We start from the raw sequence: 121896 nt of genomic DNA, 5'->3' as shown, positions 1-121896 counted from the left end.
ACCACAAAACCATCCACTTGTAGGACCCAGGGGGCCCAAGAGTATTGTCAGTGGATGCCTGAATCCTTCCAAGTCCACCACTCAATGCTCCTCTGGCCTTGGCTTGCACACCTCTTGGGATGGAAGCCTCACTACCTTTTGAGGCCAATTCGTCCGTCTTCCTGACTGGAAGGAATATCTTCCTTAAATGGAACTGAAACCTGTGTCCCTGCTCTGCCCTTGTGAGTTTTTCCCAATAACTGGAAGAGGTCTGCAAGCCAGGAAAGGGTTAAAGTGATTTTCTTTTTTTTAACGTGGACAGAGGAGCAAAGATGGTTAGCAATGGGGAGGGGTAGCTGAGGGTCCAGAAACTGTACGGGAGAGATAAGATAACCCTGCTTGTTGCCAGGGTGCCCTAGCAAAGCATTATGTGAACCCTGTGGTAAGGGTGGCCCATGCCACAGCCTGAGGCCCAGTCAATGCCACAGTTATGGGCAGTGGCTTCGGACATCCAGTGGCGCCCGTTGAGATTGGACTGATAGCAGGATCTGAAATACCAGGCACCACGAACAGTCACCTCGCAGTTGCTCTTGCTTGTATCATGGTTGGTGTCATAGGTGGTAAAGGGCTTCCTGCTGTGGAAGCTCAGGGAGTCCCCTGGCAGGAAGGGGATGGGAGGCACCTAGGTGCCGGCACCTTGGAGAGATGATCTCACAGGAGCCTCAGAGCAATTGTGAGGTGGATGTTTTCAGGCCCCATGAGAAAACAGCAGTGCCAAGGAGCCAGGGTGTTTGCCCAAGGCTACACAGGGGCACTGGGACTTGAGCTCAGGACTGTGGCTCCAAAGCCACTGGCTCCGCCGCCTACCTTGTCCCCTCCCAGAATCCTCAGCTTCCCTCTTGCTCCTTTGTCTCCTCCCAGCTCCCATCTGCAGCCTGAGCAACTGTGCCAGGGGGAGCTGGGAGGGATTTCTCAGAAGCCTGGGCAGGAAAGGGGGCTCTCCTGAGGCACCTCCTCATAACCACTTCCCTCTTTCAAATTTCTCCTCAACAGCTGGTGTTTCTTTGAAAAAAGCCTTCTCTGGTTCCTCTTCCAAAGCAGATAATGCTGGGGACTTCCCTGGTGGTCCAGTGGCTAAGACTCCGCACTACCAATGCAGGGGGCCCAGGTTCGATCTCTGGTCAGGGAACTAGATCCCACATGCATGCCGCAACTAAAGATCCCGCACACGGCAATGAAGATCCCGCGTGCCGCAACTAAGAACTGGCAGAGCCTAAATAAATGAATGAATAAGTATTAAAAACAAAAAAGGCAGATAATGCTAACACTCAACAGAGCCTCAGAGGTCTCCCACACCCTCCCTCCCTGCCTCCTTACCCATTTTACAGGGGAGGAAACTGAGGCTCTGACCCAGAAGGGACTTGCCCAAGGTCACATAGTTAGTAAATGACAGAGCTGGACTTAAACTCAGGATTGTTTGCCTCCAGAGCCCAGCTTCTTCACTCCTACACCCCCGTGTCTCACGACTGCCATTTTTCAGATGAGGAAACTGAGGCCCACAGAGGGGAAGGAGTTGTCCTGGGTCATTCATGGAGGCCATGGCAGCCCTGGGAAAGAACCCAGCCTCCCTCACCTTCTTTGCCTACTCCAAGGCCCCACTGTAGGCTCGCTCACCTGCAGTGCCCTCTGAGAACCTGCCAAGCACTAGCTGGGTAGTGACCTGCCTCCCCAAGGAGGTGGAAGGCCCCACAGTGAGCAAAGGCGCAGTTGCCTTTAAAGTCCTCCAGCTCCACCCGCAGCTCCCAGGTACCTGGGGGACAGGGAGGCAGAGATGGAGGAATCCTCAGATCCCAGGTGGGAAGTCAGAATGTCAGGGAAATGCCCCTCCAGCTCCCTGGACCCTACTGAGAACCTACTCTGGAGAGTAAGCTGGGGCAAATTCTCATTACCCAGCCAGAATTCGGACTCCTGGCTCCCAAGACCTGCTTTGTAGGAGGACCAAGAGCAGAAGAAATCCACGAAACCATCCTGTCACCGCTGGAATAGCTAGGGAGGCAGAGAAGGCTAGCACGGCAGCCATTACTCCAGGCTGAGCATGGGATGAGGAGAAGCAGGGGGCAGAGGCAGCTGATAGTAGATGCACTGTGGGGGGCAGGTGGACAGGCACCCCCTCTTTGGATTGGGGGCTTGTTGATAAAGTGTGAGTCCAAGTGAGCCTTGCCTGTGAATATGCTGACGAGCTCTACACACACTTATTACCTTTTACTGACTCTCAACTTCACACTGTAGCCTTGAAAGCCCTGGGGGAACTGAAATGATAAACATCGTCCCTGTCCTCCCGAGACGGTCAGTCCAGTTGGGGGTCAGATTCAAAATAACCTGCTTTAGTTTACTATCATAAGAATCAAGATATTAGAGCAGAGAGGTCACCTCCAGAGGCCCACCCAGCCTTACCCTGATGCTCCCTCCCAACCCCACTTTCCTCTTCAAGCCAAGCAGACCCCAGGCCCTGCAGAGTTTCTCTCCTAAATATCTTTCAGTCTAAGAGCCTCTACTTCCATTGTTGCCACTGCCCACCCTCTTCTCCTGCCCTGACCCCTGCAATTGCCCTAACCTGTGTCCCTACCTGCAGTCTGGTCCCCACTCAATGCATCTGCCACAGTGTAGCCTGAGTCTTCTTTCTAAAACATGTCCGACCTGGTCCCTCCCCTGCTTAAAACTCTTCCATGGCTCCCCACTGCCCTCCACACTCCTCAGTGGGTCATTCAGTGCCCTCTGTGAACTGGTCTTTTCAGGGGCCCTCAGTCCATGCTTGACCCACAGCAGTAGACCTCAGCCAACCGCTCCACCTGCTCTCAGCTCATTCATACAGTCCTCCCACACCCTCTTGTACTCTCCTGCCTCCTTACATTTGTCTTTCCCTCTACCTGGAATGCCCTCCTGCACCTCATCTATCTCGAGAACTTCTACACAGCCTTCAAGGCCCTCTCATATGGCATCTCCTCTGTGAAGTCTTCTCAGACTTCATTCCTTAGTGAGTTACGCTTAAGGGGTGCCTTGGCTCTGGTGGGCTCTGGCTCCCCCTAGGGGCCAAGGGGAAGAAGTGCCCACTGGGCCTGACTTCTGAGTCCCTTCTCTCCCTGACACTCACTCACCAGCCAGCCGCCCTCTGTGGTGTCCACGTCACAAAAGACTGGGAGGGCTCGGCCCTCGGGTAGGCACAGATGGTACCAGCCGCTCAAGGTGGCATCCCAGCTCAGCAGCTCCTGGCAGCTCCTGGGGCCTGGGGAAGGGGAGATGGACTGAGGGGGGCCCCCAAGTTATTCCCCAACCCCCACCCCACTCACAGGCAATGGAACAGGCCAAGTGTGGGACCCAGGACCCCTCTTGATTCCTTTGGACCCCTGAAGAGGGGTTCCGAGGTGCGCTGGGCCACACCTGGGGTCCACCAACACCCCAGCACCAACTGACTCCAAGTGCCTGGCTCCTGTGAAGGCGGCCTCACTCTCCTGGCCCCAGAGCAGGTTTGCTGAATCTCCTGCCCCAGGGAAAGATGAGTGTTGGCTCTGAGGTCTGAGTACCTCCAAGGGAATGCCCATTAACCACCATAGGGGAGGGTGCCCAGGTCCTTCTAATTCTCCCCACTCCTCCCAGCCTTCCACCCCCTCTGCAGGAGAGAAATCATAGCCAATTCCTGAGCAGCAGCCAAGCAGAGGCAGGGACAGAGCAAAGAAAGAAGAGGAGACCTCTGGCCCCACATACTCACCAGGCTCACCCTTGGGGCCCATCTTGCCTGGTGGTCCAAGTTGCCCTGAAATCCCAAGGCAGAGATGCATTACGTCCCACCCCATGTCAGGGGCGAAAAAGCAACGAGGGATTTGGAGCCAGAAATCAAATCCCAGCTGCAGCCTTTCCTGTCTCTGTGAATGTGGGCAAACTGCTTATCCTCTCTGAGCCTCACTTCCCCCTAGCAAAATGGGGATGGTACCACCTACCTTACAGGATCAATCTTCAGATGCTGGGCATCCAGCCTGGAGCCTGGCACGCAGTAGGTTCCTTGCCCTTTTGTCATGGGCTCTCAGCACAGACTGTAACTGCTGCACCCCATCCTCCCCAGCTTGCGCCAGGTCCCTGCCTGCTCCACAGCATCTCTCACCTCGAGGACCTGGCGCTCCCTTCTCCCCAGGACTTCCTGGGGCTCCAGGACAACTGGGCAGGAGGACAACTTTGCTGGCTTCCAGTTCCCTGGTTTCTGCAGGGAGACATGGGGCTGGGTGGGCACAGGATGGGCATGGGGGGAGTGGGCATTTCTCTCCCAGACCCCTCTGCACTTCTGTTTTCATCCCCCAGATTCTAGCCGTCAGGACACTGGCTTCCGGAGCTGGCAAGGTTTTTCACCATTTGCATCTATTTGCATATGTTTTTGTGCAGAGCCCAGATTATCAAACTCCCACACTGCTCCTTGAGGCTAGTGAGCCTGGGTGGGAGAAGGATACCTAGGGAAGGAATGAGGGCAGATGGGTACAGAGGGCGCCCTAGGCCTCTACCTGGGCAGCTGGGGCATCCTGGGTTCTCAGGCGGGCTCCGCAAACGAGAGGAGCAAAAGGGAGAGTGGGGTCCAGGGTGGGCCCACCTTGCTGGAGCCTCTGAGGGAGGAGGCCAGTTTATAAGGGGCCAGGCTGGTGAGAGGACATGAAACAAGACTTCCTCCTGTTGTCCCTCCCCAGGGACACCCCACCCAGGCTGGAACCAGCAGAAGGTGGGGGCATTTCCTTCCTCAGCCCTGGAGAGAATGGGCATAATCCCTGCCTGCTCCAACCAGGATGGAGTCCAACTTCTGATCCTGGCCTCTAAGGCTCTGCAGCCATCTCTTCAGACTTCTGGATTCACGTAGGGTTTTTCAACCTTTGAACTTTAGCTCAGTCTTTGCCTTCCATCCGGAAGCCTCCTCCTCTTCTCTCCCTGTGAAGCTCTGCTCATCCATGAAGGTCCAGCCCTAATGCCATCTCCATTAGGAATCCTCCCCTGATCCTTGTCACCAGTATCAGGAATGACCGCTGCTACCATCTGTTGGGCACCTACTGCACCCCACGAGTCATGCTGGGTGCAGTACATCACCTCCCATCATTACACAGCCCTGCTCATGGTTGTTATTACTGGCCCTGGGTTATAGGCTGGTACATAGCAGATGATCAGTTAATGTTGGTTAAACGAATGAATAAAAATGGAGAAACGGGCCCAGAGACAGGACATGATTTGTGTTCTCTCTGGCACTGATATGCCACAGATTTTGCCCAAGCCCATGCCCGCCCCCCTTAGCAAGGTGACTTCATGCCCACCCTCAGGTCCACTGAGAAGCCCCTGGCAGTGCCTAGAAAATAGCTGCTAATATAGGCCATCAAATGGGCAGACCGTGCAGGGCAGGCGTGGAGGCTGGGAGGCCAGTGAAGAGGCAGCAGCCTTGGTCCAGATGTGAGTGGTGAGGTCTGAGCTGGAGAGGGACCTCTGGTGATAGGGGAGGGGAGGAGAGGAAAGGCTCATTCATTCATTCACTCATTCATTCCTTCATCAAACCCTCCCTGAGAGCCTCCTTTTTCCAGGCCCAGTGCTTGTGGGGGTGGGGAAGGCTGAGGTTCAAGAGGGTGTAGGGAAGGTAGAGGCCAAGTTTGCCAGACAAGATGGATCCATGAGATGGACGCTGAGACTCTGCAATTCCAATTCTAGGAATCTGTCCTCCCTACTCTCTCTCACAGGTGTGCCAAGATCTGCAGACAAGCCCCTTTACCATGATGCTGTTTATGATAAAGTGGAAATGACCCAGCTGCACATTGATAGGATGCAGGCAAATAAATCATCACCATCTGTATAAGTCATAGGGCAAATTTGATCTATAATGAAAGGGGCAAAATTGCAGAACAATATGTAAAGCACGCTCCCACTTTGTATTTTAAAAACGCTAAATGTGTTTTGTGAATTCATAGAAAAAGGTCTGACACATCCTGTTAAGCATAGTTATTTCTGGGGAGTGGGACCAGGGGGAGAGTGATTCTCGCTCTTTATATAAAGTTCTGTGTAGTCCTCTTGTTCCTTACAGGCATTTACTACTTTTTTTGGGGGGCCGCACAGCTTATGGGATCCTAGTTCCCCAAACAGGGGTCAAACCCGTGCCTCCTGCAGTGGAAGTGTGGAGCCCTAACCACTGGACCGCCAAGGAAGTCCCGGCATTTACTACTTTTGAAAAAGAAAACATTCAATAGAGTAATTTCCTTAACTGGGTGGAAAGCCACAAAGATATAGGGGCATTTCCTCCCTTGGCCTGGGAGAGAATGGGCATTATACCAGCCAGGATTAAGTGCTGGGTGGAGAAGCCAAGGGAGGGTGACCCAGGCAGGAGAAACTGCGTGTGCAGGGGCTTGAAGGAGAGAGAGCAAGGCAGGCTGGGTAACACGAGGTAGATGCAAGGAGCTGGAGGGGAGGCTAAAGGGGAGGCTGATGGCTGAAAGGAGGGGGGTGTTGACGGAAGTGAGCATGGAGGGGGAGGGACGAGGAGGTGGACTGTTTGGCATTGTCCATGGTGGTGCGATGTCTAGGCAGGTGAGCCCTCTGTGAGGCCAAGGAGTAGCTGGAACTCCCTGTGGAGCCCAGGAGCCCTAAAGCCCTTCCAGCTGCAGCTGGAGACCCTGCACGGAGACTAGGCCTGGGGCAAGAAGAGGTGCAGGTGGCTGACCACAGGCTGCCCAGCTGGAAGGGTGGATGGGCGCCCTGGAATGAAGCAGACGGAGCACATGCACCTGCTCTGAACCTTCCCCATATCCCACAGAGATGCAACCGCTGTTACCCAGCTTTACAGACGAGGAAACTGAGGCCAAGAGATGTTCAATTAACTTGTTCCCATTCACACAGAGCAGTCAGGCTCCACAGGCTGAACTTTCACCCATGACTCTCTATTGCCTCTCAGCTTCCTAGGACAATCATGGGACTAAATCAGATACTGATGTCAGACTCTCAGCCACATGCCTGGTTTCCAGCAAGTGCCCCATTGATAGGAGATGTTATTAGTCAGGGAAGACTTCTGGGCCCAGGGATGGGGGGTGAAGAGGGGGAGGTGGGCAGGGGTGGAGCTTTCCAGAAGGGCCTGCTCAAGGAAGGCCAGAAGTACCCTGTGGAGGGTCCCGGGGGCATCTCCACCTTGGCACTGGGGCAGAGACCCAACTTTAGAAGCCAAAAGAGCCTGGAGATGCCTCTGCAGAGGAGTTCTGAAGTTCTGCTCATTCTAGAGTCAGAAAAACCTGGATTCAAATCCCAGCCCTGCCCCATTCCACTCTGTGTGCTCTTAAGCAGGTGTGCTTACCTTTCTGTGTCTCTGTACCCTTATCGATAAAGTGGTGGAGGAGGGGATTAAACACATGTAACAAATAAAAAATTTTTTTGTTTTGGCTGTGCTATGCAGCTTGTGGGATGTTAGTTCCCCAACCAGGGATTGAACCCGGCCCAGCAGTAAAAGCGCTGAGTCCTAACCACTGGACCACCAAGGGAATTCCCCCAAATAAAAATATTTTAAAAGGTGACAGTATCAGTTCAAGTCTGAATTTACATTAAGGAGAGGACAGTGGCCATACCCCCACCCTATCCAATCCACACACAGCCCAAGACATGGGACATAAAACACAGCGCTGGAAAGAGCTCCTTTATTTGGGGGCAGTGTCCAGGCCAGGCTGATGGGAGGAGGCAGACTCCAGACCTAGTACCAGGCAGGGGGCCCGCAGGGATGATGGATGAGACAGGAGGTGGTTGAAGGATGCTCTCATCTGCAGCTACCAGGCCCAGACAGGAGGGGATGTCAGGTATTGGGCACCGAGCCTGCTCGGTGCCCACAGGGGCCAGAATTTGGTGACCAAAGTTTCTCCCACCCCTAGCGCCCACAAGCAGGCCAAGAGGGCAGCCTCTTCATCCTTTTTCCCCTGAGTGTGGAATCCAGGCCTGAAGGGGGTCAGATTCTGCAGAGGCCAGACAGAGAGGGCACTCAGGGCAGTGGTCCCACCTCAGCCAGGCCAAGGACGCCCACCCTCAGAGAGCAGGCGGTGGTCAAAAGAGCAAACGCTTTCATGGAGGCTGCAGCGATCCGCCCCACAGCACACATGGGGCCACAGCACACGGGGGCCTCAGAGCAGCTCCCTTCTCGGAGGAAAACCAAACCGCACACATGGCCCAGGCTCCTGCCCATGGCCACAGAGCTGCAGGCCGAAGGCTGCCTGTGCTGTCACCTACTGGTTCTCCTCCCTGCTGGCAGCATGAGGGGACAAAGACAGGTGGGCTCAGTTGGGCTCACAGACGCCGGGCCCAGGCTGAGTCCTGCCCCAGCCAACACCCAGCAGAGAGAACCCCACAACTGGAGGAGGGAGAAGGGGTGTGGCTCACATGGGGGAGGCTGGGAGGGACTCATCGCCCCTAAGGCTGCCCCACGGGGAAGACAACGCACCGGCGCTAACAGGGACCTGAGGGGCAAGAGAGGGGGGCGGGTGGGCAATGAGCTGGGACTCGGCGGGCTAGGTACTCACAGTGTCTGGTAGGTGCTGTCCTTGGCCTTGAGGAAGCGCAAGACAAAGAAGGCCACTGTCTGCAGGCTCAGCACCAGCACGACGCCACCAATGAAGCTGGCCCCATCAAAGCCAGGGCCGTGGGCCTCAGGGACCGAGGGGCTCTCTGCAGGGTGGAGGTCACAGCAGGCCACTGTGGGCCAGGAGCCCAGCCCCACCCCAGTACCCGGCACAGGTCATCTGGAGGCCCCAGTCCTCACTATGGGAGGCTTGAGCAGCAGGCTCAGAAGTTCAGCCCAGACCCTGTGGGCGGCTGGGAAGTGCCTGGTGGGAGGGACAGTGCCTAGCTGGGGAGGCAGGGCCTTGGCTCGGCCCTGGCTCTGCTCCTGAGCTGCTCGGTGGCTTGATGTCTCTTACACCCTCTCTGAGCCTCCTGACTGCAGGGACCAGATGGTGACTGAGCTCCCCGCCAGCCTCCCTCTGCCACAGCGGCCCAGCAGGGTGAGGATGGACCCAGAACTGGGACATCCACACCCACTTCAGCTCAGAGTCCCTCTCAGCCTTGGGTCTTGGGGTTTGAAGCCCAGATACAGATGCTGTGGTCTCCTTTCAGGGCTCCTAAGTCCTGAGACCCTGAAGTCACTCAATGCCAGAGCCCTTACTTAGGGAGGGAAGGAGCAGAGGAAGAAGTGGAGGCCCACACCCTACCAAGTAGATAAATGAAGACTTGACGATGTACGTCAGAGGGAGAAGCCAGGCTCTGAGTGCCAGGCCTGTCCAAAGCCACCCCACAGTTAGGGCATAGCCAGACTCACACAGCATCCCCTGACCCTTTCCCCTGCCCCCGCCTTGTGGCCCACGGTTGCCAGGACGTCTGGGTGGCTCCCAGCTGTGCCACGTTAGCCATCAACTCCCACCAGGGATTCAATTTCAGGCCCTGGGCCAGGTGCCCAGAGCAGGGCAGGGCAGGGCTGGTGGTGGAAGATCATTCTGGGGCAGTGAAAGGGGCCCAGTTGGGAGCTGGGTCCACCTCCCAGAGGGAGTAGCTTGTGGAAGGGGGGGGTCTGAGAATATGAAGGGCAAAGGGTAGTCCCAGCTGCAGCTCAGGGAGCCCCAGAGAAGGGCACTGGGGAAAGAGGAGCAGAAGAGGGAAGAAATAAGCTGTACAACACTGATCTGGGGCTCAAGCCGGAGGGAGCTGAGCCATCAATAATTCAGCCCCTAAGATCACGTTTCTGGCTTTAATTAACCAAGAGCCTCTTCAGCCATCCTTGCCAAGCCTGCTGACCTCCAGGCCCTGAGGGGCAGTGGGAACCAAGGGGTGGGGTTCTTGCCTCTGTTTTGCCAGGAACCTGCTTTGTGACCCTCTCTGAGCCTGGATGTTGCAGTAGGTAGTCACTGAGGACACCTTGGCAACCTGAGCCATACACCCTCAGCACCAAGTAGGTCCGGAGGGGGTCATCCTGAGTTCTCTGGTGTGGGAGAAGGGATGGGAACCATCATTTCTTGATCACCTTCTATGCATCAGAAACTGAACTAGGTGCTATACATCTTCTCATAAAATCCTCACAGCAACTTTGTGAGGTATTATCCAACCCACTTTACAGATGTGGAAACAGCCTCAGGTGGAGAAATCACAGGGCTGAGGTCACAGATCTCGTCAGTGCCTGAGCCCAGCTCTGTCTTTCCCTGCACCTCTAGACCTCCCATTCCCCCAGGTAGTACCTACCTGTTGTGATGGTCTTCGGTTCATAAGTGGGGTGGTGATGCACAGCTGAAGAGACAGGGAATCCATAATAATCCAGATCCCCACTCCCAATTCCCATCAAGAACACTTTCAAGCCTTAGTTCACACAGTTCCTTCCACCAGATATGCCCTCTTTCCACTCTACCTTTAAGTGTCATCTGTGATGCCACCTCCTCCAGGAAGCCCACCCCCATTCCCTTCTGAACTTCCAAAGTCCTCACTATGGTTTAAAATAGAAGAGCTAGCTCCCCCATCCTCTCTACATGCTTGTCCTAGATCCTCTGGCCGTACCAATTTACAGAGGAGGAAACAGGCTAGAGAGGGGAAGGGACTTCTCAGTGAGCTAAAGGCAGAACTGAAGCTGGACCCTGGTGTTCGTGGGCATAGTCTACTCTCTGGGAGAGGCCAATTCCATACTGGAGGCAGGCTCTGGCTGGGGACACCTCAGCCCCCTCCCTCCAACTTGACTTAGGCCAGCAGGAGCCCCCTTACCTGGACATGACTCTGAGCGGTTGTAGACAGAGCAACCTTCCTTGACCACCTCGGCTTGGGCCACACAGTGTCCTGGTGGGAGAAGGTGCAGGGAAGAGGTTTAGGGGGTGGGGTCAAGGCCTTGGCGTTCATAACTGGGGGCACTAAACTTGGGGAGGGCCTGACTCCATACCTGGCTCCTCCGGCTGACACTGCTCCCACACGCAGCCAGAGAGGTTGTGTGCTCTGTTCCCCTCCACACAATGCTCACAGAGCTTCAGCTGTTTGCAGGCCCCTCGGACAGCTGGCCAGATGTTCATGCGGAGCAGGGCTCCCCGCCCAAAGCCTCGAGCTCCTTTACCTGAGAGTGGCATGGGTGCAACACTTTGAACCCAAGCTACAGCCCCCCTTCCCCACTACGGTGGATCTCACCCCTCTGCACACATACACTCACCTGGATCTCCCAAGCCCCACTGCCCATCTGCAGTTTCCACAAACACATGGTTACACACACCAAGAACCTCCCTGACATTCACCCAGAGCACCCTCCCTTTGCATACATCGGGAGCTAACCCCCCATACACCTGGGGCCGCTTCACTTCCATACACCTGAAGCTCCCTCACACCTGGCGCCTATATGTACACACAGGGCTCCACACACAGCTGGAGTCCCCTTCTACCCACCCCAGGAGCCAGCCCCGCACACATGTGGAAAACTCCCCTCCCGCCCCCCAACCCCCGACTGCTCCTGGCAGGCGGCTGGGTGAAGGGTGAAGGGCACGCGTTACCAGCCACAGCGAGCTGGGCACACAGGAGGAGGCAGCAGCAGCCGCCACAGAGCGCAGCCCGTAAGGCGCGGGGTCCCGGCGCGGCCATGGCGCGGAGGCGGAGCCTGGGGGTCGGGGTCTGCGGAGTGCTGGTGTGGCGCGTCCCTTCTGGACTCGGCTCCGCCGGGGTGTAGGGAGCGAGACCCGGGCAACCTGGGCGAGGCCAGGTGGGCGTGGCTCTGGCAGGGAGGGGCTAGTGACGCCACCAGGTGGGGCGGGGTTTTGTGGTCTGAGGCGGAGCCAGATAGGGCGTGGGTAGTGGGCGCGGTCTGGTGGGGGCGGGGTTCGGGGATCTGGGGCGGGGCTCCGGCAAAAGGAGGTGGAGTCCAGGACCGGTAGCCGGCCAGGTCGCTGGATTCCGCCACCCTCAGTTTCACGAAAACTCTGCTGCATTATTATCCCTACTTCACAGGTGAGGAAACTGAGGCTCAGAAAAAGTGACTAGTCGGAGGTCACAGAGTTAGTGGCAAAATCTGGATTTGAAGCGAAGTCACTTTCCTGACTTCCGGGCTTGCGTCAAGTGCGTCCTCCAACCAGGCCCCAGGACAGCGAGGATCGGCCTCCAGGCTCTGGCAGCCCACCTCGCTTCACCCGTTGCACCCTCCTGTCTTCTGCCCCTCAACACACCGCGTCTACCTCTGACCCACCACATCCCCTCTGGCCAAGTCAGCGGTCTCATTGTTACTGGGACAAGTGGGCCTTTCCACAGCCTTCCTCTCTGCCTCTTCTGGTTCTTCTCCCTCTGCAGCCACTTCTCAGGTTCCTTAGAAGACACCTCCTCTTCCTCTTCTCCCCATCCTCCATTCTCCCCTTTCCCCTCCCCTCCCCTCTCCTTCTCCCCCTTCTCTACTTCTCCTTTTCCTCCTTTCCCCTCTTCATCTCTGGTGGCCCAGTTCAGTCCTGAGCTCTATTTCTCCTCTCCTGGGGTCATCTCATCCATTACTCTGCCATCAGTTCCCAACTGAAAGCCAACGAGTCCCATATCTCCATCTCCAGCCCAGTGCTCGCTCCCCAGCTGCCACACCTGTAACTAATAATACATAATTAACATCTATTAACGACTTACTACTAGCAGAACGTACATTCTACTAAGCAGTTTCACTAGCAGCTTCTCTTCTGACGTCCTCAACTACCCTCTAAGCATGGGTTTTGTTATCTCCAGTTTGCAGGCCTCTAGTAAAATCACTTGCTCAGGTGCACACAGTTAGGAGGGGAGCCAGGATGTGGACCCAGGATCCAGTGAGGCCAGAGGCTACTCTCCCCTCTGCTATGCCTCCTGAGGGTCCATCTGCTTCCTGGGCACCTTTACCTGAGTGTGCCTCAGGCCCCTGAAACTGCCTGGTCCCTCTTCCCCACTCAAGGAGACCCCTTCATTCCCCCCGGCACCTGATTGGAAACCATGGTCTCATCCTCACTCCCTCCGTCTGTCTCAGCCCCCAGACTAAAGTCCTGCAGATTCTGCCTCTACGTCTCTCCTGTGTCCTGCTCCCTCATCTTCCCTTTGCTGGCCTCACACTGCCTCTCAGCCTCCAGGACCCTCCCAGCTCAGCCCTCACAGTGCAGGGCTGTCCTGAAAACATGGATTCAACCATGAAACAATTTTCAATTCAGCTTGGCCTTCACAGCCCTGTGATTCCTGGCTCTTGAAGCCTTTAGAAGTCTTGTGCTCACCCCAACATCTTCTTACCCTCTGAGAAAATAGAACAGCCTTTCCCCCAACACACACCCTCTTTTGTACCTCCTTGCCTTTATCCTATAGCTGTTCTCTCTCCTGGAGGGTCCTCCTCCTCTCCTGACTACATGTGTCTGGCAAACTAATCCTTCAGGACAATGCAAAATGGGCACCGCCTGCAGGAAGCCCTCTGTGACTGTCGTGGAGCAAGGCTGAGCTGCTGTGGCACTTGTCCCAGGTGGTAGATCCAAATCCGTCTGCTTTCCCGCACCCAAGCCCTCATCCCCTCACCATCTCTTGCCTTGGTGACTGCAGTGGCCTCCTGGTAGGGCTTCTGCTTCTACTCCCCACCTCCAGTCTGTTCTCCACTCAGCAGCCAGAACAATCCTTTGAAAATGTAAGTCAAATCGTACCATTCCCATGTTTAAGCCCACCAATGGCTCATTGCTCTCCAATACTGGCATGATCTTCCCCCTGCCTACCTCTCTGAGCTCAACTCCTACTCTCCCCATGGCTCCTTTGGCTCCAGACACACTAGCCTTCTCTCTGTTCCTCAAACACATCAACTCTTTTCCTCCTAAGACTTGGTACCTGCTGTGCCCTCTCCTTGAAACTCTTCTATCCTCTCTTCAACTGACTTGCTCCATGACTTCCCTACTTAAAACAGGTCTCCTGGTTATTCTACATCATCATGCCTCCTTTTTTCCTTCAGAACATGTATCAACTGTATAATTAATTACTCATTTGTTTCTTAGGCTATAAGTGAGTTCCAGGAAGGCAGGGACCATGTTTATCTTCATCTGTAGTTAACTCCCTGCACACATAAAAGCTAAGCAGGTGGTTACCAAATAACCATACTGTACCATCTTGTGACTGTGTACATGTTTGCCTGTCTCACTGGTCTGTGAGACCCTCAAGGGCTCCCTACTTAATATCGTATTAAGTATTTACTTGTAGATTGTCCATCTCCCCATCAGAATGGAAGCTCCATGAAGAAGGCAGAGATTTTTGTTCATTGCTGTATCCTCTGTGCCTAGAACGGTGCCTGGTAAATAGTATATGCTCAATAAATATTTATTGAATGTTGAAAATGCAGGGATATGGCCACATCATCTTTCTGTCTGCAGCACCCTCTCAAACCCAAGCCCAGGGGAACTGTCAGTGAATATTGGCTGAATGAATGAGTCAGTGCTAAGAATGTGTGCGCTGATGATGCCCAGATTCTTGAGGCTTGGACAAGGAGCTTGTGTAGATAGTATCTGTGTCTCTCACACACACACCTCCCTCCAGAGCCTAGGCCCATAGGATTCTGCAGATTGGTGAAGAGAGAAGAGGTAAGAAGTCTTACCTGGAGGTGAGCGCTCACAGCCATCTGGTGGTCACCTGGGGAACTGCAAGTACTATCAGCCCTAGTTCAACTTCACTCCCAGCCCCTTCTGGGGAGATGGTGACATCTAGGCTACAATGAAGGCACACTGGATTTGGTTGCAGATGGAATGGCTTCAGATCCCAGCTCTGCCATTTACTGTGCAATTTGGGGCAAGTCCCTGGCTTCTCTAGGCTTCACCTGTGAAATGGGGTTGCAGGACTCTTGTAAGCACTGGGCTCTGGTCTGGCACCTGGTAGGTGGGAAGGACTGGAGGCGGGTGTCAGTGATGGGAAGGAATCAAGGAGGCATGGCAGAGGGCATGAGTAGGAGAGAAGAGGAAGGGCCGCCCCTTCCTCTAGACAGCAGATCTTTGGGGAAGGGAGACCTGGTTGGCAGTGATGGCCTCAATTGTCCTGTTGACATGGGGCAGTTTTGGAGCATGAGAGAGAGTATTCACATGAAAATCCACAGCCCCACTTGAGTCTCTTAGGTCCCCAGCATTTCTCATGGTTAGAAATATCAGTGAACCCCCCGGCTGGCTGAGGATCGTCTCCATCACGAATGACACCGTACCTATCTGGATCAGGAAGTTCTGGCCAACCAACTACTTCAGTGGAAGCATGGTCATTGATGTTCTTCACCCTGGAAGGGCAACAGTATCCAAGACAGAAATTTGGGGAAAACTAGCCAAAATCTACAAGACCACATCAGATGTCATCTTTATACTTGGAGTCAGAACCCATTTTGGTGGTGACAAGACAACTGGCTTGGGCATGATTTACGATTCCTTGGGTTATGCAAAGAAAAGTAAACCAACACAACCCTGCAAGACATGGCCTGCCTGAGAAGAAAAAGAACTCAAGGAAACAGCGTATGAAATGCGAGAACAGAATGAAGGAGGTTGGGGGACCACAAAGGCCAGTGTTGGTGCTGGCAAAAGGAAGGAGTAAAGATTCTGCAGTGACTTTATCTGTGGTGATTTTGCCAATTTTTCATGAGAGGATTAATAAACTATGAAAAAATAGAAAAGACCGCTGCTGCACAGAATAGAAGATAGTCTCTCATACACCCTTTCTTTCCTTCTCCCTCCCTCCCTTCCTTCCTTCCTTCCTTCCTTTCTCTCTCTCTCTCTCTCCCTCTCTTTCTTTCTTTCTTCCAAGTGCTTGCAGGATCTTTGTTCCCCGACCAGGAATGGAACCCGTGCCCCCTGCAGTGGGAGCACAGAGTCCTAACCACTGGACTGCCAGGAAATTACCTCTCATACACCCTTTCATGCCAACCTCCCAGCAGCCTTCACCCTTCTCTGAGACCAGCTGGACAGTTGTTGGGACCCGGCTCTGATGGGGACGAAAGTGAATACCTGGGTTCTGGGGCGCTAATGCCCCTGTATTCTCTCTGATGCCCCCACCTTCCTTGACACCGTGAGTATTACAACTCTCTCTCTGTTTTCCTTCTCTTTCTCTAGATGTTGCTTTTTGTTTAATCATCCAGTCAGCAAGTATTTATTGAACACATACTCCATGCCAGGCATTGTTCTCCAGCACAGAACAGAACAAAGTCTGTTCAGTCCTGGTGGGGCTGACACGTACTTTTTTAGAAAAGAATAAATTTAGAATTTCAGGAGTGCTAAGTGCTCTGAAGAATAATAAATCAAGGAAAGAGGGCAGAGAGTGATGGGGAGGGGAGTGGTAATCTAGGGTAGAGGTCAGGAAAGCCTGCCCCTGACGAAGTGACTTGGGTTCAGAGACCGGAATGAAGTGCAGGGGTTCCAGGCAGAGGGAACAGCCAGTGCAAAGGCCCAGGAGCAGCAATATTCTCATCCACAGTCTGTGCTCTCAATGGCAGGGTTCCCTGAGGCTCCTCCTCACTCTCTGCTCCCTCCCCTGGGTGATGTCATCTACCCCTAGAACCTGCACATCTATGCCTCCCAGGTGTCCTCCTCCTGCCAGATATATTGGCAGCCAACACAGCCAGTGCTGATAATGTGCCAGGCCCCTCCCAACAATCCCATGAAGAAGATACTAACATTGTCTCTATCTTATAGATGAGAAAACAGGCACAAAGAGCCTAAGACGCCCACCCAAAGTCACGCAGCTAGGAAATGGAGGAACTGGGATTTGAAACCAGTCTAGACTCCTGACCACACCACCTGCTAAACACCCCAAACTCACCATGTCCAACCTGAAGTGCATTATCTTCCCCAGCCTTGACCCTATCCTCTCCCCATGTACCCTGCCACCGCCTGTCACCTCCTTCTCCCTGCCCTACACTGACTGTGGGAGCTGTAGTGGTTCTGTGTTGCAGGGAGAAGTTGGTGGGGCCTGCGATCTGGGCTGCCTTGGTTTCCTCAAGCCCTAACCTGGTCCCTGCCCCCCATCCCCATCCCACAGGGCCGGTTGATTCCAGTGAGGATCAAAGCTAGAGACAGAGGGAGGAGGAGCAGCCAGTTCCCCTCCCCCAGAACTGGCCATATCTGTCACATCTGGAGAAGTCAGCTGAGAGAGGTTCCCTGGGGACAGGCAGGGTTGGGGAAGAGGGAGCTCCTTCTCCATGCCCTACCCTGCCAAGGTGTCTAAGATGGGAGGTTGAGAGGGGCCTGCCCTGGGTACTGAGCTGCTAGGTTTCCTGCTTCCAAGTTCCTCCGGGCTCCACCACTCCTGCTGCTTCGGGGAAGTGACCCCTACCACCACCCCGCTGGCTTTCCAGATCCTTGAATAAATAATTCAGGTTTTGAAATCTTGCCAGGCCCACTCCTCCCATGCTGTGAGGGCGCTATTGGGCTGACATGATTGACGTCACCCAGCTCCTTATGCCAGCCCCAGCATCACGAGGACCTGCCCTGGCAGCAACTTACCTGCCTGGTCACTGTCAGTCCAGACCCTCTACGCTGTCCTACTTACCCTGGGGTCCACTCACCACAGTCACCTAGTATCTTTTTTTTTTCCACCTGGTATCTTCATTCCAGGACCCTACAACCCTCATCACAGCCTTGTCACTTCAGCACTTGTGACAGGGTCACGGTGACCTGAAGTCCTATCACCTGGACACTCCATCTTCCCTTTCCTTTGCCACTGCCTTTTGCCACCCTGCAATCCCTGAACCCCATCATGCCACAGAATCACCCTGACACTGCTATGGTTGCCCTGGGGGCTTCCCTCTCTACCTCAGCGTCCCACTGCCACCATCCCCCAAGATCCTGTCATCATGCTCATACCGTCACTGCCACCCACCTCCCTGCTCCCTCATGCTCCTGTCACCATCACCTCAGGGCCGTTTCGTCTTGGCAACCCCTGCCATCCTCACCGGGGACGCCCATTCAGCCCCATCACTCGGTTTCCGTCACCTGAATTCCATCAGCCTTTGCCACCCGAGAGTCCCATCACCCCACAGTCTATCCGCGTTCCCTTTCCGCTCCCCCTACATATCCCCCTCAACCTCCCGTGGACTTCCAGGCTCTCGCACCAGCGCCCCCGAAACCCCCGGCCCCTAGAGGGCGCCGCGTCAAGGACAGAGCGGGCCGACTCAGGAGGGGGCGGGGCCGCAGCCACGGTCGCTTTTTATGAATGGGGGAGCGGGCGGCACGAGGCCTCATTACTATGCCGAGCGGCGCGCGCTGCGCCCCAGCGCGGCTCACCCATTGGCCAGGCGGGCCGCTGACGTCACCAAACCGGTGGCCGGGGGCGGGACGGGGCGGGGTGACTCACGTCGCTTCTCCCGCGGCCGTGGGGGCTTCTCGGGGTCTGCATACACCCTGCGCAGCCTGGACCCGAGCGGAGCCTCTCCGGGCCCCGGCCGCGCCCGGTCCCGGGAGGTGAGTAGAGGGCCACGCCGCGGGCACCAGGCGTCCGGGAGGGCACTCAGGATTCTGGGGCGCTGGGCAAGGGGTAAGTCTCGCAGCGGCTGACTGGGGTCGAAGGTCGAGACCAGGAACCCTGAGTCTGGGCTAGCAGCAGGGGAGCCAGTGTCTTGAGTGCTGAGAGCCGTCAGCTGGGTAGCCTGGCGCCGGGTGAGCCCTCCTGCAGGGACCCGAGGCCCTGAAGGGACTGATGGTCATCTGAGTTTCGGCCGGCAGGAGGCGTCTGCGGCAAGGACCCAGGCGTCCGAGCAGGAGGAGGTGTCTGACTTAGGAATCCAGACCTCCGGGCAGGAGGCGGAGTCAGGCCCAAGATCCAGGTGTCCGGGCAGAGGGAGGGGTCTGACTCAGGGATCCAGGCTTCCAGCAGGGGGTGTCTGTTCCAAAGACCCAGAGGTTCAGGCAGAAAGAGGGGTCTGGCTGGGGACAGAAGTCTGGGCGGGTGTGTGTTGGGGGAGGCTGAGTTCCCAGGTGTTGTTACCCCAGGAGTGCAGGGTGGGGGCTGGCGGGAGCTTCACGAGCATTCTCTGGGGGCGGAGTCTGGGTTTGGCAGTACTGAGAATCGCGAGGGGTCTGGTGAGCCTCAGAAACTGAGCGTCATCCTCCCTGGTGGGGAGGGAGCAGAGCTGCTCTCAGTCTTAAGATGTTTTTCCCTCCCCCAGTCCTGGGCCTTTCCCAGCTTCTCCTGGATCCTATGGGCCTCCATCCACTTATGGTAGTCCTTCATCTTGTCCTCCTCTGGTCACACATGTGGGAGAAAGAGACCTGCAGGACTCAGGGAGTTGGAAGGGAGAATGAAGAGACCCAGGACAGGGATCCCCAGGAAAAGAGACTCCTGCTAGCCTGGCGGCATAGGAGAGGTTAAAGGTACCCTGGAAGGAGCTTCAGGGCAGGAGTGGGGGCGACAAGGCATTGGGACTCAGCCAGGTATCCTGAGGTGAGACTCCCACTGTTTCCAGACCCCTCCACTTAGCACCCAGCCCTGCCAGCTTCTCACAGGGCCTTTCTCCTACAGGTACCATGATGTGGGGTGCAGGCAGCCCCCTGGCCTGGCTCTCTGCTGGCCCAGGAAACATGAACATGAGCAGCGTGGGCTCAGCAGAGGGGCCCACAGGCCCAGCCACACCACTGCCCTCACCTAGGGCCTGGGACGTAGTGCTGTGCATCTCAGGTACCCTTGTGTCCTGTGAGAATGCGCTGGTGGTGGCCATCATCGTGGGCACTCCCGCCTTCCGCGCCCCCATGTTCCTGCTGGTGGGCAGCCTGGCTGTGGCAGACCTGCTGGCAGGCCTGGGTCTGGTCATGCACTTTGCTGCTGTCTTCTGCATTGGCTCGGCGGAGATGAGCCTGGTGCTGGTCGGCATGCTGGCCATGGCCTTTACTGCCAGCATTGGCAGCCTACTGGCCATCACCGTTGATCGCTACCTTTCTCTGTACAATGCCCTCACCTACTACTCAGAGACGACAGTGACGCGGACCTATGTGATGCTGGCCCTAGTGTGGGGATGCTCATTGGGCCTGGGGCTGCTGCCTGTGCTGGCCTGGAACTGCCTGGATGCCCGGGCCACGTGTGGCGTGGTATATCCGCTCTCCAAGAACCATCTGGTGGTCCTGGCCGTTGCTTTCTTCATGGTGTTTGGCATCATGCTGCAGCTCTATGCCCAGATCTGTCGCATCGTCTGCCGCCATGCCCAGCAGATTGCCCTCCAGCGGCACCTGCTGCCTGCCTCCCACTACGTGGCCACCCGAAAGGGCATTGCCACCTTGGCCGTGGTGCTTGGCGCCTTTGCCGCCTGCTGGCTGCCCTTCACCGTCTACTGCCTGTTGGGCGATGCCCACTCCCCACCCCTCTACACCTATCTCACCCTGCTCCCTGCCACCTACAACTCCATGATCAACCCCATCATCTATGCCTTCCGCAACCAGGACGTACAGAAGGTGCTGTGGGCTGTCTGCTGCTGCTGTTCCTCTTCCAAGATCCCCTTCCGATCTCGTTCCCCCAGTGATGTCTAGTCGCATCCTGGTGACCTTTCAGCCCTGATCACTACAGAATTCCAGAATGTTAGGTCCTCCACGGCTTTGTTCCAACCCTCCAGCTCCGCACCCCAAGACCCAGCTGGTTCTGGAGTTCTAGGACTTTGGGTGTTTCACAGGATTCTGTTCAGATCCCTGCAGGGCCCAGCTGGCTCCATGGTTCTAGAATGTTCAGGTGGTCAGGGTTCCACTCAGAAATGTCCCAGAGCCCAGCTGGCTTGGAGTTCCAGTATGCTGCTGGGTGTTTTACAGTGCCATTCCAAGTCCCTGAGCTTCCCCCTCCCTTGACCTTGACCATGTCGCTTTACTTTTGAGTTTCTGAACTAAAGAGTCAGAGAGGTTAGTTACTCCGTTGATAGATAAGAGAAAGATTTATCTGTATATATGTGCACATACAAAGAGAGTATCTATTTATTATTTATTTATTTATGAATTTATTTATGGGTGTTAAGGGGAAAAAAAGAGACCCACACCTTGAAATCCAGGCCATACCAGGGTACTCCCAGTCCCCAACACCCTCATTTCTGACCTCAGTTCCTAGACGGGGGAAAGGGAGAGAGAGAAACCACGTATTTTGTTATTATTTTTGCTTGTTTTTTATCAAAGAGATCATAGAAACCAGAGCCTTCTCCCAGGGCCCGCCACCCTCGGGTTTTCAGGGGGAACACACCAGCCTCTGGTTTTTTATTTTTTTAAGAAACCATCACCTGAGAAACCGAGAATTCCTCTGCGCTGGGGGCCGGCTGCCCTCTGGTGGCCGTTTTCGGGAAACTGCAGCCCGGCTGGCAGCCGGGACCAGGCCAAGCAACCCCAACTCCACTCCAGCCTGGTGTCCAGCGCCACAGCCAGAGCCTGGCGGCCAGGCCTCACCCTGCGGTGCCCTAGAGGAGGCAGGGTGTGAGCCAACACCAGACCCCTCTGCCAACTGGGGTATGGTCCCCAGTGCAATCCCTATTCCTGTCCCTGACCCAACCCTCAATAAAAAATGATTTTGTGATAAATTTGTCTGTGTGTGTGGAGGGGGTGGAGTGGGACTTGATGGGGGACAGCCTGGAATGGGAGGATTATGCCAGGCCTGGGGGCCTGTGGGGTATATGAGGAGCTGGAGACCCAGGTGGAATGTGGCCGGCAGGTGACACCTCCCACCCCAGGATGCCAATCTGATGGGTCCCCCTGCTCAGACACAGGCACCGCCAGGCAAGAACGCCACCTCCCCCTGGGGACTGGAACCCCTGTTTCTAGACCCTTTTGGGGTTGAAGATGCCTACATCCTGCCCACATGAGCTTGAGCCTGGGCTTTGGCATGAAGTATATACTCAAAGCATGTAGGTGTTCTTAACAACAGCCCTTTCCAGTCATAGGTGTTTGCTGCGTGCTAGGCACTGCGCTAAGTGTACTACATCCATTACCACATTTATGCCTAACAAGCATCCCATGGCACAGGTAATAATAACTTCTCCATTTTACGGATGAGGAAACAGGCCGAGGGAGATTCAGTGGCCAGCTCAAGGCCATACAGCTAGGAAACGATAGAGCCAGGATTCAAACCAGGAACACTTGTTTCCAGAACCTGTGCACTGTCTGCTGGCCAATGCCCCCCCATCTCCTTCCTTCCCAACCCTAGGGCTTACGACATTCTGGACTCAGATTTGTGTTGGGGTTCACTCTCACAGCCAGCAGCCACATTTTGGGAGGTGGCTGGATGGGGTCTGTTCATTCAGGAGCTGAAAGAGCTTTTTTGCTATGCAAAGGTGAGTGATGGTAAGTGTGTGCGCATGCCCTTGTGTGCATTTGAGGATGGAAGTGTTCAGGACCCTGAATTTCGGTGTTTTGGAACCAGAAAGGACATGTTCAACAGGCAAGGGCGGGAGCAGGTTTGGGGTGTGGCTGAAGAGGAAGCTCTAACTACCCAAACGCCCCATCTTCCTGGGTGGGCAAAGCCTGGAGGTGGGGCCCTCAGAGCATCTCCACTGTACAGATGGGGAGACTGAGGCCCAAAGAACAGCCACTTGCTCAAACTCACACAGCTGTGCCAGGCTAGGACTCAGGTCTTTCTCCATTTCCCTGGCCAGAGATTTTTGCCTGGTGTTCAAGACCCCTCCCCAGTAGTAGCCACAGGAATCCAAGGGGAGTGGACACGCCAACAGGGGCTGGGTCAGAGCTGGTGGAGGGTGGCCCTGGGCCTAGGTACACATAGCTCCAGCCCAGGCACAAAGTGGGGAGGGTCCACCAGATCTGGCTGAGGCTTAGCTCTCTCCCCACCTTCCTGGAAGGTCCCTGGGAAAAGACCCCCACTCAGGAATCACCTGTTCTATGCCAAACATCGCACACAACATCACCGTGGTCCACTGGGTGGTACTATTGCTCTCCCCACTTTACAGAAGAGAAAGTTGAGGCTCTGAGAGTAATGGGTTTTCATTTATTCACTGCTGTCCTTGTGGACAGCTTAAATTCTAGCCAGGGGAGACAGTAATAAAGAGATAAGCTAAAACATGGTAATGTCAGAGAGTGATGAGTCCTCAGAGAAAAACAGAGAAGGGGCACAGGGAGCGTGTGTAATCTCTAAATGAGGGTGCCCCCAAAAGGCCTTCCTGAAGGTGACATTTGATTTGCCTAAAGTCACATAGTTAGTAAAAGAGTTGAGCTGAGATTTGAACCCAGGTCCATTTGACTCCAAATCTGTTTCTTTCCTAGGTGAGGGAATGGGTTTCAGGAGTAGCTCAGAAACAGCAAGCAAGGAAACCAGGGCAGGGAGCTCTGTCCCCGGGCTAGGGAAAATTTGGGGCTCTCCAGGCTACCCGTAGACCTTTGGGAGGGGCGGTGTAGGAACAGGCCTCCTTGCTGCCTCCGCCTCACTCCCAAGGAGCACCCACCAAGGACCAGAAGGAGAGGGGCCAGGTGCCTCTCCTGCCCTGGGTGGGCTTGGCCCTTTGCCTCCCCATCCTAGCTTCTGGCTCCAGGGCCCAGCAGGGCCGAATGCTGGCCAGCCTCATGTCTGCGAGGGCCTGTGATGGACCCCCACGCTGTGAGTCCTCCTCTGTCTGTCTGGGTGTGGTTGTGTGGTGGACCTGAGACATTTCTGGGAGCCTGTATCTGCGGTCTCTGCCTTGGGTCCTGGGCCCACCCTGAGGGTGTCTGAATCTGTCCCTGGGGTGGGGCCTCTGTGCATGGTGGGGCTAGCTGGCTTCTCCCTGCTCCTGGGATTCTTCAGATACACCTCAGGTCTTCCCTGTGCTCCCCGCTCTGTGTTTCCTCCAGGAAGCCTCCTTGGCTAAGCCCTCCTGTGGCTGTAAAGATGCAGTTTATACAACACACCTTGCTACGCTTCTCCTTAGTAAATATTTATAGAGAAGTCTTGCCTTCCTCGTTGGAATGGGGGCCCCTAAAGGCTGTGTCCCCTCTCCAACTGAGGGTCCCTGAGAGAAGGGACATGTCTGCCCCCCCAAACTGAAGCCTCTATGTCTCTTTCAGCCTCCGACTCATCTGGTGCTCGGCCTGGGGCTGCCCAGCACCACATGCCTGTGTGTGTGCGCGTGCGTGCCTGTGTGTGTGTTTTTTGGGGGGGAGTAGTCAAGCCTTCCAGCCTCTCTGCCTTTGCCAGTTGTCCAACCCCATGCCTGACCCCACCCAGTTGCAGAGGCCTGGGAGGGTGAGCTGGGCAGTGGGGGCTCCCTGGCTTGGGGGAGGCAAAGGCTGGGGCGCAGAACCCTGCCTCTCTGCCGGGGTAGGCCTTGGGGTGAGGGTGGGGCCCATCTGTCCTCCCCTCCTTCCCAGGTCCTGTGTAGAGCAGGGGGGCAGCCCCCGCCAGGGCCATGACCGCCTCTCCCTGCAATAAGTGAGGAGACAGCAGCTATTAATATAAGATGAGTTCACGGGCTCACAGCTTTTGCAGGGTGGAAAACAGGCTCCCGGGGCCGGGGGCTACGGCAAGTCTCGTCTGTCAGATTCTCTCCTGGAGCCTGGAGCCCATCAGCCCCCCATCCCCCAGCTCCCTACATGCTGAGACCTGGGCGAACACAGGCACGTGCACACAGGCACACACGTGGGGGTCCAGGTCTCTGGCTGCTCAGAGAACACACACACATGCACACATATCCAGACATGCACGTGTACCCAGATATATCTGCATACTGGTATGCACACCTGTGCACACAGATATATCGTGGTACACATGTACACAGATCATGTCAACTTCATGTGCATATGTTCACATGTGCAGAAGCACATACTTAAATGTATGCAATGCCCTTGCACACACATGTATACACACAGACACACTTACCCTTATATATACATGTGTGCACGTAGGTCCAGACATGCTTACATAGCCAGACCCATCTGCATACCACTGCACACGCACATATACACAGGCACAAAACTGCACACGTGCATACAGATGGCATCCATAATCATGTCCATACCTCTGCATACAGGACTACGTTCGGGGACTTGAATGCACGTACATGTATTTTGCACACAGTGTACACACAGTCACACAGGCTCCTCACTGTGAGTGCTCGGCAATCATGAATTCACAGGCAGATCCTTGGTTTCCAGCACCATCCGGCTGGCTCAGCCTCCCCTCCCCCAGCCTCATGACAGGCAGCTCATGCTCCTGCCAACCCCAATGCCTGCCTTTGGCTTCCCGCCCCCCGGGGGTCCCCAGATCCCTGATTAACCCCCTCACTAATTGGCCACCAGCCCCTTGACTTTGCTGCAGGCCTTCTCGGGAGCTGGGAGCGAGAGGCTGCAAATTGGCCAAGCAGGATGGGTCTGGGGAATAGAGTGCGAGGCGGGGGTGGGGTGCTACGAGCTCAGGGCCTGGCTGGAGCCAGGCAGGGCACCTCCTATACCAGGGCTGGGGGGGCACTGGTATTGTATTCTCATGGGAGGGCACTCTAGGATTCCTGTGTACCCAGTCACCTGAGCTTTCCCTGAATGCACTTTTACACACACTTACCAGTCATGTGGGTGGACATGCCCCACCCCACTTCTCCACACAAATGCATGTGAACATTTGCACACACCCAAGTACACTCATGAACAAATGCAATAAGCATACAAGCAAAATCTTGCCTGTTCATAAATTCATCCGCCAGATATGCAGACCATTTACGTACATACATCCAAACACACTTCACTTAAACACACAAATGTATCACATGTATACAGGGTTGCAAACACATAAATTTACATGTTACACATGCCTATGAATGTACACCTAAGTATACCTGTAGGCATGCAAGAACATACATCCACATCTGTGCGTGCACACCTGTGGAGTCCAGGCATGCGCGCATACACCACTCCGGTGTGTGCCTACCTTGATGAACTAGCAAGTAGCCACAGAATAGGGAGAACCCCCATAGCCAGCCACTGGCTTTGCAGAGGAATAGGGAGCTTGAGGCTCCTGCCGTCTATAGGCAGTGGCGGGGAGAGGTGGAACTCAACTAACGCCTAAGCCTGGTACTTCCTCTGGGTTCTCCCCAGCCTTCAGGGCAGAGGTTCTGGCTTTTGCTTCTGTAGTTCCTGTCTCCTTGGCTCTGGACCCAAGCCCATACGGTGTTCTACTTTCTTGTAGGCAGCCTGGGGCATTGGAAAGAAGAGGGTTTCTATTTCCATGCCTGCTGTCAACTTGCTGTGTGACTTTGGACAAGTTGCTGTATCTCTCTGTGCTTCTGTTTCCTCAACTATAAAATAGGAATAAAAAGCTTTGTGTTGGTAATCCTTCCACAACTGGCCTGAGGAGTCCATGGGGTCATGTTTATGGATGTGCATTACTCAGGAACACGTCTGGGAGAGGTTAGTTTCCGAGATAGTGAGATACGGGGGGGGGGGGGGGATGGTGGCGGGGGGCGGGCAGCATACATCATCCTGGTCAACCTCTCATCCAATAGTGGAAGAAGCTGAGGCCCAGAGAGGGAGCAGCAAGGTGGGAGCTAGAAGAGCTGACCTCTGACTTCTCAGCCAGGAAATCTACTCCTCTTTAAATATGTATGCAGAGCGTGAGCAGGTGTGTGCACAATTCCCCAGGTAAGGGTGGGGATGGCCGCCTGCTGTGGTGGGAAGGTGTCTCCGCAGGACTCCTGCCACCATGGTACTGACAATTCTACCATGAAGAGATTCTTTTGGGTGTGAAAGGCTTATTTTTTTGTCTTCCAGCTTCAGACCCCACACTAGACACCTCTTCTCCTGGGGCTAAGGCTGGCTTTGGGGAGCATCTGAAACAGCTCCTAGCCTCATGATCTGGGAGGGAACTAGCTGACAACCACCCCAGAGCAGAACTTACAGGAAGTGGTGCCAGGTTGCCCTGGCCACTGGGTGACCAGGAGGGGGCAGTGAGGAACTGGCGGAGGCAGCACGAAGGGAGGGGTGGCTCCTGAGGACTTTGTGTGAGGTCTGCTTGCACCTATGTGTGTTCCTGTAACTGTGTGCTGATCTGTGCCCTTGTTTGCACAAGGATAGGACTGTGTGCAGTGTGTGCACGTCTCTGCGTGTATCCATGTCCGAGTGTGCATAGATGCACCCATCTGAACAGGTGTGTGCACATACTGAAGGCATGTCTGACGGAAGCCCCAGCCCATACCTAGGGAACCCACTTTGTTCCAGGCAGTTGAGGGCACAGGGTACTTCTAACTCTAAGTCTAGGATAGCCGAGCCCTCAGTCTAGCCCACTTGATTTCAAAGTAAGAGCAAAAATAACCATCACCTATAAAACTGGGCACCAGGGGGTAGGGTAGACCGTAACAGAAAACCTTTAGCACACCCCCTCACACCAAAGACCATGATGCTAGGTGGAGAGATTCTGAAAACGGTTTAAGTTCCATTGTGGACAGAGCACAAGAGACCCACGTGCGAACTATGGCTCTGCTCCTGGCCAGCTATGTGATCTTAAGCAACTCAACCTCTCTGAATCTTTTTCTCATGTGTAAAATGGGAGACCCTTGGTTCATGAGGTTGAAATAAAGTGTATGCAGTCTTGGGCAGGTAGTAGTAAATGCTCATTCTTCTCAGGATTAGCCCAAAGAGCTGAAGCTCCCAAGCGGAGGAGCCAGAATTCAAGCTCAGGCCTCCTTCTTCCCAGAACCACATTCCTTCCCTCCAATTCCCCACCAAGGGCGGCTCCTGACACCACCATTTTGTCTTCTCCCAGGGCGGGCGTCTGGCTGCCTGTCAGTCACCGGCCTCGGGAAGCCAAGTGCTGACTAAACACAGGCCTGAGCAGGAGGGTGGAGCGAGGGGCTCCGCCTGGGGCGAGCTGGCTCCCGCGCCCCCTCCCCTGCACCCCACCTCCAGCGATGAGCTCAGAGTGGCTGGCGCAGCACTTGCTGACAATTCAAAACTTCTGCCCCCTCTCCTGGGATGCCAGCGAGTGACTCTCTCTGAACAGCAGGCGTGACCAGCCGAGTCACCAACCCTGCTCCCAACCCTCTCCCGGGGCCACCCCACTGTGTTTGCTGGGCCCAGAACTGGGTGTCTACTCATAAATTACCCCCAGGGACAGTCACCAGCAGCAGCTGGGCTCGAAACAACCGTTGCTTCCTGGGTAGGTCATTTTTTGGGGTCAGAATATAAACCCAGCTCCCTCACCTTCCCAGGCAGGAGAAGGGGCGTGCAGCACCCTAAACCTTTTATCAGATTCCATTGTAAATCATTCTATTTAAGGTAAGTTGCTTGGGTCTGAGAGGCAGACAAGATGCCGGCCAGATGTTGGGAGGCAGCATCAGCATTCAGCCTGTGCTCCTCTCCTGCCTGATGCAAGGAGTCTCCCTGGCCCCAGCACACCCCTCTCAGCCAGCTGAGGGCCTCTAGGTCCCCCAATTGGGTCTCGCCCTAACCCAAAATGGTTTCCGGCCTTCACCCTCTCCTCCTCCCGCACAGGGTGCACCATCCAGACCCAGAGGCCTCCCGCCCTCCAAGCCCACCCACACTGACCTCCCTCTGGAGCTCTGGCCACCACCTGTGGCTATCAGTCGCGCCCTTATAAATGCTTCTCCCATTACACACATATACGTGCACACACACACACCCCAGAGGTGGCTGCGTGGTTACAAAGACTTTATCAAATTATTTAAGATGTTGGCATTTATGCATTCGCATGTATACATAAAACAATTACACAGAATCTTCAGGTCACTGGGGTGCTAATGTGGTACACACATGAGCCTGGCAGGGACTCAAGTAGGACCAGGCTTGGAGGCACGGGGCTTTGAAAAACTAGACCTCCTTCTAAGGACCTGAGAGGAATAGGGTGACAAGGAAAGGGTCACTTCAAGGGTCTGGCTTAACCCCTGAAGGTTAGAGCTCAGAGCTCCATCTCAAGCTCCTTTCCCATCTTCAGGGGAAGGGGACTCATTTTCAGACTGTAACCCCACTACGTAACAAGCCCAGTCCCTAAAATCTTGATGTGGCAAACACACCCAAGAACCCACTGGACCAGATCCTTATAAATATATTTATATCAGAGAAAACAAGGCACTTCGGGAGCATGACGGCTCACTCTCCTACACATACATCATTCTAGACAGAAAGTAAAAATTGGTTAGTTTCTCAAGTGAGTTAAGTGAGTAAAGTTAATACAATAACAAAATTGTTCCCTAGCCCTTCCTGAGGCACAGGATGAGGCGCATCTCTGGGTGACACCTGGTCCCAGGTCAGCTGAACCCCGGTAGAGCTCAAAGCCCCCAGGAAGCCTGACCTCTCTCCTGAGCAAAAGCCCCTGGCCTTGGGGGCACTGCCCCCCTCCTCAAGCCCTGAGGTCAGGTGAGGGGGGTTGCAGGGGGCGGCAGGCTGAAAGCAGAGCTGGGACACGGTGGGAATGCTTAAGCAGGGTCACCAAAGCCACAGAGACCTCAATCTGTCCGAGCTGGCGCTGCCGAGCCGGAGGATCGGCGCCACGGGAAGAGATTTCACATTAGCCCTGACAACACCGCCTCAGCTCTGCAGTGACATTGGCCAGGGTCGTTTCTGAGGGCGCTTGAGCTTCCGTTGGAGGCGAGCTGGAGCTTGGGCCAGCTGCTCTGAGCCTCCAAGGGATCGCTGAGCCTGCCCCCTCCCCGTGGCTGCTCCTTTGGAATGTACTCATCTCACAACCAAGGCAGAGTCACAACTCACTTCTGACACTGCCAAGTGGAAGCTGGGCCCCTGGGCCACAGGAATGGGGGCAGGTCCCCTGGGCTGGGCAGAATGGGGAAGGGAGGCGGCTCCTTGGCTTCAGCCCTTAGAGTCCTTAGGGGCCATTGCTCCATACTCTTACCAGCCTCAGCCCAGTTTAAATAATCACTAAAGTTTGCATTCTACAATTACAGGATTCCAAAGATACACAATTACCTGCACAGGGTCCTTTATCATCTTAAAGGGCTCTGGGTTTAAAGAAGCTTTTTTTTTTTTTTTTTTGGTGCACATATGCATTAAGTAGAGCCCAGAGGGCCTCTCGGCTGACTGGGTCCCCAGCCCCCCGAGCTGAGGAGGCTTCGCAAGGCCGGCTGCTACAAAGCGCCGAGCTTGGCTGCATAGATTTTAATGAGAGCATCGGGCAGAGCTGTGCTGTTGCTCTCCGGGACTTTCAGATCATTACCAAACCAGCTGTAGGATGAGAACACAGCATATCGAAACCCTAGGAGGTCACTGAGCTAATGATCTAATCCTACCTTCTGCATGCAGTGGCCCTCCCCACCTCCTCCTGCCCCCAGCCCTTTCCAAGGCAGACTCCGTCCATTCCAGAAGCCAGGCCAACACCGCCCCCTTCAAGGTCAGAGAAGAATGATAGTGAGTAGTGCTGGCTCCCCCTTCTCCGGAAAGGAGGGGGATGGGGGTAATTTAGTCAAAGCCATTAGGCCCAAACCCTGGCCTAGCCAGGCCCCAGGACTCCTATTTGGGAGAACCACTGCCCTCCTCCTGCCACTTTGGTCACTGCTGGGCTGCAGCCAGGGGCACCTTCGACAGCCATTTTAGAGTTCTGAAGAAAGCACCTTCAGCTTCCAGAGTGCACAGCAGGAGGCAAGGAGGGGGTGCACACCGTCTGGTTCGCTCAGCACTGGGGCCTGACGCCAGCCCTGTGCCAGAGACGCGTGATCTGGGAGAGGAAGGAGAGCACACGCTGGAGCAGCCCCTGCAGGAGGGCACGCTGGCCTCTAAAGACTCAGTCCCCACGCCCCAAGTTCACAGAAGGAAGGCTGAGGGGCAGCATTCAGCCAGGGCACAGCGGCAGTACCCACGATTACACCCTCTCCTTAAGCCGGAGAGGTTGATGAGGGCTTTGGCAATTACTATAACCATTTGCTGTGCTGGGTAGAGACAGATCCTGTTTCTCTTTGTTTCAGGGCTCGGGAAGCCAGAAGCCAGTTTCAGTACAAGAGGCTACACAATCGTTAGGGCAGAAGAGAAGAAACCTCACTGTTGGCCAAAGTTGACCAGTTTTTTCCTGAATAATAGCACCTGTGTATTAGCTCTGGGAAAAAGGGGGAGTGAGGGAGGGAACGTCACTGTGCAGTGAGGAGGGGAGCTGGAAACAAGACCCAGAGTCCTTCTGCCTTGCGACCCTCCTCACGGCCTCCCGCACCACCCCCCACCCGGGGCAGCTACCTGCAGTGGCTGCCAGCCTGAGGGACTGAAGTTTCTACAGTTGGAAGGACCTATGCTTAAACTGGGGAAATAAAAGGGGGAGGAGTTGCAGAGGAATTGAAAGCAGCACCTGTCACGCTGCCTACCCGCTTCCTTCTCTCACTACCTCTGGTCCCCCAAAAGGGCAGCTCTCAAGGCCAGGTGCTTGGCTGGTGATAGGAAAGGGGGAGCAAACAATTACAAGAGAGGCCATGAGGGTCTGAGCAGCACTGATAGGCCTGGCACAGGCCCTGAGCCCTTCAACTGGGACCCCCACCTCTGGTGAGGTCTGGAGTAGCACAGAGCCAAGAACTGCTCTGCCTGGGCTCCAGCAAGTGCCCACCATTTGGTCCCAGAAAGCACAGGTGACTTGGAATCAGGAACTCTGGGCTCTAGCTCTGTCATCATCCAACTGTGTGACCTGGAGCAAGTCACTTCCCATCTCTAGGCTTCATTCAGCATCATTCAACCCAAGGAGTTCCACCTTTTTCCAGTCCTGCAGTTACAAGTCTCTAAGCTTGGCTCCCGAGAGCCAGAAGAGGCCCAGATCCCTGTGTGTCAGGGCTAGTTTGGTCATGAGTATTAGAGGTTAGAACCGGGCTGTGGTGCTTGGGGGCACCTGGTGGTGAGGGAGGGGCATTTAAGGGACGTGGAACACCACGTTCAGGAGAGGGACCCTGGGAGGGAGGGAACCACCCCTGCCTCCAGAAAGGCATTGTTTCTGAGCAGAGGGGTAAGACATTTCTTTAGGGGCTTGATGGCTCCTGGAATAAAGGGCATCCAGACATAGAGATGGCTTAGCAAAAGGCAGCCTCACCCTGCTGATGAGGGCATAAGGGGGAGGCACTGGGTATGCGGCTGCTCCGCCCTCTCAGTGCATGGGAAAGGGGCCAGCTGTGTCCAGCCAGGCTTTAAGACCAGAAGATGGCTGGCATTATTCAAAGTAGCTGAGGGCAAGGATTCTAGAAGAAGACCACAGAATATGGCTCCTAGGGGAAGGCACCAACTCCAATTTAAACCCAATCAAAGGGATCTGCTTTGGGGTTTTCCCTTCTCTTCAATATGCAACAGTCATTTGAAGGGAAGAGGGAACATCTCAGCTACGAACCTCAGGAGCCCCACGGGGCCTGACCTCGGGGAGATGGGAAATACATGTTGATTTGGAGGAAGCACTTGGATATATCTTTGGTTGCTTCAGGGAAGGCTCTGGCCCCTTGAGATTCTTTTTTTCCTCCCTTTTTTCCCCTTGGGACTGTCGGAGTAGGCATCAAAGGAGGCAGGTAGGAAGGAAAAAAAAGGAAGTGGGTAGCAGGCAGAAGAGTTAATCCGACCACTCGTCCTCATCAAACTCAGAGGAGTCATCTTCTGAGTCGCTGTACTCCACAGCAATGCGACGTGACAGGATAGTGGCCACGTCGTTGCCCACAACATCCCGCTTTTCTTGTTCCCGCTGCTCCTCAACCCTGCGCAGCTGAAAGCCTGGTGGGAGAGAGAGAAGGGTTAAGAGGTGCGTCAGTCTCCGAATCCATCCAGGACTGTGGAAGAGGGAGCAGCCCCTGGTGGTGGTGGGTATTGGAAAAGACAGTGAAAAAGAAGGACCCTCTGGGAAAGCAAGATCCTCAGGACAAGAAGTAAAGACAGGTTTTATGAAATTGTGGCCCCAGTGCTATAGGTGTGTCTGAAAGGAGCCTGCCATTCTTCCCAGTTTCCACGCTTCCCAGTTTCTCAGGCTGGTGAGGATGGTACTTCTCCCAAGACTGAGTGGGGAGTGGCCACCAATCCCCGCCTAGTGGGCACTCAGTCTGCCCAAGTCATTGATTTTCATGAAGCTCAGCTGCCTTAGGTTGTCTCCACTAGACAACCCTTCAGTTCCTTGAAGATCAGACAGAAGAAACCACTCCAGTCCCTTGGGACCAGAACCGGCCTCTGACAGAAAGAGAATAAATGCCCCATGATGGTGAGATGATGATGAGGGAGGGGAGGAAGGTAGGGTGAAAGGAAGGGAAGGGGATAGGAGAAAAAGGGGAGAAGGAAGGGGGTGGGAAGCGGGGGAGAGTAGGGAGGAAGGGTATGGAAGGCAAAAAAGTGGAGGACAAGGAGTGTCTGAGTCCGGCTGAGGAAGTACCTTCTAAGACAGTGATTCTTGTTTTTCTCTGGGGCACAAAATGGATGCAAACATACACAAAGCATACATTTCCAAGGAGTTCAAAGATCCCAGGTTAAGAAGTCTTTACTTTAAACCAAGGTGGAAAGAAATATAAACCTCTGTATTTTTAGAGTGAAGCCTTTCTTCACGCTGATCTGAGGTCTTAATCTCTCCCCACCCAACGAAAGCTATTCCCTTGGAAGGCCACAGAACCCCTTGTCCACCCTCCCATCAGTCTCCCAGCTGCAGAAAGACAAGGCCTCATGATCCCGGACCCACCACTGGGATTTTACCTTGACGGATGGCTGAAAGCAAGTCGCTGCGGGCATCGCTCACAGGAGGCAAGGAGGACTTGGGCTTGGTGGTGTCAGAAAGTGGCGAAGGTGCAGCAGGCTGGCCATCTGCACCACTGAAAGGGGGAGGAGGGGGCCCCGGAGGAGGGGGAGGCGGGGGAGGCGGAGGTGCTCCTCCTGCTGGTTGGGACAAGGGAGGTGGTGGCAGAGGTGAGTAGTCAGCTGCTGGCGGTGGGGGAGGAGGTGGAGGGGCAGCAAAATCGGGGTGAGGTGGGAAAGATGGGGGTGAAGGTGGTGGTGGGGTCCCTGGAGACCCAAATCCTCCAAGCGGTGGTGGGGGTGGAGTGCTCATCATCGGAGGTGGAGGCGGAGGGGCAGGTGGTGGAGCAAACCCAGGTTTGGGGCCTGGAGGAGAGCCCAGAGGAGGAGCTGGTGGTGGATGGCTTGGGCTGACCACACTGGATCTTTTGGGTCCAGCTAAGCCAGACCCTCTTTGGTTATTGTCTGCTGGGTAGCTAAAAGGACAAAGCAAAAAAAGACCCACCATTACTCTCAGGATGCAAACCTCCACCTTTAGTTAAGCTTATCTATAAGCCTAGGTTCATTTTGGTTGACAGTATCATTTCATTTTGGCTCAAACAGAAAGAAGAACCCGGGGATGGTCAGAACAGACCAACAATGGAATGGGCACCCTTTTAAGGTAATGAGCATCCCATTAGCAGAGGAGTATAAGCAGAAATTGAGAAAAACTACATGAAAAAAGTGGACTTAGGATTTCTCCAACAGGTAAGGGCTGGCCAAGATCATCTCTTAGGTCCCCCTCAAACTTTTCAGCTCTCCAAGGGAAGGTACCCTTCTAAGAAGAAGGGTCAGTTCAATCCTGGAGCCAGGACTAAGAAGGCACGCAAGAAAGAACTGGAATAAAAATTCAAACACCACTACCCACAGGCTCTGCTCCACAGGCTATTAACATTCACCAGATCTTATGAGGGCAGGAAATCCAAGCCAAGCTGACCGAACCTGAGCGGGGTACAGATTTAGGTGAATGTACCTTCAGTGCTCATGTGGAAAAACTTGAGAGAGAATGAGGGCCTGAGGGCCAGCAGAGATGGGAAATGAATGTGCTGCCAGACTTGACCCGGGTTTAGAGAGAATTAAGGTGCACCTCTCCTGGGTCAGGCATACTTGACTGAGGCTGCAAGGTCTCAGGCCATGTGTGAGAATGAAGGGATTCTTTTTCCACCTTTTTATCTGCCCTACACTAATAGCTACTCCTTAGAAAAGCATCCATCTTGGAATTTTCCACAGACCTTCGAGCCTTAGCTGCATCCGACACGGCAACCAGCAGGAAGTGATTTAGGAGGCAGAAGGAGACTTGGGATTAGTGGTTTCAAGCGCCAAGAATGGGGCGGGCGGTGGGGGGTGACAGCACTGCTTTAGGTCTCCATCTGAGGGGTCCTCAACATACCCAATCTCTGATTAAACAGTGTCCAAGGAGACAAGCATACTTTTCAAAGCTCTCACTTGTCAGGCATCAGAAAGAAAAGTAACTATGAGGAAACACTGAAATCTAACACTCCTCACATCTCTTCCCCTTTCAGCCATTACTTGCTAACTCTTCCTCTATACACCTCTGCCAGGGACACTGACAAATACCAAAATGGTCAGATTCTAAGTTTCATCTCTTTTTGTTTTGTTTCCTTCTTTCTGGAGATTTTATCCACGGTGAAATGGACCAGAGGTGACAGGAGAAAAGGGTGACTATCTGCTAGGTTCCTAGATAACTGGGGAAGGAGGCTGTTCAATATTTTATGGACAGCGGATTATACCACTTTATGTCATGCTGAGTCAGAGCCAAGTAAAAAAACAAGAGATAAGTTGGTGACTTCTATCTGCTCAGGTGTAGCTAGTAGTTAAGAACACAGGCTCTGGAAAGAAAGCCTGACCTGCTTTCCAATCATGACTGACCTGCTTTCCAATCATGACTCTGCCTCTTACTGGCTGTGTGATCTTAGGTAAGTTTATCGACCTCTCTGTGCTTCACTGTTTACTCATCTGTAAAATGGGTACCTATCTCAAGAGGACTCTTGTGGGGATTAAGTAACATATATAGTGTTTGGCATAATGCCTGGCACTTTACAAACAATAAATACTAATTATTTCTATTATCTAGACACACTTGTCTGGAATCACTTTAGTGGTCCTGGCCTGGATTTAGAACTCTTACTTTGTTCTTGAGCATTTAACCACCCAGAGTAGAGGGAAGAGGTATCACCGTTTACCTGAATTCTGCTGGTGGGGGAGGCAAGCTGTCCTCAGAGAAGGAAGGAGAAGGCGGAGAAGTGGAGTCTGACTGTGGTGGTGGCGGGTAGTTGCTTGCATCCACGTTTTCAACAGACCCAACGCTGCCATTCTGGTACACCAAGGCGGGTGGATACCTGACAATGAACCCAATGCCAAAACTGTCATTTAAAGTCTGAGTGGTACTCTCTTGTTTTCTTAAAAGACCCCATAAAAATGCATCTGATACAAAAGCTGTTAGGGAGAAATAAAATTAGTATATTTCTCATATAGTTTCTGTTGTACTGAAATTTTATTTTAGGACTAAATATTCTATTGTTAAATATCTCCCAGGACTTCCCTGGTAGCTCAGGGGTCAAGAATCCGCCTGCCAATGCAGGGGACACGGGTTCGAGCCCTGGTCCGGGAAGATTCCACATGCCGTGGAGCAACTAAGCCCGCGAGCCACAACTACTGAGCCTGCGTGCCACAACTACTGAAGCTCGTGCGTCTAGAGCCCGTGCTCCGCAGCAACAGAAGCCACCACAATGAGAAGCATGCACACTGCAACGAAGAGTAGCCCCCGCTCGCCACAACTAGAGAAAGCCTGTGCATAGCAACAAAGACCCAACGTGGCCAAAAATAAATAAATAAATAAATTTAAACAAACAAACAAACAAAAAACTCCCAGCTATTTCTTTTGTTTTTCCCCAACTTGCTGTAGTTGTAATTGTTTTATTTAAAAAAATTTTTTATTGGAGTATAGTTGATTTACAATGCTGTGTTAGTTTCAGGTGTACAGCAAAGTGAATCAGCTATACATATACATATATCCACTCTTTTTTAGATTCTTTTCCGATATAGGTCATTACAGAGTACTGAGTAGAGTTCCCTGTGCTATATACAGTAGGTCCTTATTAGTTATATATTTTATACTTAGTAGTGTGTATATGTCCATCGGAATCTCCCAATTTATCCCTCCCCTCTCCCAGATATTTCTGTTGGATTGTCTGTAGAAATGGGACTGAACCCAGATTATCAAAACCATGCTGTTCCTTCCCCAATGTTGGCCTTGTCAAACCTAGCAGTTCTTTGAAATTCTCTCCCAAATGTTAGGAGCAGCCCAGACCCAAATCCCAAAGTCTGTCTTGCGGCAAAGGGCAAAGCCAAGCCCCAAGGCTAGTGAGCTGCATGCACGTGACTGGCACACAGCCTGGTTTTGAGGGCGGCAAGCCTCTGGGGTGCTCAAAGGCCAAGGAGGCATCTGATTGCAAAACCAAGCTGAGGACAAATGCAAGTTGCTGTGTGGTAGTTAGACGTGGTCTCTTATCTAACAAAACGAGCTGCTGATTAAAGTGGGGTGCTAGGGCTTGCCTCACGAAACCTGTCCCTCATAGCACTGGGCCTTGGGTGAATTTGCTCTGGGTGAACAGCAACAAACTTCTAAACAAGCATGAACGCACCAAGCAGCAGCTAACAAAATGTGGTCTGTTCTGCTCCACCTCCCGCTTCTTTCCACCACTGTTGGGTTAGAAGGAACTCATCTAAAGCAGACCCCAGGGAGAACAGAGTTGGAGGGAACTAACTGAATCAAATGATGCTCTGATGTGGAAAGTCCCCAAGGCCTGAAGCCCTGCAGACCTGGCATATCTCTTTACAGGCTCACCAACAAGCATGTCCAGGTAGAGCAGCCATGCAGCCTGATCCCAAACCTCTTGGACAACAGGAAAACGGGAGGCAAAGTCCTTATTTTCACCACCCCAATACACACACACACACACACACACACACACACACACACACACACACACACAGTTGGTCGGCATCCTGAACATGCTTCTGGCCTTAGAGTCACTGAACCTTCATACAACAAGGGCCTGTCTGAACAGGAGGGACCACGGAACAAAATGGCCCCTTTTTATTGGGTGGTGAAGATAATGGAGGTACCCTCAGGGCTGATTCCCCTGTAGAAAGAAAGGCTCATTTTTCCCCTCACCATCCTCATCACTCTTTAAAACAAACCTCTTAATCTAGGAAGAACAAGTGTCAGAAGTGTCAAGATTTCTAAAAGTCAAGATTTTCATGGTAGAATTATTCCTAAAAGCAAGAACAACTCAACTCTTCCCTTTTATCATTCCTAGACACCGGCATGGGCTGGCATGGTTCTCTGACAGCCAGGATGCAAGGTATTTAGGGGAAAAACCAGGGCGACATTTATGCCAAGCAATCGTGGTGACTTGGCTTTGAATGTCACACAGGTCGGACACCAGGATAAGCATCAAACCAAGCTTTAAAACCATTTTTTTCCTTTTAAACCTCTAGTGTGATTTGGTATTGGGAAATGGGGTCAGACTGACATCTACCATTTCTTCACGGAAATATATAGCCTCAATATTGGCCACGCGACCTTTCCCACACTGTCTCTAAGGTCTGCTTTCAGTCCCTTGGCCAGCCTCTCTCCTGAGACTGACAAAGGCTGACTGAAAAGTTGCTTTGGTGATGTGCACAAATTCTCTGCCTGGCCCTCCCCACTCCCATGAAATGACCAGCTCTTTAGCCACAACCTTCAAAACAATGCTCTGGAGGCAAAGGCCTCCCAAAGCCACTTTTCTTCCCTTTCTAGTCTTTCCTTTGAGTCCCTCAGACATACCAGCATCTGGCAGAGCAAGGGCACTAGAAGCCATAGGCTTTATTTTCCAGACCACTCTCGTCACCTCATTTAAACTGCCAAGTCTCTTGATTTTTTTAGCAAATTTTAATCACCAGATGGAGGCACTTTAAAGTAGCTGATTAACAGTGGTATTGATTTAAGCCACACAGCAAGACTTCAGGGGGTATGAAAGGTGTCACACCAGAGCTGTCAGACTGTTGCCCCCAGGTGCCCAGCCCCTTCAAAGAATGCTACCAAGAGGACAGAAGTATCACCTACCCAGAAGGCCCCAGCTTTTCTTTGGATTCTACAAATTCTTGACCCATCTTCATTTTCTCCCACTCTTCCTTACGTGTCTTGATTTTACGTGGGTTTACATTTCCTCGATTTGGATTATCTTTCTTCTCTTTCTACAATGAAAAAAACCAGAAAAGCCTTAATAAACATTTCCCAAAGTTCTTCATTAAAATTCCACCCAGCTTCATGGATATATACCCAAGAGAAGATTTGCCTAGACAACATACAGTAACTATAGAATTTATAGAACTGCTGGGTTTAGAATGACCTAGAGGTCATCTAATCCAAACCACCTCCTGGGCTCAAACACATTTCCTCAATCCCATACTCAAACACTTCTACCCCACTACCTCTTTGGGTAATTCATTCATGTTTTTGAGAAGCTCTAATTGTTAGGAAGTTAGTAAATAGCTATTTATTATTTGTTATGCCGCAAAGGTCAGTCAAGAGAGAAGAGAAATAATGATAGCTGTAGATATATGGGACAGATATAAGGAAACAGTTAAAAAACAAACCAAAACAACCAATGAAGAATTCTTCTGCCTGTGCAGCTGCACTAGCCCCTGGCGCTCTCTTGGGCCTCCCGGCAGCCATGCTAATGGGATTATGAGGTTGCAACTGGTAGGTCATATGCTTACACACATCACTGGCAGCCTAAGGGGAGGGGAGCATCTACCAAAACTAGACCTATGCCCCCACCACTGCCCCACCCAACCAGTAGTCAAGGTGTTAAACCGCTCCTGTTGCAAATCAAACACTGTGGAGCCTTGTGCTGATCTCTGAGAAATGAGCTGCAAAACTGGCAGGGAAGGGAACTAGCCTAGCTTGAGTGTCCAGCAGAGTCAGGTGCAAATTGCAAGAGAAATAAATGGTGAATAGAAAAGTCAATTTCTAAAACTCAGCCTGAATATACTCAATTGTTAATAGCACCGGGAGGAACAAACACATTTTTGGTGTGATTTATACTTTCATCTTGGTTGTGCTTGGAGTGGACACATTTTTTTTTTAAGAGTCTCACCTGGCATCCACGCAAGCAGCCACTCAGAATGATTACTTAACATAAGACTGGCTTCCTTTTTATCCCCCCTCCACAATCGTGCCTACTGATGTGTAGAACAGAGGCCCCTTTCCCCTCACCCTATGCTTTCTCTTCTCTTTCATGATATCCTTGGTGTCCTGCAGCATCTTCTCCTTCCAAAGATCAAAGAAGTACGAAGGGTCTGTGTAGAATTTGAGTGCCTCTTTCCCATCGTCCCTTGGACAGAAATGAAGACAAGTAGCTGTCAGTAGACAGATGAGCTCCCAACCAAATCCAATATTCCAAACACCTACCAGTTAGCAGTTTTTACACTGAGGAATCAAGAAGTCATTCAAATTGATTGCATATTTCCTCTCCCATACCAGCGTTCCAAAGCCCCTGAATGGCATGGCACCTCTTTACTTATCTGGCTTTTTAAGACCTTAGCCTTACTTTCAATTCCTGGTAGAGGAATTTGCATGGTCAGGGCAAGAATGGGCTACAGCAGCAGGGATCCTGATTATGGCTAATGATCTCCATGGCCGCAGACATCTCCCTGAGGACATTCTGATATCTTGGCACATCAGATGGGATTTCTGTCACTGGTTCCCCTACCACCATCAATTGCCCAGGACTCTCTAAGAAGCATTAGTGGCTTTCTACCCACCCAAAACCTGTGCACACATGTGCAGGTTCACATGTGTACATATGTATGCATATACACACATGAATGTGTGTATGTGTGCAGCTGTTATTCTTCTGTAAATACAGACAACCACAGCACTCCACCTACTTGCTCCCTTCCAGAATAGCTCAGCATCCACCCCCACCCCCCAGCCACAAGGGGGCCCCAGTGAGAAAAGATGGCCAGCTGTTTTATGACCACAAGATTTCATTACCATCTCTTAGTGGCTGTGAAAGAGGTACAGAGTGAGCTACTGAGTGTCGATGTAAGAGTCATCTGCCAGACTCAATGGCCCTGCTTGGAATCCTGCACTTTGGCATGGCTAAGTCCCTCCCACTCTCCAGAAAGCATGCACTTAGGGGTGGATATTTATTTTAACACTACTCTGAACTAAAAAGAATTGGAAAGATAATTCTTTCCTAACCTCCAATCCTATCACAACACACAGAAACCATTTCCTAATCAAGCACTAATAATTTTTATATTAAATCTTATTCTGAGTTAGCCACACCACCACTCTCTTCTGTTAGGCTAAATCCAGAAAACTGAGAGGAGAATGTTAAAAGGAAACTACTCTACATTAACTGAAAAATAAACTTGTCTTATCATAGTCCCTTCAATATTATCAGGTGTGTAGTCTTTTCCTGCCCTACAACCCCTCTGCCCAGATCCAACTAGGCTAAATGATGCAGGCTACAGAGTCAAATCTATGCCCTGCTATGTTAGCTGGCCCCTTTGAGAGCCAAGGGGCAAACATAATTTCACACAGTAACAATAATAGGATAGATGCCATGTACTTCCTCTGTATCTGTGTGAGAAGCGACCATGCTCCTATCCTGGCTCTGTGGCTCAGGTGGGCATCCTTGAATTTCACACACATATTCTACTTTGCAGTACACCCATGTCTCACAGAAGACATCTGCCTCCAGCTATCTGTAATTACTTTTACCTGTTCCAAAGATATTTATGGATGTGAGCAAGATAAATATTCGCTTTCTGCCCCTGCTTGGAAATTTTTTGCACGATAACACTAGAAACCACTAGAGGGGAGGGGCTTTAAGTTGTCTATAAGACTACCTTTTTCAAGTCCAGCCACAGCACTGTAGGTCCTTTCAGAGGGGAATGATGAAAGGATGTTCAAAACGAAGTGAACGACACTCATTTGGAAGAATGCCAATTACTCCTTAAGCTCTGGAAGGACCCTCAGGGCCCAGAGCAGCCAGTCCACAAGGCTGGCCCCACTAACACGCCCAAACATCTGGTAATCTAGTGGTTTCAGAGTAAGTGGGAGCCTTGCTAGAATGTTGCCCCTGGGATGCATGCTACAGGACTGCCTTGTAACAAAGTCCTTTTGGTTCTATAATAACTAAATTCCTTGGATGGAATCCAAGATGGACCTGGCTTATACCAAAGTAAATTCTGCAGCATGCAATGCTATAGCAAACTTTCAATATATATTATATTCACTATGAGTTTAAGAAACCAAACAATAATAAGTGGCAACTGTTTATATGGTAAACGTTACATTCTGCTGCCACAAGCAACTCTGGGGTACGTAGTATGCTTTTTGATACAATCCTCTGATGTAAACAACATCTTTAAATAAAAACACAATCTAGTGTTGTTAACCACAGGCTGAAAAAGGTAGAAGCTAGCCAGGTTACCTGTAAGGGGTCAGATTGTTGAGAGGTGGAGGAGTATCACAGGTGTTGTATGTTTCCAAGACAGGTATGGGGAGAGAGTTTCTGTCAAAAAGCTTCTGGTCTTGAACAGTAGAGCTTCTGAAGGCCTTTCGGGTGTTGATTCCTTGTAGTGACACTGAAAGAAGATGGAAGGCATTAGAAAATGGATGACAGGCTATTTGAGCAAACACTGAGTCACACCAGTCGGAGAGGCCTCAGCTGCTGCATTTCTTGGCTGCGGCTGTCTGCAGCCAGGTTTTTTTTTTTTCCTCCCCCTCTGGGGAAGCCCCACAAGGCTGTCAGCAGCCCAGCCATTTCATGACTGAACAAAATGAGGCAACACAAAGGTTTACTATGTGGCCAGATCTAGCAGGCCCCTCCTTAGGAGGAATGAATCTTCCAAGTACTTTTATGGTAGCAAAATACGATTGGGGGGAAGGGGAATTTGAGAAAGAGGGAATTGGGGGAACGGGAGAAAGGGAGTGTGTGGAGGTGTGGTAGAGATTAAAAGGTTTCTTTACATCACCCAGGCTTGTGTCGTTTCAAAGCAGAACTCCATAGGTCTCTGTGATTTCTCCCCTCACTTTTTTATAAATCAGGAAAAAAAAAATTCTAAGCAACTGCTCAGCAGAGCCTGCAAATGCTGAGCTCAGCTTCCTTACCTTCTTCTTCCTTGGGATCCAGCTGAGTGACTTTAACTTGTAGGCGGTCGACCCTCTCAGCAAGGGAGCTTACTCGAGAGGCAAAAGTATTTGCCTGAGTGAAGAGCTCTCCAAAAATGTCCTCGGCATATTTACCTGAGAGCAAAGAAACCAAGTCACTAGTGCCTAAAAGTGACATACATGGTCAGAAAAACTGGCTACTAAAGATTGTATTTCCCACCTCCCAAACACACACACCCACACCTCTAAGATGGTTCAGGCTACATGCAGAGCTTGCTCCTGGAGACAGAGACATACCCTCCAGAGCCTGGGCAGCCTGCATGTGCTCTATAACTAATAGAGTCTTCTTGGCAAAATGAACTGACATGAAACTCAAAACAGGATGAATAAAATCAAAAGGTGTGGGGCTTCCCTGGTGGCGCAGTGGTTGAGAATCTGCCTGCCAATGCAGGGGACACGGGTTCGATCCCTGGTCTGGGAGGATCCCACATGCCGCGGAGCAGCTGGGCCCGTGAGCCACAGCTACTGAGCCTGCGCGTCTGGAGCCTGTGCTCCGCAACGAGAGAGGCCACGATAGTGAGAGGCCCGCGCACCGCGATGAAGAGTGGCCCCCGCTTGCCGCAACTGGAGAAAGCCCTCGCACAGAAACAAAGACCCAACACAGCCAAAAATAAATATAAAAATATAAAAATAAATAAATAAATAAGACCCGGTGCAACCAAATAAATAAATAAATATTTGAAAAAAAAAAAAAAGGTGTGATACAAAAAAAACTAATCCTAGAAGAGTGGAGAGTATGTCTATACATTTGCCTATAGCCCTTAGCCCTTTGCTGCTCTGTAAAAAGCACCTTGTAAAAGTGCTTCTGGAAAACAGATTGGGAGTTAGAAGGACCTTCTATGTGTTTACAATTAACACGAAAAACAAGAAATTACATCCTCAGTGGAGCCCCAAAAGTACGCTGAACAACCATGATGAGATGTGGTATCTTTCAGGGGCCCTGAACTTACTAACAACTCATAATAGAGACATAACTTCTTCTAAGAGGTGAAAAGGTTATTTTATGTTTTATGACCTACAACTTTGAAAGTCTTTGCTTTAGGTTATAATCCTTCAAATCTACATTTCAGGGAACAAGTGGAAAGCTGAAACATTCAAGCTCTCCCTGAAAAACAACATACCAGTGGTCTCATTCCACAATGTCTTGTTTTTTAGAAAAAGAAAAGAGTTCCGTACTTTCAACCCTGGAATGCAAGGAGAATTTGCAGCCAAAGAAACATAAAAGCAATCTGACACTACCTCCATATTGTCATTCCAAGCCACAAAGCACATTCTTGCTAGAATGAAAAGTGGTGCATACGAATAAATATACCATCTGAGTTTGTTACTTGCAAGGTGAAGGCAGGCATAAGTTACTGTGCCCAACCAAAAGATCATTTCTTTGAGAACTATTTAAAGTAGGCTCTTACTTTAGTTTCTGAACTACATTTATTCTTAGTCCATACTTGAGGGGAAAAAATTAGTTCAAAAGGCCAAAACTGCACCTTCAGGGTGAAATCAGCTCACTCAATGTAACCTGGAAGGTAAGGATAAGACCAATCAACAGCATATTTTGAATTGCTGGTAAATTTAGTCAATAAAGAGTTTCTAATCAAGGAAGAAGCAAGTCTTTGCATACTGAATGGTTTTGTGATCTAAACAATCATGGGAAGCTCCTAAGCTCAAAGGACTGAAATTGGCTAACAAGCTGCACTTCTACTGCGCAGGTTGAGAATCCAATCTGATCCCTGATAATATGGCTAAGTCCTATAAGAACGATACTGTACTGACTCACAGATATAGAGAACAAACTAGGGGTTACCAGTGGGGAGAGGGAAGGGGGGAGGGGCCAAGACAGGGTAGGGGATTAAGAGGTACAAACTACTGTGTATAAAATAAACAGGCTACAAGGATATATGGTACAGCATAGAGAATAGAGCCAATATTTTATAATAACTATAAATGGAGTATAACCTTTAAAAATTTTGAACCACTACGTTGTACACCTGACACTTATATAATATTGTAAATCAACCATATCTCAAAAAAAAACACCCAAAAACCAAAAACCATACTGCATCATGCTTGCCTAGGTAACGAATAACTGTGATCGGAAGACTGTAACAGAGAAACACACATTAAGCATGGAAAATAAACCAGGCTCAAAAATATCTGTTAACCATCCAGCTGTTCTGGAGGAAAAGAAAACCCTAAATCAATTTACCCTTAGGTCACCACGAGAGTACGCAGGATTTCCTGCTCCTCAGTGAAGGGAGCAGTGATAGTGGGAGTAGAGATCAGTGTGGCACAATGGTTTAAGATGAAATCATACAAAGAACCCCATCATATAAAAATGGTAACATTGAGAATTCTATTTGAAGGGGGAGTGAGGTGGAGTGAAGGCTTCCCCGCTGTCACATTACGTCACGTCAGGCCCTAGGTATACTTAGAACTGCAAGATGAGACATGGAAGAAGCAGTAGACTTCAAACCAGAAAGTCTGAATTTAAGTCTCAGTTCTTTCTATCTACACCTGTGTACTTTTCAGCAAGTCAAATTCTCCCAGCCTCAGTTTCCTCATCTGCGAAATGGGGACAACTATACCTATCTCACCAAGTTGTCACAGGATTAAACGAGCCAAAAATGTAAACTCTTTTTTTAAATTAATTAATTTATTTTTGGCTGTGTTGGGTCTTCATCGTTGTGTGCAGGTTTTCTCTAGTTGCGGCAAGTGGGGGCTACTCTTTGTTGCGGTGCAGTGCACGGGCCTCTCATTGCGGTGGCTTCTCTTGTTGCAGAGCACAGGCTCCAGGCACACAGGCTTCAGTAGTTGTAGCTCGTTGGCTCTATAGTGCAGGCTCAGTAGTTGTGGTGCACAGGCTTAGTTGCTCCGTGGCATGTGGGATTTTCCCGGACTGGGGCTCGAACCCACGTCCCCTGCACTGGCAGGCAGATTCTTAACCACTGTGCCACCAGGAAAGTCCCTGTAAATTGTTATAATGAGACTCCTCCTTATATTGCTCAACCATATCAGATGACTTTTTTTTTTTTTTGGCTGCGTTGGGTCTTTATTTGCTGCACGCAGGCTTTCTCTAGTTGCAGTGAGCAGGGGGGCTACTCTTTGTTGCGGTGCACGGGCTTCTCATTGCGGTGGCTTCTCTTGTTGTGGAGCACAGGCTCTAGGCATGCGGGCTTCAGTAATTGTGGCACGCGGGCTCAGGAGTTGTGGCTCGCGGGCTCTAGAGTGCAGGCTCAGTAGTGGTGGCGCACGGGCTTAGTTGCTCCGTGGCATGTGGGATCTTCCCGGACCAGGGATCCAACCCACGTTCCCTGTATTGGCAGGCGGATTCTTAACCACTGCGCCACCAGGGAAGTCCCAGATGACTTTTAAGAGTATGACTATCTAAGTATCCTAAGTTTTATGCTCAGAGGAAATTTAAAATATAATTCCAGTCAGTAATGTGATAGCCCTGTTCTTTCAGTACTAAAAAGTACTCCAACCTCTGAGAACAGAAGTGTGATACTTATAAAGGAGAAAACCAAAGTGCCTTGTTCAGAGTTAAATTTCACTTATTCAGATTACCAAGATAGATCCACTATCACATCAGGACATTCATAATAGACATCTACCCATTTTGTAAAAGATTCCAGAAGCAGTCTTCAACTTTTTTTTTTTCTCTTAGCAGTACAGTCTTTCAAATGAAATCTTATGTGGAAATGGAACAAGTAAAACTGATTTTTAAAAATATGAAGCTGCTCTTGTTTGAATTTGAGTGGGAGTCTTGGAGCCCCCCAATGGCATGGACCCACTGTACTCAGAAAACCCAATATCACAACATATCTTTTTAAAAATTTATTTATTTATTTTATTTGGCTGCGCTGGGTCTTAGTTGTGGCATGCGGTATCTTTTAGTTGTGGCATGTGGAATCTTTAGTTGCAACATGTGGGATCTAGTTCCCTGACCAGGGATAGAACCCGGGCCCCCTGCCCTGGGAGTGTGGCGTCTTAGCCACTGGACCACCAGGGAAGTCCCATAACAAATCTTAACGACCCAAGAGGGGGTTCCCTTTTCCTAGGTGGTCAGGATACTGATTCAGAAGTGCTGGCTGGCTGGCTGGGTCCACATTTCCTAAGATATGGCAACCTAATATGTGAAATGCCAATCTCACTGCACTGAGGGAAAATGAGAATCCTGGATATGCTATCAGAGAGCAATTCATGGCTGTGAAATCTTAGTTTTGTGCTTTATTCATTCCATAATCAGACTTTCCCTACTAGACCAAGCACTTCCGGCTAGAGTACAATACATGAGGTCAAGGTCATGAGCCTGAAGCACATATGAGCCCATTCCTGCACCTCTCTCTACTAGATGAAATCCTAGTCCTCTTTCAAGGCTCGGTTCAAATGTAACCTCTTCTGTGAAGCTTTCCTTGACTCTCCCTATTCCCTCTATGTTCCCATTCCCCATAGGAAATATTCCTTCCTTCCCTGTATTCTCTGTGCACCAACAGCATGGAAGCATGGAAAGAGTACATGCATGAATCATTCAACAAGTATTTACTGAGCTCCTACTGGGTGCCAGGTACTATACAAGACAGACACTGGGGTTCAAGGACAAACAACACATGATTTCTGCCTCCAAAGAACTTTCAATTTAATATAGGAGATAAATTTCAATATAATGTGGTGGGTAATAATACAGGCATGTAATAGGATCTCAGAGGGGTACTCAGTCCAACCTGGAGGAGGAGATCCCTGAGCTGGGTGGGCCTTGAAGATCAGCTACAAGGATGGCAAGGGCTCTCCAGGCAGTGGGAACAACAAAGCCACCGCGCTGAAGTATGAGAGAATATGGTCTGTCTCAGAAGCTACGAGTAGTTGGTAATTCAGTTTTTCTCCCTTATTTTTTTCCCTTTTTAATTTTAAAAGAATCCCTTAAAAAGACTGTAAAATGGGAGAAGATAGATTACAGAAAATGAGGCTGAAAAGAAAGGCAGGTTTTAAAAGTCTTGAATGCCAGGCCAAGGAACTTAAATAATTCCATAGTGAGGAAAAGCAGAGATAAATACATAGCTAACATTTATACTCTTATTTTAAAAACACTTTTTAAACTGCAAAAGTTAACACAGACTTAACTTTTAAAAATTCAAACAATTCAGAATTATAAAAGTAAAAAGTAAGATTTTAGTTTTGGGCAGACCACTCTGGCAAGAGTATAGGTTTAAGATTTGTAAGATTTTATACAATTTTTAGGTTTATAGATTTAAGGGGGTTGATCAGAGAAAGGGAGGCCAAAGGGAGGCTAGGACAACAGTTTAGGTGAGAGTTAAAGTCGTACTAAACCAGGGCAGTGTTGGTAGAGACAGAGAGACAGGAGACAGAACTGAGAAATTCTTAGGAAGTCTGACTTTGCCTCTGACTGCTGTGTCTGCAGGCAAGTTACCTTACTTTTCTGAGCCTTCATTTCTTCATCTGAAAAATGGCAATGCCAACATCTAACGTCATAGGATTATTAAGAGGATTAAATGAGATAATCTATGTGAAGATCCTATTAAAACCCGGCTTAAAGTAGGCAATCAACAAACGTGAGTTCCCTTCTCATCCTCTCCCCATTCTCCCCTTAAGAATTATTTATTTCTTTCTCCTCTGGTAGAGTATGAGCTCCTGGAAGGCAGAGACCATTTCTTACTATTGCTGTATCCTCTCAGCATCTGGCACATAAAATATGTTCAATACATGTTTACTGGATGAATAAAGGGTCAGCTAGCTCTACAACCTGAGGAAATCTTGTTTCCACAGGCACAAGCCAACCCTGGCCCTCAGATCAGCTTCCTCAAGATAGGAATGCTCTGATCACAAGTGGGAGAGTGAGCAATGGCATCCAGCAACACTACCCTGGAAAAACACCTGAGAGAGAGCATAACTCCTGCTGAGTGAGAATAAGAAGCATCATTAGCTAGATGTCCTTTGTCCTATAGAAAAGGAACCAGTGTGTGACTGACTTCCACCCATTTGGCCTTCTCAGGGTGACAGAAGCAGAAATGATGCTTTTAAGAAGCAGTGAGGCTCTCTGCAGCCTTCATGTGCTTCCTTGTCAGCCGTACTGCTGTTGCACTGCTGTCAATGTTCCTTTGTGTAAGACAGACACTGGCGGGGTTTCATTTCTTTCTTGACGCCCCATCCAGGTTTCCCTAAGCCCTGGATCAACTGAGATGGCCTCTGAGCTAGGTGATGGCTTAGGAATCTCAGACCCCATACATCATATGGTCACAGACCTCTGTCTCCTCAGGCACCTATTTTCAAGGCAGGGCCTATTACTATCTGGGGGGATGCAGGCTTTCTTGATATTCCACTGTTTTCACTAAGGGCAGTGATGCGATAGGAGAGGTGAATGTCTGAAATAATTCACACCAAGATGCTTTTGCTAAGGAAGATCACTAAAATGGCATTTTGACAGAGGTTCTTATGGGAGCTGGAATGGCACTAGACAAATGCAGAGCCTATCCAAGCATCTGCCCTTCTCATATCTCGGCTCCAAGCAAACAAAGCAACTTAATTCAGAATGAAATCCAAACCCATGCATGTACCCCACCCAAGGCAGTCTTATTCATTCTTATCAATTAAAAAAAAAAAATTACAGTTGAGCTGGCTTTCCCTCAGCTCCAAAACAGACTGGGTTAACCCCCATCTTCCTCCTAGAGAAGAATGGCTCCAGCTACAATTTGTGTCACTGTGTTCACACAGCTTGCAAAACTCCCAATACCCCAGAGACTACAGAAGTAATTTGTACCCTGAACTTGGACCTGGGGGCTTGCAGCACAATTAAATGTGTACCAAGGCAGACAAGTCAGCCAGAATCTCTCTGAATTCATGTTTGCTTTACTTCTCTTTGGGAAGAAAAGCGGGGGGGGGGGGGGGGGGGGGTGCGGGGGGAGGCTGTTGGGTAGATAAAGACTATTGGCACATTTGAGGCTTCAACAGAGTCAGGCTACATCGAATAGCTTTGTGCAATTACAGGCACATTCCCCAACCCAAGATACTGCTCTGTGAGCCTCCCACTTTACACACAGAGAATTCTGCTCTGTCATTCCATCTGCAGTTTCTGCTGCAGCCCTTCCTGCCACCCTTCCCACAGATTTCTTTTGAAGCAGGTGGAGGGGGAGGGGGAGGGAACCTAGAGGGTGGTGGTAGATGAAGAAAGGGTTGAGGGGAAGAATCTGTACCAAAAAGGAGCCTCTCTTTGGGGAGGGGGCGGGAGTGGGATAAATTTTCGCACTACCTAGGGAAGGCAGATGGGGGAGAAATAGGAACACGGAGGAGAAGGAAACAAAATAAAGAGCACCAACGACCCCTGAGGGCAAAGCACAGGCTCTCTGCGGCACTCACTCAGGCTGCCCAGCTGTCGGATGACATTTGCCAGGGTGATGTTGGTCATGCATTCCAGCTCGCTTCTAACGCTAGGCAACGTCTGACGGCACAGGTGCCTTGGCTCGATGTTCCTCGTTACTAACGGCATGGTGGACCTGCTTCAGGCAACGTTCTGAATGATGAAAAACAACCTAAAAAAGAAATAACAGGAAAGTATTACTCAACCACAAATTCCAGGCACACCAGGGCTGTGTGAGTCTTTTTTCCTTTTGTTTTGCTCTGATCTGAACAGCTTTAAAAATCTTCTATCTTTTTTCTGTTTTAAGCCCTCCCTTACCCCTACCACCCCTTTTAAAGGTTTGCCATTAGAGGCTTGCTGGATAAGTTTAGAAATTCTGAACTGGTGTCTGCTGACTGAGGGTACACAGGCAGCATAAAAACCTAAAAACCTTAAAATAACAACTATGCTCCAACTAACAAGAGTCTGCAGAGGCAGGGACGCATGGTAAGAAAACAGCCCATTCAGCAGGTCCTGGATGGTATAGATCCTAACCTTGGGGGGTCCACAACCAGAACAGATCAGATTCCAGATAATCAATTATAAGAATCAAAAAAGAGCTTTTGTCATCTGACAGTCTCCACAATGAAATTAAGTTGCCAATAGTAATTCTACTGCTCTGCAACAGGACATAACTTCTCCAGTCCTTCCCTGATGGAGGACTGTTAATATACAGCTAAATACTGCCAGTATCTATTAACACTACCAAAGTTTAGTCTGTAAATTGACAGAATGAAAGAATATGAAGGAAAATTTTACACGTTCAATATATCAAACATGATGCCAAGCACCCTGTGCTGTAAGATTCCCTAGTCCTTTCTCTTCTACCCACAGCTCCCTTTCTCTCTCCCATCCGGTTCAACACACCTGGGCCAAAAGGCTCTTGAGACAGCAGGAAGTGGAGCAGATCCGGAAACCTTCCAGTTACTGTTTCTTATCCTGTCGGCTGAGCCCCTTTCCCTAGGAAATCCCCCAGCGCTTTAGGTTCAAGCTGAGCTATTGTTTTAGAGTTAGATTACCAAATTCCTAGCTTTACAAGGACAGGAGGAGGTATTTTATCCAACAAAATGGATATGACTACAGCCAAGGCACATCGGGCTGGAACTGTTTCCCTATCTTGTGAAACTAAAGAAATTTAAAACAGCCTAATGGTTTTTGTGCTAGGGAAGATGGCAAAGTAAATGGTAAAGCATAAAGGTAACATACCCAAGTCCCCAAGATTGCAAATTCCTCTTTAAAAAAACAAAAAACAAAAAAACAACCCACAGAGGTTTACTTACATCAAATCTCAAAACACCAGCTCATCACCAAAAAAGTTGACTGTGAATACGAAATGCTTAAACCAAGCTAAACATCATAGATCTTAAAAGTGAACCAACATATTGTCTGACCAAAAGAAAAAAAAAAAAAGCCCTTCAGGCTCAAAGAGGGAGTAGAACCCTTTGGAACAGACTGCTCCTTGTTATGGACATTCTGATCTGCTAAGAGTAAAAATAAAACAGGAAGCCAGCAGCTTGGGGAACAAGATTTCCTGTCACCAACAGCAACAGCCTAAGAACCAAGAGAATCAGCTGTTTGCTCATAACTTAGAACCTCCCTTTAATAGTCACTGTGTGGCAGCTGTTCCTATCTTTGGGGTGCAGAGGTGTTTCCTGAATGTTTGTCTACTGTCTAAGGAAATCATTTTCATTCTGTTCCTCAGCTAAGTTCCCCTTTGACTAAACAGGTTTTCTAATCCAAACTCTGGACTTTCCCTCCCAGTCTACCTCTTCTCCTCTTTTACATAATCTAAAGGGTACTGGGTACTAACATGCAAGCTTTATTAACTCATACTGAAAAGAGAGTTTAGAACAGCAAAGGAGGCAAGGTGTTACAAATAAAAGAACCTCAAGGACTCTGCATCCTCTGGATGCCCTTAGACTCCCGAACTTCAAGCTTTTAGGAAGAACCAGAAATTCAGGGGTACAGCCAGAGATGAGTGAAAATAGCCATTATGGCTCCCTCCATTAGCAATCATTTCAGAACTTGTTCTAGCTTCTTAGAGGAGCTACAGGAGCCAGATCCCCTTGAAATTCTGCACTGAATGGCCACTGACAGGGCATTCCAGACATTCTCTTTGGACACCTAATGGAAACTGGATTCCAGATGGCTAGGTAAATGTCAGATTGGAGGTGGAGCTGGGGAAGCCACTCTGACACCTTGGTACTTTTGCATTTATGCTTTCCCAAGTACCTTGGGTAAGTGGACACAAATGGAGTCAACTCTATGTCTTCTGGGGTGGGGGAACCAAGTTTTCAATAGCAAGATAGCTACCTCTTGCCAAAAAAAAGCCAGCTCCCACAACCAGCTAGAGTACTCAAGAAATTACAATATGTCAATATCTATCAAGACAAAACAATTAGAAAAGTGAATCTGCTACTAAAAAAAAAGTCATTTTATATGTTTCAGAGCCACCAGAGAAAGACAAGATTCCCTATTATATGGAATTACCTGCATCACTGCTCATTTTTCTTTTGGATAATCAAGGTTAGTTGTATTATGCCAAAGAAGTATGGAATTACGCATGATCTGAACCACAATACTAATTTGACCAAGAAAAATAAAACCCTCTATTCCAGTGAAGATAAACTTAGAAATGGGGCAAAGACTTCCAAGGCTCTTGACTCAACTCAGCTTCAGGTTGTGGAGTTGAGACATACTTCCCTTGCCCTGAGTCTTGACACCTTACTAGCTGTGTTATCTTGGGCAATTTTCCTAGAGACATTAAATAAGGTAACATGTATAACATGTCCACTACAGGGCTAAGAAAAAAGGTAGTTATTTTTAGTTCCATGGACCTCAGGCAAATCCTCCTGTAAAATCAATTTTATTCATTGACAAATATTTTAAAACACTTTTAACAATGGACATATTATGTAGTAGAATACAATATTCACATAAATTTAAAGATGAAACCCTAGGGGCTCCCCTGGTGGTGCAGTGGTTAAGAATCCGCCTGCCAATGCAGGGGACACGGGTTCAAGCCCTTGTCTGGGAAGATCCCACATGCCGTGGAGCAACTAAGCCCGTGCACCACAACTACTGAGCCTGCGCTCTGGAACCCGCGAGCCACAACTACTGAAGCCTGTGCACCTAGAGCCCGTGTTCTGCAACAAAAGAAGCCACCACGATGAGAAGCCCGTGCACCGCAAGGAAGGGTAGCCCCCGCTCGCCACAACTAGAGAAAACCCGCATGCAGTAACAAAGACCCAAAGCAGCCAAAAATAAATAAATAAAATAAATTTATAATAAATAAATAAATAAGTGTGTGTGTGTGTGTGTGTGTGTGTGTGTGTATTTTAAAAAATAATAATAAAGTTGAAACCCTAGACTTCAATGAAATTTGTGGGGTTTTTTTCTGGAGATTGCTCCCAGCCATGCTTATGGACCTCTTGAAGAACATACATTCTCTCTCTCCTCTGCTCTTTTATACTGGGTTCCTCATCTGAACCACAGAACAAAGAAAAGAATTTGAGTGACTATTTCCTCAATTCTCTTCAAGAGTGTAAACAACTAGGACCACTTCAGATGCACTGGAAAAAAGTTAATACATTATATACAATGGATGCCTAATAACACTAGGGTTTAATTTTCTTATGGGAATGCAGTTGAGAAAAGCTCATCTATCATCAGTAGTCATTTAGTGGAAAATTTGTGGAGCACTGGGTGTTGACGAACCACTAAATTAAGGAAGTGACATGGGCAAATCTGCATTTTTAGATAAATCATTCTAACCGAAGTAGGAAGCTGTATTTGGGCAGGAGAAGACTGGAGGTAAGAAGACCAGTTGGGAAACTCTTCCCAGGCTGAGAAGCAGACAACAGAAATGGAGCGGCCCACCACAGCTAGCAAATATGAACTGAGAAACCACAGACAGGCTGCAGGGCTGAGTCCAACCCTTCAGGCCTATCTGTAGCTCTCTCCTGATAGCTTTGTACAGTTATACTCACAAAGTGATAAAATGATGTTTCTTTATTAAAAGTATTATGAGGGAGTTCCCTGGTGGCCTAGTGGTTAGGATTTGGCACTGTCACTGCTGTGGCCTGGTTTCGATCCCTGGCGGGGGAACTGAGGTCCTGACTTTTATAAAAAATTAAAAAAAAATAAAAGTATTATGAAAAGAGCTAAATGTTAGTGCCAGTAATGAAAAGAAAGTGAAGAAAACCAAGAAAGTAGTCGTTCTTGGCTGGAAAAAGAAGTCTGGACACATGAAAGTGGAATGCCCTGTCTTTACAGAATCAGTAAAGTTCTTTTTCAGTTATACTTTATTTTGATTAGGGAAATTATATGCTACAGTGATATTTGCTAACTTGGGAGTCTGAGAAGGTCTTACCTTGGGGGATGTTACATAGGAGAAGAATTAAATTAGAACCACTGAGAAGATAAAAGTTACAGGGAAGTAGATTTCAATTAAGTTAGTTCCTTTTAATTAGAGCTGTTCTATATTTTTTTGTTGTTGTTGTTCTATATTAGAATGGGTTCTCTTCAGAAGTTATAAGTTCCCCAGTATCATCCTCTGGATACCAGCTATTGGGCATGTTGGGGGAGAGATTCTTAGACTGTAAGAAGATGATGTTGAGAGATCAGACTGGATGACTTCTACAATGCCTTTTAAATCAAAGATGATATAATTCTCACTCTGGGCTTCAGTTTCCTCATCTGCAAAATAAAGAGACTAAGCTAGATGATCTTTAAGAAGTTCTAAAATTCCTGGATTTGCTTCTACCTAAGCTGCCATAACCTCTTCACTTGGCCAACAGCCACCTGCATTCTGAACACAAGGCCAGAGGGAGGTCTAGGGACTGTAGAGAAGGGCGGATCATGACCATGAATCAAACCCTTTGCCAGATCTAGATTCATCTAGTTACCAGGACAGCTAGGATCCAGAATGGTAAAAAGGACATTCCAGACAGAGCCCTGGGGTTAAGTTATTTACACTCTGGGAGCCTCCCAAGCCCATCTGGGAGTTGGCTACCCAAAGAAGTCCAAAGGAAAAACTGGCTTTGGACCAGTTCCAGATATCCAGCCAGACTCAGCAGCAACCCCCATCTTTACCCCTGGCTATTTTCAGCCTAAGAAACTTGAGAATGAGTCTGAGAATAAATAAAAGACTTCAGGCATCCCCTCCTAGCTATGGCCTGGAGTACACTGACCAGTCTAAACTGCCAGTACCATTATAGGATTCATGCTTTGAATTGGAAACTGGATGAGGTGTTCTTTGAGGTCCCTTTATAACAGTAAGATTCTACAAGTCTTTATATTTGAAGTTATCATGAAATATTTATATATCACATTTGGTCAGTGTAAAGGCAAAAGGATACTTTGACATGTGTCCTACACTCTGAACTCTCAACTCTGTTCCCAACAGCCTGTAGCAGGAGTGGGGTGAAGTAGGTGAGAGGTAGGGATTGGGAGGGTGGAAGAAGGTAATAAAGGAAGGCTGCAAGTGAGAGGGAGGATGCACTCATCTGTACCCTACACTCTGAATTCCTATTATTACCAGGACAGAACACAGATGACTGCTCATTCTGGCAATGATATGTACTACTAGCTATTTATTATAAATAAATAAACAATGCTTCATTTAGAGCCATGGTCACTGATAACACCTGCAGATTTCTATGGCCACATCCAAAAGCAAGTATATCTGAGCTACAGCAAAAACTGTAACAACAGAAATGCTTCTCAAGGCAGTTCCTCTTTGAAACATACCCCCAAAATGCTGATCAGCAGTAGCAGGGGATGAGAACATGTGGGGATATTGTATGTGTGGCAATTAGGACTTCTGCTTTCACTTCAGCATTTCCCACTGTTCTATAGTTAACAGCACTTTGGATGGGGGCATATGAGAAGAGCTTTGCTTTGTAGGCCAGTTTCCTCTTTCAAGAGATAAATTTCTTTATGTTAAAGAATGTATATTTCACAGCGGTTCAAGAATCTCAACTGAAAAGTCAAATAATCATTTGACTTCAAAATAATACACAACACACAGGTTTAATCTAAGTCTGTCTGTTAAAATGTTTAAAGAAGTATGAATTTACTGTTGCATATAGCAGTCCTCACTATCATGCAACAATCAGAAGGAGGAATGCCTCATTATAGACTTAAGCACCTACCCACTTCCTATTGAAATACAGGGTGGGGCTAAACCTACAAATATAACCAGACTCTCTCCAAACATAAGAAGTTACTGACAAATCAGTTTAGGTCACTAGAGTAATGTTCAAAAGAGCTAGCAAGACAAATGGAACTCCTAGGGTGGACAAAGAAACTATCTGACTGGGAGAACCAAGAAAAAAAGCTTACTTGTGATCTAAAACCAGGAGAAATTTCCAATTTCATAAAGGAATGACACCAGCTATGGACCTACATTCAATAAATGTAAAGCTCCTTCTTGTTCTAATTTGGTTTTGGGAAAGCAGCCCAGGGAAACAGGACTTCCAAACTACAGTATCTTACTCCTTGAACACACTGTATATCAAGGACCATTCACATCTGGTAATTCCATAACTTTCTGTTATCTTTTGGGAGCAATACCACCTTTTGTTCTTACTTTTATTACTCTTCAGGCTCTAACCATAGCTTTGCTCTTAAAGCTAAAATTGGGGGATAACTTTTACTTCAAAATTAGTTTCTTCTAGTATCAACTATTCCATAGAAAACTCCTTTTATTTTTAAATTTATTTATTTATTTTTGGCTGCGCTGGGTCTTCGTTGCTGCGCGCGGGCTTTCTCTAGTTGCAGCGAGTGGGGCTACTCTCCATTGCGGTGCGCAGGCTTCTCATTGCTGTGGCTTCTCTTGTTGCGGAGTACAGGCTTTAGGCGCGCCGGCTTCAGTAGTTGTGGCACGCAGGCTCAGTAGTCGTGGTGCACAGGCTTAGTTGCTCCGCGGCGTCTTCCCGGACCACGGCTTGAACCCGTGTCCCCGGCATTGGCAGGCGGATTCTTAATCACTGTGCCACCAGCGAAGCCTGAAAACTGCCTTTTAAATGGCCAAAATTAGGCTCTCTTTTTAGTAGGATCCGTCTGGTTGTCCAAAAGAAAACACACTTAAACTGTGAGTTGGAAACCTGGATTCTAGTTCTTAGTCTAATGATGACTAGCAATTGGGGAAAAACTTTTAATTCACCTTTCTAGTTCGGCTGTGAGCTGCACTAAAAAAAATGCTTGAGAGGTGCTATACGAAACTGAGATTTTGTTTGCAAAGTATTCTGAGCTCCAAAGAAACGATTTATTAACGTAAAATATTTCCTGGATCTCCACCTTTGCCCAAGTTCCCTGTTCTAAGACCCCAATTACACAGGGTCTACAATGTTATCACTGATAACTTTCAGTAACAGACACAAAGTTCATTTTACTTTCCCAACCTAATGCCAATTTCTAGCAATACCTAATTCACCAAAATGGAATGGTCTAGGGGACTTCCCTGGTGGCGCAGTGGTTAAGAATCCGCCTGCCAATGCAGGTGACACGGGTTCGAGCTCTGGTCCAGGAAGATCCCATGCTGCGGAGCAACTAACCCTGTGCGCCACAGCTACTGAAGCCTGCGCGCCTAGAGCCCATGCTCCGCAACAAGATAAGCCACCACAATGAGAAGCCAGCACATTGCAACGAAGAGTAGCCCCCGCTCGCCGCAACTAGAGAAAGCCCTTGTACAGCAAGGAAGACCCAACGCAGCCAAAAATAAAAAAATAAATTAAAAAATTTTTAAAAATGGAATGGTTTGAAATACTCCAAACTATCCATCTAAAAGGGCTTACTTTTGATCCAGCAATTCCACTCCTGAGTATTTATCCAAAGGGGAAAAAAAACCCCACTAATTCGAAAAGATATCTGGGGCTTCCCTGGTGGCGCAGTGGTTAAGAATCTGCCTGCCAATGCAGGGGACACGGGTTCGAGCCCTGGCCTGGGAAGATCCCACATGCTGCGGAGCAACTAAGCCCATGTGCCACAACTACTGAGCCTGCGCTCTAGAGCCCGCGAGCCACGACTACTGAGGCTGCGTCCCACAATTACTGAAGCCTGTGCACCTAGAGCCCGTGATCTGCAACAAGAGAAGCCACAACGAGAAGTCCGTGCACTGCAATGAAGAGTAGCCCCCTCTCGCCACAACTAGAGAAAGCCCATGCACAGCAACGAAGACCCAACACAGCCAAAAATAAAAACAAATAAATAAATAAATTTATAAAAAAAAAGAAAAAGATATCTGCACCTCTAAGTTCATTGCAGCATTATTTACAATAGCCAAGATATGGAAGCAACCCAAGTGCCCATCAATAGATGAACAGATAAAGAAGATGTGATATGGGACTTTCCCGGTGGTCCAGTGGTTAAGAATCTGCCTTCCAATGCAGGGGACACAGGTTCGATCCCTGGTCAGGGAACTAAGATCCCACATGCTGTAGGGCAACTAAGCCCATGCTGCAACTACGGAGCAATTGAGCCACAACTAGAGAGCCTGCATGCTGAAACTACAGAGCCCACGTGCCACAACTACTGAGCGCCTGCGCCACAACTAGAGAGAAGCCTGCGTGCCCCAATGAAAAGATTCTGCATGCTTGACCTGATGCAGCCAAAAATAAAATAAAAAAATATTAAAAAAAAAAAAAGAAAAAAAAAAGAATGAAATCTTGCCTTTGCAACAACATGGATGGACCTAGAGGGTATTATGCTAAGTGCAATAAGTCAGACAAATACTGTATGATTTTACTTATATATGGAATCTAAAAAACAAATGAACAAACGTAACAGAAACAGGGAGTTCCCCGGTGGTCTGTGGTTAGGATTCGGTGCTTTCACTGCTGTGACCCAGGTTCAATCCCTGGTCGGGAAACCAAGTTCCCACAAGCTGCATGGCGGGGCCAAAAAAAAAAAAGTAACAGAAACAATTACAGATACAGAGAACAAACAGGTGGTTGCCAGAGGGGAGGGGGGAAGAAAGAAATAGGTGAAGGAGGGACTTCCCTGGTGGTCCAGTGGTTAAGACTCCATGCTCCCAATGCAGGGGACCTGGGTTCGATCCCTGGTCAGGGAACTAGATCCCACATGCTGCAACTAAGAGTTCTCATGCTGCAACTAAAGATCCTACATGCTGCAACTAAGACCTGGCACTGCCAAATAAATAAATAAATATTAAAAAAAAAATACTAACTCACAAAACAAAACAAAGTATCAAATCTCAACCAAAAATAAAAAAAAAACCTCAACAAATCAGCTCACAAGATTATTAGAAATGTGTCAATAGCTCACACAAGCCCTAATAAAGTCTTATTTTTAAGAGCTTCCCTTATTTATAGCCAATAACAGAAAAGTGTGATCACCAGTTGGTAGTGGCCAAAAATTTGAGATGAGGATAGATACAAAATGCATTCCTCTCCAAGAACATGCGTTTGAGTAGCTGGGAGGAAGCGTAACCTGGACATGTGCTACCGTATGGGAACACACAGTGGGGTTTTTTTGTTGTTGTTGTTTTAATTTATTTTATTTATTTATTTTTGGCTGCGTTGGGTCTTTGTTGCTGTGTGTGGGCTTTCTCTAGTTGTGGTGAGCGGGGGCTACTCTTCGTTGCAGTGCGTGGGCTCTAGGCATGCGGGCTTCAGTAGTTGTGGCACATGGGCTCAGTAGTTGTGGCTCACAGGCTCTAGAACACAGGCTCAGTAGTTGTGGCGCACGGGCTTAGTTGCTCCGCGGCATGTGGGATCTTCCCGGACCAGGGCTTGAACCCGTGTCCCCTGCATTGGCAGGCAGATTCTTAACCACTGCGCCACCAGGGAAGCCCCACACAGTGGGTTTTTATGGAAGTGTCTAATCCCAGTTTACTACCTTACCCAGGGATGGAGAAAATGGGGCTAGGTTGTAACCTTTCTTTCCTGGTTCTTGCAAGTAGTCTACTGCACTGGGTTAAGCTCCCTACAGACAAGGCACTGGAGCACCCACCGGTGGATTAGATACAGAGGCAAGTTTGAAAATGAGGGAGGAAGGAGATAATCAGGGCCAAACAGCACGTCAGGCACTGAGTAAGTCTCATTTCAACCTGCTAGCTCTCTAACTATGCGTGTTAGTCTCTATGATACTTCTCTTCATATTTCAAGCTTCTCTCTGCAGTAACTACTCCGTCTCTGGGATAAAAAGGCCAAAAAAGAAACCAGTTTTACACAAATGAGAAAGGCCGGGGGGAAAAAGGTATAGAGAAACAACAAAAAAGGAAATTCAGCAAAATGTTTTGCTGACAGCTCAGGGCAATACACAAACACACCGTGTGGTCATGGAGCAGACAGAAGCAGTAGTCTTGGATGTGACTGTTAATATACCAACTTAAGTGAGGAGAGAGACCTAGCAATCACAACTACATCTGAACACCAGGGAGTGGAATTATGAAGCAAACTGCCATGAAATTCCACATCAACTATTCTATTCTGCCAGCTGTAACAAGAATTCATTGCTGAAAAAGGGTCACACACTCATCTATCACTAACAGCCAAGCTGCCAGCAACTAACAGCAGCAAAGGGCAGCTGTACATCTACTTCCTCTCACAAGGTCTACTCACCATTCAAAACATGGGATTTATAAGGAAAAGTCCTTGAACAGAGTGAAAAGTAAGTGCCCATTTCTTTTCTTTCTACCCTCAGTTTACTAGGTTACCAAAGCCCTCAAAACCTAATAAGCAGTGATGTAGAGCAGCAAGAGCATGGACATTAGAGAAAGAGGTGTGGATTTCAACCCACTACCGCCAAATTTCAGCTTTGGGACCTTGGCAAGCAGTCAATCTCTTAGTCTTTTTCCTAATCTGTTAAAATTAGTACAATGATCCTTAGTTTTTAATTTAAGGCTGTTGTGAAGAAAAATGAAATGATGCATGTATAAAATGCTTAACATAGTACCTAGCTCAGAATAATTACAATAATAGTAGTAGTGACTGTAATAGTAGTATTAGTAGTAGCAGCAGCAGCAGTAATAGAAGTACTAATTCTACATCTATCTAGCACTTAGTTCTGGCACATAGTTAACCATTAAACAACACTATTAATAAGCTTCAGGTTGTATAAATGGCTAATTACTAATTATAGCACCCTTATCAATCAATGAATATTTATCAAGTAGACACTAGAAAACACAAAGAAATATAAAATCTCTCCCCTGACTCTAAGAGCTTATAATTTAATTGAGACAGATAAAACAGTTAAGTAACAACATAGCAAACAAAAGTTCAGTTATCAAACGAATGATGCAATGATGACAATAGAAAGGATGAAAAGATCACTTTGAACTGAACAGACTTCCTGGAATAAAGATCTGAACTGGGCAGGATCTGGATATAAAGAATAAAGAAGGGAAGTTTTCTAGGAAGTCTTGAATTCTACCACTAAGAATTTACGGAAAAGTCACAATTCTAATGGGCTTTTATGGTATTTCATCAAATCTAAAATGCATCATGATTCAAGAAATGTTAAAATGTAGGGAAAATGTACATCTCAGAATCAATGAAATATAATATTTCTTTTTCTACACTATGAGAGGGTGAACAAGATGATCTTTAAAAGTTCTTTCCCGGCTTCCCTGGTGGCGCAGTGGATAAGAATCTGCCTGCCAATGCAGGGGACACAGGTTCGATCCCTGGTCCGGGAAGATCCCACATGCCACGGAGCAACTAAGCCCGTGTGCCACAACTACTGAGCCTGCGCTCTAGAGCTCTAGAGTTTTCTGCATAGCTCCCTCTTTTCCAGAACTCTACCTCACAGCTTCCAGTTGCCTCAGCCTCCCTTGAACTACAATTTCTGTCTCTTCAGTTCAGTAAGACTAATGTGCTCTGCTTGGGATCCCCCTCCTTGCTCCATGGTTAGACTATACATCTAGACAGAAAGGGTAATCACAGGGCTTACCTCCTTATTTCCCTTCTCCCAGCGATTAAAGCCACAAGCTTCCAGTTTAAGTCAGAATTGATTTCCACTCTAGTTTTGCAAGGTCCCAAATCATAAAGATGTACTGTAAAATTCTTAAAGTCAGATTAATTTCAATTTATCTTCAATAAGTGTATACCATGGAGTACTTTTAAAAGGAATAACAGGTATCCTGAAATCAAACAAATAAGAAAGCACTGCAAGTAGGTAGGATATCATCATCATATGCATATAACATATTTGAATAACATTTTTTTTTTTTTAATTTGGCTGCGCCGGGTCTTAGTTGCGGCATGCGGGATCTAGTTCCCTGACCAGGGATCGAACCCAGGCCCCCTGCATTGGGAGTGCAGAATCTTAACCACTGGACCACCAAGGAAGTCCCTTGAACAACATATTTAATTAATTTTCTGAATAATCATAATTAATAATGACAGACAATTTCTCTTTTCTTTTTTAAAGTTAATACTCATATAGGTGCTTACCACATTCAAAAATCAATACAGCTTGGTGAACCCAGAGGCAAGTTCAGTCAAGAGACTCAAGGATTCCCTGAGCCACTAGTTAGATATGATTTTGGGCTGGTTAATCTCCCTAAGCCTCATCTGTAAAATGGGGAAAATAAAACCTACCTCACAGGATGGTTCTAAGGATAAAATGAGATAACATACGTAAGCCTTCTACAGAGGTATCTAGCACCCAGTAGGTACTCAATAACTGAGAGCTCTCACTATTGCTAATTCAAAGGAAAGCTGAGTTTGTTTGGACTTACCTCCTAGTGGTAATAAAATAATTTAAGGAGAACAGGTCAAATTAAACAGCACTGAGCATTACACAAAGGGCTCTCCTAATTGGTTCTCCTTTCTTTGGTCTCAGTGGAAACCAAGCAGTAGGTGGGCCTCTTACCTTCTGAAACAGGTTCTCCGGGAGTGTGAAGACAAGTGCTGAGAAAGAAATGGATGGCCTCTGCTTACATTATACCAATTTTAAGGATTAAGACAAAGGGTATCAGTCTTCCAAATCACAGTCAAGAGTCAATTCAATATTTTCACTTTATGTACTTTGAAAGCAAATAGTCTCAAAGGTACTATTATTTGGATTGTGGCATTTCTTAAAAATTAAAAAAAAAATTTTTTAAATCCTTTCATCTTAAAGGCCCAAGGCAAATGTCACCACTTGTAAGAAGTCTTCCTTGACTCTTCTTGTCTGAAGTCATTTCTCCCTCTCTGAAAGTGGCAAAAAGTATGCTGAACCTTTTATGGCAGTCACTACATTCTATATTGTAGCACAGATTTTGGGAGTGTATAATTCTTTAAATATAGGAACTGAAAAACAAAATATCCTTAAACCTAACAGAAACAGTAGTAACAGCAGCAGCTACTGGGAGCCAAGGGTGGGATTCTTAAAACTTCTTTGTATTCTGTAGTGTCTACCGAAAATGTGTCAGGTATTCATTCACATTTTCTTGAACAAATCTAATCTTTAAAACACTTCTGAAAGGTTAAGTAGTAGCATTCTGATTTTACAGATGAGAGAACTAAAAAACTAAAAGCAGTTCTGTAACTTTATCAAAGTCACACAGTCAGCTTTTAAACCCACGTCCATCTGTGTCCATGACACCACAATGACTCTTCACAAAACACCCAAACCAAGACTATGCCCATATTTCTCATTTTCATACACAAGTGCCACCAAACCACAGACCAGTTTCTTCCCCCTCGAAAAAAAGACTACGTGCTAACCTAAGAAAGCCTTCCTGACATATTTACCCTAGAACTGAAATGGTGTTAATGAGAATAACACACTGCTTTCTCCCTCTCTACACCCAGTTTTAGCCAGCTGCTCAGGGGCTTCACATCTTTCACTTTAGACAACATAAACACTGGCTCATTTAAAGTGCCAGCCTCAGATAACATGTTCAGATGCTATTGCTTTTCAAACAAACTCCTGTTTTCAAACAGCTAGGCATCTGGGGTTCTGTCACTTCTGATGGGTTACTTTTACCTACGGGGGTCCCTGAAAGTCACTAAGCTTCATTCTCTGTGCACTGTTGAGCTCATGAAATCTTGTCATCATGGACTTTTTTTTTTTTTAAGTGCCTAATCTTTCATCTTCTTTTACAGTGAACCACAAAACACATTCTTATGGGTATTTCCTAAACTGTATACAGTAGTCCCCCTTTCTCCAAGGGTGATACATTCCAAGACTCCCCCAAGGATGCCTGAAAGTACTGAACCCTATATATACACGATATTTTTTTTCTTTCCTTGCTAAGTCGAGAACTTTCACCTTTTCACTTAAAGGAAGCACTTTACGGCCTCTCTTTGGCATATCTGAATTGCCAGTATCACTACTCTTGCGCTTTGGGGCCATTATTAGGTAAAATAAGGATTACCTGAACACAAGCACTGCGACACCTCAACAACTGATCTGATAACCGAGATGGCTGCTAAGTGACTAACGGGCAGGTAGCATACACAGCAGGGATATGCTGGACAAAGGGATGATTCATGTTCAGGGCAAGATGGAGCAGGATGGTGTGAGACTTCATTATGCTACTCAGAATGGTGTGCAATTTAAAATTTATGAATTGTTTATTTCTGTAATTTTCCATTTAATAATTTTGGGCTGCTGTTGACTTCGGGTGACTGAAACCGTGGAAAGTGAAACTGCAGATAACGGGTGATGACTGTATGTATATTTTAAAATAATATTCTTAAGATGAAAAAAAATTAATTACATTGGACTGAGTGAACTGATGAGGATGATTATAATTTTTGTGACTTTGTTTGAATAAAAAAATAAATTAAATCCCCCCCCAAAAAAAATAAAATAATATTCTTCTGATCATTTTTCTAAAAAGCACAATTGTTTTTCATTTTTAGCCCAAGTAAAGATAATTATATCAGAAATGAGTCTCCCCCCCCCAATCTCTTTCTGCATATGGGGAATACTGAAAAGATGTCTTTTTTTAATTATTAAATGTAAATAGCTCATTAAATATAATCCAATTAATTTAATTGTAAAAAGGAAGTAATTACAATATGTACATGTATTCTTGCCTAGTAGGTTTAATATCTTAAATTAATCTTTTCAGCATTAATATTTTAAATTAACCTTTGACGTTAGAAAAATTCAAGACACTGATGTCTATTTTAAATATATATATAAAGCTGTACTTTATGGATCTTTGTTGTGATTTCACCCACAAACAATTTTAGTGGGAAAAGCCCCACTCCCAGAGACAAGGGTAATTAAATAACACCTGCCCTAACTGAACTGGTATTTCTTGTCTACCATAAATCATGTCAAAGAGTCTGTTTTAAATTCTAATGCCTTCGTGGGACAAAAAGCCAAGAGATGAATTCTGTGGCATTCCAATAATTACAAAAGCTTTACTTAGAAAGACAATTCCAAGCCAAAATTTGTTAGGAACATCTCTCTGGTATAGTAGCCTACATTTTCCACTACCTAATTTCTATTCTGTTACTAGCAATTATAGTTCCCTGAGACTACCCCCAAGTATTCTTCTCTTGCTCTCTGGTCTAGCCCCTCAAGTTTGCTGTTACAACATTTTCCCTTAGCAGCCATCTGGTTCTTTCATTTTTACTCCTTCTTGGTGACCAAGAGTAAGTAAACTGCGTACCTAAATCTCTATGAACTGCTTTGAAAAGGGGATCTGCCATGGTCTGTGCACTGAAGAATTTCTATAAACAGAGGCAAAAGGCTTACACAGATGAGGAATTAAGAAGACTGAGCTTTGTTTTTCTACCTCCTACCAAAATCTATCAATGAGTGTTAAGATATGAATATGTGTTTAGAAAAATTAAAATTGTATTTAGATTAACACAGAACTTTTTTCAAACTTTAGAAGTAGCAAGAACTGTATGAATATATATGTTGTACTAGTAACAACTGGGGCTATGTTTGTACAGCACTTTCCCTCCAAAGTAGAAAAGTTCTATTTAAAGTACAAAGAGGGGGACTTCCCTGGTGGCGCAGTGGTTAACAATCCACCTGCCAATGCAGGGGACATGGGTTTGAGCCCTGGTCCGGGAAGATCCCACATGTCGTGAAGCAACTAGGCGCAAGTGCCACAACTACTGAGCACGCGCACCTAGAACCCGTGCTCCGCAACAAGAGAAGCCACCGCGATGAGAAGCCCGCGAACCTCAACGAAGAGTAGCACCCACTCGCCACAACTAGAGAAAGCCCGCGTGCAGCAACAAAGACCCAGAGCAGCCATAAACAAACAAACAAACAAATAAATAAATAGTTAAAGTACGAAGAGGGACTTCCCTGGTGGTCCAGTGGTTAAGAAGCCAAGCTTCCAATGCAGGGGGCACGGGTTCGATCCCTGGTCGGGGAACTAAGATCCTGCAAGCCGCGAGGTGCGGCTGAAAAAAAAAAGTACAAAGAAGCATCATGTGTTTTCAGCAACTCTCAAGGATTTCACTGAAATAAATTTTTCTGTTCAGACCCCTGTATTAATGAGCCAAAGGTGCAGCTCTCCCTCACTGATGCGACTTCTCAAAACAAAAATGAAACGGGTAAGCCTAACTATGACTAACTCCTTTGGTCATTCATACTGCAGCCACGTTGAAGCAGTTCCTGACTACCTAAGGCTGGCTTCTGCTGTCATCCAGGCTAACTATGGAAGGCTACTTTATGGTCCAAAAGGATAGTGACATGGGTCACTGTGGGTTCCCTCATTCCAAACACTGTAATGAATTTTGAACAGTTACCAAGGCGTTAGCAGAAGGAATGGAGCCTGATATCTGATGATGCTCACAGAACTCCAGAAGGGCAGTGCCGTTAAAAGACAACAAGAAGTAATTTCACAGGTAAAAGGTGTACTAGCAGCCAAAACTAAGCCCCTTTCAAGATTTAAATGATTCAAGTCTCACCTTGGTAACACTGGTATTTTTGTACAAAATATATCTTATTAGGCCAGCCCTTGAAAGTTAAAAGGTGCCTTTAAATGCCTGCTGACCTAAAATTGCCATGTTCCATGCTTTAAAGGGATTGATTTTCTGGAAAAGAACAAAAAGATGCCAAATTCTGTTCAATGGAGATCAGAATATTATTTGGTGAACCTATTCTGCACCTGTGAAAGCAAAAGAATAAGACTGGCTCACATACCCCAGAGGGAGGATGGTATTTACGTGGGCTCTGCCTATGACCTCTTTGGCAGCAAATGTAAGAAAGTCCTTTTTTGAGGCTAAGGGGCGGATGCAGGACTTTCAACTACCCATTCAAGCCGGTTACGATTCCCCTCCTCCATAATTAAGTTCCCTTTCCCACTCTCCATGCATGCATGAATTGCAGTGACATTGACGTGGGGGTCTGACATTAGTCTTTGAAGGTCATTTAAATTCTCCTCCTTCCAAGCTGCCTTAAAAGCAATGCATCATCCTCTCCACAATGCCTGAGTATGGGGTTTGACTAGATGGTACTAAAGTGGAGTTAACCTAAAGAATAAAAGGAAAGAGGGCTCCAAATTCAGGGATCATAAAAAGAACAAACCAAAGAAATAAAACATTAGATAAAACTCAGTTGCTCAAGAGACAACAATAAAAGAAACAGTAAACATCTAACATTAGATGAATGAAAACACTTCTACTGATAACCCTTTTTATTTAGGAAAGTAGAAAAGGTCATTCACAGTATGGTCTCTTTCTCTGGCTCCAGTCTCATCTCCTGTCACATCTTCATATGTACATACCCTTCCCTGAAGTCCCAGGGACCTTCCCATGGCTCCCCATTGCATCACATTCCCTCTTGCCTCCATAATTTTGCTCAAGTCTAACCACCTACCACAACCCCCAACTTGTAGGGTCTTCCAAAACTGAGCTCAAGTGAAACATCTCTTGACATGCCTTGCCCCAAAGGAGCTTGGTGCCCCTCCCCCACACACTCTTTAAACTTTCATAACATCCTGTGCATGCCCATCCCATCACACTGCTTTAAAATGACTGATTTTCTTACTGCTCTCCCACGAGACTGGATTCTTTTTTTTTTTAATATTATGGCGTTTTCTGGGTTTTTTTTTTAAATTTATTTACTCTATTTATTTTTTATTTTTGGCTGCATTGGGTCTTTATTTTTGGCTGTGCGCGGGCTTTTCTCTGGTTGCGGCGAGCAGGGGCCACTCCTCGTTGCGGTGCGCGGGCCTCTCATTGCGGTGGCCTCCCTTGCTGCAGAGCACAGGCTCCAGGCATGCGGGCCCAGCAGCTGTGGCCCACGGGCTCAGCAGTTGTGGCTCGCGGGCTCCAGAGCGCAGGCCCAGTAGTTGTGGCGCACGGGTCCAGTTGCTCCGCGGCATGTGGGATCCTCCCGGACCAGGGCTCGAACCCGTGTCCCCTGCATTGGCAGGCGGATTCTCAACCTCTGCGCCACCAGGGAAGCCAGAGACTGGATCCTTTGAGGCTGGTGATCAGTCATCTATAATCCTAGTGCCTACCACCATACTAGGCACAGAGAGAATGCTCAATAAGTATTTACCAAGTGAATAAAGTTACAGGTAGTGGCTCCTGTGCTTTGGCCCTCACGAAGGTGAGGATGGGGAGAATGTCTGGACCTCCAGTCTTATAGCACTGCTTCCTGAAGGAAGAGAACCCAATCTGAACAGTCCAAGTTTAAACTCTGTTTTAGACTAAGATTCCTAGTAGCTCACCAGATCACAAGACAGGATCTACATACACTCCCCAAGCCCTAGAAAATATCAGGGGTCTAATCGTACAGAGTGAGACGTTAAAAATTAAAAACCAAGGCAAAAATTAAAAAAAAAAAGCAAGGCCACCCTGACCAACATGAGCAATCTGCCACCTCCCTTCTAGTCACACACCTCAAAGCGCTTACTTCTTAATGTAAAGAGAGATGAATGATACAGTTATCAGCCAAAGAAGATAAATTTTCAAAAAGGCTAAGGAAGGTTAGAATAGGGTAAGTCATGAAAATCAGCACATGTCCACAGCCTAAAAGAAATCCAGGCTGTTATTAAAATCTCCAGGCACTTGGCCTAAAATGTTAATAAGCCTCTGAACCTTTCCTAGCTTCCCTCCCCTCAATACTTCTTCCCCATCTCATCTACTCACTCACCAGCCTGCCTGCCTTTCTTTCTTTCCCTTCTTTCCTTTCCTTCTTGCATTTATAAATACAGATAGAACTGGTGAGAATTTGTCAAACAAATGACAACTTCAAACTACATGTGGCATTCGTATAAAGTGATATCCAATTATTCGTCTGTTCGTTCATTCGTTCATTCATTCATTCATTCAACGAACCTGACATACCAGACACTGTGCCACACACTGGGGAAAGAATTCAACACTGCCCCTATTTTCACAAAGCTCGAAAGCTACTGAAGGAGACAAACTAAAAAGGGGAACAATAATACTCAGTGATAAATGTGACCACAAATGTTAAATTCAAGGTGTTATGGAGGCATCCAGCTCAGATCAGGGGTGGAGGGGGTCATTAAGAAAGAGTGCCTTAGGGACTTCCCCGGTGGTCCAGTGGCTAAGACTCCACGCTCCCAATGCAGGGGGCCCGGGGTCGATCCCTGGTCAGGGAGCTAGATCCCACATGCCGCAACTAAGAGTTTGTATGCCGCAACTAAAAGATCCCGCATGCCACAACGAAGATCCCACACGCAGCAACTAAGACCCCGTGTGCCGCAACTAAGACTCGGCGTGGCCAAATTAATTAAAAAAAAAAAAAAGAGTGTTTTAAAAGACAAAAAGGGTTAGTTAAGAGAAGTTTCAGGTGGAAGGAGCAATGTGTGCAGAGGCAAACAGCGTTCCAAGAACAGCAAATAGCTTGGTGTGGCTGAAGTGCAGGAAGTCACGAGTGGTGAGGCTAATAAGGCAGACAGAAGCCCAGGCACAGAGAGCCTTGTATGCTGCACTATAGCACTTGGAGTGTGCTGAAGGCTACTGGGAACTATTTAAGATTGAGGCCAGAGAGTGACATGATCGGATTTGCATTTAGAAAGCTCTCTCTGGCAGCAATGTGGAGAATGTATTACATGAAGGGGAGAAAGACTGAGGCAGTAATCCAAGTGGAAGCACTTCTAATTGATCGATAGAATCTACAATGGGAAAGTTGCAACATAAGATGATAGAAATTGCTCTATACTGCGTTTGAGACCAGGTTGTCACTGATAAGCTTTCTCTTTTGAACAATTAAATTACTTAATCTCAGTTTTTACATTCTGAAAAATGTGTTTGTGTGTGAAAGCAGAACTGGGGGAACACTAGACTAGAGCAGGTATCACCAAACTTTTCTTAATGCTTTAAAATTTATAGATATAAAATATTACTATTAGCTTTAAAGTCCCCTGCATGTCTCTCCCCAAACCCATCTCCCTCGGTCACCATGAGATAACACTACTCCAAATAGTGATAACTTTATCACATCTTATCTCTAAACATTATATTTTGAGTCTCACATGTTTCTTTATAGGGATCTAATCATAATACATATTCTGCAATTTTTCACTCTACAATTTGTTGAGATTCATTCATGTTGCTATAGTTGCAATTTACTCATTTCCACGGTTACATAGTGCTCTACTGTATGGCCACACTGTGATTTATTTATCCGATCTAGAGTTGATGGATACTGGGATTTTTTCCCAGTTTGGATTTTTTGTTTGTTTTTGCTAATGCCAACAGTGTTGCTATGGACTTTTTTGTACATGTCTCCCACTGCACATGTTCAAGAGTTCTTTAGGGTAGATATCCAGGAGTGGAATTGCTGGGTCAGAGGGTATGCACTTCTTCAATCATGAGATAACGCCAAATCGTTTTGCAAAACAGTTGTACCCATTTACACTACTGTTTGCTGGGTTCTGGTTGCTTCATATCCTAGCTGACATTTTTTGTCAGACTTTAATTTTTGCCCATCTGATAGACACAAAACAGTACATCACTGTAGTTTTAATGTGCATTTCCCTGCTAATGAGGCTGAGCATCCCCAACGCTTTTTGTAGAAAGGAGCTACTTTTTATTTTTCAGAAACCTCTGAAAGCCTAGAATGGCTGGAGGTCATTCAGAATGCTGCCTCCCAACAATGAACAAGATGAAGATTGGTCTCTCTTAGCACTAAGCTAAAACAGTATGACCAAATCTCAGCCACACTGACACCTGACACACAGGCAAACCTGAAATTTTTCATCTGAGAATTGAAGATGAGTTAGAGATTTTAGAAGGACTAGACTGAGACAGAAAAATCAGAGAGGGGCAAATATTGTGGTACTTAAGGCCTGTGACTATCTGACATCAACATACTTCTTCAGCCTCCTTTCTGGTCACACCTTTACAATGCTCTACACTGCATCCACTATTGTACTCATGCCTGTGATTTCAGTCAAGATACTTCCTGCTTCTTGGAATACCTTTTTTTCAGTTTTTTTTCCCCCTGCTTCTTGAAATTTATTAATCCTTCCCTGCCCAGTTCAAATGTAATTGCTTCCATGAAACCATCCTGACCCTGTTCCCCAGAAAGAATTAATCAAGCTCTCTGCTGCTTCAATAGCACTCTATTATTCCTCTATTATGACATCCATCCCATATTACAGTTGTAACAGGGGTAGACTGTGAACTCTTTGAAGGAAGGTACTATCTCTTAAATCCTGAGGTGCTGAGCAGCACTCGGTCACCCATCAATTCTTCATAAAATACTGGAGAAGTGGACAGAAGGACGAACAGAATCTGCTAAGAAAAAATCTCTAGGGAATTCCTTGGTGGTCCAGTGGTTAAGACTCCGAGCTCTCACTGCCAAGGGCCCAGGTTCAATCCCTGGTCTGGGAACTAAGATCCCGCAAGCTGCACAGCGCAGCCAAATAAGTAAATAAAGTAATTCTTTAAAAAAAAGAAAAGAAAAGAAAAAATCTCTAAACAATGAAAAGGTCCTTTCTGACTCTTGCTGACTATGAAGAAAAAAATCAGAGAAAAGGCAAGGTAGGAGAAAAGGAGTGAGAGCTAATGAAGAATAAATTGTAACAATCCACTCCCCTTAATAGAAATCCATGTCAGGAAGGCCAGGAAGTGAAAATGTAAACCATACAGTCACCTTCTTAATGGGGGACAATAGCATGAAAAAGTGGGATTTATAACTGAATCTAAAACCTTAGGCTGTATCTTGAAATTCATCTGGAAATTATTTGGGCCTGGTGTTCTCTGCGGGAGAAGTTGTTTAACTATAAATTCAATTTATTTAATAGTTAAAGGTTTTCAATTTTTTCTTGAGTCATCTGGTTAAGTTTTCTTTTGCTGGAAGTTTGTCCATTTTATCTAATTTTAAAATAAACTGGCATAGTATTCTTTAAATTGATTAGCAAAAACTGTTATTAGGAAAAAACGGCTAGAAGGCTAGATAGAAGAAGGGCAGAGATAAGAATCCAAAACAAAGATCTGAGATTTCACAATACTCGGACATGTTCATGTGTCTCTGTGTTCCTAGAATATAGGCTTCTTTTGGACAGGGATCACGTCTATCATAGTCTTTTGTACATAATGTGTTCTAAAAGTATTTCTTAATTTCCTATATCAAATAAAAAAATACAAGGACTTCCCTGGTGGCGCAGTGGTTAAGAATCTGTCTGCCAATGCAGGGGACACGGGTTCGATCCCTAGTCTGGGAAGATCCTACATGCCGTGGACCAACTAAGCCCGTGTGCCACAACTACTGAGCCTGCGCTCTAGGGCCCGCGAGCCACGACAACTGAGCCCACGTGCCACAACTACTGAAGCCGGCGCACCCTAGAGCTGTGCTCCACAAGAGAAGCCATCACAATGAGAAACCCGTGCACCGCAACCAGAGAAAGCCCACACCCAACAATGAAGACCCAACACAGCCATAAATAAATAAATAAATTTATTTTAAAAAGATACAATATTGATAGTTCAAGGCAATAGGTATTTTATTATTTTAATAGTTGATTTTGATTAATACATGGTTGACCTGAGTAATATCTGTAGCTGTCTTTAAAATTAAAAAAAAACCTTTTTTCAATCAAGTAAAAATTGGTTTCAGAGGTTACTCTCATTCATTAAACTAGATGTTAAAAAAAAAACTATCCAGGGACTTCCCTGGTGGCGCAGTGGTTAAGAATCCACCTGCCAATGCAGGGGACACGGGTTCGATCCCTGGTCCAGGAAGATCCCACATGTCGCAGAGCAACTAAGCCTGTGCGCCACAACCACTGAGCCTGCGCTCTAGAGCTTGCGAGCCACAACTACTGAGCCTGCATGCTGCAACTACTGAAGCCCGCGAGCCTAGAGCCCGTGCTCTGCAACAAGAGAAGCCACCGCAGTGAGAAACCCGCACACCGCAACGAAGAGTAGTCCCCGCTCGCCGCAACCAGAGAAAGCCCACAAACAGCAACGAAGACCCAACGCAGCCAAAAATAAATAAATAAATAAATAAATTTATTTATTTAAAAAAAAAACAAACTATCCATTTAAATATAGCAATTCCTTGAATTTAAAGAAAATAAAACAGCAGGAATAAGAAATTTAACAGCTTTGAACTACAAAATACACATTACTTTAAAAAATAAAAATGTAATTATTATTAAGACTATTGCTACTATAAAAGCACATTTCATGATTTAAGGGAAAAAAAGTCATTTTAGTGGTTTAAAAAAAAAGTTATGTTAGTCATCAGTTTTATCCACTCCTTCCTCAAACCTTGTAACATAGTAGGTAACTGGAAGGAAAACTATCTGATTTACATTTCAGAGTCCCTGCCCTGTCCCACCCTCTCCTGCCCTAGTGGATGTACACTTGGTTAAATGCATTCTGTATGAGAAAGGAGAAGCAAAGAGGTAGTTTGAGCTTTAAAAATCCAGAGACTGTATTGGAATAATTTGAAAGCTCCTTTAGAGATTGACCAAAAAATACTAGTCCTCTATTAGTGAAGGTCAACATCTTTAATTGGACACAGTCCAGGAGAGTGTTATTGCAAATAAGTACAATTAGAAGAACGGCAATGGACACTACCTGGGCAACAGATCAGTGAGGCAATACATACACCTTTGATTCTAGATTGGTATAATCCTTTTTAACAGGCATTATCACAGCCTCCAGTACCATACAATAAGGATTTCCCAAATACCTATGGGAAGTTGACAGTAGTTAATACTTCTCTACCTATCTCATAATACAGATGCATTTTACTACTACTTTTCCTTTTAGAAATCACATTAATAAAGATGTTTGGAGGAATTTCTTGGCGGTCCAGTGGTTAGGACTCTGCGCTCTCACTGCGGAGGGCCCGGGTTCAATCCCTGATGGGGGAACTAAGATCCCACAAGTTGCACAGCGTGCGGCCAAAAAAAAAGATATTTGGGGATTTCTGGTTTTAAATGCCAGTATTTTAAAAAACTGGACAAGTGTTACAGAAATTTTTGTTGGCATTTTTCAGACTTGGAGGAAACAGAATTTGACAAAGAATATTTCCCAAGTGGTCTGGAAGGAAGCAAAAGAATTAGCAAAATCTAGAGAAGAAAAAATGAAAATGCATCAGGTGAAGGCCTGAGGTTTGCTGGCAGGAGAAAAAAGTGTGGACACTGTGTAAACAAGAATCCATGGTAAACAAAATTTAATTAAAATGAAGCAATTATCATGTTTTGTCACATTTGTTAAAACTAAACTCTGCCAACAGGTGTCCTTTTAGGGTGTCCATCGTCTTGATTTCCATCAATTGTCCCAGAGAAATTATTAATAGTGTTCCCCCTTACTCTTTTTTTTTTTTTTTTTTTTTATAGCTACTTTATTTATTTATTTATTTATTTATTTATTTATTTATTTATTTTGGCTGTGTTGGGTCTTCGGTTCGTGCGAGGGCTTTCTCTAGTTGCGGCAAGCGGGGGCCACTCTTCATCGCGGTGCGGGGACCGCTCTTCATCGCGGTGCGCGGGCCTTTCACTATCGCGGCCCCTCCCATTGCGGGGCACAGGCTCCAGACGCGCAGGCTCAGTAGTTGTGGCTCACGGGCCTAGCTGCTCCGTGGCATGTGGGATCTTCCCAGACCAGGGCTCGAACCCGTGTCCCCTGCATTAGCAGGCAGATTCTCAACCACTGCGCCACCAGGGAAGCCTCCCCCTTACTCTTAAAAGTGAACTGTTTTAAAAAATAGCAAACCACTATGTTGTACACCTGAAACTAATATAACACTGTAAATCAACTATACTTCACTTAAAAAAGATTTTTTTAAGTGAATTGGTTTACACAATAAATTATACGATCACCCTTTCCTTGAAGAACCAGGAGGCAGAGCTGCTAAAACAGCTCAATGTTCAGGATCCAATCATAGTCCCAATTATTTAATATTCATTACAGATTTACCTCATTTATCTAGCACCATGAATATAACAGCAGAATAGCAGAGTGACTAAGAACATGGATTCTGGAACCAAATGGCCAGAGTTCATATCTCAACCCTGCTATATAAACTCTAGCTGTGTGACCAAGAAAATTTTTTGCTGTTTTACTTTTTACTTTGAAATAATTTCAAACTTGGAGAGAAGTTGCAAGAATAGTACAAAGGACTCCTTTATGTCCTTCACCTAGGTTCACCAATTATGAACATTTTGCCATATTTACTTTTATCTCCCCCACACACAATTTCATTACTAATTTTTTAACCATTTTGATAATAGGTTGTAGACATGGTGCCTCTATGACTAAATACTACAGAGAACAACTCCTAAGAACATACTACAGTCCAATTATCACATTAGGAAATTTAACAACAATACAATATCATTATGTAACATAAAGTCCATATCTAAATTCTACCAATTGTCCCAATAATGCTCTTTATAGGAATTTTTTTCCTCAACCCAGGATCCTAATCCAGAATTGTGGGCACGTTTCTTAATCTCTCCCTCATGGGATTATTGGGAGAAATAAAGGGGTAAATATAAAGAATTTAGAACAGTTTTTGGCATTTAGTGCAGGTGTTAGCTGCTTTTAGGGAGTGACAGACTCCATACAAGGTAGAATTGTCAGATAATGGAAATAACTCTTTAGACACTATACTCCTTAAAGCCATTTTAATGAAAACCTCTGTAAAATATGTTGTGCTTATCCATTATTTCTTAAACAGAATATGTTAAATATAATTTAACGTTTTCTTAGTAACTCAGGGTCTTCACATCAGCAGTGGTACTATGCTATAAAACCATGATGTTGTCAAAGGCTCCTAAGGTATGAGGTGCTATATGCCTCTGTAGTAAAACAGCTATAAAGTCTGGACAGACATCTTGAATCTCTTCCTTCTGCTGTCATGCTTTTGATCATTAGTATGTATTAGTGCATCTAATCTATATTATTCTAATAATGTTTACGGTCAAACAAGGTTTTTAGTTTAAAAAGCACTTTCATGTCATCTCTCATTAATTCAATAAATATCCACTATGTCATTTGATTAATTAGCTGATTTGAATTTCACAAGAAGTCTGTGAGGTAAAAAGAACATGTATTACTACTCCCAATTTTAATTACCTCATTATAGATGAATAAATTAAGGCTCAGATAGGTCAAGTGACTTACTCTGGGCCACAGAGCCAACAGGCAACACTGATAGCCCTAGAACAGCTAGATCCTCTGTCCCTCAATATACACAGTTGTCTCTGAGTGAAGTCCTAGGATGATACGACTTTTTAGATAGTGAACGAGCTTTCTGAAAACTTTTTTTGACTTTTAAAAGTACTTTCAGCTTACTTTCAAACACAAAAAGTTGCATTCTGGTTGGCTGAAAATGCCAGATGTCTGACTTTCAGATGCTCTTCCTCTGCACTTTCTCAAATATTTTTTCCAAAATTCTCTGAACTTTACGGCAACACTTTATTAATATAGACTCCACACCCATTTGAAAACTTGAGACAAATTCAGACCTGAGCTAAAGTTTACCTCTGTACTCTAATAAAGAAAAGCCTGGCTAAGAAAACAGTGTAAATAAGATTGCAGGGAGAAATGTTTAATGAGCTGTTTTTAAGCATTTCAGGAGTCTAATTTACATACAATTAAAGTTAAATTGCACATCATTCTCAGCTATTCATTAAACCAGGTACAGGGACCTCTACCTAACAAAATAACCTGGTAACACTAAAAGCCTAGTTTCAGTTATGACTCAAAGTAACAGTCGCACCTAGAGAAAAACAAAACACAACACTCTCACTAGGATTTACCTCAATTAGCCCAAATTAATGAGGTCTGATTGTACCTCCAATGGTGACCCACAAAACCTATCTTCCCCTGATGGCCTAGAGTAGAAGCTCAAATGCAGTTAAAACTCCTGTCACAGAAACTAGGTAGAGGAAGCAAGACAAAATGGCAATGGCATAGAGTTAAGAGCCACAAGCCTCAGGTTCTAGGTCGGATGATGCTGCTAAATCTGTGTGACCTTGGTTAAATCGCTCTACTTCTCCAGCCTTCAGTTTCCTAAGCAATAAATGTGGTCTTTAAATACCATATCTCACTAAAAGCATCCAGAGCTCCTTGACTAAAGGGCAGGAAATGTACAAGATGAGTCTGGAACATCTTATCATAACTAGAAAGCAAGGAACACTATCAAAGACTACTGCAGTTATGTCAAAAGAAATCAGGAGCCAACTTGAAGAGGCTCCCGTTGGTCCAAGATGAAACAAATTGAACATCAGTAAGAATAACTACAATAGGGCTTCCCTGGTGGCACAGTGATTAAGAATCCGCCTGCCAGTGCAGGGGACACGGGTTCGAGACCTGGTCTGGGAAGATCCCACATGCCACAGAGGAACTAAGCCTGTGCGCCACAACTACTGAGCCCGTGTGCCACAACTACTGAGCCCATGTGCCACAACTACTGAAGCCCACGTGCTCTAGGGCCCGCGTGCCGCAACTACTGAGACCATGTGCTGCAACTACTGAAGCCCATGCACCTAGAGCCCGTGCTCCGCAAAAAGAGAAGCCACCGCAATGAGAAGCCCGCGCACCGCAACAAAGAGTAGCCCCCGCTCGCCGCAACTAGAGAAAGCCTGCGTGCAGCAACGAAGACCCAACACAGCCAAAAATAAACAAATCAAATAAATAAATCTATTTAAAAAAAATAACTACAATAGATTAAAACATGTCAAATATGTTAATACTCATAAATTCATAATGATACTTTTAAAAAAAATCTAACAACTCACTGATTCCCTTTGGAGTATATCAGGGAACCAACTTACCATTTTGAAAACTTGCAAATAAAGGACTAAAGGTAAAGAATCAAGTATTTATGCTGCCTTTCCTGTACAAATCAAAAACTTCAGAGTAACCAAAGAGTTGATTAGGGAAAGTTTTTCTTTTATGAAGTATTCCAGCTCATAAATGAAGAAAGAATGATAACACTAGAATATCACCATTTTGCAAACACCTAGGTAATCATTATCCATGACCACTTACAACACAAAAAGAGACATCTGGACATTATAGGCCTCCTGACAGAATACAACAACACTTATGAAACATTATACTGCCAAAGCAGGAACCTGATTTAGGTCAAGCCTCTAGAGTTGTGCTGACCAACAGGCGGCCACTACACACATGTAGCTATCAAGCACTTGAAATGTGGCTGGCTCATATGAATTGATATGTGCTGTAAGTGTAAAACACACGCTGAATCACAAAGATTTAGTATGTAAAACATCTCAATAATTTTTATATTCATTATGTGGTGAAATGATAGTAAATGATAGAAATGATAGAAAATTTAAATTTCATTTGAGGCTTGAATATTTCTATTAGACAATGCTGCTCTAGATCTAACAACCAGTTTACAGGGAATACAAGGGACAGAGAAACAAATAAATCATAGAAATTCAATTAGCAAAATCTAGAATGGGAAAACTTGCTTTCTTCAACAACAACAAAAATATAAAGGAAAAAAGGCAAGAGAACCGAAAGATTAAAAGAAACTTAAGAGCCACAGAACCCAAAGATTAAAAGAGATTTAACAGCCATATAAATCAAATCAATGTATGGATATTTTTTGGAACCTGATTCAAATAAAGCAAATGTTTAGAGAGAAAGGAGGGCACAGATGAAGGGAAGAGGGAAAAGAGAAAGCAACTGTGGAAATACGAACATTAACTGGCTATCCAATGATGTTACTGTGTACTGTGTTACCTTTTTTTTAAAAAAGAGTATCTTTTATAGCTATATAATGAAATTATTTACAATTTAAATAATATGGTGTCTGGGATTTCTTTCAAAAGAATCTTGTGAGGATGAGACAGTAGTTAATAGTACAGATGAACAAAATTGACCATGAGGTGATAACTGTTGAAGTTGAGTGATGGGCATGTAGAGGTTCATTATATCATCTTCTCTACATTTGTATATGTTTGAAATTTTCTATACATACTTTTTAAAAAATTATTTATTTATTTATTTATTTATTTATTTATTTATTTATTTATGGCTGTGTTGTGTCTTCGTTGCTGCGCGCGGGCTTTCTCTAGTTGCGGCAAGCGGGGGCTACTCTTCGTTGTGGTGCGCGGGCTTCTCATTGCGGTGGCTTCTCTCGTTGCAGGGCACGGGCTCTAGGCATGCAGGCTTCAGTAGTTGTGGCACGTGGGCTCAGCAGTTGTGGCTCACAGGCTTAGTTGCTCCACAGCATGTGGGATCTTCCCGGACCAGGGCTCAAACCTGTGACCCTGCATTGGCAGGCAGATTCTTAACCACTGCGCCACCAGGGAAGCCCCCATACTTTTTTTCAATGACAGAAAATTTTATCTATACGGACACTTGTAGCTCTTGAATCTACAAAAATCTATGAAAATAAATGATGGGGTTGGCAAGTACCTCAAGAAGTCATTCAATCTAGTTTTCTGCCTCCAGGAACATTACTTGCAATATTACCTCACTCAGCAAACATTTATTGAGTAACCACCAAGTGCAAAGGCCATAGCATTGTAGAAGATGTATACAGATACAAGAAACAGTTTCTGTTTAAAGAGTTTCCTAATATAGGAGAGACAAGAAAAGAACATAAATATAAAACAAAGTAAAAGTGATGAAGTTATGGTTTACTCCTGGTTAAGTAAATCACGAAAGGCATCGTAGAGGAGTGTCATATAACTGGGTGTTAAAAATAGGCAGGAGGGACTTCCCTGGTAGCGCAGTGGTTAAGAATCCACCTGCCAATGCAGGGGACACGGGTTCGATCCCTGGTCCGGGAAGATCCCACATGCCGCAGAGCAACTAAGCCCGTGCGCCACAGCTACTGAGTCTGCACCCTAGAGCCTGCGAGCCACAGCTACTGAAGCCCGCGCGCCTGGAGCCCGTGCTCCACAACAAGAGAAGCCACCACAATGACAAGCCCGTGCACCACAACGAAGAGTAGCCCCTGCTCACAGCAACTAGAGAGAAAGCCTGCGTACAGTAACAAAGACCCAGTGCAGCCAATAAATAAATAAATAAATAAATAAATAAATAAATAAATAAATAAATAAATAAAGGCAGGATTTGGACATGTCACGACAAGGAGCATTATGTCTAAGGTGGACAGACAGTGTGAGCAGAGGTACATAAGCAGAAAATAATGAGACATTTCTGGGGAATGAAGATGAGTACGTTATTGCAAAAGTAGTAGGAAGCAAGGCTGGAAAGACAAGTAGGGCCAGGTCACAGAATCTTAAATATCAGGTTGAGTTTGTACTTTAGTCGATAAGTGCTAGGAGTCACACAAGTGGAGTTATAGATTACAGAATATTTAGGAAGATGCTATACATCTCATTTAAGCAGAGAAAAGAATGGAGCTGGGTGGGGGGAGACTGGAAGTAGAAGCAGCAGTCAAGGCAACCGGTAACAAAGGACCGAAACCGACCTAGTGGGAGAAAAAGACAGGGAGGGACCTGAGAGTGTGTTGGCATGAAATGAGATCCGGAGTTCAGGGAAGTCAACAGCAACTAATGCCTTACATCTGAATGAACTGGGAAAACAGCGGAGCCAATGTTTGGTATGTCGGCAGACCTATACTAGCCCTGAAATGTGCTGAATAAATGACTGAGTGAATAAGTAAATAGAAATATGTGAGTCAGGATAAAAGGCAGCAACTCAGGGGATTGGGGGCGGCGGAGGGGGGGCAGGCAGAAGAAAAGCTCAGCCTTCCCGTTTTAACTTATGAGGAAGTCAAGGTGCTGAAGGAAAATGCTGTCCAGGTGTGCTAAGCATCTTTCTCAGAAAAGCAAAGGTTCCATCGTTAAAATCTATATAAAATCCATCCTTAAAACCTATAAACATGTCTCCCAAGCAAGAAGGAAACAAGCTGCACCAATCTGACCACTGGTTCCCAAAATCAAACAATCCATGAAAAGATAAAGGTGCAGAAGGGATATCCGAGTGGAGGGATTCAATAGGAACTCTAGGACTGAGGTTCAGAGGTAGAAATACAGATTTGGGAGTTACTATTGATACATGAAGGCTGTAGTCAGAGACATGAGAGAGGAGATGACCTCCTAACACAAAAGCATAAACAGAGAGGCAAGAACAGAGGACAACCTGGAGACTGACAAAGAAAGAAGCACCAAGAAATGTAGGAGAATCAGAACAATGCCTTGTCATAAAAGCTAAGAGAAGAGTTTCCAGAAGGAAGGCATGCTCAATCCTTGTTTTCTTCCTTGACCCACACATCCAATTCATCATCAAGCCGATCAGCTCTACCTCCAAAATACATACTAAATACATCTACTTCTTTTCATTTCTTTTTCCACCAACCTAGTTGAAGTCTACATCATTACCTGGACTTCTGTTACTCACCTTAGTCAATTCCTGCCCCTAAATAATCCATTTTCTTTGCAGCAATTGGATTAATCTTTTAAAAATGGAAATCATATCACATACCCACCCCCTGCTTAAAACGTTTTAACTGCTGGATATTTAAAGATACTTGGGTGTGACAATGTTGATATAATCATGTTTCAATAGGGGAAATACTTGTATTTTAGAGATGTATGCTGAAATATTTACAAATGAAATGAAGTCTGGGATCTGCTTCAAAAATAAGGGCAAACAAGTCTGAACTTATTCTATGAGACCAGTATTACTGTACTATCAAAACGAGACAAAGACTTCCCCCTAAGGTCAGGAACAAGACTACAATACCCATTCTTATCACTTCTGTTCAGTACTGTACTGGAGGTTCCAACCAGGGCAATCAGGTAAGAAAAAGAAATAAAAGGCATGAGATTGGAAATGAAGAAGTAAAACTCTATTTGCAGATGACATGATCTTATAATATATCAATAGAAAATGCTAAGGAATCCACCAAAAAAACTGTTAGAACCAAGGTAGCAGGATATAAGATCAATATACAAAATTCAATTTTATTTCTACACATTAGCAATAAACAATCCAAAAATGAAATTAAGAAAATAATTTCACTTACAAATGCATCAAAATAAATAAGTTTAGGAAGATTTAGGAATAAATTTAATAAAAGAAATGTAAGACTTGTACATTAAGACTTCAAAACCTAGAAAAAATTTAAAGACCTATATAAATGAAAAGACATCCCATATTAATGGACTGAAAGACTTAATATTGTTCAGATGGCAATACTCCGTAAATTAATCTACAGATTCAATAAAATCCCTATCAAAATTCCAGCTGGTTTTTTTTGCTGAAATTGACAAGCTGAGCCTAAATTCATATGGAAGTGCAAAGGACTCAGCAAAGTCAAAACAATACTGAAAAAAGGAACAAAATTGAAGGACTCATACTGTTTTTATTTCAAAACTTACAAAAGAGCTGCAGTAATCAAGACTGTGTGATACTGGCATTAAGAACAGACATCCAGATCAGTGGAATAGAACTGAGAACCCCAAAATAAACCCATACATCTATGGTCAATTTATCTTTGAAAAGGATGCAAGAAAATTCAATGGGGAATAACTTATCTTTCCAATAAATGGTGCTGGGACAACTGGATATTCATATGCAAAAGAATAAAGTTGAACCCCGGGACTTCCCTGGTGGTGCAGTGGTTAAGAATCCACCTGCCAATGCAGGGGACATGAGTTCGATCCCTGGTCCGGGAAGATCCTACATGCTGTGGAGCAACTAAGCCCGTGTGCCACAACTACTGAGCCTGCGCTCTAGAGCCCGTGAGCCACAACTACTGAGCCTGCATGCCACAACTACTGAAGCCTGCGTGCTTAGAGCCCGTGCTCCAAAACAAGAGAAGCCACCACAGTGAGAACCCCGCGCACCACAACGAAGAGTAGCCCCCACTCGTCACAACTAGAGAAAGCCCACGCGCAGCAACAAAGACCCAACACAGCCAAAATTAAAAATAAATAATTAAAAAAAATTCTTTAAAAAAAATAATTAAGTTGAGCTCCTACCTAACACCATACCAAAAATTAACTCAAAATGGATCAAAGGGGGCTTCCCTGGTGGCGCAGTGGTTGAGAATCTGCCTGCCAATGCAGGGGACACGGGTTCGAGCCCTGGTCTGGGAAGATCCCACATGCCGTGGAGCAACTAGGCCCGTGAGCCACAATTACTGAGCCTGCGCGTCTGGAGCCTGTGCTCTGCCACAAGAGAGGCTGCGATAGTGAGAGGCCCGCGCACCGCGATGAAGAGTGGCCCCCGCTTGCCGCAACTGGAGAAAGCCCTCCCTCGCACAGAAACGAAGACCCAACACAGCCAAAAATAAATAAATAAATAAATAAATAAATTTATAAAAAAAAAAAAAAGGATCAAAGGCTTAAATATAAGATCTAAAAGTATAAAACTCTTAGAAGAAAACACAGGTGTAAATCTTCACAATCCTGGATTAGGCAATAGTTTCTTAGATACGACACCTAAAAGCACAAACAACCAAAGAAAAAGTACATAAACTGTACTGCATCAAAACTGAAAAACTTCTGTGTTTTAAAGGTCATAGTCAAGAAAGTAAAAAGACAACCCATAGAAATGAAAAGAAAATATTTACATATCATATCTGATAAGGGACTTGTAACCAGAATATATATAAAACTACTACAACTCAATAATAAAAGGATGAATGAACCAACTTATGAATGGGTAAAACATTTAAACAGACATTCTCCAAAGAAGATACACAAATAGCCAACAAACACATGAAAAGTGTTCAACATCACTAGTCATTAGGGAAATGGAAATCAAAACATGAGATACTGGGGGGAGGATAAACTAGAAGTTTGGGATTAGCAGATACAAACTACTATATATAAAATAGATGAACAGGGACTTCCCTGGTGGTCCAGTGGTAAAGAATCTGTCTTCCAATGCAGGGGACGTGGGTTCGATCCCTGATCAGGGAACCAGGTTCCCACATGCCACGGGGTAGCTAAGCCAGCGTGCCACAACCACTGAGCTCGCGTGCCTCAACTAGAGAGCCCACATGCTGCAAACTACAGCGCCCAGGAGCTCTGGAAGCTGTGCACCGCAACTACAGAGCCCACGCACCCTGGAGCCTGCGTGCCACAACTAGAGAAGAGAAAGCCTGCGTGCCACAACTAGAGAAGAGAAAACCCCGCACTCCACAACTAGAGAGAAGCCTGCGCGCCACAACAAAAGATCCCGCATGCCTTAACGAAGACCCCGCATACCGCAACTAACACCCGACGGAGCCAAAAAATAAGTAAATAAATAAAATAAGTGAATATTAAAATAAAATAGATAAACAACAAGATCCTACCGTATAGCACAGGGAACTATATTCAATATCCTGTAATAAACTATAATGGAAAAGAATTGGAAAAGGAATATACATATATATGTATGTATAACTGATTCACTTTGCTGTACACCAGAAACTAACACAACATTGTTAAATCAACTATACTTCAAAAAAAAAAAACAAAAAAAACCCACGAGATATCATTTCACACCCACTAGGATGGCTATCATCAAAAAAACAGATAAGAAATACTGGTGAGGATGTGGGAAAACTGGAATCATACACTGCTGGTGGAAATGTAAAATAGTGCAGCTACATTGGAAAACAGTCTGGCAGTTCCTCAAAAAGAGTTATCATATGACCCAGCAAATCCACTCACAGGTACATACTCAAGAGAAATGAAAACATATGTCCACACAAAAAATCTGTACAAGAATGCTACAGCACCATTATTCATAACAGCCAAAAAGTAGTAACAACTGAAATGTCCATCAACTGATGAATAGATAAATAAAAGTGTTACATCCATACAATGGAGTACTGATACAAGCCTACAACATGATGAACGCTTGAAAACATTATGCTAAGTGAGAGAAGCCAATTACAAAAGACCACATATTGTATGACCGAATTTATATGAAATGTCCAGAATGGGCAAATCCACAGACATAGGAAGTAGATTAATGGTTGTGTAGGGCATGGGGAGGGGGGAATGAGGAGTGACTGCTAATAGGTATGGGGTTTTTTTCTGGGGTGATAAAAATGTTCTGGAATTAAACAGTGGTGATGACAGCATAACCTTGTGAATATACTAAAAACCACTGAATTCCATACTTTAAATGGCTAAATTGTTTGGCATGTAAATTGTATTTCAATTTTAAAAATTAAAAAGAAATGTCTCGGGTTCGATCCCTGGTCCGGGAAGATCCCACATGCCGTGGAGCAACTAAGCCCATGTGCCACAACTACTGAGCCTATGCACCCGCAACTACTGAAGCCTGCGCACTCTAGGTCCTGCATGCCGCAACTACTGAGCCCGCGTGCTGCAGCTACTGAAGCCCGCGTGCCTAGAGCCCGTGCTCCGCAACAAGAGAAGCCACCGCAATGAGAAGCCCGAGCACCACAACGAAGAGTAGCCCTCACTCACCGCAACTAGAGAAAGCCTGCGCACAGCAACAAAGACCCAACACAGCCAGAAATAAATAAATAAATAAATAAATAATTTTTAAAAAAATGTCCACAAAAAGACTTGTACACAAATGTTCACAGCAGCTTAATTTGTAACAGCCCCAAACTGGAAACCACCCAAATGTCCAGCAACAGGTGAATGGATGAACAAATTAATATATTCATGTAATGCATTATTACTCAGCAACTAGTGAAACTTGCAACAACATGGATGAATCTCAAAATAATTATCCCAAATGAAAAACACCAGACCTTCGCCCCTTGTCAATGAGCACATACTGTATGATTATATAAAATTCCAGAAGATTTAAAATAATTTATAGTGATAGATAGCAGATCAGTGGTTGCCCATGGACTGGGGGTGTGGGGGGAGGCATCGGAGCAGGAGGGAGTGATTACAAAGGAGGAAAGATTTAGGGGTGATGAATATGTTCATTATCTTGATTATGGTGGTGGCTTTAATGGTATATACATGTCAAAACTTATCAAATTTTATATTTTAAATGTATGGGGTTTATTGTATGCCAATAATATCTCAATAAAACTGTTGTAAAAAATGAAGCGAAAGCACTGTTAATTCAAGTATTTAAACTGCTGCAGTCTACAGGCTAGATAGTAATTTTAAATAAAAGTTACATTATTAATGGTTACTACCTGAGGCGATGCATCAATATGGTTACTACATGAGGTGATGTATCAATATGTGTTAACTGGCTTGATTGTGGTTAATCATTTCACAACGTATACATGTATCAAATTATCATGTTGTATACCTTAATATATAAGATTTTTGTTTGTCAATTATATCTCAAAGCTTAAAAAATAAAAATAAATAAAAGCTACATTAACTGTTGAAAAAAATAACATTAGGGGAGGAGATAGGATATTAGAAAAAAGATTAGTCATGCATTAATAATTGTTGAAGTTAGGAAACAGATACACAGGGGTTCATTATACCATTTACTTTTATATATGCTTGAAATTTTGCATTAAAAAGTTTTTTTAGGGAATTCCCTGGCGGTCCAGTGGTTATGACTCCATGCTTTCACTGCCGAGGCCTGGGTTCAATCCCTGGTCAGGGAACTAAGATCCCACAAGCCTCGCAGTGAGGCCACCAAAAAAAAAAAAAAAAAAAGTTAAAAAAAAAACTTTTCAAGTACCTCAATTAAAAAAAAAACTCACCAAGACTCCCCATTTTACTTAAAAATAAAACTCCTTTATCAGTCCTACAAAGCTTTGAAATACCTTTGCTCTTAGTTCCTTCTATCTTGGAACTCTTTCCTCACCTCTTCATTTGGCTCATTCATTTTCATTCTTCAGTTTTGGTTTGTCACCTCCTCAGAGAAGCCTTTACTGACCATCTCTAAGTTCCTCTATTATCTCTATTATAGCACCCTATTTTATTCTCTTCCTAACATATCACAATCTTTCAATATTTTATTTATGTGTTTGTTTATTGTCTACCCAAGGCTTCTTAAACTGCATGAGAGCAGGGACCTTGCCTCTCATAGTCACTGAGTTGTATTCTTCGTACTTGGCACATAACAGATACTCAATAATTATTTGTTGAATGTTAAACTAATAACCCAATACTGGGCATTATCTTATTGTTGAACATTTAATATATCAAAGCCTTGATATATTAAAAACAGAGAGCCTACTGTTTGCAAGGCTTCAGGTAAAACATATGCATATCTGAAGTGAGAGGATACGTGATATAATGTAAATTAAATAGAATTAAAATTAAAAAAAAAAAAAAAACTCTTCCAAAGGCTACTGAAAGCAGTAAATAAATATTATTTAAGAAGACTAATTTTTTTCCCCAGAGCCTTCATTTAGAAACAGAAATAAGAGTGTTCTGATATAGTACCTTCTCTAGATAAAGATGTATAAACAAAGGGGTCCCCCAAGGATTAATGCTGAAACCTATCACAAGTAACATTTTTAGAAATTATCTAGAAAAAACTGTCTAGTGAAATCTTCTCAGTTTGCAGATGATTCTAAAGCAGTAGCTAGAAGTATGACGGTACAAAGTTGTGTGTTGAGAAATGTGGAAAATAGCTTCCATGTAGACAAAAATAAGGTAATGCAGTAATGGAAAAATAATCCAAATTATAACTATCAGATGATGAGCTCTAAAGTTACCTGTTACAATACAAGAAAAGGGTTTCAGAGTCCCTGGACTTAAAGCTGAATACAGCTACAAAAAGGCAACAAAATGCTGGCTGTTATTACGAAAGCTTTGGAAACACAGAACACATTATCCTGCCCTTGTACAAACCAAAGCGTATCTGTACCTAGAATAGAATGTGCAGTTGTGGCCATCATAGCACAAAAAAGGTAAAATAGATACACAAGGCCTAGAAAGGTATCCCAAAAGACCAAAGGACAGAGGAGCTTATGTATGCATACATGTTTTTTAATATAGATATAGATATATAAAGGACACATTAGTATGAAACAAAAAGGGTGTGAAATGGTAGAGGCTGCATCAAATCTTAGAAGTTAAAATGTAGTTAGAAGTCTAAAGAAACAATAAAGTATATTGAAAAAAAAATTTTAAACCCAGGTTTTAGAATTAGAAAGACAGAAGTTTTATGTAGAAAAAGGGAAGGGAAGGGGTAAGAAGAAGGGAAAGGAAGTGGAGGGAGGAAAGAACTGAGTTCTAATCCCAGTAGGTTTAGCTGTGTGACAGTGCGCATGTTGCTTAATTTCTTTGAGCCTCGCTTTTCTCATCTGTAAATAACTAATTTGAAGGATTGCTATGAGGATAGAAATATGCACAATGCCTGACACATAGCATACACTTACTACTTTTATTAGGACTAATAAAAAGTAATAGTTTACTGCCCAATCCAGTGTATAAAGTAATAAAACTCATTACTCAGATGGGGAGTACAGAACGTAAGAAAAAATAATTCAAAGATAGTCTAGATAAATTCATAGGCAACATTTCCATAAGAACCTCCTTCCTAAGAGAAATTATAAACTTTGGGCAACATAGCCCTAAATTTTGAAGTTGACATTTTCATCCCTTTCCCACAAGCAGCAGAATTCTGGGCTAGATAGATGACATATCCAACCAAACATGCCATCGATTGTCTTAATTTATAACAACTGTTAACATTACTTGAGCAATGGACTAAGTAATGATGTCATTTAATCCTTCTAAAATCCTTTGAGATATGCTCCATATTTTACAGTAAAATTAGCCAGGTCCCCATCTTTACAGATGAGAAAACTGAAGCTAAGAGAGTCATTGCCTAAGGGTACATACAGAGCTAGTAAGTGGAGGAGCCTACATTTGAAAACAGATGGACTGACTCCAGAATCTATACTCATAATCACAGAACTAACTGCCTCCTACTTTGCAAGAAATGTTGGGTGTTGGGTATGCAAGAATGAGGTGAGTGACGAAGGAGTGTACAGTCTGCTTGATGAGTCCAGCCCAGCCAAGGTCACACTGCCAGGTAGATACTCAGATTTAGGGTGGCCACAAGCATGAACACTGAAATAATAAGAACTGATTAATGAGGATGTGACAAACCTAATATAAGGGAAGCCTCGGACTTCCTTGGTGGCACAGTGGTTAAGAATTCGCCTGCCAATGCAGGGGACATGGGTTCGAGCGCTGGTCCGGGAAGATCCCACATGCCACGGAGCAACTAAGCCCGTGCGCCACAACTACTGAGCCTGCACTCTAGAGCCCGTGAGCCACAACTACTGAGCCCGCATGCCACAACTACTGAAACCTGTGTGCCTACAGCCCATGCTCCACAACAAGAGAAGCCACCACAATGAGAAGCCCGTGCACTACACCACAACAAAAAGTAGCTCCCACTTGCTGCAACTAGAGAAAACCTGCGTGCAGCAACAAAGACCCAACACAGTCAAAAATTTAAAAAAAAAAAAAAAAAAAGTAGGGAAGCCTAAAAATCCCTAAACTGTGGTCTCAGCCATGGTAAACAAAGTGCAGAGAAAGAGGAAAAGATATCAAAATGCTAACTAGTGGGATTATGAACAATTCTTATTCTCTGCTTCATATTTTTTGAATTTGGCTTTTTTTTTTTTAAACAAAGAGCACTCGTTATTTTCATAATTGGAAAAAGGCCCAAATAAAAATAAATCTGAGGAAACTTTCACGCTTTATTCACTTCTAATTGTGTAATTTGTTGCAATGATCATGTATTACTTTTGTAATTTCAAAGAGATTTTAAAAACAAATACATCTAGTATATTAGAAAAAGGAAGTAAATTACGTGCAAATACCAAAGCAAAAAAAAAAAAGGATGTGCTGTAAGAATTAGCAAATGAGCAGTTGTAGTTTGTTGGAAAGAACTCTAGGTATGCACCAAAAGGCTCGGGTTGATACTGATATACACATCAACATGGATTAATCTCAAAAACTTTATGTTGAACAGAAGAATTCAGACACAAGCGTGCATATTGGATGAGTGAAGAACAGGAAAAATTAATATGTGAGGATAGAAATCACAACAGTGGTTGCCTATAAGATAGCAGGGACTGACTGGGAGAGGGTATGAGGGAACTTTGGAAGGTTATGGAAACATTCTATCTCTTGATTGGGTATTGGCCACACAGGTCTTTACATTTGTCAAAACGCATCTAATTATATACTTGCATTTTTATGCATTCCACTGTATGTAAATCTTACCTTAAAAAAAAAAATCTCATTAAAAAAAAAAAAGACAGGGTTGAATCTCAAATCTGTTATTTATTAGTTGAGTGACTTTAAGGAAGTTACTTAACCTCTCTGAGCCTGTTTATCTGTATAAAATGTAGCTACTGGGAGTTCCCTGGTGGTCCAGTGGTTAAGACTCCGAGCTCTCAAAGCAGGGGGCCCGGATTCGATCCCTGGTCAGGGAACTAGATCCCAAATGCCACAACTAAAGATCCCGCATGCCGCAACTAAAAGATTCCCGCATGTCGCAAGGAAGACCCCACGTGCCGCAACTAAGACCCAGCGCAGCCAAATACATAAATAAATATATATTTTTTAAAATGTAGCATAACATAATTTATCTCAATGCTGGGGACTGACTGTAACAATACATATCACTGTGCTTTGCAAATTATCACCCAATGAATGTTGAAGGAACTTTAAAGGTAAAGAGGGGGCAAAGTTGGTCTTATACTTCTCATAATTCCACAAATGGTTTTGTTATCAGGAAAACTATTCTTTAAAGACTAGCAGTATTCTAAAAAGGGAAATTTACTTACAGTTCTCAATTGTGAATGGAAGGGAACATCATGTACATGACCTAAGACCTCCTTCTACACAGTTAAAAACAATTACTCAAGATACGATTTGAAGAAAGCTTTCTAGACTGAGGACTTGCTAGAACAATGGCATAATCACAGGAGAAAAAGGTCTCAATTCTAAATACGTGAGAGTAAAAGAATTGCTCATTACTTTACTATGTCAATTACAAAATTTAAATGTCCCCGTAAGCCACATCATAAATATGTGTGTAAGTATGTATGTGTGCATATACACACACATATTCACTCAAACTGGAACTGAGTTGAACCACTGCTTCTTCCCAAAAGGGCCTCTATATTCTAAAAATAAGAAACTTGGACTTCCCTGGTGGCGCAGTGGTTAGGAATCCGCCTGCCAATGCAGGGGACATGTCAAGCCCTGGTCCAGGAAGATCCCACATGCCGCGGAGCAACTAAGCCCACGCGCCAAAAACTACTGAGCCTGTGCTCTAGAGCCCGTGAGCCGCAACTACTGAGCCCGTGTACCGCAACTACTGAGGCCCACGCACCACAACTACTGAGGCCTGCGCGCCTAGAGCCCGTGCTCCACAACAAGAGAGGCCACTGCAGTGAGAAGCCCACACACCGCAACGAAGAGCAGCCCCCACGCGCCACAACTAGAAAAAGCCCGCGTGCAGCAACGAAGACCCGATGCAGCCAAAAATAAATAAATAAAATAAATAAATTTAAAAGTAAGAAACTTAACCTGGTTCAACTAGAATTAATCTTATAACTAAGAGACTATGTCTCGAGCTTTTCCATATTTTACCAGAAAAGAAAAACATTTTGAAAGGTAATATCATAGGCAAAGTTTAATAGCCTCTCCCATCAACCTTGAACTGTTTTTCTTTATTAGTGTATAGAAATCATGATGGAGACCACAGTTTTCTGAGGTACTTCTATATCTGAACATTATTTCCTCTGCAAGCATTCAACAATTCTTGTTTCTATTCTTCTCTTTTCTAATTCAATTCTGTTTGGTTTCTAAGTTAAGAAGTGTGTCTCACTTGCATAAATGGTAACTATTCTGAGATACCATTCATAACTATACATTTGAATTCTCTAGAGTACTATTCATAACTTCAAATGGAACAGGAAAAAAAAACACTCATTCAACTTCACTTTAATGGTGACTAAGACATGAATGATTATGTTATATTGTAGAAGGCCGGCCAAAGGAGTGAAGTTCCCCAGTGTTACTACTAATCTGTCATCATTTTATGAATGCCCACTGGGACCAAGGACCACTGCCTTGACCAATCTACCTATCACAAAAAATACTGAGCTTAGAAAAACATGCTCATTAGCTAAACATGTTTTTTAGAGTTATAAAGTATCTATGTAGGAACACTAAAAGATATATTATATCTTAGCCATGAAGCTCAAAAGTTAGCTGAGAAGAATCCTGACAAGTCCTGGCAAGTTCTCTATAAAACCAATGCTGGTTATTCTTTAGGTGTTAAACAGCTTTTCTGAGAAAAGCTGAGTCTTTTATTCAAGGTAGTAATATTCTAGTAGTTCTTTACTCCACTTAATCAGTGGTGGAAACTGAATTTACAAAAATCTGTGTAAATAATTCAGCTGTCTGTACTGCTCTAATATATTTAAACCAAATAAAATAAAATTTAGACAGAAAAAAAATAATGGTGCTTTTTTAAGGCTGTCACCTCCTGATTTCCCTCATTTTTCTTTCTTATCCAAAAGTCAGAGACAAGAGACTGTATAACCAGAAAGAACGAATGAAAGGATAGTGCACACGTGAGGACATCTACACTTATTTCCCTCTATGAACCCACTACCCCTACCCTTGACATAGTTTTCAACAGGGAGCAAGTCTGCTCCCCAAAGGACATTTGACAATATCTGGAGACATTTTTGGTTGTCACAGCTGGGGTGGGGGTTGGGGGGGTGATACTAGGTAGTGGGTAAAGGTCAGGGATACTGCTAAATATCCTACAATGCACAGCACAGCCTATCACAATACAGGATATTATCCAGCCCAAATGTCAACAGTACTGAGGATGAGAAACCCTACCCCAAGGCCCAACAAAGACCTACCTCTCAATAAATGTTTGCTGATCTGAACTGAAAAGTAAAGACCATGAACTGGAAGAAAGAGAAGCCTACAAGAATGAAGTAGAAGACAGAGGCTTAAATTAAACATTACTAGAATCTATTTTGCCTTTATTGGGACTTCCCTTGGCGGTTCGGTGGTTAAGACTCCTCGCTTCCAAAGCAGGAGGCACGGGTTCAACGCCTGGTCGGGGAACTAAGATCCCACGTGCCACATGGTCAAAAAAAAAAAAACCCTTTATTGTGTGTTGCACACCAGTCATACAAAAATGAACAATACAGCCCAGCCCTTATGGAGCTCATTATTAGGTACGGGAAAGAGTTTTATAATTTGTCTGATATCTGATTTGACACTATCTGATAAATGCTTTAATGAAGGAGAAGACATACAAGGGAGTCACTCAACTTTTCCTAGGAATGATTCACGGAACAGATGACATCTTAGTTCAGTTCTGAAGGATGAGTAGGAAGCATCTTATTTCACAACTTATATGCCTCTTTTCAAACAAAGAGCCATTCATTTCTTCAGTCAACAAAAACTATGGAACACCAATTATGTTCCATACATTGTGTTATGTGTTGGAGACACAGTCAAATTATAACTTTCTACTTCTTCCCTTGGCATTGCTGGTGCCCAGCAGCCTACCTCCCCAACCCAAATCCCCAAGAATTCTTTCAATTTAGCGACTGTCACCCCAACCAATCTTATTCATCAGTAAGGCCACTACCCAAGGATTAAATAAAACTTTCAGTTGCCTGTTGACAAGACTGTATTCAATCTGGCCTAGATCACAAAGTCAGGGTGGTTATGCTGGCAGAGTAACTAGCAATGAACTGACTATGGATCCAGATCTGCCAACTGTCGGATGTGTGCTGGTATCCTGGAAAGCTCTTTTACTTTATAAAAAATCTGGGTCCTCTTCCACCCTACGCAATTCATGCCAGAACCAAGAGCAAATTAATCAACATATATTTATTGAACACCTACCATGTGCTTACCTCAATGGTTCTCAACCCTGGTTGTTTACTGACAAAGGAGTTCCCAGATATAATTTATGTTTTGATGGTAAATTCTGATGCAACAAGTCTGATGTCCTGGCCTTTAGGCATTGAAAAATACAAAAGAAGTATAAAATACAGTTCTTGTGCTGAAGAGCTTATCCACAGTCACAACAGAGTAACTTGTAATAGTATGTTTGTTCACTAATTTGTAACCCTTTTGCAATATTATCAATCCTTATGAAACAAAAGAAACTGAGGTAGTCTGGATAACAACTGCTCTTATTCCCCAGTCCAGTCACACACCAACTGCACCTGCAACTCCTGATACACTGTTCCATACCCCTTCTATCTCCCAGACAGTGAAAGTACCATTCTCAGGAACTATGGAGATAACCCAAGTAGGAAGATGAACTGAGACCCTCAGAAGAGGTGGTTGTTTGTCCTGAAGACCAGAATCTGTCAAATTCATGCCGTCAAGGGCCTTCTTTTAAAGAGAAGAAATAGAGGGACTTCCCTGGTGGCGCAGTGGTTAAGAATCCGCCTGCCAATGCAGGGGACATGGGTTCGAGCCCTGGTCCAGGAAGATCCCATACGCCACGGAGCAACTAAGCCCGTGCGCCACAACTACTGATGCTGCGCTCTAGAGCCCGCGAGCCCCAACTACTGAGCCCACGTGTCACAACTACTGAAGCCTGCATGCCTAGAGCCCATGTTCCGCAACAAGAGAAGCCACCGCAATGAGAAGCTTGTGCACTGCACCGCAACAAAGACCCAACGCAGCCAAAAATCATTAAATAAATAAATTTATAGGAAAGAAAAGGAGGGAAGGAAAGAAGGGAGGGAGGGAAGAAACAGGGACTTCCCTGGTGGTCCAGTGGTAAAGAATCCGTCTTCCAATTCAGGGGACGCAGGTTCGGCCCCTGGTTGGGGAACTAAGATCCCACATGCCGTGGGGCAACTAAGCCCACGCACTCTAGAGCCCGTGTGCCACAAGTAGAAAGCCTGAGCGCCGCAGCTACTGAGCCCGCACACCACAACTAGAGAAGACTGCACGCCGCGATGAAAGATCCCGCATGCCTCAACTAAGACCCGACACAGCCAAATGAATAAATAAATAAATATTCTTTAATAAATAAATAAAGAGAAGAAATAATTCTTTAACCTCCAACAATACCAGTCCACCTCACTCTATAGTTGAAGTGCTCAAGAAAAGCAAAGAGTAGACTGAATTTTTGTAAATTTGCTCCTAGAGGTCCTTGGTCATTTAAAAAAATCACCCAAATTCATAAGACTGGTAAACTCTAGTTTTTCAAATAGCATAAACTTGAAATAAAAAATACTCTAAATATATTTTAGTAAACTCCTTACTAAGATGAACAAATTGTGGAGGCTTAAAAAATTAAAAATTAAAAAATTTTGCTCTAAATCTCATCCAGCAGCAATGACCTCATACTAAAGACCACCTGGAAGGGAACATCAGCTTTAAAATTCTGCAAACATGAATCTACAGATCCTCACCTGATTCGTCTCTCTCTGAATTATATGGGAAAAGGTACAATTCTCTTAACTGCTGTACAAAAATTGATGAGCACAAGACCCTATAAATTACTTTTTAAAAAAAGAGGGCAGGGTGTCATTCAAACATCTAAAACAGGGCCCAATGATGGTATTAAAAGGTAAAATTTGGTACTTAAGGAAAAATGAATATTGGCATATATTAATTAGAATAAGACTGCCACATGAAAGAAAGAAAAAAATGTGTCTTCTACGTAATACTGTTTTTAGGATCCATGACTTTAAAATTAGCTTGGTTTACAATATTTGTCCTTGTAATTGTTATTGTTATAAGTTTTATCCATAAAAGTCCACAATCCCTTAACTTCAATTCCAAAATCCAAAAGGCTATAAAAAACAAGTTTTTCATTACTCATTTGGCGGCAAATCCTGACATGAGGCTATGTATAGTATTTATTTATCCCAGTTGGTGTGAACATTCTGATGTTTTACTGAAGAAATAGTAATGCATTTGATTACAAGGTGCTGCCCCACACCTTTCTGGGGTGTTACATAACATACAGTATATGTACCATATTCCTTTTCCAAAATTCAAAAAATTCTAATTTCAGGAGCACAACTGGCCCCAAGAACCTTTTTTTTTTTGGCCCCAAGGTACTGTAGACTGGTATACTAATTAAGACTAAATCTTACATAGAAAATATAACTAATACTGAGAGTGAATGTAGATTTTACATGCAATAAACTCAGTGTCTTAACTATTCACACATACACAATCCGGTAAAATAAAGCATTATAAAGACTTAACAAACGTCAAAAAACGAACACACCATTACGTGTTTTTCAGGTGATGGGGACATTTGCATCATGCAATATCTAGATCAATTCCTCTTAGATTGAAATCCACTAATTTAAATCACAGTTTAAAAAAAAAACAAAAAACCCAAAGACTGCGATTGGTAATTATGTTAAAAGAATCATCCACTAATAAACAACATATTCGGTTCTGATTTTTTAAAAATTATCTCAGAAAGTTTAAGATTTAAAATTCTTTCATTCTAGAATACAACTTCTGAACGTTGAACAAATTACAACTGACTTTTTCTGTGAAAGCAGAGCCTTGGACAGGGGACAGCAAAAGAACAGTCCTTAAAGATATTTCAAAGGTAAGAAGAGTTTCACAGTTCTTTCCTTCCTTCTTCCTTCAGTTGCTGCTTTTCTGGTTTTAGAATTTCAAACAAAGAAATACATATTGGCTCCAATGCTAAGAAACGCCCTCTTTCTCAGCAACTTCCTCTTCCAATTTTCTTCCCTACCGTTGACATATGAGAACAATACACACAGCCGTCCTACCATTTTGCTTAACAAAAAGCTCTGAGGCTTGGAAAAATTAAGGGCTGCAATTTATCTATAGTACCCACTCCAAGTCCACAATCTTCACTCATCTAGAAGTCAAATAACAGGGAGCACAAAGAAAGGAGTATTTCACTTAATCAAGAGGCCGGCTATTGAACCTTTCACCCCAGGAATCCAAAGACTTTGGATTGCACTAACAAATGGGAAATTTCTTCCATCCCAGGAAAACTTGGCCTTCTTAGGGAAGAGAAAAAGCTACTGGGCTAGCACCACTCTGAACCAAGAGTCAAGTCTATGCACCAACAGTTGGTGAACTTTCTTCCACAGGCCATGCAGTCAGGATTCAAACTGAGTTCTCCGAGGTTCTAACCCACTTCAAAGTGACTTTTACAATTTAGTAACGGTCCTTTCCAACTCAGACTGAACAAAGGGGATGTACTTATAATTAACCATCCAGAGATCAAGACCCATCCTGTCTCCATGCCAGAAGTCAATTCAAGTGTCTGGGACCGGAACCTGCCCCCCATCTGTGACAAAGCAAACTTCCTTTAAGTGGACAATTCCCCCTTGCCCAGTGACTCTCAAAGGAAACATCTTAATGTTGGTAAGCTGTGTACCTTACTGTGTGACCTTGGGCAAGTTACTTAACTCCTCTGAAACTTAGTTTCCTTATGTGTGAATTCTCAAGTGAGGCTGTAAAAATTAAACAAGAACATATGCTTGACGCATAGTAGGAGCACCATAAATGTTCCCCCTCCTCCTCCTCCTCCTCCTAACCCGCCTGAATTCTTTGGGGCCTAAATTTCAATCATAGCCCCAAAAGGCTCCAAGGATTCTTTCCTCTTCTCTGATTCTATGGAGAACTAACTGTATAAAACTTCCCCCATCTCAGAGGCTCTAGGATCCTGGAGGACCAAGACAACCGGACTCCACCTCATCATAGCCTAGGGTCCATCCAGAGCGTTCCTCAATGGGCCCCTTTAGCTAACTCTCCTCCTTACTCTGCAGACCATCTTGTACACACACGTACGTACACACACACACACACTCCTCTCCTCCACTCCGCAATTTAGGCCAGAGGTCTCAAAGACCACTTCAACGCCTTCATGGTCCAGATATGGAGACTGAGGCTCCGCCTGGAGAAGAACTTGCCCAAGACCTCAGACAACGTCTGGGATCCAACTCATGTACATCTGCCTGCAAAGCCTTCGTTTTACAAATGCGTAAAACGAGGCCCAGAGAGGGAAGTGACTTGCCCAAGGTCACGCGGCGAGCTGGTGGAAGAGCTAGGTCAGCTTGGGACACTTTCGCAGCTTCACAGACTCGCGGGCCCCTCCAAGCCTCTGAGGGGATCTCCGGCACACCTCTCCCTGGGGAGGAGAGTGTATTGTAAGACACCACCCCGCGCTAACCGCTCACCGGGTCTCTGCCGGTCTGCGGCAGGAGGCGCGGCACCCACTCCCCCAGGACCCTGCGCTGCTTGGGAGGGGCGGCCCGACCGGGCCCGGCGCCTCACGGCCGGGCCAGCCCGCGGGGACTTGATGCTCACCTGGTCTCGCGCGGTCGCCCTCAGCAACAGAGGGGCTGGCCGGCCGCCCTTCTCCGCACGGGGTCTGTTCTCGCCGGCCGCGTCGCGGGCTGCCACACAGCCAGACCCCCCTCAGAGCGCTACGCCCCCAGCCGCGCCAACCCAGCCCGCGTCCGCCATTACGCGATTCCCCGCCCCGGGACGCAGCCACACCCCGCCAACCGCCCTGATTGGCTCTCTGCCCCACCCGCCTGGGGCTTCCGGGCATTCCATTGGCCTGAGTAGAATGTCAGTTAAATAGGTACGCAAACGACGTACTCAAGGGTACTGTCCCGGGAGCTCCACCCGAGCTACTTCCGTAATCGGAGTAAACAGCAAGGGGCAAACCAAGTGAAGTGGGGGTGGATTTTAAACTAAACCAACTCCTAAATTCAAAGTAGGAAAATCCCACCTAAGAAAGTGTAAAAACGCGTACAAAGTGTATTGAGTGGCTAATTCGTTTTGTTAGAGTTCAAATAACCAGTACCTTTGGTGGCAGGAAGGGGCCAAGCCTATGAACTTTCTGTGGACACCCCTAAAGTTGGTGGTAGTTTTATCCCTTCCCTCCCGGTCTCAGGCCGGGCAAAAAGTAGGGTGGGGAGAGTGAGTCATAAGCTCCAGCCCGCTGCTAAAGGATCCGTCCGGGGCGAGTCCCGGGGTCCTGGGATTGGGAGCTGTTTCTGAAAGGCCAGGGTCAGGTGAGTTGGACCCTGGTTCAGCCGCCACCGCACTCTGCGACCTCAGACAGCTCTCTGAACTTACCTGAGTCTCAGTTTGAACTGCAAAGTAGGAGCAGTCATATCTGCCTCGTGTCCTGAGCTATTTGTTAAGGATTCATGCATGAGTGTGTATATGAGCGCCTTGTTGATTATAAAAGGTTGCAGGCTGGGTATCAGTGTGACAAATTCACCTGTACCTCAGTTAGTTCTCTAGAGCAACTTTGTAAGGCAAATATTGTCCTCGTTTTGCAGAAGAGAAAGCTGAAAACTCCATGACTTACCCTGAGTCACCCAGGGAATTTGAAACGACCCTGGGACTCAAACCTGTATCTTTTGGCTTCCATTCCCGTATTTCTCCCTTCCAGGTCTGGTGTCCCCTGAGAGAGACTTCCCTCCTCCAACCCCTTAGCATTCCAGGGAGGGACTTGAGGGTGCCAGGCCAGTCCCCCATCTCTCTGGTCACCATAAACTTAGGCACAGGCCACCCCCCAGCTATTGTTAATCACCAAGGTTCCTGGGAAAAGTGATCCTAGGGGTGCACCCGAGCTGTTTCTGGGGGCCTAGGAATCAGGAAGTGGGTAAGGGATGACAGGTGGTTCAGAAACCCAGGTAGAATCCAGAAGAAGGACGCAGAAGCTCCAAGAGGGGCAGTCTCCATTCCAGGACTTAAATCCATGTGTCTCTGCTCTCAGAACTGGGCTCTTTTCACCACAGAATTGTTTTCCTCAGAAGGGCTGCCTTGGCTATAATTCCTAGTCCTTTTCCCTCTCTGGAAAGGAAGGAAGCCAAAAAGGGAGTGGGAGGGAGAGCAGCCTAAGACTTTAGAAGGGCAGAAACTACCAAGTGGGTGGTGCCGACAAGGCCCCAGTGCCTGCTGAGTCAGTGACCTCCAGGCTCAAGTTGGGCAGTGTGGTCTGACAACCAATGACTATTTAAATCCTGACTGTGGCCACTGGGTGCTGGGAGGCAGCAGGTGCTATGCAGAGGTCAGTGACTTTAGGGGCAGACTGACCCAAGATTGAATCTAAGCTCCACTACTTTCTAGTTCTCAGCCTCACCTAAGTCTTCTCTGAAATGGGAACAACAGAGCAGTTGTGAGGATTCAATGAGTTAATTGTGGAATTAATGAGTCATGTGTGTAAAGTGCCTGATAGCTATTCATTCATGGATTCATCCATTCAGTAAAAAATTATTACACACCGACCATGTGTAGGGCAGCCTGCCAGTGGTGCAGCTACAATGGGGAGCAAAACAGACTCAGACCCTCATGGAACTTACAGTTTGATGAGGAAACAAGTTGTTAAACAAATGATCAGACAAATCAAAACACAGTTAGAAACCGTGATAAGGAACAAGAGGCAAAGTACAATGTGTTTATGAGAGTAAATGTCAGGGAATGGGGTGGGGACACAGGAAGCTTCCTGAAGAGGTGAGTTGGTGAGTGGGGGTTGACTAAGCAGCTGGTGGTTGGGAGAAGTGTTGCAGGCCAAGAGAAAGGGTGTGGAAGGCATCTAGGCCAAGGGGGATAGTGGCATTGGGGAGGGAGGGCGGAGCTGTTGCTCAGAGCCTAAACAAATAAGGTGTTACAGGGGAGGGAACCGGCCTTGAAAGTGAGGCAGTTCTCCAAGGGTCTCTGTTCTTTTCTGATAGTCCCTGCTTTGAGGCCAACCCACCTGGGTTTGAATCTTGGCTCTGCCATCTCACCTTGGACTGTATGACCTTAAGCAGTCACCACACGTCTGTGCCTCAGCTAATCTTCTGAGAAATGGGAATAGTGATAGAAGGGCATAAGGTGGAGAGTGAGGATTCAGTGTGGAAATGTGTATAAAACATTCTGGCGCATAAAAGTCACTCCATAAATGATGCTTGGTCTTCGCAGCATGGAAGGAGGTGAGCCTGAGGCAGCAGATACATTTGGAGATGTATTTGGGAGAGAGCTGATATAAGCACCTGTGCACTGGGCAAGTTGTCATCTGACCTTAATTGTCATAGAAGACTTTGAAGTCAGGCAAGCCTGGGTTCAAACCACATCTATACCAATTCCTAGCAGTGTGACCTTGGGCAGGTGACTTCACCTCTCTGAGCCTCAGTTTCCTTATCTGTAAACTGGGGATCATAATTGCTTCTATTTCCCAGAGCTGTGAAGATTAAATGAGATAATAAATGTGAAGTAGCTAGCACAGTAGTTGGCACATAAGTAGCAGTTGTTGAATGTTCACCTTAATAATAGTTATTATTATTATTGATGTCAGCAGTTACTACCCATACTAGATAAGATTCTGGGGCTTTGCTTGAAGGTTGTCTGGCAACAGGAGCCTTCGTTTCTCCTTTTAGGCAATGGAGATTGGTTGCTTTCAGAGGGAGTGGTGCTGTGCATCTTAATACTGGGAATTCCCTGATGGTCCAGTGGTTAGGACTCCGTGCTTTCACTGCCGAGGGCATGGGTTCAATCCCTGGTCAGGGAACTAAGATCCCACAAGCCGCACGGCACTGCCAATAAGCACTAACATTGAGCATTTGCTATGTGCCAGCCATGTGCTAAGTGTTTTATAGATATTAACTCATAAATTCTTACAGCAGTCCTATAAATTAGGTCCTGTTATTATCATCATTTTACAAATGAGATGAAGGAAGCACAGAGAGGTTAAGTGACTTGCCCAAGGCCAGCCAGTCAAGAAGCAGCATGGCTGGAGTTTAAACCCAACCTTGGAACTTGAGAGGGCTTGCTGGTCTTGAGGGGCAAGCCCTCCCTCTACTACCCAAGGAGTTATCACCTGGAAGGATGAAATAATTCATTGCCCATAAATCCCAGGTTCTGAAGACCAAGCCCCATTCCTTTCCCCCCAATTCTAAAAAATAACCCCTGCCTGTTTCCTGTCCCCTGAGGCTGATAAGATCAGGGAACAGAACTTCTCCCTCTGCAAGGGGAAGCAAAAAGACACGTAGAGTCACCAGAACTGGGTTTGAGTCCCAACTGTGCCACTTAATGGTTCTGTCTTAGCCAAGTCACACCCTCTCTCTGAGCCTCAGTTTCCTTATCTATAAAATAGGGATGATAATAGCTCTGCCTACAGGGCTGTTGTGAGGAGCAGAAAAAACAAGTCCTGCATAAACTATAAAGTGCTCTCAGCACAAGCCTTCCTCTCCTGTTGCTATGGGGATGGCAAGCACTCCAGGAAAGCAGCTGAAGCCAGTATAGCGTATAGCAGGAAAATTGCCATCTCTGGAAACAGTCCTGGATTCGAGTCCCAGAACTCCCTTTTATGCCTGAGTGACCTTGGGGAAGTCTTAGCCTCAGTTTTCTCATCTATAAAATAGAGTGAATAATACTGATCTTGTAGGGCTGAAGACAAAACATAGTGAAAGAATGCATAAAAAGCCATGAGCCAATGCCTGGTACAGAGCTGGCAGAGCACAGTCGGCTAAGGGATTCTAGGGATTCAGAGCAGAGGGACCAAGGAGAATCACCCTGACCGCTCCACACCACCCCTGCCTGAGGGCAAGAGGGTGGAGAGTACTGTGCTCAGAGCCAGAATGGACTCCAGCCACTGCCCTGCTTCTGGCATCCTCAGCTCTGGCTGGGTCCACTGCATCTCTCTCTCTCTCTCTCTCTCTCTCTCTCTCTCTGTCTTTCTCTCTCTCTCTCTCTCTCCCCACTTCTCGTCAAACAAGTTCTTCTCCACTGAGCAATCCCAGGGGGCCCCCGAACCTCAGTTCCAGCCAAGCTTGCAGGCTTTCCCCGCCTCCACATCCTGAATCCACAGCCTTTGCATTTGCCATTCCTTCCACCTGGAATGCTCTCTCCTCCCGGAGCGACTTTGATGGGGAAGGTGGGGGGCGGTGCTGGAGGGAAAGGATCTGGAATGATGCTCCCCCACCACCTCACTCCCCTTTCCTGCATCTCCCACACTGCAAGCCTGACCTCCCCCCTCCCAGCAGTGGGGGACGAGGCAGCGTTGGGAGGGGTAGGGGAAGGGGGAGGGCTCAGTGAAGGGCCCTCTATGGGGTTTTTCACCTGCTCAGAAGAGGCAGACAGAAATGAAAGCTCTAGAAAAACGCCTGCCGCTCTGCTCCCGAGGCCCCAGCTCGGTGAAGCCTCCCTGCCTTCCCACTGTGCCATCTTCTCTCCCTCCCCCTCCTCCTGCAGGCAGGTGCCACACAGTCAAGGAACATGTGTGGGTGGCAGGCCAGAAAGACTTGAGTTCAAATCCCATTCCTGCTGCTTACCCAGTGAGTGGCCTTAGCAAGCTGCTTGGCCTGCTTACACCTGATTTCTTTGTAAAAGGACACAACAATCCCTTCTTCTGAGGCTGCTGTGAGGACTAAGTAAGATGCCAGATGAAAGTGCCGGGGCACAACCAAAGCGCTCAGCAATGGAGATAATAACAATGATGGCAAACACACCCAGTGCCCATGTGTGCCTGGTACAGCTCTCAGTACCTTGCATATATTAGCCTATTTAATTCCTGGTGAGGTGGATACCATTACTATCCCCATTTTACAGATGAGGACACTGAGGCACAGAGAGGTTCTATAACTTACACAAGGCCACACAGGCAACGAGAAGCAGAGCTTATTTCTGTTCTTACCCATCATACTATGATGCTCTCAGTGGTAGTTTTATTTGCTTTTATCTGTACTGACTCTATGCCCTCAGTAAGTACATATTATTCTTTTTTTCCTCCCACCTTCAAAATCCTGCCTGAATTTTCCCTCCTTTGTTACATCTTCCAGTCTATTCATTTAATGAGCATCTATTGCTGACTGCTCTGGCCAGGCCTGGGCAGGGCACTGGGGACCCAGGGATCAATCCACTCAGTCTCTGCCTCGAGTGGCTCCCAATCTGGTGAGGGAGAAAACACATACATAAAAATTACAGTAAAAGAGGAAGACACCAATTGCAGCAGGAGCTGTGCGCTCACAGAAGCATAGAACTTAACTGGAGGATTGGGGCAGGCTTACCAGAAGAGGAGTCATTTGAGTGGGGTCTTGAAGGGTGAGTAGGAGTTCCTCAGACAGTTATGAAGTAGAGACATAGAATATGATGTATAGTGCAGACCCTGCAAGGGAGACTGAGTCAATAAAGGCTAGAGAATAACATGCTGGGGTCAGTTCTATGCCAGGTCTTGTACTGGGCACTGCAGATACAGAGGTGGAAAGAAATTAACTGGGCCCCCAGGGAGCTTACAGACTTGGCGTCAGGGGATGGAAAGCAACAAGTAAAGCAAAAATAGCAATATTAAAGAAAAATCCAGAGGGGCTTTGGGACTACCAAAAAAGAGACCTAAACTTGTCAGTGGGTCAGTGAAGGCTTCCTGGAGGAGTAGTTGATGTCTAGGCTGAGATTTAAAGATCAGAGCCAGATTATGTCACCTACCACCACCCCAGCCCATACGTAAACTCAACATAAAAACAAAACCAACTGTAAAATGAGAGTAAGGAACTCCAATAAACTTCAGATTTTCCCCATGAATACTATTTAAATGTTTTTTAAATTATCAAACATCAAATTATTTTTTTTAAATAATGTTTTTAGTGCCCCTCCTTTGCTGGTGTTCTAGATACATGTTGCTCTGCTCATTGGGTAATCTGACGGGGTGACAGGCCAGAGGGAGACAGCCAGGGGAGAGTTGGGGAGGGTGTGGCGGACAGGGGGAATTTCGTGTAAGTACAAAGGCCCAGAGGCAAGAGAAAAGATGGCATGTTGGGGAAAAGAGGAAATCCTTTGATGACAGCTGGCAAATGGGACGAGGTAGGGACGGAGAATCGCACTGGATTCTAAGGGTGCTGGGGAGGCACGGAAGGGTTTTAGCTGGATGTGCCATGATCAAATGTCCCTTTTGCAAGATCATTCTGAGTATTGCTAGAGACCTTTTTGTGGTTTGAATTCATTCATGCAAGAGACACCAAGTACCCACTATGTTTCAAGCACTGACCCAGATGCTGGGGCTGCAAGAGATAATTAATTAAGGGTTCTGCAGACAGAGCAAGATGTGGCAGGGACATTGAGTGCCGCTTCTACAGAGCGGTCTGAGTGTGAAAGGGTATGGCTTTCACAAAAAGAAAGCCAAGCCCTGTGCTGGACAACGAAGCAGTGAGATGGGAGATGGCACTCAGGGAACCTGCAGGGTACTTGCAGTGGAGAGACCGACGACTCCTAGGAGAGAAGGAAGGAATGAAAGCAGGAGTAGAGGCAATGGGTTAGGGGTGGAAAATCCTGATCCTGTAACCTCCCTAGAAGGTGGCCAAGTGGGCAGAGGGGCAGAGGCCCTGGCCAACCCCGTCAGCACCCCCATGCTTTCTTAGCCCTGCTGAGCCTTGCAGCTTGTCTCCTCCTGGCTCCAGAAGTCAGACCAAACCCTGAAGGAGAACAGAGGCGGGTGAGGAGGGGGCGGGCGGGAAACAAGCCCAGGCCTCTCACCCCAGCAGGGCCTTCCTTCCCAGTGGCTGGAGCCAACCCTGCTGAGGAGCCAGAGGTTACAGGGGAGGATTAAGGAGTTGGTTGCTTTTTTACCCAAATTGTGGCTGCATTTCTCTCTCTTTCTTTCTCTCTCTCTCTCTCTTTTTTTTTTTTTAAGAAAGAAAAATGTTCCTGTACACGCACCCGGAGGCTTTTGCAGGAGGCGGCTATTGGAGAACCAGGAAAACAAGCCAAGAAACAAGAGAGAGGAAAAAGACCACGCCTCGCTTGGCAGATTCCTAATGGCCCAGGAGACCTGAGGCTTTACAGTGGGAGGCCGGTGGGGGCTGGCTCGGGTGGGAGGGAAGGGCAGGCCGAAGGACAGCCACTTGCTGGCCAGTGACCTTGGGCGGGATGCTGCCTGCTTCCCTCTGGTGAGAATGGGGAGGAGGGGGCAGGGGCAGGGCTGGCTGGCTGAGGTCACAGGAAGGCCTCTTCCAGCCTGAAACGCGATCTCGGGATGTGGGGCCTGCCAACCTGCAGCGACCCTGGGCCAGCAGAGATGAAAGGCTGCCTGTCCCCAGCTTCCGGACCCCCGAGGCCCTAGTGCCTCCAACTTGAAGGGCAGCAAAGCTGCTGCAGCTGGCTGAAGCCAGTTGCTGGGCTCTCCCCCCGCCCCACCCCACCTGATGTCATCCAACCCTCCCTTCCCTGTTTTGCAGAGGACACTCAGGCCCAGAGAGGGCTGGTGGCCTGCCCGAGGTCACACAGCAAGTTGGAGGCTGAGCCAGGACTCGCCACAAAGTCTTTGGACTCCAAGTCCAGGCCTCATTCCCTTTCCCCGAAACTTGGCTGCCTGGGGGCTTACCCTGGGGAGTTGGAGAGACCCAGGGTTAGGGAGGACAGTTGGGAGCTGTGTCTGTTTGAAGTCACGACTTAATGTTGATTAAAGTGCCTTTTCTTTTTTTTTAAAAAACAAAAAGAACGTTCCCAGCCCTTGCCATGAGCCTGGACTTGCTCTGCTGGCAGGGGAAGGAATGCAGCTCTGGCCGCCACAGCTGCTGGTGGCCAGCTGCGGCCTCAGCTCCTGCCGCTCCCACCCCAGCAGGCAAAGGGACAAAGGCCTCTTCTCAGCCTGTCCCCTCCAGCCCCCTGGATCAGTGGGGGCAGAGCAACAATCAGGAGGCTCTGTCACTGACCAGCTAAGTCACTGTTCCTCTCTGGGCCTTAGTGCCCTTTCTGGAAAATGGGGGCAGAGTATCTGCCTGACCTACTTCTCAGCACCATTTTGAGGTTTCAAAGAGGTAAAGTTACAGAAATACAGACCTCTCAGCACCTTCTTCTGCCTGGGGGTCAGCCTACTCAGAAACCCCTCTGCCTCAAATGCCGCTCCCTACCTCACACTTCACCTGGCCAGCCCCAGCTTGCTCAGCTCAGCTCAGCCGGACCATCCCTCGCTCTGGGGAGCCCTCCCTCACCTCCAGACCGTGATGCTCCTTCAAGGTATTTATCACTGTTGTAATTAAATAATTAATTGTGTAATTGGATCTGTCTCCCCACTAAAATGTGAATTCTGTAATAATAATAGCTGACACAAAAGGCTTACCCAGTGCCGGAGACTTTCCATGTACTAACCCATTTAATCCCTGTGCCAGGTACGATTAGTTTTCCCATTTTACAGATGAGGAAACTAAGACAATGAGAGATTTAGTAAATAACCTGAAGTCACAGCAAGCTGGAGGCTGAGCCAGGACTCAAGACAAAGAAGTTGCAGAACCAGGATTCAAATCCAGACCCCAGGCTGCCCCACTAGTCAGGCAGATTCAGCTTGTTCCTTGTCCATCCCAGCTCCCAGAACATCTGGCATACAGTAAGTGCTCCATATACATTGGGTGAATGAGGACACAAACGGGTTATGAATATACACATGAGTATTTGGAGAAGACTAAAGCACCTTCCAGGAGAGAGTTTTGCACGTGCCATGTGTAGAGCCATGGTGATGGGAGGGGGTACCCAATATATTGTTATAGACCAGTTATTGGGCTTCTTTCTCGAACATACAGGCCAAAAACCTGAGACATCATCTCTGATTCCTCCTTCCACTTCATCTGCCAGAGCCATTCAGTCCCCCGGTTCTGCTCGATGTCTCCCAGTGTACCCCTTCTTCTCCATCCTTCAACCCCCATCTTTTCCTTGGATTTTTATAGCAACTCTTACACAGGTTTCTCTGTCTCTAATTTCTCCTCCTTCAAAGTGGGCCTCTAAAAACAGAAAGCTAATTGTGGGTGCTACCCCTCTTCACCACCTCCCTCACTAATGAACCTTCCGTGGCTCCCCTTTGCTCTCTGGATAAAGCCCACCCTCCTCACCAAGGCTTCTACCACCCAACTCCTGCCTCCACCTGTCCGGTCTCACTTCCTGCCCCTCTCCTCCATGTGTCCTTTGCCCAAGCCACTCTATGCAGTAGAAGTTAAGAGCATGGAAGAAGACAGACCTGGGTTCGAGTCTGAATTTTGCCACTTACTAGATGTGGAAGTTTGTAAACAAATCAGTTCCCTTTTATAAGCCTCAGTTCCCACATCTGGGAAAACGGGCATAATTATGATACCTCTTCATAGAGTCAGTGTAAGGATTAAATGAATACATACAGTGCTGAGCACAGCACCCGACATGCCCAATAGTTCCTGTAATTCTTATCCTTTCCTCTGCTACAAAGAGCATTTCTTTTATTTTTTATTATTTATTTTTATTTATTTTTAATTTTTGGCTGCGCTGGGTCTTCGTTGCTGCGCGCGGGCTTTCTCTGGTTGCGGCGAGTGGGGGCTACTCTTCGTTGCAGTGCGCGGGCTTCTCACTGCGGTGGCTTCTCTTGTTGCGGAGCACGGGCTCTAGGCACGCGGGCTTTAGTAGTTGTGGTGGATGGGCTCAGTAGTTGTGGCTCGCGGGCTCTAGAGCGCAGGCTCGGTAGTTGTGGTGCACAGGCTTAGTTGCTCCGCGGCATGTGGGATCTTCCCGGACCAGGGCTCAAACCCGTGTCCCCTTCATTAGCAGGCGGATTCTTAACCACTGTGCCACCAGGGAAGCCCAAGAGCATTTCTTACTGTCAGTCTTACTATTCTTTATGACCCAGCTCAAATGTCACCTCTCGGAGGAAATTTTTCTTGATATTCACACTCTGTTCCCTAAGTGAAATCAGTCTCACTTTCCAGACTCGCTTGCACTTTGCACCTCTGTAAAGCACTTGTAATATTGTTGTTGCACTCTTTCCCCCATTACTGCAAGAGTTCCAGGAGAGCAGGAGCAATACATTCTTTTTTTTTTTTTTATAAATTTATTTATTTTTCTTTATTTATTTTTGGCTGCATTGGGTCTTCGTTGCTGTGCGCCGGCTTTCTCTAGTTGCGGCGAGCAGGGGTACTCTTTGTTGCGGTGCACGAGCTTCTCATTGCGGTGGCTTCTCTTGTTGCGGAGCACGGGCTCTAGGTGCGCAGGCTTCAACATTTGTGGCTCACAGGCTCTAGAGCACAGGCTCAGTAGTTGTGGCGCACGGGCTTAGTTGCTCCGCGGCATGTGGGATCTTCCCGGACCAGGGCTCAAACCTGTGTCTCCTGCATTTGCAGGCGGGTTCTTAACCACTGCGCCACCAGGGAAGCCCAAAACAATACATTCTTAACTCTAGCCCATGCCTGGCATGCAGCAGGTGCTCAGACAGTGTTGGTTGAATTGAATGGAGTCACCACTTTCAGTGCTTTTCTTGAGCGCCTTGCAGGGAGGGGGCCTGAGGGATGCTGGGACCTGGTTGCCTGAGTCCCACTCCAGCTCTGGTGTGGGGTATGTTGGTATGTGTGTGGGAGTGGAAGTGGGTAGAAGAAACCCCTGACCTCTGGGCTCACTCTTCTGGCCGGGACTCTTCAGTTCTCTGAGGGAGGAAGAGGAGGTGAGGAGGTCCAGGTGCTGAGCAGGGGTGAGGTAGGGCTATAACAGGAGCTGGCGCGTGGGTCGGAGCTGGGAGACTCCAGCTGCTCTAAGACCAGGGCTGGGCCCGCCAGGACAGGGCCTCATAGCCCAAGTTGCCACCTGCCATGCCCCACCTCATCCTGGCACCTGGCTTAAGTGACTTTTCAGGTTGTAAAACTACATCTTGATTTGCAAGGAAGCAGAATCCAAGCCTGGCCTTGTCTGGTTGCTGAGCAAGGAGGAAGGGGAGTGTTCCCTTTTATTCTCCTTTTTGTGTTGGCAACCCCTTGCAATCCTGGGCACATCAAAGAAGGTAGTACTCTTTGTAAACCCAGGTTAAGGTCACATTATCCCCAACTGTTGCTTCAGTTGCTGCTCCTGTCACTACCCCTATTTAAATGCTTCTCTCACTGCTTAGTACCCTCAGGATAAAGTCCCGACTTCTAACACAACCCAGAAAGTCCTGGGTAGTCTGGGCCCTGCCTCCTCGTGGACTTTCTCTCGCTTCCCTCTCCCCCTGCCTCCACATCTTCTGGCCCTTTCTCAGTTCTCTCAAGCACACCTTGCCCCTTCCTCTGGGTCTTCACACACACTGTTTTCTCTGTCTCAAAGGCTTTTCCCCATCACCTGATAATTATGTTTTATGTTGAGTGCTTTTGATGCCTAAGAAATCTTTGCCTATCCCAAGATCATGAAGATATTGCCATATGTGTTCTTCTAGAAGTTTGTAGTGTTAGGTTTCACATTTAGGTCCATGATTCATCGTGGATTAATTTTTGTGCGTTGTCAGATAGAGGCTGAGACTCATTCCCGCTTTAATTCCTACTCATTCTTGACAGTTCAGCTTATCCCTCACCTCCTTTGAGAAGCCTTCCTTGACTGCTCCCAGACTAGATCAGTTCCTCCCACTCCACAGCCCATAGCACCCTATACTTTATTGTAGCACTTGTCACAATTGTAATTAAACAATTATTTGTGTAATTATTTGTTTAACATCTCATCTCCTCTTGTATACTGTAGCTCTCTGAACTCAATGTTTGTGACGGTCTTCTTAAAAAACTTTGTACTGAAATATACATTCAGAAAACTGCACATATCAAAATATATAGCTTGATGGATTTTCACAAACTGAACACACTATATAACTGGTACCCAGATCAAGATGCAGACCATTATGATGCTAAACATTTTCTGTACCCAGGAGTCCCCTCATGTCCCTTCCAGCTATGGCTGTCTTTTTTTACCCTTATATTCTTAGCACCCAGCACAGAGCTAGGCATTATTAAGCTCTCAGAAAAACCAAAAAAATCCCAACTCTTTGTTGAATGAATGAATTAGTTGATGATGCTTAATTCTTCTTCAAAGAACTAGACATGGAATCCAATTTTGGCTCTAGGTCTAGCTCAGTGTGACCTTGAGGCGGTCCCTCTGCTTTCTGGGTCTCAGGTTGCTTGTTTACAAAATGGGTGGGGGGGATGATGGAGGGAGTTTGGATAATAATCCCTTTGGGCCTTTTCCAGATATGGCATTTGGGGCAGAATTAGCCCCCTTAGGTTCTGACAATACATTGTCAGGAACTATTTTGGTTTCCTGCCTGGAAATGAGGACCTGGTAGGATTAGAAACTATATCCACGTAGAGCATCAGGAGCCTGGGCCTAAGAGGCAGAGGACGTAGGTTTGAGTCTTGGCCTGGCCTCTGGGTGACCTTGGGCAAGTCCCTTCCCTTCCCTGGGTCTCCTTGGTTTCTTCCCTTAAAATGCGGGGTAGGTTGACCTCAAAAGCTTGACGAACAGTGATGCTGGCTCCAGGCCTCTGAGCACCAAGTTTCTGTTCCTGGAGCACGGGAAACTGGCTCTGGGCTCCTCCCTGCCAGGCACTGTGCGGGGAGAGGAAAGCGCTCGATGTGATAACCACCCTGCAAAGGGAACTCGCAGTCTGGCCAGGGGGACCCAATGTTCAGCCAGGAACCGAATGGAAAATGGGCTGATGGTCCAAGTGATTCTCTACGTGTGGGGCTGAAGGGAGAGGAGCTGGAGTGTTCCAAGTAGGGGTAGGAGACCTGGCAGTGGGGGTTGGGAGAAGACAGAGATGGCTTCCTGGGGGAGAAGCCTTTGGAAATTGGCAGGGCAGCCCAGGGGCGCTTCCCAGAGATGGGAGGAGGCAGGAAGGAGGAAATTGGGTCCAGGTGACCACAGAGCAGCAACTTGGCCAAGGAGTAGGAGAGGCGGGAGCTTGGGCAGCCGCCCCACAGCTGAGCCTTGAAGGGGAAGCGGGGGCTGCTGCCTCTGCCTTGGCCTTGGGAAAGCGCCATCTTCTCAGGCCACAGGCTAGGAAGGAGGGCATTGTTGTGAGCTCAGGCTAGAGGGGCCTCTCTTGGAGCAGCCCCCCAGGGCCCTGCCCAGCTATTCTGGGGCTGCAGGACAGAGGGTGAGAAGCAGAGTCAAGCCCCAGCCCCCAGTTCCTTCCACAGGGCCCTCCCTTCAGCTTGGATCACATTTCTGACTCTTCCTGGCTTTACAACCAGGGGGCACTCGGAGCATCTTTACTGCATCCCATTCTTCAGACCGATGACTGAGGCAGAGTGGTCAGTGGCCAAGTTAAGGAGCTGAGTTACAACTATGCAGATGGTAATAGACAGCAGAGCCTAGAGTTAAGAGCTTGACTGCCGGGGTTCAACTCCCAGCTCTGCCACTTACGAGCTGTGTGACCTTAGGCAAATCCCCTAAACTTTCCGTGCCTCAGCTTCCTCATCTGTAAAGTAGAATAATATTACTTATATCATAGGGTTGTTGTGAGGATTAAATGAGGCAATAGGTGTAAAGCATTAAGATATAAAGCACTGCCACCTCAGAGGCAGCAAAACGGACAGGCTTTGGAGTCACTCCTCTAGTCCAAGCCTTAGTTTCTTTATCTCTAAAATGGTGCTAATAATTCCTGCCTCTTGGGGTGTATGTGAAGATTAGTAAGGACAAGCTGGCCCCTAATAGGAGTCCACTGGAGGCCTCTCTCTCGCATCCCTTCCCTGCCTCATCATTAGCATGTTCAAGCTCTATTCACCTGTCTCCAGCAAACAGCTGCCCCTTGGCCACCTTGCAGGCCTAGGAATCTACCCTGGCAGTGGGGTTTTGATTAGACAAGGGTCATTCAGGCTCTGGGACCTAGCTCAAGGGATTCTAGGATCTGGGTACCCAGAGGTGGTCTAGAGGGGGTGGAGGTGGGCTCCAGGTGGGCATGGCCTCTTGGCCTCTCTCTGACTCCTCATTCCATGGGGAAGGGTCCAGTAGAGGAAGCCTAGAGTGGGCCCTCTGAAAGGGGGGTTTCCTACCTCCCTGGTGGCCTGGGCCTAAGGGCCAAACTAATTAAGAATAAATGATAGTGAATTCCCTGGCGGTCCAGTGGTCAGGATTGCACGCTTCCACTGCAGGGGGCACAGGTTTGATCCCTGGTTGGGGAACTAAGATCCCACAAAAAACAACAACAACAAAAACTCTAAAAAACAAAAGAATAAATGACAAAGCGCATAGTAGACCCTTGGGAAATAGTAAGAATGGCTGCCATCCATTATCTTCACAACATTCCTGAAAAGCAGGCACTATTGAGCCCATTTTGAAGATGAAGAAACTGAGGCTCCAAGAGGTAAAGTCACTTGCTTGGGGGTCACACAGCTATATCTAAGGGCAGAGCTGAGATTCAAAGCTGGATCTGTCTGATACCAAAGGGGCTGCCAGCCAAAGGCTAGGAATCCCAAGGTCACCAGCAGACTCTTGTTAGGGCTGGACCAGAAGCCAGGTGCTGGACTGGGCATGGTGTGGTCCCAGGATGATGAGCAGATCCACTCAGGACAGAGGGGTTTAATGTACCCTCAGAAACCTGCCTGTGAACCCAGCTCCCAACCCTCTAGTAGTGTTCTTACTAAAGTTATTTATTCTCTCTATACACATTTGCACACCCCTTCCCTAAGTGTAGCCATATGCTGGGCCCTGGGGACCCTGGATAAGTCAGACTTGGACAGTGCCCTCTGAGTGCTGCTAGTCTGCTAGGGGAGACAGAGGCATGGCTAGAAACTGTACTATAGGGTGAGATGGACTAGAGAGTAAGCACATGAGCTGTGGCAACCAACTCCCTGGGCCCCAGCTCTATCACTTATTACCTTTAGAAATGGGGCCAGTTACTAAACCTTTCTGAGCCTCAGTTTCATGTGTGTAAAATGGGGATGATGATAAGATATTTTCTTTTTTTTTTTTTTTTAAATTAATTAATTAATTTATTTATTTTTGGCTGTGTTGGGTCTTCGTTTCTGTGCGAGGGCTTTCTCTAGTTGCGGCAAGCGGGGGCCACTCTTCATCGCGGTGCACGGGACTCTTACCGTCGCGGCCTCTCTTGTTGTGGAGCACAGGCTCCAGACGCGCAGGCTCAGTAGTTGTGGCTCACGGGCCCAGTTGCTCCACGGCATGTGGGATCTTCCCAGACCAGGGCTCGAACCCGTGTCCCCTGCATTAGCAGGCAGATGATAAGATATTTTCTTTCTTTTCTTTTTTTTTTTTTTTGGCCGTGCCACACGGCATGCAGCATCTTAGTTCCAGGACCAGGGATCGAACCCGTGCCCCCCTGCCATGGAAGCAGGGAGCCCTAACCACTGGACCGCCAGGGAATTCCAAGATATTTTCTTTTAAGATAGCCATGAGGATTAAATAATATCATGAACATGAAATGCTTATATAAAGTCTAGTGCATAGAAAGAAGCATCCAGGGGACTTCCCTGGTGGTCCAGTGGGTAAGACTCCACTCTCCCAATGCAGGGGGCCCGGGTGGGTTTGATCCCTGGTTGGGGAACTAGATCCCGCACGCATGCCGCAACTGAGAGTTTGCATGCTGCAACTAAGAGTCCGCATGCTGCAACTAAGAGTCCACATGCCGCAACTAAGACCCAGCGCAGCCAAAATAGATAAATAAATAAATATTAAAAAAAAAAAGAAAGAAAGAAGTATCCAATGAGTATTAGCTGTCTGTAATTAAGTGTGATGGGGGCATAGAGGAGAAACCTATTTTTTGTTGGAGAACAGGGGTCAGGAGAGGCTTCTTGGAGGAAGGGACGTCTGGATTGGGCCCTGAAGGATGAAGACTTCACCTGGAGAAGTGGGGGAGGGCACTCCAGGAGGATGTACCACAGGGACAAGGGCCCAGACACCGGGAGGATATGACCTGTTTGGGTGTGGCTGAGCAGAGTCAGCTGGGAGGAGTGACTGGAAATGAGGCTGGAAAGCGGTTTCAAGGACCTCGAGTGCCTCGCTGCCCAGTCTGGACTTTAAAGGGCTGGGGACGGAGCAGGCCTTTAAGAGCTGGGAAGGGACATGATTGTGCCTATTTTAGGAAGATGACTCTCACTGTAGTGTGGAGAGTGAACCGGAAGGGGAGAGACTGGATGTCAGGGAGCGGATCTGAGTTTGTGCCCCCCGTGGGTTAAAGTCCCCCAGGGGCTCCCCAGCAGCCTGCAGATCAGGCTCTGACCTCTTACTTCCCACCTGCCCACAGGCTCTCTCCTTTACATGCAACATCGACATCTTCCCCCTCGGTTCGCCCACTAATTCCTGGTCCTCCCTCTGGTCTCCGTCTAGCCATGCTTCCTCCTGGAAGCTGTTCTGGGCATCCCAGGTCTAGATTAGGTCTTCCTCCTCCTCCTCGGGACGTGTAAACTTGCCCAGACTGGACTCTGGCCGAGGGCAGGGGCTGTGTGGTCCTGCTCAGGCCTGCGTCCACAAGGCCCAGCAGAGCATGCCCAGCACATAGGGGGCGCTTATCCCGCAATTGGAGGAATGATTGAACTGCTGAGTAAAGGGACAAGCCCGTTAGGGGGCAGGTGTGATAGTCAAGTGAAAATGATGAGGCCTGCAGTGCCGTGAGGAGAGAGATCCAGCGGGTGAATTGACAGGACACACGATTGATGAGAAGTGAGCACAGGGGGAAAAGAAAGAGTTGGCGATAACTCAGAGGTCTCTCCCTCTGATAGCCTGATGCCTTTAACCAAGATAGGAAACATGGGTGGGGGCGGAGGTGGGGAGGAGGAGAAGGCCTAGGCGGGAGATGGGGCCCCGGTGCAGGCTGTTCCCCGGAATGCCCTTCCTCCCTATCTCCCCACTGGTGGGTCCCCATCAATGTCTGTGACTCTGTCAAAATGTTGCCTCCTCAGAGAGGCCACTCTGACCACCCTAGGTAGGCTGGCCCCCTGTGGATCGCTCTCTACCAACGTACCCTCTCCATTTCCTTCCCAGCCCTCTTCATGATTGTCATCGTGTATCTATTGATTTGTATTTTGTTTGTAGTGTGTCTTTCTCAATAGATGGGAAGTTCCATGAAGGCAGGGATCTTGCTTGTTTCATTGACCATGTATACCTGGCAGGTTTCGTGAAACACAGTAGGTGCTCAAAACAAGATTTATTGGTATGAATGAGTGAATGAAGGAAGAAAGGAAGGCCGTGAATGCCATGATAAGGAATTTGACTCTTAGCCTCAGAGGAACGGGGAGCCATGGAAAGTTCTTAAGGGAGGCAGTGTCAGGGTTCAGCTTGTGTTTTAGAAAGCTCACCCTGGGGGCTGTGTAGAAGATGAATTGGGGAGGGAGACAGGGGGAATTGAGACAAAGACAGTACCTGGGGCCAGGCTTGGAAACCCCCTGCCTGTGGGGGCCTGGAGGCCCCTCCCTGTCCTTCCCCACCCCCGGCCAGGCCTGTTGTCTCAGACCCCAGCGGCGAGCAGGCGGTGGGAAGAGCAGGGCTGGCAAAGCTGACACTCACTAATCACGGCCCTCACCCCGGAGCCGCACTGACTGTCTGGTCTCCATGGAGACACGGCAACCTCCGGCCACTTGTTAATGGCAGCTCAACAAGGCTGCAGCAACAGGGACGGGCCTGACCAGCATGCCCCAGCCCGGCACCACCTGTCCCAGCCTGGGCCTCTGTAGCAAACCCCAGGGGCGCCTGAGCTGGGGGACAGGACTGGAGGTCTGGCGGCTGGGAGGCTCCCCCCACCCTTCCGGAGCCCCACCTCTCTTGGCACTGCCAAGCAGTGAGAGGGCAGAGGCAGCCTCTGCCCTGGCTGACTCCTCCACGGGGCTGCTGGGAAGCTGAGCTCATGCAGGTCACCGAGGCAGGGCCAAAGGGCTGGAGGGGGATGGTGAGGAGAGTGTGGGGGGGGACCTGCCTGCATCCCACACACAAGAGGAATGGAGGAGAGGGCGCTTCGCCTGCCACGACAAACCTCTGCTCTGCTAGCCCGCGGCAGGGACCCGATTGGGAACCATCTGTCCAGAACTCTTCCCTAGTTTGCTGTCACTACATCTGAAATCTGAAATGCCACCATTAGCAATTCACTCTTTCGGGAGGCAGCGTGGCATAGCACAAAAACACTGGCTTTGCAGTCAGGCAGTCCTGGATGTAAGGCCTGGCTCTGTCTCACCACCTCTGAGCATTGATCTCCCCATCTGTAAAATGGGATAGTAATTGCACCCACACAGACACACATTCGAACATGCACACTTCTCTGGGCTTACTCTGAGTTATCCTAGGAGGCTGAGCTCAATACCTGTGACTCCTTCTCCCACAGGCCTTTCTTCACCCCCACAGCTGAGCTGGGCGTCTCCTCCATGGTCCCCAGGACAGCATTCACCCTCCTCCTGTAACTGTCTGTCCCACCTTTATCCTCCCCACAGACTGCCCTGTGGGGCAGGGCAAAGTGAGCAGCAGGAGAGGTTTGTCTAGTAAACAAAGGAGGCGGGTAGGGGAGCCTCCCTCTGCCTTTTGTCCTCCTTCCTCCGCAGGGGGTGCTCAACCCCTAGAGCACTGCTTGAGGGCCTCCTTTCCCTCTCTCCTTCATACCTTTGACCATCTGTCTGTCCACCCAGCCATCCTGCAAAGACGTGTGAGAGGGCCCAGACGTGACCCCCGCAAGCAGGTGAGGCAGAGACCAGATTCCTCGGGTCAGGCACCTGAGGCCCACCCACGGCCGCCCCCAACCGTGTTTCTCCTCAGTCACTCCCTAGGCAACATTCCAAGCTGAGAGGGCCCTTGGAAATCAGCTGGTCTAATCCACTGCAGCCAGATGAAGAAACCAAGGCCCAGAGAGGACTGGGGCTTGCCCAAGATCCCACAGCAGCTCTGTTTTTGAGTTGACAGTGTACCAATTATGTGGGCCTGCTTGGGAGGTGGCTTTTGGCTCTCTTGGCCCTGCGGACAGCCATGTTCCCAGTGGCAGCTGGAATGCTGGTGGGAGGCCTGTCTGGCCTTTGCACCCTGACTCCCCAGGGCAGAACCAGGTGGCTCTGAGGGGGCTCAGGGCCTTGGGGGGTGGTGGGGGGGAGTGGGAGGATCTCAGAGGGGCAGCCCGGATACCAGCAGGGGCATGGGATGTCTGAAAGATAAAGGAGGCAACATTGATTTTAAAGACTAAATCAGAAGCCCTGAGCGGCTGTCCCAGCTCTGCCACACTCACTTGCTGGGCAACCTTGGGTGCATCATTTGACCTCTCTGAACCTTAGTTTTCTTATGTGTAAAATGGTGCTACCTTTGTAGAATGAAAACCGTATTGTCAATGGTGACAGCAGTTCAGAGGTGAGGAGATTTTAACTGTTGGACTGAAAAGCTAAGTCTCTGAAAGGGAAAGGGACTAGCTCGAGGCCACAGAGTGAACCCACATCTCCCTCCCATGAGGTCTTTGCACTGAATTGGATACAAGGTTTAGGAGCTGGAGGAAGCATCCAGACCAGGCTGTTTGCTTGCTGAAGGAGAAGGAAACAGGATCAGAGAAGGGGAGCAAGTTCCCCAAGGTCACCCAGTGAGTCTGGGGCCAATGTGGGCCCAGAGCCCGGGCTGGGCACGAAGTCCCCTTGCCCAGCTGCCTCGCTTGCTCATCCAGCCCCCTTGGTTTTGTCTCCCCCAGTGAGTGGGCGCAGAACGGGCCCAGCTTCCTTCCTGCCGCCCTGCCCGCCGTCTGCCACGTTGGCAGCCGCCCGCAGCCTTCTCGCCCCTGCTGCTGCTGCTGATGCGCATCAGCCGAGACCAACCCGCCGAGAGTTTGCCCAGAACAGCCAGGGCTGCCGGAGCCGGGGCTGGGCTGGCTGACTCTGCCAGACAGGAAGGAGCGAGCCAGCCGGTGTAGGGAGGGAACAAGGGTTGAGCCAGCCCCCAACCTTCCCAGTCCTTCCGCACCCTCACCAGCCAAGAAAGGGAGGCAGGAGGCTTGGGTTGGGGGCCTGGGGCTGGGGTGTCTGTGTGTGAGGTTCAGATAGCCGGGTCTGTCTGTGGGAGCGTGCACACTTAGGTGTGCAGGGAGGGGCATGTTGGGGGTGATTCGTGAGTCTGTGTTTGCCTCAATGCGCACAGGTGACTCTGTGTGTGAGTTTGTGCTGGTTTGTGATACACAGGGGCCACTGCGTGTTTGTGTAAGCACAAGGGAGGATGACAAGACGACGACTGTTAGTGATAAGGAATCTGTGTGCGTAAAAGGCTCAGCATGTGTGTCTGAGTCTGTGTACTCACCTCATGCCTGGGTGCGTTGGGGCCCCTGTGAATTTGTTATTGTGTGCAAGAGGATAATGACGTAACTGTGAGTTTGAGCTCCTCTGTGTGTGCCCAAGGGACGGCGATTGTACGTGCACAGCAGAGTCATGCGTGCAGCTGGGATTTTAGGCAGGTTTCCGTGCCCAGGAAGACACTGTGTAACAGAGCGGGCTGGTCCAAATGTCCAGGGCGTGGGCACTGGGTGTCTCTGTGCCCTGCGGGCTTTGTAAGCGTGGTTATCTCTGGTGATGCAGGGGATGACCGTGTGTGATTGTCGATGCTCAGCTGTGTGTGCAGACAACAGGCGGCACGGCTGTTGTGTTCCTGGGGTTGCATCCGCACGGGGCCAAAGCAGCCGTGGCGGAGGTGGCAGTTGCACTATGCAGGGAGAGACAGTATGCTACGGGTTTGCACTTGTTTCTCTGCTCGGCAGGGCCCTGTGTGTGACTGTGTTTGTGCGTGTCTGTGAGCACCGCGTGCTGGAAACTGCGTGCTTCTGAGTCTGTGGTGAGCTGAGTGTAGGAAGGGGGAGTACATGGCCGTGTTGGTACTTGCCTGTGAGCCCCGGGTCAGATGCGCTCCATGTGCTGCCTCCTGTGTGCACAGGTGGCCGCTGTGTCCAACCGTGTCTTTGTGTGTTTCGGGTCGTCTGAATGTGCACAGGAGGAGGACATGGAGGGGGGGATTTGAGTGCGTGCCTGTGCAGGCCCCTTTAACGTGGCAAGTCGAAGAAATGTCGGCCTTCTTGGCAGCAAATCTGGGCTTGGTTCCACTGGGGGTGTCTGCAGAGAGGGGCTCTTAGAAGGGACGTGCTTGAGCGAGAGAGACAGGAAGGGAAGGGGGGGCCAGCCCCAGCTCGGGGTTTCCAGGAGGGAAAGCCAGACATTGGAACTTGTCAACGCTACCTCCTTCCCCGCCCCCACCTCCCCGACTGCTGCCTCCCCTCCTGGCGCCTGAAGGCTGCTGGCAGCCGGACAGACAGACAGACAGTGCACACATAGACTGGCTCACCGGCACAGAGCCCGAATGTGAGCCCCTAAATACACGAGCCTGGACGCCTAAGGTCCAGAGAGGGCAAAAGACGTGGGCACATGTGTTTATACGTACTGGGGGGCAGGGGTGCTGTTGGCCTCTGGTGCTTCAACCCAGACTAGAGCCCAGGCCTAGAGCGGGGAGGAGGCTGTCGGGGAGCCTCTGAGGAGGGGGCTCTTGTTACTCTGATCAGACTCCCAAGGCTCCCAGGCCCCCGCCCTGTTTATACAACTGCTGCAGTGACTTTGAGAATCTCATTGCCTCAGAAATCACCAACTGCAGCTCTCTCTTTGTTAGAAGCAGAAGAGAGATCCAGAGAGGGGCAGCAGCTGATCCAGGGTAACACAGCAGTCAGAACTGGAAGCCAGGGCTGCTTCTTCCCCTAGCTGTGTCTGCTGTGCCCACTGGCCCGTGGCCCAGTCCGTCCTATCCTAGCCTTCCCATGGCCCATTGAGCTGGTTCTCCCTCCCAGTTCTTCATGATACGGCAATGACCTCTGGCTTTTGCTTTTCTTTTCTTTTTTTTTGTCCCAAGTGATGTGTTTGTGTGCTTGATAGTCCATCTGTTTATCACAAGGGCTCCAACACCCTCTAGGGCAGCAGAACCTGGAAGAGAAAAGGAGAGTTTGGTTCTGGGCCAAGGGCTACTGGGGAGGTGGCGGTGGGATGGGGAGATAGAGAAAGAGAAGGAAAGGAACTCAAGAAGAGAGGGAGGAGGGGAGGAGAGCAAAGCGAGGAGGGGCTTGGTGGCACCTCTGAGAAGCATAGACGCTGCTGGCTCCACCTCCAGTCTGGGCACCAGGGGCAAACTCTGAGCTCGGAGGGAGTCCTGCCCTTTGCTGGGTTTCTCTAGGGCCTGGCCTCAACCCCCAGTCCCTGGGGTCAGCAGGGTTGGAATCTTGGGGGCAGAATTTTGGGTGCATGTATGGTGTGCAGTGACCACACTCACCTTGAGAAAAGAGGGAAGGGGCTGGGGGTGGGAGGATGGGCGTGAACCTGGATCTGTGGCCTCTTTGGAGCTTGGGAGTTAGGTGTGTATGTGAAGTTGTGTGATAGGGCTCTGTGTGTATATCTGTGAACACAGGCAAACAGGCTTGGACTTCACTGGGTGGGGGGAGGATTGTGGGAATGTGTGCATGTGTGTGTCTGCTATAGGCAGGGAGACGAATTTTACCCTGAGGGGATAGTTGTGAGCATGTGTGTGTGTGCACGCGGGCATGTAGAGGGGCGTGTGTGAACCCGCACTTACATGCTTTTGTAGAGGCTATAGTCTGTGTACGAAGGTAAGTAAATTATATAGCTATGCACAGTGTGTGTGGGGTTGGATTTGTGCGTGTGTATCGTGTGTTTGATTGCATGAGTAT

The 121896-nt window shown here is 47.1% G+C and overlaps 4 protein-coding genes, 2 long non-coding RNA genes and 1 pseudogene across 13 annotated transcripts; 3 read left to right on the top strand and 4 right to left on the bottom strand.

Moving 5' to 3' along the window:
- Nucleotides 1–393: 393 nt before the first annotated feature.
- On the bottom strand, nucleotides 394–5094 carry FCN3 (ficolin 3; the record flags this gene model as incomplete). Its single annotated transcript, XM_082456904.1, is given in 12 exon segments — nucleotides 394–636; nucleotides 1654–1690; nucleotides 1692–1789; nucleotides 1896–2010; nucleotides 2014–2025; nucleotides 3135–3281; nucleotides 3738–3790; nucleotides 4136–4231; nucleotides 4527–4541; nucleotides 4544–4555; nucleotides 4558–4755; nucleotides 5019–5094. Coding segments are annotated over 12 exon segments (1101 nt in total). The 3' UTR covers nucleotide 394.
- A 2557-nt stretch (nucleotides 5095–7651) lies between these two features.
- On the bottom strand, nucleotides 7652–11741 carry CD164L2 (CD164 molecule like 2; the record flags this gene model as incomplete). Of its 4 annotated transcripts, none has more annotated exons than XM_082441370.1 (6): nucleotides 11523–11741; nucleotides 10928–11095; nucleotides 10756–10827; nucleotides 10246–10290; nucleotides 8538–8682; nucleotides 7652–8262 (listed from the first exon to the last, which is right to left on the bottom strand). In XM_082441370.1, exons 1-6 carry the CDS (start codon nucleotides 11608–11610, stop codon nucleotides 8244–8246), a joined length of 537 nt encoding a protein of 178 aa, XP_082297496.1. In that variant the 5' UTR covers nucleotides 11611–11741. The 4 variants fall into 4 exon arrangements, with proteins under 4 accessions (XP_082297496.1, XP_082297498.1, XP_082297497.1 ...); XM_082441372.1 differs by having other exon boundaries at nucleotides 7652–7976; XM_082441371.1 differs by having other exon boundaries at nucleotides 7652–8259; nucleotides 11523–11739.
- Nucleotides 11742–15108: 3367 nt separating this feature from the next.
- On the top strand, nucleotides 15109–15569 carry LOC309650246 (small ribosomal subunit protein eS24 pseudogene; annotated as a pseudogene). The gene has a single exon. The product of its transcript is annotated as a small ribosomal subunit protein eS24 pseudogene (transcript).
- A 385-nt stretch (nucleotides 15570–15954) lies between these two features.
- On the top strand, nucleotides 15955–20748 carry GPR3 (G protein-coupled receptor 3). 3 transcript variants are annotated; one of them, XM_082441031.1, is made up of 2 exons: nucleotides 15955–16023; nucleotides 19471–20748. In XM_082441031.1, exon 2 carries the CDS (start codon nucleotides 19476–19478, stop codon nucleotides 20466–20468), a length of 993 nt encoding a protein of 330 aa, XP_082297157.1. In that variant the 5' UTR covers nucleotides 15955–16023; nucleotides 19471–19475; the 3' UTR covers nucleotides 20469–20748. The 3 variants fall into 3 exon arrangements, with proteins under 3 accessions (XP_082297157.1, XP_082297155.1, XP_082297156.1); XM_082441029.1 differs by lacking the exon at nucleotides 15955–16023 and adding an exon at nucleotides 18293–18413; XM_082441030.1 differs by lacking the exon at nucleotides 15955–16023 and adding an exon at nucleotides 18408–18486.
- Nucleotides 20749–20895: 147 nt separating this feature from the next.
- On the bottom strand, nucleotides 20896–21309 carry LOC309650368. Its single transcript, XR_014257544.1, has 2 exons — nucleotides 21197–21309; nucleotides 20896–21026 (listed from the first exon to the last, which is right to left on the bottom strand). It is a non-coding gene; the product is annotated as an uncharacterized lncRNA (long non-coding RNA).
- Nucleotides 21310–28530: 7221 nt separating this feature from the next.
- WASF2 (WASP family member 2) lies at nucleotides 28531–99047 on the bottom strand. 2 transcript variants are annotated; one of them, XM_082440611.1, is made up of 10 exons: nucleotides 98856–99047; nucleotides 98563–98676; nucleotides 50230–50402; nucleotides 42805–42939; nucleotides 42125–42278; nucleotides 39895–40012; nucleotides 38740–38870; nucleotides 35813–35968; nucleotides 33531–34045; nucleotides 28531–32570 (listed from the first exon to the last, which is right to left on the bottom strand). In XM_082440611.1, exons 3-10 carry the CDS (start codon nucleotides 50357–50359, stop codon nucleotides 32413–32415), a joined length of 1497 nt encoding a protein of 498 aa, XP_082296737.1. In that variant the 5' UTR covers nucleotides 50360–50402; nucleotides 98563–98676; nucleotides 98856–99047; the 3' UTR covers nucleotides 28531–32412. The 2 variants fall into 2 exon arrangements, with proteins under 2 accessions (XP_082296737.1, XP_082296736.1); XM_082440610.1 differs by lacking the exon at nucleotides 98563–98676.
- On the top strand, nucleotides 66611–90323 carry LOC309650362. The gene is made up of 2 exons (XR_014257541.1): nucleotides 66611–74942; nucleotides 75312–90323. It is a non-coding gene; the product is annotated as an uncharacterized lncRNA (long non-coding RNA).
- Nucleotides 99048–121896: the final 22849 nt, after the last annotated feature.

The sequence above is a fragment of the Balaenoptera physalus genome (genome assembly GCF_965194825.1).
Source record: "Balaenoptera physalus genome assembly, chromosome: 1".
Lineage (NCBI taxonomy): Eukaryota > Metazoa > Chordata > Mammalia > Artiodactyla > Balaenopteridae > Balaenoptera > Balaenoptera physalus.
The sequence above is the reverse complement of the archived record's forward strand: the minus strand, read 5'-3'. Positions and strand labels throughout refer to the sequence as shown.

Bases quoted from the DNA above. Each gene is read 5' to 3' on its own strand.
- GPR3 (XM_082441031.1), top strand. From the start codon at position 19,476: ATGATGTGGGGTGCAGGCAGCCCCCTGGCCTGGCTCTCTGCTGGCCCA.
- WASF2 (XM_082440611.1), bottom strand. From the start codon at position 50,359: ATGCCGTTAGTAACGAGGAACATCGAGCCAAGGCACCTGTGCCGTCAG. The intron at 38,871-39,894 runs GTGAGGGGAAAG...TTTTCATTGTAG, and splicing joins AAGAGAAGAGAAAGCATAGG to AAAGAGAAGAAAGATAATCC. The intron at 32,571-33,530 runs GTAAAATCCCAG...CTCTCCCACCAG, and splicing joins GCTTTCAGCCATCCGTCAAG to GCTTTCAGCTGCGCAGGGTT.